The 143,000-nt window shown below is 41.6% G+C and overlaps 5 protein-coding genes across 24 annotated transcripts; 3 read left to right on the top strand and 2 right to left on the bottom strand.

The window, feature by feature from the left end:
• Positions 1-22,856: 22,856 nt before the first annotated feature.
• SLC25A19 (solute carrier family 25 member 19) lies at positions 22,857-38,468 on the top strand. Of its 9 annotated transcripts, none has more exons than XM_072645668.1 (9): positions 22,990-23,088; positions 24,931-25,016; positions 25,937-26,106; positions 26,274-26,429; positions 27,196-27,366; positions 29,443-29,626; positions 30,185-30,315; positions 36,461-36,580; positions 38,307-38,468. In XM_072645668.1, exons 3-9 carry the CDS (start codon positions 25,975-25,977, stop codon positions 38,316-38,318), a joined length of 906 nt encoding a protein of 301 aa, XP_072501769.1. In that variant the 5' UTR covers positions 22,990-23,088; positions 24,931-25,016; positions 25,937-25,974; the 3' UTR covers positions 38,319-38,468. The 9 variants fall into 9 exon arrangements, with proteins under 9 accessions (XP_072501767.1, XP_072501763.1, XP_072501765.1 ...); XM_072645667.1 differs by having other exon boundaries at positions 23,048-23,138; XM_072645666.1 differs by lacking the exon at positions 24,931-25,016 and having other exon boundaries at positions 22,857-23,088.
• Positions 38,469-39,859: 1,391 nt separating this feature from the next.
• Positions 39,860-45,870, top strand: MIF4GD (MIF4G domain containing). 3 transcript variants are annotated; one of them, XM_072645672.1, is made up of 6 exons: positions 39,860-39,986; positions 41,353-41,488; positions 43,199-43,308; positions 43,630-43,785; positions 44,105-44,197; positions 44,614-45,870. In XM_072645672.1, the coding sequence occupies exons 2-6, from the start codon at positions 41,407-41,409 to the stop codon at positions 44,839-44,841; spliced, it is 669 nt and encodes a 222-aa protein (XP_072501773.1). In that variant the 5' UTR covers positions 39,860-39,986; positions 41,353-41,406; the 3' UTR covers positions 44,842-45,870. The 3 variants fall into 3 exon arrangements, with proteins under 3 accessions (XP_072501773.1, XP_072501774.1, XP_072501775.1); XM_072645673.1 differs by lacking the exon at positions 39,860-39,986 and adding an exon at positions 40,283-40,368; XM_072645674.1 differs by lacking the exon at positions 39,860-39,986 and adding an exon at positions 40,371-40,501.
• Positions 45,733-53,503, bottom strand: MRPS7 (mitochondrial ribosomal protein S7). Of its 2 annotated transcripts, none has more exons than XM_072645671.1 (5): positions 53,209-53,503; positions 47,918-48,109; positions 47,732-47,795; positions 47,217-47,384; positions 45,733-46,532 (listed from the first exon to the last, which is right to left on the bottom strand). In XM_072645671.1, the coding sequence occupies exons 1-5, from the start codon at positions 53,274-53,276 to the stop codon at positions 46,311-46,313; spliced, it is 714 nt and encodes a 237-aa protein (XP_072501772.1). In that variant the 5' UTR covers positions 53,277-53,503; the 3' UTR covers positions 45,733-46,310. The 2 variants fall into 2 exon arrangements, with proteins under 2 accessions (XP_072501772.1, XP_072501771.1); XM_072645670.1 differs by lacking the exon at positions 53,209-53,503 and adding an exon at positions 49,723-49,910.
• A 240-nt stretch (positions 53,504-53,743) lies between these two features.
• GGA3 (golgi associated, gamma adaptin ear containing, ARF binding protein 3) lies at positions 53,744-76,518 on the top strand. 5 transcript variants are annotated; one of them, XM_072645651.1, is made up of 17 exons: positions 53,744-53,894; positions 64,921-65,005; positions 65,151-65,226; positions 66,852-66,950; positions 67,686-67,809; positions 68,610-68,713; positions 68,950-69,030; positions 70,856-70,993; positions 71,451-71,532; positions 71,634-71,750; positions 72,125-72,352; positions 72,759-72,829; positions 73,193-73,449; positions 73,749-73,966; positions 74,175-74,344; positions 74,588-74,698; positions 75,034-76,518. In XM_072645651.1, the coding sequence occupies exons 1-17, from the start codon at positions 53,855-53,857 to the stop codon at positions 75,142-75,144; spliced, it is 2,112 nt and encodes a 703-aa protein (XP_072501752.1). In that variant the 5' UTR covers positions 53,744-53,854; the 3' UTR covers positions 75,145-76,518. The 5 variants fall into 5 exon arrangements, with proteins under 5 accessions (XP_072501752.1, XP_072501753.1, XP_072501755.1 ...); XM_072645652.1 differs by having other exon boundaries at positions 53,768-53,894; positions 73,352-73,449; XM_072645654.1 differs by lacking the exon at positions 53,744-53,894 and adding an exon at positions 54,424-54,595.
• A 175-nt stretch (positions 76,519-76,693) lies between these two features.
• On the bottom strand, positions 76,694-100,307 carry NUP85 (nucleoporin 85). 5 transcript variants are annotated; one of them, XM_072645656.1, is made up of 19 exons: positions 99,816-100,307; positions 94,993-95,086; positions 92,869-93,031; positions 90,577-90,647; positions 88,504-88,547; positions 86,206-86,275; positions 85,009-85,130; positions 83,035-83,169; positions 82,275-82,397; positions 81,769-81,900; positions 80,262-80,368; positions 79,897-79,980; positions 79,674-79,739; positions 79,319-79,470; positions 78,141-78,258; positions 77,904-78,004; positions 77,413-77,603; positions 76,957-77,058; positions 76,694-76,878 (listed from the first exon to the last, which is right to left on the bottom strand). In XM_072645656.1, the coding sequence occupies exons 1-19, from the start codon at positions 99,846-99,848 to the stop codon at positions 76,777-76,779; spliced, it is 2,010 nt and encodes a 669-aa protein (XP_072501757.1). In that variant the 5' UTR covers positions 99,849-100,307; the 3' UTR covers positions 76,694-76,776. The 5 variants fall into 5 exon arrangements, with proteins under 5 accessions (XP_072501757.1, XP_072501758.1, XP_072501761.1 ...); XM_072645657.1 differs by having other exon boundaries at positions 77,452-77,603; XM_072645660.1 differs by having other exon boundaries at positions 77,452-77,603; positions 92,869-93,167; positions 94,969-95,086; positions 99,816-99,935.
• Between the last annotated feature and the right edge of the window lie 42,693 nt (positions 100,308-143,000).

Here is a 143,000-nt window from a genome sequence, read left to right as displayed (position 1 = left end):
GAGCACCAGTGCAGGAGTCAGGAGGACCTGAGTTCCAATATCACCTCAGACATTTGACACTCACTAGCTGTGTGACCTTGAACAAGTCACTTAACCAAATTGCCTCATCCTAGATCATCTCCAGTTATCCTTATGAATATTTGAGGCTGGTGACCTGCACAGCCCTCCCTCACTCAAAACAAAGTCAATTACAAGTCATGTCATTATTTCTCTGATGGCATGGTCTTCTTTGGCAATGAAGGATGAACAGACATTCTCAATCAGTATTGGGGGGAGGTTCTGGTGGGGAAGCAGACATCAAATCTTCAGCTTTTTCTATTGCCTGCCTTTTGTCATGTTCTTACTGCTTTGGGGAGGAATTGAGATGCAAGGGTCAAAGTTCTTGAAGTGGACGTATTAGGATTACCTTAAAGTTACTTATAAAAGCTGTCTCTATCTTGAAGCCATTGCTGATCTTCAGTGATCAGCCTGTCCAGGTAGCCTGTTGCTACCTGGTCATACTTATAATAAAATCTTTTTCAGTTCTCTTAAAAATAAAATAAAAGCTAGGCAAGAAGTGGAGATGACAGGGAGAGTTCTCTCTTCCCTCAGGTACTGGCAACTCAACATGCTTTGCTCTCTAGTGAGGTTTGTTATAAATGATAGGAGTGTAGATCTAGAATTAGGAGGGTACCCAGAGGTGATCTGCTCCAACCCTCTCAAATTACAGATATGAAAATTAAAGACAAAAGTAAAACAACTTACCCAATGTTGCATGAATAGTGCATGTCAGAAAGGAGATTTCAGCACAGGTTCAGTGTCTAGAGACATTGTACCATAATGCCTCCCAGTTTATGAGTGAATTCAGCCAAGATTATCAAGTTCCCAGCGAGTCCACTCACATTTAGAAGCTTTTCTAACTGCTTCTTCTTTAAAGAAAATTATTAATTAATTTATTTTTAGTTTTCAACATTCACTTTTATAAGATTTTGAGTTTTGAAACTTTTTCCCCTCCTCAAGACAACATGCAATCTGATATAAGCTATATATGTACAATCTTATTAAACACGTTTTCCACATTGGTCATGTTATGAAAGAAGAATCAGAACAAAAAGGAAAAACCACAAGAAAGAAAAAAGAGAGAAAATAAGTGTGCTTCAATCTGCATTCAGATTCTATAGTTCTTTCTCTGGATGTGGATAACATTGAAAGTGCTTCTTTTAACATCATTATGGAGGAAAAGGGGATAGAATTATTACTGGTTGTATTAGACTTAAAACTCTTAAAGAGATCTCCAGTTCTATTATGTGGTGACTGCTTGGGTAATATTTATGGAGGAAAAGGAGGCTGCTAGGAGAGATTGTGTCTTCATATCTCAATTTGATTAACTCCAAAAAGCATTTATTAAGTGACTATTATATGCCCACTACTATACTAGTTGCTAAAAATATAAAGACAAAAATGCAACAGTTCTTATCCCTGAAGAGTTTACATTCTATAGATTGTTCTCAACCTTCCATAAAGGATATGGAATTTTTTAAGTCCTTGCATTGCTGTGAAGGACTAAATCTACCAAAAAAATTCCTCACACACCGTCGTTGTCATGTACAAAGTTCTCCTAGTTCTGCTCCTTTCATTCAGCACAGGATAAAGATTTTTTTATTTTTTTAAATTTATTTATTTAACTTTTAACATTCACTTTCACAAAATTTTGGGTTACAAATTTTCTCCCCATTTCTCTCCTCCTCCCTCCCCAAAACGCTGAGCATTCTAATTTCCCCTATCACAGATCTGCCCTCTCTTCTAACATCCCTCCCTTCCCTTGTCCCCATCTTCTCTTTTGTCCTGTGGGGCCAGATAATTTTCTATATCCCATTACCTCTATTTCTTATTTCCTTACTAAAGAACAATACTCGACAGTTGTTCCTAAAACTTTGACTTCCAACTTCTCTTCATCCCTCCCTCCCCACCCATTCCTTTTGGGAAGCAAGCAATTCAATATAGGCCATATCTCTGTAGTTTTGCAAATGACTTCCATAACAGTCATGTTGTGTAAGACTAACTATATTTCCCTCCATCCTAGCCTGCCCCCCATTGCTTCTGTTCTCTCGTTGGATCCTATCGCTCCCCAAGAGTGTTGACCTCAAATTGCTCCCTCCTCCCACTGCCCTCCCCTCCATCATCCCCCCCACCCCTCCTATCCCCTTCTCCCCCACTTTCCTGCATTGTAAGATAGGTTTTCATACCAAAATGATTGTGCATTTTATTCCTTCCTTTAGTTGAATGTGATGAGAGTAAGCTTCATGTTTTTCTCTCACCTCCCCTCTTTTTCCCACCACTGAAAAGTCTTTTGCTTGTCTCTTTTATGAGAGATAATTTGCCCCATTCCATTTCTCCCTTTCTCCTCCCAATATATTTCTCTCTCACTGCTTAATTTCATTTTTTTAAGATATGATCCCATCCTATTCAGCTCACTCTGTGGTGTGTGTGTGTGTGTGTGTGTGTGTGTGTGTGTGTGTGTGTAATCCCACCCACTACCCAGATACTGAAAAGTTTCAAGAGTTACAAATATTGTCTTTCCATGTAGGAATGTAAACAATTCAACTTTAGTAAGTCCCTTATGACTTCTCTTTGCTGTTTACCTTTTCATGCTTCTCTTCATTCTTGTGTTTGAAGGTCAAATTTTCTTTTCAGCTCTGGTCTTTTCATCAAGAATGCTTGAAAGTCCTCTATTTCATTGAAAGACAATTTTTTCCCCTGAAGTACTATATTCAGTTTGCTGGGTAGGTGATTCTTGGTTTTAGTCCTAGTTCCTTTGACTTCTGGAATATCCTATTCCACACCCTTCGATCCCTTAATGTAGAAGCTGCTAGATCTTGTGTTATCCTGATTGTATTTCCACAGTACTTGAATTGTTTCTTTCTAGCTGCTTGCAATATTTTCTCCTTGACCTGGGAACTCTGGAATTTGGCCACAATGTTCCTAGGAATTTCTCTTTTTGGATCTCTTTCTGGTGGTGATAGGTGGATTCTTTCAATATTTATTTTGCCCTCTGGTTCTAGAATATCAGGGCAGTTTTCCTTGATAATTTCATGAAAGATGATGTCTAGGCTCTTTTTTTGATCATGGCTTTCAGGTAGTCCCATAATTTTTAAATTGTCTCTCCTGGATCTATTTTCCAGGTCAGTTGTTTTTCCAATGAGATATTTCACATCATCTTCCATTTTTTCATTCTTTTGGTTTTGTTTTGTGATTTCTTGGTTTCTCATAAAGTCATTAGCCTCCATCTGTTCCATTCTAATTTTGAAAGAACTATTTTCTTTAGTGAGTTTTTGGACCTCCTTTTCCATTTGGCTAATTCTGCTTTTTAAAGCATTCTTCTCCTCATTGGCTTTTTGAACCTCTTTTGCCAATTGAGTTAGCCTATTTTTCAAGGTGTTATTTTCTTCAGCATTTTTTTGGGTCTCCTTTAGCAGGGTGTTGACCTGCTTTTCATGCTTTTCTTGCATCTCTCTCATTTCTCTTCCCAGTTTTTCCTCCACCTCTCTAACTTGATTTTCAAAAACCTTTTTGAGCTCTTCCATGGCCTGAGCCCACTGAATATGTATTTTGGGTGTTTGGGATACAGAAGCCTTAACTTTGATGTCTTTCCCTGATGGTAAGCATTGTTTTCCTCATCTGAAAGGATGGGAGGCAATATCTCTTCACCAAGAAAGTAGCCTTCTATGGTCTTACTTTTTTTCCCTTTTTTGGGCATTTTCCCAACCCATTACTTGACTTTTGGGTCCTTTGTCAAGAGTAGGGTATACTCTGGGAATCTGTAAGATCTCAGTTCCTCCAAGGTGCACAATCAAGCGTGTACTGGTCTGGATGCAGAGAGGGATTTTTGTGCCCAGAATCTTTGTAGATACCTCTCCACAGCCACTTGGCCTCCAGTTCCCAAGTCAGCACTGGGGCCTGATTTTCAGATAAGCTGGATGGGCAGGGCCACCATTCAGGGTGAGACAATGACCAGCTCTCCCAGGGCCTCCACCCAGGGCTAAGGTAAGACTCAGCTTTTCAATGCCCCCAGGGGTTTTTATGCTCTAGCAATGGAGCTTCCCATACTGGCTGCTGTGCACCCTCTGTGGCCGCTGCCTGCTGCTGGAACTATGGGAAAGCCCTTCTCCCTTCCTGGCCAGCCGATTAAACCCCATCTCTGACCTTTGGTGTCTGTGGGCTGAGGGAATCTGAGGACCTGCTACTGCAACTGGATTCCACCCCAGAGGTGTCCTCCTCCCAGAGTCTCATTGCGCCATGCTGCTAGGCCAAGGCTGGGCTGGGCTCCACGATCCGCTCCACTCCATGTCCAGCGCAACTGACGTTTCCGTGGGCCTTTCAGGTCACTGTGGGCTAGAAATCTCCACTCTGTTGTTCTCCACTTCTGCTGCTCCAAAATTTGTTGAGAGTCCCTCTTTACAGGTATTTTATGGGCTGTGCGGAGGACCCTGCTTAAGTGTGTCTTTCTAGTCCACCATCTTGGCTCCGCCCCCAGGATAAAGATTCTTAAGAGAAACACTCGCAACATTCATCCCACTCTACACAGGAACATTGGAGTCTTTGTGTTTCCCAAGGACCCATCCATGAAAACTTGAAGAATGAACACCAAATCTCTCCCTCAGTAGGTAATGGAAATGGGTAGAATCCAGATTGCAACCACTTTCAATAGTATAATTTTTAGGAAAGCCACTTACCTTCCAGGCCCCCTATGTCAAAATATCCACTGGATTAGAAACAATAAGCAGCTTGCAATTATTAAATACAGACATTTTAACAATATTGTTTTTAATTTAACAATATTGGGAATGATGAATTTCAAGATACTCACATTATGCTGGACCATATTAAAACCACCGTCTCCCTCCTGTTGACATGCCCCAGCCATAACAACAGCTGGCTTTGTAGTCCTTGCCAGAAACAATCTTTGGCGTTTTGAGGAAAAGGCTGCCATGTTGGAGATCCGTAATCATCCCTTTAGTTTGTCTTTTATTACATCAACTAAGGCAAGTTCATCAGTCAAATCCTTCATAAAGACACTGCTGGCACATACCATGCCGACTTTATCAACCCCAACAACAGTGATCTTGTTATGGGGAACTTGGTCTTCCCTGATTCACAATCAACTGATCCTTGACAGTAGTTGCCATTTTGGACCAAGGTCACAGGTCAGGTTGCAAAAGTTCTGAGTTAAGAGGTGAGACTGCTGCTCTCATATTGAGCCATGAGCAAACTTTTAACAACACCGCTTTGTCACCACAGTAATGAAATCACTAATGAAGGCCATAGACAGTTCATGATAGTGAATTATTGTGAATTCCAGCTTTGAGATGACTTTAATTAGGACTGCAGGGAAAGAACACGAAAAAGCAGTTGATGCAAATGAGTATTCCTTACTTTCCTGATTTTCAGGGGGAGAATGTATATCCCATTACAATTCAGAGAGGAGAAAAATGAGTATAGTCTGAAGCTGTCTTTGTGAAGGAAATGGGATGAGAAAAGATGTATAAAGGGAATAGAAAGCATTCCAGATAAGAGGAGCAGTATCCATACAGACAGAGAAATGGGAGTGAGCATGATCGTGTGGTCTGTGAAGGAGAGTACAACATGGACAGAATGGATTCAGATCTGTCCTTTTCTGGTCACAATGAGACTGCAAATACACCCATTAACAGAACTGTTCTTTCTAGCACTTTCCATCTCCATCTCAGTCCAAATAACAGGACAATTGGTTTATCCCACTGATATGAGGGAGTTGAAAACCTGAAAAGGTTTAGGCTTTGTTGGACACATATACATAATAAAGGCAGGACTGTGAGTTAAGCAGGGAGGAAGAAAATAGCTTTGTCCCTGGGCTTAGTTTTATCTCTGGACCTTTCCCTGTGTCCGCACATCTCATGAGAAATTAGAAATTGGATAGGATCTGGGAATTGAGAAACTTGGGAACCCAGGACCCCAAAGACCTTGGATGTATATAAGGACAATCTCTAGATATAAGGCTAATTAGGGCACTCTAAGTCATCTGAGACAAATAGAACTAGTGAATTCCACACCCTAAGTTAGAGTGAGGTGTCCTTATAGAGAAATTCAAGCCTCCAGTGACCATGAGGTTAAATTCAAAAATAGACTTGTGACTGTGGGCACTAACCAATCAGCTAGGAGTTTCACTGCTTTACATTCTAAAGTGGTGGTAATTGGTTATAGATAGATGCAAGAGTCTCTAAGACTCTAAGAAACATCCTCCTTTAGTGGAGGGAGTGGGGGAGGGGGTACTTCATCTTTTCTTCTTCATCAAACATCTGACCTGAAACAGCTGTAAAAAGTTTTAAATTTAGGAAATATGGCAGAGCCCACCCTTCTTATGAGGAAAAGATTGTGTTCTCGACCTTCGTTGCCAAAGACCACGCCATCAGAGAAATGATGATATGACTTGTACTTGACTTTGTTTTGAGTGAGGGAAGGCTGTGCAGATCACCAGCCTCACTTCTCCTCCAGAGCCTTCTGAATCCAGTCACCAGATATTCATCAGGATCACTGGAAATGACCCAGGATGCACTTTCAGGTACTCACTTAAGGAAAAGATAATGCTAATGTCAAGAGCCAGAAGCAGATAAGTTCTCCAACCCTTTTCCCAGTGAAACTTTGCCTGGCAGCAGCCAGTAGGCACTGTATTGTTTCATGAAACAGTGGAGTTTCATCCAGCATCCTTTCTTGTATTAAGGAACTTGAGTGGGAGCGCCATTTTGGAAGCAGTATTCTAGGAAAATGAATCTGGCATTGGTATGTCCAGTATACTCAAGGGGTAGGGATATGGGCAGAAACTAGAATCAGGCTAGGCCAAGGGGATGATACATTTGTCTAGGCTTAAGGCAAAGAGGGCCTGGATTAGCTGAAGAAGGTAGTAGCTATAGGAACATAGAGGAAGAAAAACATTCCAGACTTTGTAAAGAAACTATTGTGTTTTTCTGAGACATTGAGTTATGAACCATAAAAGGCAACAGCAGATCATCAATGGTAAGACCAAAAATATAGTAGGAGACCAAGTCAATGAAATTTCTTATTTTTTCATATGAGTGGTGTGACTTTACTGAAGGGTATTTGAACCATAAACATGTTTGAATTTATCTTAAATGCTAAAACTGGGACCTAAAAATTATGCCACTTCAACCCATTTTCTCACTTAGCTCTCTGTAATATATCTTCCACATGTCCATTCTCACTACTACCACCTTAATCCAACACCTTACTGCCTCACAACTAGATTACATCATTCATTGAGCTCCCAGCTGATCTCAGCCTTTTGTTTCTCCCCTTCCATCCTCCTTCCCATAGTCAGAGGCATCTTATTATTAGTCAGTACTTCCTAATCACCCCATTACTAATGGAGGTGATATACTGGAAAGAATCAAAGACTTTGGTTCTAATTCAAAATCTGCCACCTACTAAAGGTGTAATCCTACCCAAGTCATATCAGTTTCCTTGTCTCAAAAACTATAAGAATGTGGTTTGAATGTTCCTTAAGGCTCAAAATCTATGATCTTTTTTCCGCGACTCAGAAAACTCCAGTGTCTTCAGAATTAAGTTCCCAAACTCCTAATTATAACATTTCAAGGCTTCTATAGTCTGGTCCTAAACTACTTCTTCAATCCAACCTTCCTTTAAGTTTACACAATTGCCTCACGGCCTGCTAGACTGATTTCACAGTGCTTCCAAAGAGTGCTCCAGTGGATGTCCATCTCTGCCTCTTCTTTTCTGCCTCTCTGAATCCCACCCATCTCGTCAGGACCCACAGCAAGTCCAAAGGATATAAAACCCTCCCTCATCATTATATCCCATGATAACAATTTTCTTCCATTCTCCTTCCTTTAGTCTGGAGTTCTTTACATGTGTTTTGTTTTTTGTTTTTTGCTTTTTTTTGTCATGGACTCCTTCAGTGGTCTGGTGAATCCTATGGATCCTTCTCAGAATAATGCATATTTCATATGTGTGTGTATATATATATGTATGTATATATATATATATATACATATATATGTACACACACACACACATATAATGGATATAATAATAAATGCATAAAATATATAGGACTATAAAGAACACCAATGATGTTGAAATGATGGCTATCAAACTATTATAAAACAACCAAAAACAACCAAGTTCATCAACCCCAGATTAAAAATCTGGACCCAACTATGGACCTAACTGGAAATAGAAGCCCAGGTGAAGAACCCTTTCTATAGATGTTCCCCGAGGATACAGAATTCATTTGACAGTTGACTAACAATATAACGTCATATGTCTGATCATTAAATATATGGATGTCCATTTCCCTTGATAGACTGAATATTTCTTGGAAGCAGCCCTGTCTCCTATATTGCATATTAAAGTTACTCCATAAGCTTTTTTCACATAATTGTTTGTATTTTTTAATTCTCCAAACTCCACAAATATTCATTAAGTACCTACTATGTAAAAATCACTCTGGCAGATACTAGGGAGCCAAAAACAAAAGAGTTTTTTGTTGTTGTTACAAATCCTAACTTTTTTGCACATTCAATTTCAAGGGCATCTGATTTTATGACAATGTCAGTTGTCTATGACCTACTCTTTTTTTTCTTTTAAGTATTTTAATTTTTCCAGTTACATGTAAGGACAATTTTAAACATTCATCTTCATATGAAATTTTGAGTTGCAGATTTTCTCCCTCCTCAGCCCCTGCCTCAGACAATAAGCAATTTGATATAGGTTATATGTGTGCAGTCATGCAAACCATTTCCATATTAGTCATGTTGTGAAAGAAGAAACAGAATAAAAGGAAAAAACCATGGAGAAAAAAAGTGAAAATTGTATGCTTCAATATGCTGTCAGACGCCATCAGTTCTTTCTCTGGATGTGCATAGCATTTTTCCATCATGACTCTTTTTAAGGAAAACAATTCCTGCCTAAAGGCAGGTACTTGCTTTGTATTTGGATAATGCGTTGGAATAGGGGCTGGACCCAATATCCACACAGAGAAGTAAAAGACAAAGTCATTTGAGGAAGAAAAGGACTAAACCCTAAGGGGGAAGGAGGAGGTTGAGCTAGGCTTTGTTATGGAGGGAGCATCTGAAATGAGCCTTGAAAGAAGCTAAGGAGTTGATGAGGCATGGGTAAAGGAGGAATGCTTTCTAGACTGACTTGGAAGCCTGTGCAAAGTTACAGAGCTAGAGTTGGTAATCTTGAGTTTGGGAAAGAGGTAGTAGGTCAGTTTGTGTGGAAAAGTAATCTTTGTACAGAATCATGAGAAAAACTTATGCAACAATAGCAATGTTGAAAAGACCAACAATTTTGAAAGACTTAAGAATACTGATCAATTCAGTGACATAGCATGAACACAGAGGATCCATGATGAAGACTGCTAGCCACCTCTGACAGAGACGTACATGATGGTCTCAAGATGATGAGTGACTGTGAACTCTTTCTTGTGTTAAAGAGCTAAGTTAAGCGCTAATTTTTTTCTAAAAGGGGTGCACAAACCCTTCGAGAAGATCTAAGAAGTCCAAAGATAGTGGTGGTTGTTTACAATGATTCTTGGCTCCTGATAATGAAATCAGTTTAATTTTCTGTTCAACCACCACCACAAAAATAATCCTTGTTTAATTTTGTTCAAAATGTTCTGTTCTGGATAAGGGCCTTTCACAGAAGGCTTGCCAGCTATCAAAGCACTATTTTAAACAGTTGCTAATAGCAACAAGATAGAGAAATACTCTTATACATGTAAAAAAACAGGTTACATCTAACTAAGAAGACAGAAGGCAGATGGAAAGAGAGTGATCTAAAAAAACAAACAAAAAAACCCTCTGAAGCTAGCTAAAGTGAAATCTTCTGGAACCAGGGAGGATGGGAATGATGTTGGATTGCTTTAGAGCTCTGGATGATAAAATCATACTACAATGAGTCAAGTGGAGAGCTTAAGGGTAGCTGACCACTGATCCCTTTGTCCCTGCTATATGTGAAAGGTCATGCTTTACTCTTGCTATATACATAACCATTTTAACCAGAAAGATCTCTCTTAACTTGAGTGACTCCTTGAATTTGTACTAAGTATGTACACACCAAGCCCCTAAGAGTGTAAATAACTTAAATATATAGATCATTCCTATATCTCTCTCCTTTCTTCAACCTCTCCCCGTCAGTTCCTTCCCTACTACCTTCCAACACATTCAAGCCTCTTCCACCCTATAAAGATTTTCATTAGTCTCTTTTCTCTCCTGAAGCTATTGTCCTCTATCTCTCTTATCTTTCTCAGCCAAACTACTTGAAAAAGTTCTCTATGTATATTACCTCAACTTCCCTTCTTCTCATTCCCTCCTCTCCTCTGCAATTTGATGTCTGATCTCAATCACTCAATTGAAATTGCTGTCTCCAAATTTACCAGTGATCTCTTAGTCACCAGATCAAATGCTCTTTGTTCAGTCTTCAGCCTTCTTGACCTGCTGTATTTGACAATGCTGATTACCCTCTCTTCCTAGCTACTCTCTCTTTTCCAAGTTTTTATGACACTACTCTCTCCTTGTTCAATTCCTATATATCTATCCACTCCTCAGTCATCTTTGCTGGTTCATCATTCATACCATATCCCATAACTATAGGTATCCCCCCAACGTTCTGTTCCCTTCTCTCTGAGCCTTCTTCTCTTCTCTCTCTATTTTCTTTTTTGATAACTGCATTAGCTCTCATAAGTTTCACTATCATCTCTATGCAGTTGACTTCCAGATCTATAAATCTAACTCCAGTCTCTCCCTTGAGCTTCAGGCACACATCACTAATTGTCTGTTGAAGACTTCAAGCTGTATATCCCAGATATCTTAAACTCAACATGTATAAAATTGAATTCATTCTCTTTTCCTTTCCCTTCTTCCAAACTTTCTATTTCTGTTGAAGGGACCATCATCCTTCTAATATCCCAGGTTCCTAATCTCAACATTATCCTACACTCTTCATTCTTTCTTCACCTCATATAACTAATCAGTTGCTACATCTTGCCATTTCTATCTTCATAATCATAACACCTCTCATATCTGACCCTTTCTCTCCATTTGAAAGTGCTCATTGTCTCTTATCTAAACTATGGAAGTGACTTTTTAATTGGTTTCCCTCAAGTCTCTCACCACTCAGGTATATGTAACACATGCATTGTTCATATAGGTTATGTGTATGCCCAAAGGGGTTTTTCTAAATGAAATTCACAATAGGTGTATCATGTATATCAGGAATCTTGCCCATCTCTTTCCAAGGGAGACTTTGATTCCTGCCTGGAGGGGAATAGGAGAAGGGGCCATGAGGCTGGCCACTCTACTCTTCTCAGAGAGGAGGTACCACACTAGAATTACTTCTGCCTGCTCTTCTAACTATTACTAGTTAAGGGAACAATTTGGCGGGTAGGTAACGGCACATGCCTACTGATAAAATGGACCAATCTTCCACCAATACTCTTCTTGTCCATGGTCATTTTCTCTGATGAACAAACTCCCATTGATGCCAATCGGTCTCATGAAATGGACTCAAGTCCTCTGGACCTCATAAGATTACCTCCAAGGCTGATCACATCTACGTTGGGATAAATGGTTATTCACCTTAGATCAGAAAAGAGAAAAAACAAAGGCAGAAAAGATAGCCAGGTACCCAGGCACAAATTTGCCTAGTTGAGCCCCCCCTCCACAAGCTGCAACATGAGCAAGATTATCCTGACACAGAGCAACCCACCTAGAAAGTCAAAAAGAAAGAAGGTCAGAAGCTGTCTCTTCTTGTAACTGACACAGCACCCTACCGTTATCACAGGGTAGCGGGAGGACCAAGATACCATTCAGCATTTTCCACATTGTACTAATGGGGCATCCCTTCTGGGACTGCTCCCTCAACTTGCATTTATACTAGAATTGAGTTGACAAAGGGGCAGCTTTTACCTCAGATTCTAGGAGTAACTCTGTGGGCTATATATATGTAGAACTTTAGCTCTTAAACCCCACACCAGTATTTCTCCCATTAACAGGGGCAGCTAAGTGGCTCAATGGACCCTGGAGTCAGGAGAACATGAATTCAAATTCGACCTCAGACACTTGACACTTACTAGCTGTGTGACCATGAGTAAGTCACTTAACCTTGTTTACCTCAAAAAAAACAAACAAACAAACATCCACCAATCAACCCAAATTAGTTTTTAACAAAAGCATTTACCAAGATAGTATAGTAAGACTAGTTGATATGAAATACTGCTAACTCCCCCTCTTCCCTCCCAAATCTGGAGGTATAATCTCCCACAGGTGCATGGGAAAGTGAACAGAAATTTAAAATTCAATGGTAGACATAGCATAGCTCAATAGTAGCAAAGGGTGCTTTATGGCCTAGAAGTCCTTTCTTGATTTCATAGTCAGCATTTTTTTCTGACACAAGGGCCATAATATTAGAAGCTGCTTCTTCTCTGTATCCCCAGTTGTCCTTACTTTATCTCTCTGCATTTGGGTGAATATGTTGCCTCCTTGTCCAGTTCTCGGATGCAGACATTTGCCTTGCTTCTGGTCCCTGCTGCTCTAATACCAGATGTGGTTCCCTGACAGGTCTCTAGAACTCATAAGGTCGGTCAGTCAGTCCGCAAACATTTATTAAGCGTCTACTGTGCCAGGCACTCTGTTGAGCATTGGGGATACACATTTTAAAAAGGACAGTCCCTGCCCTCAGAGAGCTAATAATCTCAGAGAATAACACAAAAAAAGGAAGCTGAAAACGTAGGTGAAAAGAGGAATTTCTTCAAAGAAGTCTCAAAGTAGTGCAATCAGAGGAGAAATGAAATGCCCACCCCCTCTCCCTCAAGTGAAGGGTTTGGAGTTCATGACTCCACCCTCTAACGAGAGGAACCGGAAGATGGTGATGAGGCGGAATACCAGGGCTCGTAGGATCTTGCAGGAGGATGAACTTTCTCCCCATAATGAGCTTCCTGGGGAACAGTAGATGTCGGGTCACTGAGACATTTCCATCTCAGGGTCCTTATTCATCTAAGATTAGAAAAAAATAAATACCCAACAACAGAACCCATGGCCATATGGAGGCTGAGTGGGAAACAGGGCAGCCACCCCATCCAACACCCAGCATCCAGGACCATCTTGAAATAGCAACAAGTCCCTAAATCTTACATGACCAGAAGTAAGCTCTCGCAAGCTTCCAGGGGGTTGCCAGAGATGGCAGCTTGGCATGCTCAAGGTTGGGTGTAGGGAGAAGATATAGGGAAAAGGACACCTACTACACTTTTTTCCCCAGTTTTAAAAAAATTGTTACATCATCTAGGGTTCACTTTGCATTGTTAGCCCATATTCTTAATACAGAAAAGTTCTCTGGGGTCTCAAGAGTTAGAAGGCTCAAGCGTTTTCCTCTCAATGGCCTTCCCTTGCACTAAGTCTTAACAGTACAGATGGTATAGATCTTACATAAAGTGCCATCACAGTCATACCCCAAATACAGAGTTATGCAAATTCAACAAACAGACATTTTATAAAGCTTATCAAAGGCTAACTTTTGAAGGGAGGGAGACAGTTCAGAACTTAAAATGTAACAAAAAATAAATAAAATTAATTTTTAAAGGCTAACTTTTGCTTAGTAATTAAAAAGGGCCTGTCACAATACCAGCAAATAGAGAAGAGAAAAAAAGATGAAAATTGGGATAAATAACTAACAAAAAGGAAAGAATGAAGAAGAGGGAAAAAACTGAGCTTTCCTTGTCAGAGAAACTAAACCTAATTGTGTTTCCCACATGTGTGAAGCTCACCTCATAGGGATTAAGAAACTGAGGTTGACAGGAAGTCCACCTTCCTGCCCTCAAACGAGAAACCAAACTATCCTGGGTAAAAATTCTTCTGTGATTCCCTCAGCACCTAGGGCCATGTCCAACTGGAAAGCTGGACTAAATCTCCAGATGTCCCTTTCACAAATGGAAGTCACCAACATTTCTCTAAGAGTCCCTGAACACAAAGGTGATCACTAGAGGTCCAGACAAAAATTTTCTCTGGATTTCTATACCAAAAATTCCCCAGAGTATCACCAAAGGATCTCTTCTGCTGCATAGGACCCTCCAAACAGCCCCCCACCTCCTGTACTACCCACACTTACCCTTAATATTTTGCTTTTTCACAGAACCCAGAATTAACATCTGGCATATGTATACTTTACTTTGGGGGCAGGAAGGAAGGAAGGAAGGAAGGAAGGAAGGAAGGAAGGAAGGAAGGAAGGAAGGAAGGAAGGAAGGAAGGAAGGAAGGAAAGGAGGGAGGAAAGAAAGAAGGAAAAAGAAAATGAAAAAAAGGTCAAAATAAGCCATGAACATATAGGGGCCCCCAAAGGGCTTAAACATCTGGGTTTAATTGGTATTAGCCCCTCAAAGAGGCAGATGAGATCCCCATATATACCACAAAGACACCACTCATCTTAGACTTGCATGGGCTGGTTACCTATATCACTCTCTGTCTTCTGCCCAGTTCTTGGAATTTGCTCCAGGATAGCCTGACCTACAAGTAGGAGGATAAGGCTTTCTATGTTCATACTCATTGGCTTACCAACCAACCCCTACTCCAGAAATAGGGAATGCATCATCTCCAACACAACTCAATGTAGAGTTGTACATGTCTCCAGGAATTTCCAAGGAAGTTCCAAGATGGTGCCCATAGGCCAATTCAATTTTAGGTACCTACATAGAACTAGATGTCGGTGTAGACTTATGACCACTAGAGGATATGAATTCCCCAATGAATCTCTTCTGTTGTTGTTCATCCTTCAACCATGACATCAGGGAGGTGAAGCCATGACATGCAAGTTAATTGAATTTAAGTGAGGCAGGGCTGAGCAAAGTCACCAGCCTCACTTTCTCCCCTGGAGCCATCTGGGTCCCCTGGCCTGATATAGATCCCTGGAGGACTTATCCCCTCCTGTTCTTAAGGGAAAGGAAGGAAAAGGGCAAGTAATTTATAACTATATATATATAAGAAAGTTTAAACAGAACTACATTAACCAAATAGAATTCAGTGACAACATAACTACTGGTACCTCAGAACAAAAAAGTTTGAGATTGTTATTAGGCATTTTACATGTCATCTCTACTGTTCCCCATTAATCCATTCCAAACAGAACCCTCACTGAGCATCAGGTGCTGCTGGTCACAGCTAACTGCTTCCAAGAAAGTTTGTCACTCTTGGTGTAGTGAATGCTGCTGCCAATGTACTCTCAGAACTTGGGGAACTTTTCAATTCACAAGATCCCCTCCTGGACTGAGGTTGCTTCTAGGTTATTTCAAGAAAGGACACACAAAAGAGGCAGAGGTAGCGAGGGGCCCAGAAATAAGCCTGCCTAATTGTAGCCGTTGGCATGTGGGTGAGGGTGGCATGATATATTGTGCCATCCTGAGGGTTGCAGCTGAGAGGGCCCAAGCCAGATGCCATCTCTTTTTAAAAGGTACATTGAGTCATCAACTCCTCCCTCTTAGCAGTGCATCTCAGGGCAAGCTCCTCAGGAATGAGTCATATATATATGGCTGGAACTGGTTTCCCAAAGTTCCTACAAGGTTGATTGGAACCAGGAGGGACAAATTTGAGCATGATCCATATTGGAGGCGGTATGACCCCTGCTATCTGCTAAAAACATGTAGGCAGGAAATTTGAAACCAGTGCAGACATCCTTATTCTTGTATTGTCTGTCCTGCCCCCCACCTCCTGTACTACCCACACTTACCCTTAATATTTTGCTTTTTCACAGAACCCAGAATTAACATCTGGCATATGTATACTTTACTTTGGGGGCAGCTAGATGATGCAGGGGACAGAGAGTTGGGCCTAGAGTCAGGAAGACTCATCTTCCCAAGTTCAAATCCAGCTTCAGATGCTTACTAGCTGTGTGACCCTGTGCAGGTCACTTAACCCTGTTTGCCTCAGTTTCCTCATCTGTAAAATGAGCTAAAGAAGGAAATGGCAAACCACTCCAGCATCGTTGCCAGGAAAACCCCAAATGGGGTCACAAAGAGTTGAACAAGACTGAAATAAGTAACCACCAACTTTATTTTTAGACTCACAGAATATTAGACCTTGCAGAGAACTATGTCTTTTAGTCATTTTTCAGAGGCCCAAGAAGTTCAGCAACTTGCCCAAGGTCACGTGACAGAACTGATACTAGAACTTAAATCTCTGGTTCTTTTTTCATTTAATTAGATTGTGTCTTGGATATTTCTTGGATGAAAATAGTGAGATAGTGAAAATAATGCATTGGAAATCAGAAGACCTGAGTTTCAAGTACCATCTCTGCCATTCACTCACTACATAACCTTGAGCAAGTCACTTCAACTACTTGGTCCTTAGCTTTCTGATCATCATAAAGAGGGAATTCGACTATAAGCTTGTTTACCATTCATAACATAACATTCAATAGTTTTTTGAGTTTATGATAAATCTCACCCAAGGAGCTTGTCAGGTCCCCAATTGCACTCTGTGTGGTAAAATAAACTTCTCTCTGGTCAAGGGTAAGACCATACTTAGATTTAGAAAGGAGGTGGGGAAAGTCCAGGGGAACTTTAAATAGCATTGTGTACAGTAAATGATGGGTTCACAGGTTTACATAAGGGTTCACTTCCTCATCAAGAGCTTCAATTTGTTGAAAACAAAATTATCTTCATGTTCCTTTCTTTCCACATGACATTACTTCCTGTAGTATATTTAATTTAAAACAAATGGACCAGATTTCAGATATGTCAATTCAGAACACAGAGGATAAGCCTCATTAACCCAGCAAGCTGCTGTTAGGGGCCAAGGTGTGTGTTTATGTGTCAAGGGTGGGAGGACTGCTCAGAAAGAAGACAGGAATGGCCCAGGTGATTGAGGACTTAAGTAGGAAAGACAGAAGAGATTAACCATCACCTTCTCTCAGAAAAAAAAAGAGATATATGATGTGACACATGTTTAGCAAGTAAATAGAACAGTTACTCACTGAACCAGAATCACATTTATGTTGCAATTTGTGCTTCCCTTACTAAATCTTCTCTGTAAGGAAAATATTGCATTGAACACATTATTCCCATTGTTTTAAATACAGAAGCCAATATCCATAAATCATTATTCTAGTTTTATATTTATAGTGCAGGCCATACCTGATACCCATGAAATATGCTCAAAGGTTGTGATTCTTGGTTTTGAGTGGCCATGGGGATGCTTTAAGGAGCCTGCTTCCTTCCCTGTGTGATCCACCACTAAGAGGATTTATATTGTGAGATGATGAGTAATCTCCTTATTGACCAAGGGAGCTGGAAGAGTTAATTAATCAATGGATATACAAAAAGGATACTGAACTTTCTCTTCCTTGAACTCTCCCACTTGAAAAGTGGTTCACTCTTTGTTTGAATGTTTTTTGTAGGGTAGTTGGGTCTGCTGCCATCCATGGAGACAACTGAGTCCCAACTACCTTTTTCTCTCTCAGTTTCCTTTCCTGAGTAGGTGATTTAACATGATTCTTGAGGAAGACATGCTCCAGCTTGAAGGACCTTGTAAGTTTGAGAGTTCCAGAGGTCCTAGGTTCTATAAAAGGAATGTTTGGTTGTGTTGGCAGCAGGAGGGCAATAAGAAAAACTTCTCTGTTGAAGTGGGCAGCCACCAACAAGAGGACTGGCCCAAACTCACCCATTTTTACTAGTAGACATGTATCACAAGTTGTTTGGAAGTGCTGAGCTGAGGTGAAATGTAAAATGCCTAATAATAATGTTTGAATATTAGCCTTTTTACACATTGTAACAATACTTTTGTTACTAAATCCTGTTCTACTAATGTCTGCTTGTGACATTATACGTATGCATATACATCTCTTCAGTGTATAAAGAATAACTTATCTTCTGCTGTTATTATCTTCATTTTACAGTGGAGGAAACTGAGGCAGACAGGTTAAAGTGGTTTGCCCAGGGTGACACAACTTGTGTTTGAGGTTGGATTTGAATTTAGGTTTTCCTGAGTCGGGAATCAAATGAGATATCTGTGAAGCATCTGACACATAGTGCTTAATAAATGCTTATTTCCTCCTTCTCCTTTCCAAAGACAATTCATTGTGCTCTTTTTTTTAAACTCCCCTTTTTGGGGAGACCCTAGAGACTGTGAGCCTTAAGTAAAATTACTTTTGTGATGTGAAGGTAGGGGATTTAACAAGCCAATTAGCGTAAGAAAAGGCATCCTGACCCCTCTCATTAGTCAGGCTCCCCAGTACTGAACCCAGTCCAAACCACATGTCAATGCAGGACAAGAAGGTTAAGTGTCTAAGTCCCTCAGTGATCCAGCACTGATTCCTCAAGGTTAGATATCTATTTGGGAGGTTAAGTGACTTACTTAGGGTCACAAAGATGATATATTGACTTAGGATTTGAAACTAGATCTTTTGACTACTATTTGGATGATTTTCTCCGATATATAATATATAAGATATTCTCCCTCTCTCTGTTCCAGGCATTCTCTCTGGCTGTCCCCCATGCCTGGAACACTCTACCTCCTCCACTTCTACTACTGACCTCCCTGGCTTCCTTTAGGTCCCAACTAAAATCCCACCTTCTACAGGGAGCCTTCCCCAGCCCTTCCTAAGTCCAGGTCCTTCTTTGTGGTCATTATCTCCTATTTGTTGTGTATATAGCCTGCTTTATTTATATTTGCCTGCATGTAGACTCCGTTAGATTTAAGCTCCTTGGAGGCAGGGTCTGTCTTTTGACTCTTTGTATCTCCAGCACTTAGCACCATGCCTGGCATACAGTGGTACTTACTAAATGTTTATTGCTTGCTTGTTTGATATACTACCTCCCCTAGGAGGGAAGAAAAGAAAAGGAGACAAAAGTGGCACATTCAGTCAGTCAACTAGAGTTTATTAAGTACCTACTATGTGCCAGGCTGTCTCTGCTCTCAAGTGGCTCACCGTTTAATAGAGTAGACAACATGCAAACAAACAACTAGGTAGAAATAGGATAGATACAGGATAAACTGGCAATAATCCAGAGGGAAGGCACTAAGACCTTAGGAGGCTTCATGAAGGTGGGATTTTATCACCGTCTTTTTATTCTCCCTTTTTCTTTCCCCTGACATGTTTTGCACACAGTAGCTGGTTAATAGATGTTTGATGAATGAATGAATTGAATCCGGGAGAAACAAAGTCGGGAAGGTCCAGAAGTGGCGGTCAAATAAATGTAAACTGTCCAGGTCATCTCAGTCTAAAATTGCCTTTTGCCTGTGCCTACTACATCCCAAGAGTACCTGAATTGTTGTGTTGGTTTTTTTTTTTATGTACCGGTTCCCTTCTCTACCTGAGTTATTTTTTTTTTTACCTACCTATTCCCTGAGTTATTGTACCCGAGTTATATTTAACCTACCTGTTCTCTTCTGTAACTTTTCTTTCCCTCCTACTCTATTATCTAGAATCAATCACAATGGTAACTTATCAATCAAGCAAGCAAGCAACTAGGTGATGAAGTAAATAGATCACCAGCCCTGGAGTCAGGAGGACCCATGTTCAAATATGGCCTCAGACACTTACTAGCTGTGTGACCCTGGGCAAGTCACTTAACCCCTCTTGCCTCCAAAGGAAAAAAAAAACAACACAATGAAATCAAACACCTATGAACGCTAGGAACTAAGAATACAAAGATCAAAATAAAACAATTCCTGCCTTCAAAGAGCTCAAATTTTACTGGGAGAGATGTAGACATAAATGTACAAACTAAATAAATGTGGGAGTTTCTGAGGAGGTGCTAGTAGCCAGGAACCAGGAAAGAGCTCATATGAGAGGAGGTGACCCTCAGATCAAGCTTGGTATTTTAAAAAATGTGTTGCTATCTTTTGTTTGTACCACATATTCATCATTTCTCCCTGCTTAAGAAGCAGTTCTGCAAAATTAACCAACACCTCAACCAAGTCTGATATTATATTCAGTAATCCACAACTAGAGGTCCTCCCCACCCCCAGAAGGGAGGGTGCTAGAGCTGAACTCTGAACTTGGGATTTTAGAAGCAGAGACGTGGAGTGAGGGAATACCAGGCTGAAAATAGAGAGGTAGGTGATGGACTGTTATGTGTGGGGAACAGGCCAGTTTGGTTGTAAGGGACCCTGAATGTAAAAGAGCAATGAAATAAACCCAGAAAGGAACTGATAAGGTTGAGGGGTGTTGGGGACCCCAAAATACCGACAGTCCAGGTCATGCTCGAATGAATTCGACTCAAACCTTCTTAAAGCCAAAGAAAACAAAGTTTATTAAAGATTTGCCAAATTGGGTTGCCTCTTAAGGAGCCTAAGTATTTGTGACGCTTGTATTCACAAGCAGGCCAGATAGAATCCCAGCTAGACAGAGTCTGAGCTGGATTGAATCTGAGCACCTTCATGGAGGCAAGATGGAACTTAAATACAGAAAAGAGTATAGGAAGGATCTGGGTGGTCTGGTAGTCCAGGGTGATGGGAGGAGGGGTTTAGGAAGGGTCTTGAGGAGAAGTCCAAGGAGGGAATCCAAGGAGGGTCAAAGGCTGGAAACAGCTGGAGGCTATCAGGAGATATCAGACTAGAGAGGGTTTGGGTGGGAAGCAGGTGGGGCAATCCAGAGATCTTGGAAATGAATACAGATCTTGATGGGAGTGGTCAGCAGCCTGGGGAATGGGGTTTTGATGGGATCAAGGGTGGGGGGGGGGGGGTGTGCAACAGAGACCTGAGTAGAATGATAATGAAAAGCCCATGAGCTTCCTGAGACTGCCAGAACAAATGAGATTAGATTTGAGTAAGAAAGGCCAGATTAAGTAGGAAGATTCAAGAGCAGCTCAAGGAGGCTCCCAGAGTCTGAACCCCATCAGAACGCTGAAGCCAGATTGCAAATGGCTTTGAATGTCAAACAGAAGGGTTTGGATTGGATCTCAGAGATTTCTGGGAGCCACTGGAGTTTACTGAACAGAAGAGTGATTATGGTCTTTTGCTGCTCTAGAATTTGTTTAGAGTAATTTTTTACGGGTATTGTATGGGCTATAGGGTCAGAGCTAGAGCAGGTCCATCCTACTCTGCCATCTGTGCTCTGCCCCCTGATTATGGTCTTTTGACCAGTGCTTTAGGATGATCACTTGGCAGGTATGTAGAAGATGAATTGGAGAGAGGAAAAATTGAGGCAAGAAGACCAACTAGGAGGCAACTGTGTGCCACAAATGGGTAGAGCTCCAAGCCTGGAGTCAGGAAGACTTGAGTTTAAATCCAACCTCATACAATTACAAGCTTTGACTTTGAGCAAGTTATTTAACCTCTGCTTGCCTAAGTTTCCTCGGTTGCTAAAGGGGGATAATAATAGCACCTACTTCCTAGAGTTGTTTTGAGGATCATCCCTTATTTATGCGCCAGTGCTTAGCACATTGTTGTTCAATTGGGTCCAACTCTTTGCGGCCCCATTTGGGATTTTCTTGGCAAAGAAACTGGGGTGGTTTGCATTTCCTTCTCCTTTTCCTCATTTTAAAGATGAGGAAACTAAGACAAACAGGGTTAAGTGACTTGCCTAGGGCCAGCTAATAAATATCGAAGGCCAGATTTGAACTCAGGAAGATGAGTCTTCCTGACTCCATGTCTGGCACTCTATCCACAGCACCATCTAGCTGCCCCCTGTCTGATACATAGTAGGCTCTTAATAAATACTGGTTCCATTGTACACAGTAACAGCCACAGTGTGCTATGACTGACTTGACAGAGATAGACTTTCTCAGCAATGCAAGGTCCTAAAACAATTCCAAAGGATTCATGATGGAAAATGCCATCCATATCCAGAGAAAAAACGTTGGAGTCTGGATGCAGAGCGAAACAGACTTTTCTTTTTTATTTTGTTTTTTCTTTCTCATGGTTCCTCCATTGGTTCTAATTCTTCTATACAGCATGACTAATGTGAAAATATGTTTAATAGCAATGTATAGGTAGAGCCTTATCAGATTGCATGCCATCTTGGAGAGGGGGGAGAGAACTGAGGTGGAGAAAATTTGAAACTTGTGAAAGTGAAAGTTGAAAACTAACAATAAATAAATTAAAAAAAATAAATACTGGTTGCCTTCTCCCTCTTCCTTATTGCCATGGTCCTGGTGAGAGGTGATAAGAACCTGAATTAGAGTGATGGTAGACCTACAGAGTAGAGAGATTTACTGGGGATACATTGTAAGAGATGAAAGTGACAAGACTCAGCAATTGACTAGATATGTGGAATGAATGAGAAAGGGTGACTCAGGCAGGAGGTGAATCTGGGTCGGTGGAAGAATGGAGGCGTCCTGGCCAGCAACAGGAAAGATGGGAGGAAGGGGGGCTTGGAAGGCATGAAATGAGTTATGTTTCGGACGCTTGAGTTTGATCCGTCTATGGGGTGAGGTCTCCAGTTTTAAACGTCCAACAGGCAATTGGTGATGAGAGAAACTGGGAGTGTGCAAGTCCAGTCAGTAAGGATTTATTAAGCGCCTACTATATGCCTGGCACAGTGCTAAACTCTGGAGATACAAAGAAAGGTAAACACATGGTCCTACTCTCCTGGAAAGCACAGTCTAACGGAGGAGATAAACGTGCAAGCAACTACGTACAAACTGCACACCTATTTCCAATTTGTAGCAAAAATCTTTTTTCTTCTAAATCTGGTTTCTTTCAGGCATTCTGCCATTTTGCAAGCCGCCTTTTGTCACTTAACCTCTCACCTAGAGCTCGACCCTCGCCCCTCTCCGCCCCCAGAAGCTGGAGGCACTGACCACTAGGTAGCAGCGAGGGTACCGCCCTCAGGAGTACGGAAACGCACGTCCTAGACGGGACTACATCTCCCAGGAAGCTTTGCGTCGTTGGGGGGGGGGGGTGTGGAAAGGAGAAAGACCGGATCCTTATCCAAATCCCGCGGAGCCTATTGGGGGAGGCGGGACTTGAGGCCCTTCCGTCGGAACTCGGCCGTTTGCCGAAAGGGCGGAGAGAACCGAGAGCGAGGCGGAGAGTAACCCGCTGTAATTGGACCGGAGGCCCGCCAGTCACGACGGAGCGCCCAGGTTTTTGCCGGGAGACGCCAGGTAAGGGAAAAAGACTGGAGTACCGAACCGGGCTGTACCTGCTGAGCCAAGTGAGTGACCCTCCGACCTCTGTCCACTCCCCGCTGCCCCCACTGCCTCTGGCACTTTTGGGAAAACGGGCCTGGGAGAAGATCCCAGCGAGCAGGTGACCTGTGGCCGTGTGTCCTCACCTGTCCGACCCTGCGCATGCATGTCCACCTGGCGGGGCGGGGCGCCTCGCGCAGTGCCTGTGCGATTTTCCGTGGTCCTTTGAGGCTTTGCAAAGCGCTTTTCCAACGTGCTCCCCCTGGGTCTCCAGGACACCGTTGTTGTCCTCCTTTCACTGATGAGGAAACCGAGACCAAAGGTGAAGTGACTTCGGGGCATCGGGGTGAACTGAGGTCTTCCCAACACCAGGCCCAGCCCTCTGCTCTGTGCCAGCGGGTGGTCTAAGCAGCGGGAGGGGAACTGGCAGGAGTCAGCACGCACACATCCACGTCCAGACACACATCGGTGTGTCCATCCACGCTCGGACACTCGCAAGGACGTTCCTAGTCAGACACACGCATGGACGTGCTCATGCTCAGACCAACACGGGCACACACGGAGATGGGTCCGCACTCCAGTGTGTATACACACAGAGCCTGAGAAGGGCACACACTCCCGTCCAGAGGTGTTGACACACAGACACACACACATCAGAATGCACTTGGACACACAGACGCAAGAGGAGCCTCCCCAAAGGGCTCTGGCCCCCAGGCAGGAGCCTGGTGTCTTTAGATGGGTCACTGTCCTTGCCCTTGAAGGAGAGGCTGGGCCCACATGGCCCCTGTGGCCAGGCAGTGGCTTTCTCTACCCATTGTGACCTTGAGAGGTCTCTCTTCTCACTTGTACCCTTCACATTCTGTCCTTTCACAGGGAACTTCAGGAATCTAAAATCACTTTATTTGGAGACATTAGGAAAGATACCTTGGCCTAGCATTGGAGGAAGGCATTATCATTTTGGATCCCTCTGAAACTATGACAAAGACCTTCACAAGTAGAAGCCTATAGTTCTCAAGATTGCAGTAAAATGCCAATTTCTTGCTAGGAGTGGTAGGTAAAATTGTTTTGAGGTTGTTGAAGGAAAGAAAAAAAATTGAAAAGAAAGCAGTAAAAAAAAAAAAAAGGAATGGATGGAAAGAGCTCTGGGTTTGGAGTCAGTAAAACAGATTAGAACCCCAGGCTATAGAGGGTGTCCCAAGAATCTTAGTGCAGTTTTAAGCTAGGACTTTGAAGGTGCGCTGTATAATTACAGGCAAATTCACTTAATCCCTCTAAGATTCAATTTCTTCCTCTATTGAAAGGAGAAAAAAAATGCCTGTAATATTTACCTCACTGGGTTGTTATGAACATAAAATTTAAAATACTTTGCAAACCTTTGAGGTGATGAGGTTCAGACTCTGGGAACTTCCTTGAGCTCCCCTGGAATCTCCTCATTTAACCTGGCTTTTCATACTCAAATCTAATCTTCCCTTCAAACCCTCCCTAGTCTGATATCTCCTGATAGCCTCCAGCTGTTTCCAGCCTTTGACCCTCCTTGGATTCCCTCCTTGGACTTCTCCTCAAGACCCTTCCTAAACCCCTCCTCCCATCACCCTGGACTACTAGACCACCCCCCAGATCCCTCCTATACTCTTTTCTGTATTTAGTTCCACCTTGCTTCCATGAAGGTGCTCAGATTCAATCCAGCTCAGACTCTGTCTATCTGGGATTCTATTTGGCCTGCTTGTGAATACAAGCATCATAAATGCTTAGGCTCCTTAAGAGGCAACCCCATTTGGCGAATCTTTAATAAACTTTGTTTTCTTTGACTTTACGAAGGCTTCAGTCGAATTCATTCGTGCACGACCCGGACCATCGGTATTTTGGGGTCCCCCATCACCCCTCAACTTCTTCAAAGGCACCATGTAAATATTGCCTCCTATTATGTAAAATTCTAAGATGAGAATAGAAAACTTAATAATAATTTGTCCAAGTTGGACTGTGTGTGAAGGGGAGGGGAGAATGGAGGAAAAATAATTTTATTTCAGTGGGAAATGGACAAGGACAAGTCAGTTAGATGGAGCACTGGGCCTAGAGTCAGGAAGACCTGAGTTTGTCTGACCTCATACACCCATGAGCTGTGTGACCTTGTGTAAGTCACTTCACCTGTGATTGGCTGAGTGTCCTGAACTGTATAAAATAGAATAATTATAGCATCTACCTGGAAGGGTTGTTATGAGGATCGAGGGCTTAGCACATTGTCTGGCATGTAGTAGGTGCTTAATAAATGCTTATTACTTTACCTTTCTGTTCCTAGATGCATAGAATAAAGCAGAGAAATGAATTATATGAGCTCACAAAGTAATCCCTAGTGCTTGGCACATAGTAAGCACTTAATAAATGCCTGTATATTGATTAGGCTTTTTTAGAGAGGAGGGAGATGAATCTTATCTGGAACTTCAAGTCTTTGAAAGTTGTCTGGGGCACTGAGAGATTTACTTACCTGTGGTCATACAGCCAATGTGACCTTCAAAACACTGTGCTAGACTACCTTTCAGGCCAGGGCTTGTTACTGGAAAACCCCAAGTCCGGGTGGTGTTAATGCCCCTTGTGACTCTCCACTGTTTTATAAGGTTCCCTGAGTGCTGGACACTGTTTACAAGAAAACGCAGTCCTTGTATAATAGACTCACATTCTAAATGGCATCCCAGGTTTTTGTTTTGTTCTTACCTTTGGACACCTGCCAGAAATTTGGCAGCACACCCAGATTCCCTCCAGAAAGCTACTTAGTGAACAATCACCGACCAAGCTGTTTCTGTTTTTTCCACCTCTTTCTTGCCTTTAGATTAATACGGATGGACATTGTACGTGAGAAAGGCAGGGATGGTCGGTTATGACCCCAAAACAAATGGGAAGAAAAATTCCAAGATAGGTGTTGCAGTAGCTGGGTCTGCCTCTGGACTTGTTACTCGGGCTTTGATCAGCCCCTTGGATGTCATCAAAATTCGTTTTCAGGTAACTTTCTTTTTGCTATATGTTGGGTGGGTATACAAGTTTAGTTCCCCTTATAAAAGTAGTTTGTGATACTTGGAACTGGAACTGTCTCTTCAAAACTGTCTCTTTCCTGAAAAGTCTTTTTCACCTGTCCCCTCTCCCCTTTGTCTCTGTCCTTGGGTTTATAGCTTCAGGTCGAGCACCTGTCATCCAGTGACCCACATGCAAAATATTATGGGATAATACAGGCAGCAAGGCAGATCCTGAAGGAGGAAGGCCTAACAGCATTTTGGAAAGGACATATTCCAGCCCAGATTCTCTCCATAGGCTATGGAGCTGTCCAAGTAAGTAGCAAGGAACAGGCCAGTAAGCTGCAGTAGCTTAATGAAGGAGGATAGAGATGAGTCAAGAAGGCAGTTCCCCTTAGGGGACTGCCTCAAAAAGGGTAGGAATGATTTTATCAGTGTTTTCTGTTTGTCTTATATGAAATTCTTTCAGGAAATAGAAAGCATATTCAGAATGAGCTTTGAAGAATAGCATCTCCCCTTCCACTGTGCAACCACCAACCACCATCAGATATATATACTTAAGTAGCTCCAGTGTGCTATAGATTACACAGCATAGAATGGATGTGGTGTCACATCTCCTGCGGATAGTACCTGAATATATTAGGAATAACTCCATTCGCATAGTACTTTTCAAGGTGTTTTCACAAACATTTTAATGGAGTTTCCCAGTGAAGCAGGTAAAGCAGCAGATATTAATCATCCTTCTTGGAAAGAGGAGAACACTGAAAAACAGGTTAAGTGATTTACTCAAATGAGTTAATGATATGTGCTAGATTAGAGCCCCAGGTGTCCTGCTTCCTCAACCACATCCCTTTCTCCTTTGCCACCCTGCATTCTCAGTTCAATATTCATTGAACGTGGTTGGCTCTGCAGTTCTTCCTCCGAGGTTCTGCTGCATAGCACCATTTGGAAAGTAACAGGTGAAGGGGCATTAATTTTCTCTAAGTACCCAGGGTGATGCCCGTGTTGGGCTCATGATAGCATTTGTGATAGTGAGGCTCGGTCACATCCCTCATACTTAGTGCGTCTCTTTCACTTACAGTTTGTGACCTTTGAGCTCCTGACTGAAGTGGCCCACAGAACTATGTGGTATGACACAGGTGACTTCTCAGTGCATTTTGTGTGTGGTGGCTTCTCTGCCTGTGCTGCCACTCTTGCAGTGCAGCCTGTTGATGTTCTCCGAACTCGGTTTGCAGCTCAGGGTGAGCCTAAGGTAAGTGGTCAGGGGTCAGAGAGAAACAGAATCTCTGATGAAATGTCAAACTATATGGAATGCTTTTGCTTAGAGAAAAGACTTAAAAGGACCCTGGCAACTGTCTTCAGTATATCAATAAGTATTTATAGATGACCCAGTCACACAGAGCACTATAAAAATCTTAGCATTTGGCAGACTTTACATAAATAGCCGTCTTTTCGAAAAGGGTTTTGTAATTGAATTTGTGTAAATAAAATTCTATTTTAAATGCAACAGAAATGAGCTATTTCTTAAAAATTAAATTACATTTATTTCAATTTACAGAAATCTATTTTCTATCCCTCCTGAACCTTCTACCACCCCCCACTGGGGAAAAAAACAAACCCTGTAACAAATGTGTATAATCAAGCGAAACTGATTACTCTATTGGCCATGTCCAAAAAATATTTCTCATTCTGTATCCTGAGTCCATCACTTCTCTGTCAGGAGATACTAGCATTTCTTACTTATTCTCTGGAATCATGGCTGATCATTGCATTGATCAGAAGGCTTTCTTACTGCATTAATTTTAAGTCTTTTGATGGTATTTGTCTTTGCACTGTTGTTATTGTGCAAATTGTTCTAGTTTGGTTCACTGGGAGTGTTCACTCTCTTGTGAATCTGGTAATTTAAGTGATTGATTCCTAAGTCCTCCATTTTATCAGTGAGTATTCGTTTATTTATCCAATACCTCCTGTATGAAAAGTACAATGTTGGGTGCTGTGATGAATACCAACACGGAACAATCCTAGACCTTGCCTTTATGGAGGTGCCCGACCATCTGGGGAGGCTAAGTTGTATGATACTGATTGTGATTACAGTCAGAGCTCACGGAAGTGAGAAGTCATTGTGAGGTGGCAGGACATGAGCATACGAAAGGTTGTGTGAGGAGATTCTCCATCTCCACAGAGGACAGAATCTGGGGCAGGCCTTAGTTTTACATCTGTAGCTACAATGAGTTGGATTAGATTTAATGAAGAACTTGTAGAGTGAAATGGGCATTCAAAATGTGAAAGAGGCATCATCGTATGTAAGGTTTTCTTCCTGCTTAAACTTAATAGTAACAAAAAAGCAATGTGAATGGTCCAGAGAAGTGATGAGGAAATGGACCTTCCTTACTTGTCTGTTTTCTTTGTTATGAAGAAAGCTCTGAAGGTGGGTGGTGGAGTAGTTTTGGAAATGATTGTTTTGTAAAAACATCACAATGTGCATCAAAAGAGGCCTCGATAAAATTTGTGGAACCTACATAACCACAAAACCCAAACTTCTTAGGTTTAAAACTATCTAGATACTTTAACAAACCAGTAACTTTCTGGAGTTCTTTAAAAATAACATCCATGTTTTGCATGACAACACATGTATAATTTGTATTAAATTGCTTGCCTCTTTAATGAGGGGGGTGGGAGGAAGGGAGGGAGAGAATTTGGAACTCAAAATTTTAAAAATGAATGCTAAAAACTTTATACATGTAATTGGAGGAAAAGAATAAAAAAAGAATAGCCTCCATGCCCATGAATTTTACCTTGCCTGGGTAACCTGCCTGCCTGAGGCATTGGGCAATCCACATGAGATTTTCAAATTGTCCTAGCATCAGGACAATTTGTGACTTAATTTTAATGAATCATGTTTAAGTAGAAAGTGAAGGAAGCAGGCAAACAGTGGAAAACCTTACGGATCTCCCTTATATCATCCACATTGTCAATCTCCATGCCTTGGATATCCCTGGAGTATTTTCTTTGGCAGTTTGGCTGACCTTGATAGCAGAAATGATGTACTTACTAGTTATGTCATTACCTGGGGATCAGGGGAATAAAGCCCACAGAGGCAGTGTCATATAATGGGCATTGGATTTGAGGTCAGGAAGACCTGACTTGGCTTCATATCTTGCCTCAGACACATACTAGCTGTGTGATCCTAGGCAAATCCCTTAATGTATCTATGCCTAAAAGTGAAATTGAAGGGTTGAGCTTGATAGCTTCTAAGATCCCATCCAGCTCTAAACCTAAGATTTATTGACCTTACGAGTTCACCAGAATCACCTGTGCATACATGCAGATCTACAGAAATCTCCGTCATGGTGTGATGATGATGTACAAGAATGAAGGCCCGTTGGCTTTCTACAGAGGCTTGCCACCCACTTTGATTGCCATCTTCCCCTATGCGGGGTTCCAGTTCTCCTTTTATAGCGCCCTGAAGCAGGTGTACGAATGGGCCGTTCCAGTTGATGGAAAGAAAAATGGTGAGTACAGGAGGCAGCCTTGTCAATGAGTGTGTGTCCCCTGACACTCCTGTGTTGGCCCATGGGGAGATGGGAGTGACCTTGTGAACCTGGTGCATGTGACAGGTATATGTCTTTACCAGCCCACTAGATTTGCTCACCCCTCACTCTGAACTCATCCCTGAGGTCTTGCTGGCCACCTCTGTTCTCCCTCCTGAGGCTATCAGTGAGCTGGTTCTACCGAAGCCTCCCTTGCCCACTTTCTGATTTCTTTCATCCCCATACTTGAATTTCTTTGTGTAATTAGAGTAACCTCATTTGACCTTTGGTGGAAATTTTTTGAGGGAAGGAATGTCTCCTATCCTAACATCAGCAGGAGCTAATCTGCAGTTAATTATTATTCTTGTAGAAATTGGCCGCTCTTCCCATTTCTCTACTTGAACAAAATCCTTTCTCGTGACTAAAGAAGACTTTTAGGATTTGTTCTTCTGAGGTGTTCTGAGGTCCCTCTCCAGGATGAAGACCTCAGAATGCACTTTTTTCTTTTTCTTCTCTTCCCACCCTCCATTTTTGTTGCAGCAAACCTCAAAAATCTGCTGTGTGGCAGTGGAGCGGGGGTCATCAGCAAGACTCTTACATATCCCCTGGACCTCTTTAAGAAGAGGCTACAAGTGGGTGGCTTTGAGAAAGCCCGGGAACCCTTTGGACAGGTGAGAAATGCTCTCAGTGGGGATCCAGGGGAGTGATGTGATCAAATATTCTAATTAATAAGGAATACTCACCTGGCAATGATGGGGATAGGATGGATTTACGGAATAAGCCTGGAGGCAAGGATATGATGACAGCAGTAATGGGCAGGAAATAATGAGGGCCTGAATGAGGGTGCTGACAGCAGGAATGGAAAGGAGGGGATGGATGTAAGGGATGGTCCTGAGGTTGAATCCACAGAACTTGGGGAATGATTAGATGTAGAACCTTCTGCTGTGACCCTAATGCCTTAGTGAGAAGTGAGGAGCTTACCTGACTCAAGCAGTGGCAACTCTCTTCTGCTCACATTTAAACGACCTGATGTTGTTACCAACCCAGCACTTTGTGGTCCCATGGACCAAGCAAAGCTCTCATGAGGATGATGGGAGGGCTCCCAGAAGTGCGGGTGGTAGATGTTTGTCAGTAAGGTACATGGACACAGAGGAAGGACAGACCCCACAGTCTGCCCCAGGGACCCTACCTGCTCTGGTCAGGGTTATTGAAGGCATGGGCATTTCCTCAAATTGCCATAGGCTTCACTCCGATAGTTTAATCCTGATTCATAGGCAGACTGGACATAACAGTTTCTCCCTGCTCAGACTTATTGCATATTGCCTGGAACTCTCTATTTTCCTTCTTTGACACTCTTATCATCATCTTTTTCTATCATCATTATTTGTGTTTGGCCTTTTCCCCCTATTAACCTGGAAGCTTTTTGAGGGCAGTACCTTTGACTTATCTGTCTCTACATCCATGAACATTACCTTGCACATACGTGATGCTTAATCCTTTTTTTTGTTTGATTGAGAAAAAAAGGATTGTTGCCCTTTTGTGGCCTGGAGTTGACCCTGATTTCCCAGAGGTTATGGAAGCTCTTGGTAGTCTAGGTCTCCAAGTGGGAAAGGTTTTGAGCATGGGCCCAATGAGAGGTACTCTGTAATCTGATGACCAGCCTCAATTAGCTAGGGAAACCTGTCACATTAACTACAGCCTCATTTCTCAGCTACAAGGACTCTCAGAGACCATCTCTAAATCAAGGCATTGTATTCAGTGTTGATAAAGGGAGTATTTCTGCCATGAAATATTCATTTCTCCCATGAAATAAATGATAGATTCTTGAAGTACTGATAAAAGAATTAAATAAACGCTTTCCTTAAAAGGGGAGTTTAAACATGCCTAGGTGAAATTAAAAGGAACTCTTTTATTAAAGCCTTGTAGTCTGTACTTCACTCCCTAATATATATTTTCTGTTCAATTTCTTCTTTGCACAGACATTTCTTGATCACCTACTATGTGCAAGCCCTTATTCTAGATACTGTAGGAGATACTAAGCATCTACCTCCAGAGGGCTGATGATCTAGTAGGTGATATAATCCATCATCAGACATTTATGAAGTATGTGGTGCTATATGCCAGGCATTGTGGTAGGCAGGAAGGTACAAAGACAAAAATGAAGTAGTCCCTACTTTTGTTCCATAGGGTAAGAAATGTGTATAAATATACAGACAGTTCTTCTTTTACATAAAAATTCACATTATCCAGATTTGACTTTATATAAAGAATTCTGAAAGAAATCTGCATTCCAAAAAAACACCTATGTTAACTTTATAGTAGAGTGCACTCTCTCTCTCACCATTCTATCACTCTGTTCCCTACTTCCCCAAAAGTTAAAAAGAAAACCCTCCAAGTGAAAGCAGAAGAGTGGATGTGCAGAGAGACCACCATTACCACTATATTAGGGGCTTGATTTGAGGCTTCCAGCACCAAGAGAGGAGACCTTTGACTCGCTTTGCCCATCTACCTGCATTCCTGGCTTCTGTGTGTCATCTGTCCTCTTCTACATGTCTGTCCCAAGCATGTTCTTGGTTCCAGCCAGGTCCTCATGTGGATGGCCCCACCCCTGCATGTTCTTGCTTTCCTGACCCTGGCCCCATGTGTCCGTGTACCTCCTCCCTCCATGAGCTAGAAGCCTCCTTCCTGCCTTCCTCCCTTTTTTCCATTACAGCTTTCCATTATGTAAACGTTTGTATTATGTAAAAATTGCTTTATGGAGAAATCGTAAAAAGGTCCACTGTAAGTCTTCACAGAATAAGTACAGTGTAGTTTGCAGGAGGAGATCTTGACCTTATGTAGGAGATTGTATTTGAGCTCAGCTTTGAAAGAAAGAAGAGGTTCTGAGATGTGTGGGTGAGGAAGGAGAACATGGGCAAGGGATGGCTTGTGGACAAGCATGGTAATGGGAGATGGAATGTGATGCATTAGGAACAACACAGCCAGTCTGGCTTGTCTGAATAGTGTGTGAAAAGCCTGGAAAGGCAAGCTGGAGCCAGGTTGGTTTTAAATGTGAAACATAATAGTTTGTCGTTTCCTCTTGAGGTAATAGGGAGCTGCAGGAGCCTGTTGAGCAAGGGAGTAACATCATCAGGCCTGTGTTATGGCAGCTGTATGGAGGATGAATTAGAGAGAGGGAAAGCTTGAGGCAAGAAGACCACTTTGGAGGTTATTATTCTCTAGTCATTTAAGAGATGACAAGGGCTCAAAGTAAGGCGCTGGTGCTTGTGTGCAGAGAGAAGAGCATTATTGTGAATGATAGTATGGAGGGAGAAACAAGATTTTGCAGCTGATCGGATACGTGTGGTTAGGGAGAGGGAGGAGTTGAAGGTGACTCTGAGGTTGTGAGAAGGCACGCAAGTGACTCAGTAGATAGAGCCCTGGGCCTGGAGTTAGGAAGATCTAAGTTCATATCCAGCCACAGATACTTACTAGCTGTGTGACTGGGCAAGTCACCTAACTTCTGTTTGCCTGATCTACTGGAGAAGGGCATAACAAACCACTCCAGTATCTTTGCCAGGAAAACCCCATGGACAGTCCTGATGTGCTGTAGTACATAGGGTCACACAGAGTCAAACAGGACCGACTGAATAACAGCAGCAAGCAGGTTGTGAACCTGGTGCCTGGAAAGATGATGGTGTCCTCAGCAAAAAGGGGAGGGCAGACTGAGCTGTGTTTTGTAGGTGCTTCTGGGACACCCAGCTTGAAATGTTGTAGGGCAGTGGTGATGCAGAGTTGGAACTCAAGAGAAAGACTAGGGCTGGATATGTGGATCTGAGAGTCATCTGTTTAGACATGATCACTGCACCCAGGAGTGCTAATGAGATCATCAGAACAGAGAACACGTGACAGTGACACCCTCCACGTATACCCATGTACATTAGGTATGGGTTTGTATATGGCAACAGATGTACCTGGGGATATGATATATACCCATAGAAAGTGGAGTATAGATGATGATCCAGCAAAGGTTCCTAAGGAGGAGGAGTCAGACAAGTGGGGGGAGAAAGTATAGGGTCCTGAAAACCTTATGAGGAGAGAGGATCCAGAAGAGGGTAGTGTCAGCTGATAAAGAAGTTGAAGGACTGAGAAAAGGCCATTGGATTTGATAATTAAGTGATTGTTAATAACTTGAGATAAAGCAGTTTTAGTCAAGTGATGAAATCTAAAGTCAGATTGCAAAGGCTTGAGGAGTTGGGGGACAGGAAGTAGAGGTAATGAGCATAGGCAAAATTTTTTCAGGCAGTTTTGTTTTTGAAAGGGAAGAGAGATGTAGGACAATAGCTTGAGGAAATGGTAGGGCCAAGTGAGGATTTTTCAAGGATAGAGAAAGCCTAAGAATGTAGGTAGTGGGGGTATAAGCCAATAGGCAGGGAGAGATGGAAGATTAGAGGGAAAGAAGGGATAATTTGAGGAACAGACCATCAGATAAAATGGAAGGAGACAATTAAAAGTACAAATATTGGGGCTAGCCCTTATCTTGGAGAAAGGCTATCTCTTCATCTGACTCGTATAAAGATGGAGGGAACAGGAGATGATGTTAAGGGGTTCTGAGATGTGGCAAAAGGAAAATGAGGCTTTTTCAGGGGCCTTGACTGGAGTTCTCTGGGTGGATCTGATCCTACAAGGCAAATGGCTTTTTTCTCCTGAGTAAAGTATGAAGGGAGGTCTTCTTCTGAGAGGATGAGGGAAGAGAATGGTGTAGGAGAGGCCTGAAAAGAGAAGGTTTGAGGCATGTGGAATGTGATAGACAATAAATAAATTAGGGAGAAGGTCAAGGATTGTCTTGCTGTGGTGAGGGCCCAATTGAGATAACAGATTTATAGTGGACCTAGTTGTGTGAATTCCTCTTCATCCAATTGAAAAGCAGCATGTAATTTAGTTCTTCATGAGAGGTGCATACAAAAAGGCTGAGGAAGGTCAGAAGAGGGAGATAGCACTTCCAACTAGAGAAATCTTTGTGAAAGAGGGGGAAGTCAGGTTAGGACCTGAAGGATGAATAGGGTTTCAGTAAACAAAGTATGGTGGGGGGATCGTGTGAGATGGAAGCGATGCCACTGGCAAAGACATGGAGGGGAGTGGGTGAGCACAGTATGTGTTGGAAAACCTTGACTAGAGCATTTTGACTGGAGCTGTGGGTGGGGAAGGGAGGCAGTAATTAAAGATCAGGATAGAAAGATAGATTGAGTCTAAATTGTGGTGGAATTGGAGGGTGGAGGTGGGACCAAAGAGGAGAAAAACATGATCAGAGATGTTCTTGGAGGAGAAAAAGCTGCCACTAGTATGTAGGATGGATTGTGGGGAGAGGCCCTGGATTCAGGGAGACCAAAATAGACCTCAGTGAGAGGTGTTGATTGAAATGAAAAGGACATGGGCTTGAGAAAAATTGGCAACTTGTTGGCTGATCCTTCCTTCTGTCTTAGCCCCCCAGTCATCAAAAGGAATTTGCAGATGGACTTGAGATGAGGCATATGTATCCCCAGCCAGCAGCACCTGAATTTGTTTCCTTGCTCTCCTTGTGTATTACTGTTCAGCAGAGGAAGTCCTGGGCCATTTCTGTTGTAACTTCTTAGTTTTATCACAAAATAAATGCCTATTTCCAGGCATTTTCTGCCACGGAAAGTATATGAATTTATTTATTTAAAAAAGAAAATGACGACAACAGGAAAGCGCGCCTTTGCCTTTCGTGCCTGTGTAGTAGGCCGAGCCTGCTGTTAGAGTAGTAGGCCCAACTGTTGCCAGCTTTGCTTTGAAGCTTTCAAGGAAGGGCACAGCAGCAGTGGGAGCAGCAGACACCAGTGTGGAGGGCGTGAAGAGGTCGGCTGAGTCAGGCAGGGGAGACAGACTTCCTGCTTCTGCATCCTGTTATAGCAGCAGGGATGTCATTACAAAATGCTCATCCTGGTGCTTAGGGGCCTTGACCAGAGTTCTCTGGATGGATCTGATCCCAAAAGGCCAAGAAAGACCGGGCGTGTAGGGTTAAATGTTGTGTATCTCTCCCTTGCCCACGTGCTGGTGGTTGGGACAAGAGCTGTCCTGAGGTGCTCCTCCTGACATCAGTGACCCCCTCTCCTTGGCAGGCTCTGTCCAGGCCTCCTGCCTCTTGCACTCTTCTCACCAGATCTTCTGAGATGTCCTGTTGGTTATAAATTATGTGTCTCTGTCATATAGACTGTCTGTCTCAGTCAATATCTCACTTTGGCCTGATTGGTTACCCCACTCCCCTTTTTTCTTTTTTTGTTCTTTATCACAAGGAACAGCTCTCTGTGGGGAAAGAAGGAAGGAGGATATTGGTGAATGAAAGTGATATAAAACCAAAAGAGCAATCTTTTTTTCTTTTTTCAAGAGGGGAAAAATAAGGTGTCCTGTCTGGGATACTTACAGGAATGGAGTAGCTCATTTCATCTCAGAATTTTGAGGCACTTTGGTGAGATCTGACTAAACCAGGGGCAGGGAACCTGCAGCCTTGAAGCCATCTATGGTCCTCAAAGCCCTCAAATGTGACCCTTTGACAGAATCCAAACCTCACAGAACAAAACCCTCAAAGGGATTTGGATTGAATTGGGACCGCACTTGAGGACCTAGAGGGCCACAGGTGACCTTGAGGCTGCAGGTTCCCCACCCTTGGACTCTATCATTTGAAAGAGGAAGAATGGGATGCTTCTGACTCCATGCTGCCCAAGGGGTGGAATCCTGGGGGTCCCAAACATGGTACCACAGCCTGACTTCTCCATTCCTCCCCAGCTGCTCACAGTTTCATGTGTTTTTCTTCTCTAGGTTCGAAAGTATGAGGGCTTCCTGGACTGTGTCCGGAAGATTTTCCAAGAAGAGGGCACCCAGGGCTTCTTCAAAGGCCTCAGTCCTAGCTTGCTGAAGTCTGCTATGTCCACGGGCCTTGTATTCTTCTGGTATGAGTTATTCTGTCACCTCCTCAGCTGTAGGAGCACCTTGGACAGCAGCAGACAGGGCGAGTGAGCCGAGATCATGGACTTCAGGGGACTCCAAAATAGAAGTAAACCTGTCTCCTTGGTGCACTGTGGGGTGCCCTTTCATCCATTTACTCCAAGCCATTAACTCTGAACACCTGAGAGGGTGACAGCTCCCATCTCCACTCAGTCTGTATTATGTTGCCAACAGGGGAACTGCCTTTGGGTTTCTAGGAAAAGCTTGGGGGTTGATATATGATTTGGCTTTTACTTTCTCCCATTAGCTCAATGGATACAAAGAGGGCCTGACCTTTTTTTTTTTTTTTAACACTAGACACCTGAAAAGACAAGGTGCTATATCTACACCCTCCCCAGACTGAACTTTGAGCAGTTTTAGTCATCAGAACTTAGAGTCAAAATTATATTCCTTGGTTCAGTCTTCTCTCCTTCCTGCCCACATACCTAATTGCTTTTATCTCCCAAGCCACCTCCACAATTTCTGTAGTTTATTTTTTCTCTCTCTATGGCTGGAAGGAAGAAATTATTGTGTCTTCAGCCATTCTAAAGTTAGGCTGAAGGTACAGAGGTTAAAGGCAGTCTCCACCTTCTCCAAACCCCGTATTCTGAACATTTATTATTATCCATTGTAGCTCTCATCCCCCCAAAGCAGCTTTACTTTTTGTATTTTAAGGAGAATCAGTGCCAAATTGAGTGACCTCCCATGTCCCAAGCTGCCCAGACCTTGATGTCTAGGCAGAGACACATTTTGAGTGTTCTCTCTGCATGGACCAGACTGTTCACTGAAATCCTCCTCTTATGGTTGCTGGGCTGTGGGAACAAGTTTTCTATGGGGAGCAAAAGATGACAGGTACTTGAACAAAGTGTTGGTGAGCAGATGGGTGTGGAAGGGGAGAGGAGGAGGGATGGAACCTCCCCAGGATTTCATTTTCCCTTTCTCACTGGATATACTAAACACTCCCTAAAATAACACTTTCAAGGAAATTTGGGTAAGCAGAGGCTGCTGCTCCTCTGTGGTGTTCAGATTTGACTCTGAAGATACCAAAGTGGTGACCGATCATGGACCCATGCCTACCGTGTGATCCGCATGGGCCCTGTTGTTAAGCTTAGCAGAGATGATTTCTCACAGTGATCTGGTAAGGGCAGGGTTCACAGCTCTGCCCTGGTGAGTACAGGGAAACCCACAGTTGATATTTATTTACAATCACAGGAAATGTCAGTTGAGTGTGTGGGAGGTGGGAAGAGCTGAGGCCAACCACAGCAGCCAGACCCCTTGCCTTCACCCATGTTCATGCTCCTCAAGATGTTCTAGGGCCTAAGCCCCAGAGCCTGGCTGAGCAGTGAGAGAACCCAACCCAAATGAGGATTGTTTTGCTTTTTTCTCAGTACTGGAGTTTTAAATTAGAGGGTGCCAGAAAGACTGCCTTGATCTGCAGAACCTGGGAAAGGGGCCTTATTTGTCCCTGGTGCTGCCTCTGAGGTACCAGCTGCAGAATATGCACTGACCTTAATAAATACCTTCAAATCTTGAGGGATGACAGCTAACAGGGTGGTCTTTAATAACTGATTTATAATTTGTTTTATGAAATCTGTCTCAGGCTTATGACTGCACACTCAGTAGTGTTGGAGGGTGGGAAACTTTACTTTCCAGAAAACCTTTTCCTATACTCTGGATGCAGTTATGTGAGTGAACAGAAGCTGATGTAGAAAGCTTTCACATCATGGCCTCCAAGTCTTTGCCTTTGGGGCTTCTGGGAAGGCAGCTTCCTGAATGTATTTTATACACTTCCAGAAAGTCAAGGCATCTGTGCTCAAACACAATAAAATTCTATTCTCGCCAACTTGGCTGTTTTGCTTTTTTCTACTGACTAAAAAAATCCCAGTCTCTTCTCTCCTTTCTGATGTCTAAAAAAGAGCTTAGCCTGTCTTCTTCCTCCCTCGTAGAAAGAAACTTCATCTGCCATCAGGCATTCCTTGTTGTCTGGGCTTCTGGCAAGAGGCATAGACATCTCCATCCTCCTCTAGCCTAGAGTTAAGCTAATAAAGGCCGTAGTTTGAGTAGTAAACAAAGCACTTTTCCACATAATTATAGCGTACGAGTGTGTAGTACTTCATAGACCGTGGGCTCTTTCCTTTCCAACAGACCTGTGAGATAGGTAGTGAGACTACATATGCATGAGGTTTGGATATATACACAGATGTGTGTGGATGTGTATATCTCTCTGTATGTATGTAGTTTGGGTGTGAAGGTCTCAAAAGTCTCTTTCACCTCTCAGTCTGTGTTTCTGTGAAACCATTTTACGGGGGACAAAACGTTCGTAGAGGTTGTGCCTTGTCGGGAGTCGGAACCCAGTGGTTCTGGAAGGAGAGGAAGCTTTAAGATCCAGCTTTAGGGGATCCTGAAGTTCCCTGTGCACCACATGGGGTATCCCAAAAGTCTTAGTGCCGTTTTTGATGACTTTTGAGACTGCTTGTATATCAATCAAGATGCTGGGGCCACCGGGTAAGGATTTAGCCTGAGGAATCCACTCAGTCCATTATCCTGTGGGGTTCGGCCCAGATCTGGCCGAGGTCGGCGTGGATCTTTGGGTAGACTTAGGGGGTGGGGGTTCATGAACTGGGCTGGGGAGGAAATCTGTTTTTCACCAACCTTCAATATAGCATTTCCTTCAGTGGTTTTGAAAGTCTCCCGAGCGGTCCAGGACACAAGGTTAAGAACCCCGTGGCCGAGGGTGTCCCGTGCCGTGATGGGGGTTGGGGGCAGGGATGCCGGACATTTGCCCCTTCCACGTCCAACCCGCCCTCCTGAGACCTCTCCGGGCTGCCCCCTCCTGGGCTACTACCAGCGAACGGGCTCTGGGCCAGGCTCTCGATGATCCCCGTTCCCTCCTCCTTCCTACCGGCTCCAGGTGCTTCGAGAAGCGTCCCGGGGCTCTGCCGGGCACTCCCTTGGCACAGCTCTCCCCCAGGTCGGATGTATCTCCGTTTCCCCCCTCCTGGGGCTCAGGTTGCCTGTGCTTCGGGCGAGGCGGGCAGCGCAGGGGAGGTGCTCGTGTGAGGCCGTCCCGGAGCCGGCCGTCCCGCGCCCCACCTGCCCAGGCAGCGTCCCCGAGCCCGGCCGCACCGACCCCGGGGCCGGCAGACGGCGCTGGCGAGGCGCCTTCGGGGCCCTGGCTCCGCCCCGCTCGGCCTGCGCCGGGTCCGCCGAGCTCTCCGGGCGCGTTCGGAAATGACCTAACCGGGAGGCTGGCTCAAGCTGGTTGCGGGCAGCAGCCCGGGCCGCCGAGGGAGCGTACCATGCCCTTGCGGATCCCGCGTCCGAGGGCGGCGGGAACCTAGGGCCGGCTTGGCCCCGGCAGGTGGGTGGGGGCCCCTGCGGCGCGCCGGGCAGCGCGTCCGGCCGCTTCCAGATGTGCCACCGGCCCAGGGGTGCTGGGGGATGGGAAGTGGCGGGGCGCGGCAAGCCCGTCCTGGAGGGGCTTGGGGAACGGAAACCCTGAGGGCTGGAGATTGGGGGAGCTACCAGGAGCAGCCTAGCCTCCGCCCCGCCCCCGCCCTCCCCAGGGGTGGTGCCCAGGACGGCAGCCCGGGAGCCAGACCTGTTTGGAGGCAGAGCCTGGTGTGGACCCTAGCGAGCTGAGGCCAGCATTTGGGGCGCGTCTCCTGCCCTTAGGCGGGTCCTTAGGGGACGCGCTGCGAGGCCCTCCGGCAAGGGAATGTGGGAGTCCTGATGGAGGGCAGGTGGGGCATTTGCGGGAGGCCTCTCGGGTCCCAGGTGCGGCAGAGCCGGCGGGGTCCAGGCCCTGGAAGCCTGAGGAGCTGCTGGTTCCAGGCGGAGGCCCCTTTCCCCTGCCAGGTTACCCCAGGAATACGGGTGAATCACAAGCCTGGAATTGTGCTGAGCTCTGTGGTTTGGGGCGCGCGGAATGGGACTCGGGCTTGGGCGGAGTTTCTGGCGTCCGCCTAGAGCACCACCTGCCCAGTTCAGCAGGGGTGCGAGCCCACCAAAACCAGCCTGGCACTGACCGGAACTGGAGGATTCTCTTAAGTCGTCCTCGATGTTTTGACTCTTTTAAGAACTGAGATTGGAGCTTCCAAAAATGATGAGCCTTGCCCAGGCTCTGCTAGATAAGCAGACACGGTGGAGGCTTTCCCTCTCCTGTGTTCCACCACAGCACAGGAGCCAGGCTAGGGGTTTTTGTTTTTGCCACGCCTCGGCTGGAGGGTCGGGCAACTTTGTTTCTACTCACTCCCGGTGGGGGACACGAGGGGCGGTCTGCAGCAGAAGCGCAGTGTACCGTGTGTGGCACTGGACTTACAGCCGGGAAGACCCGGGTTTCAATTCTGTCGCTGCCACTTACTACTATGAGACCCTGGGCAAATCTTTTAACTCCTTGTAACCAATGCCTCACTTTCCACATCTGTAACGTGAGGCTGGTCTGGATGAAAGCATCAAGGTCCCCTCTAACTTAATGATGCCCCCCAAATGTTAGTGCCTTCCTTTCCAGACTACCTTGTGTTTACGTGTGTTAATTTTACATTTATGCGGTATATATCTTTATATGTATTTCTTGTGTCCCCTCCTCCTTTACAGTGTAAGCTCACAGTGATCAAAGGTATTTCATTCTTTGTACCTGCGTCCCCTATACCAAGCACAGCGCCTAACATGCAACAGGCATTTAATGGATGCTTGGTGACCTCCCTCTTTCCTTACCACCCCTCCAGGTGTTGCCAACTAGCCCTGCCCCCTAGCTGTTGCTGGGGGTGGGCTGGGCAGTCATGGGTGAGCCCGGCCGTGAAGAGTATGAAATCCAGTCCTTTGATGCAGAGACCCAGAGGTTACTGAAGACTGCCCTCAAAGGTGAGAAGGAATAAGTAGGGGGGAACTGCTGAGCAGGAGCAGGGGTTGGGCAGTTGGTGCCACAGCATACCTATCATCTGTATTAATCACATTTGCAAAGAAGTGGAACCTGAGCAAGTGGTTTCATCAGTTTAATTAATCCTCTACTTATTAGTGAATAAAAAGATTCAAGATCTTGAATTGGAAAGCAGGGAATGATAATTTAAAATGGGTACATCTTGAGCTTCCACTAAAAGGTTCCCTCCAGTCCTTCCTTGTGAGACATGGAGGTAAGCATAGTTTCCTTACAGGCCATCCCAGCAGAGCCCAGACCACCAACTAAGTCTGACAGAACAGAAACTTCATTCAGGCAGGGGCTGTTTTGTGTCTTTCTAACCCCAATGCCTGGCACCTCACAGGCACTTGTGGGCTGTTGGACTTGGAGAGGGTTAGCCACCAAGGCCTTAACTTTTTTGACCATAGCAACTCATAAAACCTTACAAAATTCAACAGCTAATAAATGTCTGCTGCATACTAGGCACTAGATAAAAGTAAAGCTGGAGGCATCATTATCTGCTTTAGAGAGAGGAAGTACCTATTTGGATGAAATCACACAATCTTTTTTGAGGCAATCAGGGTTAAGTGACTTGCCCAGGGTCACACAGCTATCACCTGAGGCCAGTTTTAACTCAGGTCCTCCTGATTTCAGAGCCGATGCTCTATCCACTCCCTGGCTGCCCCCAAATCATGTAATCTTGAAGTGAGCAGGTCTTGTGCTGAGTATTTCCTGCCTCAGTTTCTCAGGCATGACCTCCAAAATTGAGGCATGCATTTCAAAGCACTCAGTTTTTCAAAGGTAAGGGATTAATCAAATAAGGTACTAGAGAAATTTAGGCCAGTATTTTAGAAGGGGGTTGGGAAATATGCTTTATAATCCAGTAAACCCCATTCTAATTGCTTGTTGTGAAGAGAACTCTAATCTCAAATTATACCAACAGAGCATGTGCTCTCCTAAGAAGGCCTTGACTATGAATGGAGTTGGAGATGGGCCATATGTCTGTCCAAGGGCCAGTCAAGAAGTAGATCTGTATGAGCTTGTTACATGGACTAATAGTTTTCAACAACACTACCTTGAAAACTGCCACCCAAGTCAAAGAAAAGTGGTGTTTTTCACCAATGGAAGTAGTACTCATGCCAAAGAAAACTGAGTTTTTTATTGGCTCATTAAGTGACCCAGAACCCTGGTAGATAAAAGAGGGAAGTCTTTGCTCTTGAAGCACTTACAGTCTTACTCTTGGCTTTTGTTATAATGTCACCAGCTCTCCTCAGGTCCCCTGTTCATACCTGTTTCCTAAAACAGACCTTCAATGAAGAATATTTCATATACTGAAGAGGCAGTGTATAGCTAACATGTCTACAAGAACCAGCATTTATAGCACTTTAAAGTTCGATAAATGCTTAACAGGTTATCTCATTTGATTCTCACAACTCTGTGAGGTAGGTGTTATTACAATCCCCACTGTATGGATGAGGAAACTGAGGCATAGAGAGGTCACTCAGCTAGTTTCTGAGGCAGGATTCAAACTCCAAATCCAGCACTCTATGCCTGGGAAGCCCTTAGCAGCTGTCCTGTGCCAGAACTCTTGGGCAGAGGTACTAAAGGAGGGTAACATAATAGAGATAGGAAGAGCACCTCAATCTGTGGACTACCTCTCTTACCCTCATCCCTAGAACCTGGTGCTGTGGATTTGGAGAAAGTGGCCAATGTGATTGTGGACCAATCCCTGAAAGACTGTATGTTCAGCAAGGAAGCCGGACGCATTTGCTACACCATCATTCAGGTCTTGGGGTGGGGGAGGGGACTGGGGACAGTTGGTGGCTGGGGGAGTGCCCCCCCCCCCCCCTTGCCCCAGGAGGTGCAAGGGAACAGGCAACTGCCTCCAGGCTAGCTGAGGGAAGACAGGAAAGAAGCTACCAAAGGCCCACTGGGGAAACTTTTCTATCCTGAAACCACATAGCTTTCAGCCTAAGTGTCAGGGTAGGGGCAGATGGATTCTTCTAGGAGCAGAGGGAAAACCAGGGAAGGGAGGCTTTCAGCTGCAGACATCCTGGAAGAAGCCCCTGTTTACATCTGGGCTTACCCCACCTTCCCTGGGCCACAGGCAGAGAGCAAGCAAGCCAGCCAGAGTGTCTTCCGTCGGGGCCTCCTCAATCGGCTGCAGCAGGAGTACCAGGCCCGGGAGCAGCTCCGAGCCCGATCCCTGCAGGGCTGGGTCTGCTATGTTACCTTCATCTGCAACATCTTTGACTACTTGAGGGTGAGGCCAGTGAGAACCACCCACTTCCTGTGTCTCCCAACCCCACCCCAAACTAAGCCAAGCACTAAGCTCAGTTTTCAGGGGAACACTGCTACTCACCCCAGTAAATGGTTGATTACGTGCAGAGGCCTCATTACTTACTGAGGTTATGCAGCCCTGTGTTTGAGGCACTAAGGGTTCTTTTCCTAAAACTTGATATCCCAGTGGTCTCATGAGCCTCTGCCTGTCCTCTGGCTTAGGACTGTTCCTAGTGGACGTGGGGAACAGAACCTTTTCTCCTCCCTACTAACTCCAGTGCTTTGGGTCCCTCCTCCATCAGGTGAACAACATGCCTATGATGGCATTGGTCAATCCTGTCTATGACTGCCTTTTTCGAATGGCACAGCCTGACAGCCTGCACAAGGAGGAGGAGGTGGGTACCTCCCCCCCAGACTAGGTGAGGAGGAAAGGAAGCAGTCAGTGCCAGAGCTGCTAAGGGAGCAGGGAGAACATTTAGCTCCTTTCAGGAAGCTGAGGCTTTGCTGCCAGAGGCTTTGCAGTCTGCTCCCTGGGGCAGGAGTCTAAAAGCTCTGCTAAAAGGGTATTACCAGGGTCACAACCCATGAAGGGCAGAAAGCCACCAAATAGAATCGGGGGAGGAAGGCTGGATACCTAGAAAGAAAAGCAGGGACAACCCAACTGAGAGTCTTACAAGAAGGGGGAAGAGCCATGGCCAGGGAGCACGGATGAGTTGAGGGATCCTAGAAATAAAATTAGTGCTGGGGGAAAGGGAGGGAGAAAAGGAATGGGGACATGAAAGAATGGGGAATCCCTCCCCAACCCCTTCAGGTGGACTGCCTGGTGTTACAACTGCATCGAATTGGAGAGCAGCTGGAGAAAATGAATGGGCAGAGGATGGATGAGCTGTTTGGTCTTCTTCGTGATGGCTTCCTGCTCCAGGATGGGCTCAGCTCCCTGTCCCAGCTCTTGCTGCTAGAGCTTATTGAGTTCCGGGCTGCTGGCTGGAAGACTACACCTGCGGCCCAGAAATATTATTACAGTGAGGTTTCAGACTAGGCTGGCCCAACCTCAGGGCCCACTCACCAGCACCTTCCAGAGGGCTTGTATCTACACACATCACTCTCACCAAGATGGTGCCCCAGGCTCAGGCTCACACATCTAAACTCATATCCCCAGGGTTTTCTCTCTTCTGACTTGTCTACTACTAGGAGTTCTCCCCAACTCCAAGCTTTGGGCTTAGAGTAGTCCTGCCCTCAGCAACTTTCTTCCTGTCAAGCACTTCTGATCTTTTAACTTATTCAGAGAGGTGAGGGGCAAGGCAGCACACCGCCTACTCTAATGTACTTCAATTTCAGAGAAACACAAATGGAAGAGCTAGAAGGAACCTCAGAAAACAATGAGCTCACTCTCCCCCATTTCACGGATAAGAAAACTGAGGCCCAGAGAAGTTAAATGACAGATAATTTAGGTGTCTGAAACAGCATTCAAACCCAAGTCTTCCTGATTCCATGTCTGATGCACTAACAATCTACTGCCTCAATTAAATGATAGGACATTCCTCCCCAACTGACTCTCAACCCATTTTCCCACCCCCATTGTGGAACTGGGTAGTGAAGGACAACTACCATTCTCCCACTGTGCAACCATAAGTGCATCTTTTCCCTTGATGCCTCAGTTTCCTGATTTATGACATGAGGAATCAGTGGTTAAGAGCATGCTTTGACCTCTTTAGAGGGCAAAGCATGGAAGGGAGAATTTAAGAGTCAGATGACAGAACTGGGGCTAGGTCTTTGAACTACCTGAACGAAAGGGAGGCTTCACATGCCAACAGGCTGTGCCAGGTAAAGAGGCCAAGGCACCACAGCACAAGTAGTGCTAGAAACTGGGTTTATTTTGGTTTTTTTTTTTTATAACTTTTGTACAAAAATAACTTGGGAAACAAGGGTATTTTATCCAGACAAGTTTTAATGAGCTGCTGACCAAAACACTGGTTCAGTGTGGGATTTAAAAATATATATACACATATATAAGTAATTTATTATGAACCAGTGTAGGACTTTTTTAGTAAACATTTTCTAAAGTGAATGTTGCTTCTTTTTTTCCGAAAGCCAAAGGTTCAGCTGGGATTGAGGCAAAAGAAAAAGCTTTGCTCATCTGTGGAGCCCAAGCCCATGTTCTTTGCTCTACACAAATGTGACAGATTGGGGAAGGGGAGCCCAAGAGAATGGCACAGCTTGGTAATTCGCTACTCACATGCTTCCCCCACACATTTTTACCTGCCTTTTACCAAATGGTACTAAATGGATGCTTTACTATAATTCTGATTAAGAACAGCTGAGGTGGCTAGGCTACAAGAGAGGAAGTTTGAAGATGCTGTCTTCTAAGCTATAAAACCGCTCAATTTGAGACCTGCTGCCTCACTCAATGACCTTCCTCTGTTCAGGCTGACTTTCCCTGCAGCAGAAGGGCAGGAAGCTGAGCAGTGGTACCAGATTCTCACCTCATGGCTCAAGCCCTCCCACCCTCTACCACCATCTGTAGTGGGCAAAGGCTCGGTTAGCCTCCGCCATCTTGTGCAAGTCATGTTTCCTCTTGACCACAGGGCCTTGGTTGTGAAAGGCCTCCAGTAACTCATGGGACAGCTTTTCTGGCATCAGCATTCGACGGGGCTTCTTCTCCCGGCATTCTTGAATCATCCATTTCATGGCCAAGAATTGCCGGCGTCTGTCTGTCAGAGGGGCTGGGACCTATTTTGAGGAAGTGGGAGCGGTGAGGTAAGAGAAGCTAAGTAAGATGCTGCAGCAGGAGCTGGGTCTGCCACAGGCGAAGCCCCTGAGGAACTCCTGATCCAAGAGAAACCAAAGCAACAAAAATGTAATGTCTATTATTCACTCAATAAGCATTAAGTGCCTTTTATATGTCAAGTACAGTGCTAGGTCTTGGGGATACAAAAAAAAAAAGTCCCTACCCTACAGGGGCTAGCATGCTATTGGGGGGCAACAATCTATGCACCTGTCATAGAAGGAAATGCCAACCACATACAAAGTAAGTTAGAAGAGGGGCTCCCTGGGAGATGGCTCTTGAGCTGAGCTTGGAGGGAGCTACAGATCCTAAAGAGCAGAGATGAAGGGGAAGAGCATCCAGGCGTGGGACCACCTGTGCAAAAGCACAGAGAGGAAAGACAGAGTGCTGTGTACAAGGCACCCCCATAAAGTCTGAACAAACCCTACAATGAAATATGGAGAAGAACAACACCAGCCTCAAAGCCACCCCCTCCCAACCACAGGAGTGATGTAAACAGGCTTGTTTTAGACTACAAGTTTTTTGAAAATAAGAACTAGACCTACACTGGATACCTCCCTCCCTCTAGTACTCAGTGTGTGGACATACAAAATGGCACAAAGGATTGATGTTGGCTCAGTCCTGCTCACCTGATAGAAGCGGCCACCTTTAAGGATGCTGACCAGGCCCAAGATAGGCTGACAGTTCTGGAGGGCCTGGTGGAAGATGGTGTAAGGGTTACATTCAATGGTCTCCCGCTCCTCAGCTTTGGCTTCATGGTATTTTTTAAATTGCTTTCTCTTGAGGGTTTCCAGAGTCTGCAATAGAAATACAATGAGAGAAACCTTCAGAAAAATTCCCTGAAGGATTAATTAGCCTAGCTTTAGCTGAAAACTTCCTGTCATTTTATTGGGCCTCCCCTTCCTCTTCCCTCTTGGAGGAGTGCCAACTTGAAGTCCTTTTCTAAAGATCCTCTAGCTTGAACACTAAGTTCATTCTATTCTGGTAAAAGCCCTGGTTGCTGTTGACCTGACCCCTGACTCCTCCTCTCCCTTTCCCCCATCCCAGTGCAAAGTGCACTAACTGGTCTCCTCTGGGTCTGAGCTAATGTAGTTAGGGGTAAAAAGGGGCAGAGGAGAAGAGGGACAGGGAACGTCACCCTTACCTCAATCATCAGGGACCTGGCCAGTATTTTGTTTCCTCCTTTCATCATCATGTTGGTGAATTTACTTCAAGAAAAAAAGCAAAATGTTCAGACCTCTGATGATTACACAGGGGGTTCCTTAAATTCAGATTCTTCCCTAAAGATGGTCATTGCCCACGGACAGAAGAAAGCACCATGTGGTCTAACCTGATCACCGGGTCCTCAAACAAAGAGCTTGTCTTCGATGCTGGGGGAGCTTTGAAAATCTGTGTGGTTCTGAGATCCCGCTCAAACTTCTCCTCTTCAGTCAGCTCCTCCAAGGGCTTAAGATAGTAGTCTTTATCAAGCTGGGGTTCTTTGTAATTAGCATCATAGCGGCTCCATCTCACTTGTGTCAATCTGGAGGGAGAAGGTTGGATAAGAAGTCATAAGATCAAAGGACTTAGAACTGAAAATAACTAAATTTCACTGAGTCTAAATCTCTCATTTCACAGGTGAGGAGAGTAAGGACCAAAGAAGGGGAATAACTTGTCCAAGATCAGACACATGGTAGGGTGTGGCAGATTGGGCTGTAAACCCAGGTTCCCTGACTCCAATTTAGCTTGGCTTTTTGATTCAACTCGCCTTCCTGAGGGTCAGGAGACCAGATGTGAGGCCAAGTTGCTCACCTGAATTTAAGCAAAAGGAATTCTGGCTTTTTAGCCTCAGGGTAAGACCACCTCGGAGAACCATCAATCCCTTCTAGGAGCACAGGCTACTTCCCTCACCCCCAGAGCACAAGCAAGATCAGTAACCAAATATGGGTTCAAATCCTGCATCTTCTGCCTCTCTGTGTAGCCTTGAGCAGGTCATTTAACCTCCCAGGGCCTCAGTTTCCTCATCTGTAAAGTGAAGAGGGTGGACCACATTGGTTAACCAGTAAATAAGCAGTTAAAAGCTTTTTAAGTACCAAGCATTGAGATGGCCTCCAAGATCCCTTAACTTCTCAATTTATGATTGTGACACCCCACCCCCCAGGGCCAGGTGCCTTGGATCCGTGTGGTCCTGAGATCCCATTCAAGCCTCTGTTCGCTCAGCTCCACCAAGGGCTTGTAGTAGTACAGCCTTTAATGAAGCCGGGGTTCCCTGCAGTTGAGGTCACAGTGTCAACCTCACTGTTTCGCAGCTAAGAAAGCCGAGGGGTGAGGGGTGATCCGTGACAGGAAGCTGAGGCTTCCAGGTAGTGTGCACAGAAGAAAGCTCTGGCCCTGGACCGAGGGAGACTGAAATTCAACTCCAGTCTCAGTCACTAACTTACTGACTGTGACTCCACTTGTTTGCCTAGGTTTTCTCAGCCGTAAAATGAGAATAACAAAGCACCTCCATCCCAGGACGTGAGGAGGGAGAGACAACAAATGCGTGTAAAGCTCTTGGCAAACGCTGGGATGGGATACCAACGCTAGCTGCTGCTGCTGCTGCTGCCAGGAAGGAAACAGGCGTTTAGACGGCGCCTACTGCGCACCGGGCACTGCTAAATGCCCGCTCTGTGCCAGGCACCAGGCCAGGCCCGGGTTCCAGCGATAAACAGGAGAGCTTCCGCTTTTGTAACGATAATAACAGACAGCACGGATATAATGCCTACTACGTACAGGGAGGTGCCCACGCTGTGGGGGGCGCTGCGCACGCTTTACAAAACTCGCCTCGCTGAACCCCCTCCCCGGCTCCGAGCTCCCGCACAAGCGGACGCGGCCCCCGCCGGGAGCTGCGGCTCCGAGGCAGCTGGGTGACCTTGGACCAGTCACCTCCTCCCCCCCAACCTGTAAGGGGGAGGTGGCCTGTGTGGTGCCCTAGGTCCCAGTCTGCTCTACCTGCTCCCGGGCCGGGCGGCACCAAGCGGGGCTAGGATGGCGACGTGCAGGGAGATCTTCGCCCCCCGCCCCCCAGCCCGGGGGCCCGCTGCCCAGCGCCGCCGACGAGCACAGGCTAACGGTCCGCTCACCCTCCGCCCCCCCTCCCGACGCAGGCCCTCTCACCCCGGCAGAGCCCGGAGAGTTCTCCGCACGCCGGGACCCAGGAGGCAGAGGCAGCGCGCCGAACCCACCACGGGGGCCGCCATCTTGGCCGGCTCCAGGACCCTTCCAAGCCGGGAAGGGCTGCCCGCCGGCTTGCCTGAGCGACTCTGCGAACTCTCGCGATCTTTCATTCCGCCCGCCCCCGCCCCCACCCCAGCATGCTATAGGGAAAGCCAATTCAGTCCGATTAATCGTGTTTGAGGGCGACGAAGGAATGTCTTAGGAGCTAGTCATCGCCAAGCTAAGTGGGGAGATCTGAGTTCCAGTGTAACGCATCCTCACGGAACTCTAGTCAAACGATGACATAGCCCCCTCCCACCTTAACCCCCTCCAGTTTCCCTCCCACCCGCCTTGCTCCAGTGACTTTCGTCTTTGCTGCTGCTGGGATAAAACTCCTCTCTCCTCCAAGCATTTACCTTGACTACCCCCCTATGCCTGGAATGCCGTCCCTTCTCATGTCTGCCTACCGGCTTCTTTCAGATCCCAGCTAAATCCTCATCTCCGTCTTCTACTGGATGCTAGAAGCTTTCTTCCACTCTTCTTAACTGCAGCTCCTGCCCTCAATTACTTCCTATTTATCCTGTACACACATCCAATTACTGTGAATCCTGTGGAGTGGTTGAATTATACTAATTCTCACTGCTAATTTCCATTTGGCTGGAACCTTTTCTCTCCTCTCACTTTCTAACTCCTTAAAACCCCTCTTCTGCTCTCATCACTGCACAAAAACTATTACCAATGATCTCTTAGTTGTGAAATCCAATGGTCTTTTTTCTATCCTGATTCTACTGGACCTTTGACACTTGATTTATCTCTCCTGGATACTCCCTTATTTCTTTAGGTTTCCTAGGCACCACTCTCTCTCCTGGTTCTCCTCTTACCTGTCTGACCTCTCCTCTGTCTCCTTTGCTGGATCCTCTTCCAGATCATGCCCTCTAAACATCCCTCAGGCTTCCCCAGGTCCCTCTCCTCCCTCTCTGCTACTTCACTTGGTAATCTCATTGACTCCAAGGTATTTTTTTTTTTCCATCTCTGCTGATGGTTCGCAAATGTATATATCCTGCTCTAACCACCCAGCTGACCTCTAATCTTGCATCTTCAACTGCCTTTCAGGTATCTCAAACTGGATGTCCAGTAGATATCTTAAACTCAATACATACCAAAACAGATCTCATTGTCTTTCCCCCTAAACCCTCTTTCATTCTTAATTTCCCCGTTTATGGTGAAGAGCAATACCATCCTCCCAAGTCCCTCAATCTCAAAACCCAGGAGTCATCCTGGATTCTTCACTCTCTCATCTCCCCATATCCAATCCAATATTGCCAATGCCTGTCAATTTCACCTTTGTAACACCTCTCAAATATACCACCTTCTCTCCTCCACTCTAGTTCAGACCCTCATCACCTCAAGCCTGGATTATTTCCATAGCCTGCTGGTAGGTCTGCCTGCCTCAGGTCTCTCCCCACTCCAATCCATTCTCCAGTCAGCCTTTAAAGTGATTTTCCTAAAGCATAGGTCTAATCCTACTCAGTGAGTTCCAGTGGTTTCCTCTTGCCTCCAGGAGCAAATATCAAATGCTCTGTTTGACATTCAAAGTCCTTTATAACCTAGCTCCTTCCACCTTTCCATTCTTCTTATACTTTACTCTTCAACATGTATCTGTACCTTTCCATCCAGTGACCTTGGTCACCTTGCTGTCCTATGAACAAGACACTCCATTTTTGGGCTCCAGCTTTTCCACTATCTCCCATGCCTGGATACTTTCTGTCCTTATCTTTGCCTCCTAGCTTCCTTCTAGTCCCAGCTAAAATCCTATCTTACAAAAAGCGTTCTCCAGCCCCTCTTAATTCTAGTGCCTTCCCTTTGTTAATTATTTCCTACTTATTTTATAGACAGCTTGCTCTATGTGTGTGTGTATATACATATGCAATGTATATGTATGTATGTGTGTATGTATGCTGTCTCTCCTATTAGAATGGGAGCTCCTTGAGAGCAGGGACTCATGCCTCTTTTTGTATCACGAGCACTTAGGACAGTGCCTGGCACATAGTAGGTTCTTATTAAATGTTTGTTGACTAACTGATCTAACCAAGTTTTGTTGGTTTTTAGAGAACAATGTTCTAAAATTATAAATTTTAGGAAAGGTGTCGATTGAAACTGGTCAAGGGAGTTGAGTTTGCTCACTTGAGAGTTCCCTATACCAATGAAATCAGAAGCCCTAGCCCTTGTCCCTGTCTTTATACAGCTATGTGCCAAACAAGCACTGAAATACACTCTGGAGCTATAAAGACAAATAGCCCTTGCCCATCCTTACCTACCCTCCATTGGAAGTGGGAGTGGGAGTGGGAGAGTATGCAAGGTAATTTGAGGAGAGAGAGAGCATTAATAAATAGAAGGATTAGAAAGGGCTTCCCATAATACCTATGAGGTTGACTAACATAACAAAACAGGAAAAGATAAACATTGGAGATGTGGGAAAATTGGAACACTAATGTATGGGTTGGTAGAGTTGTCAACTGATTCAGCCATTCTGGAGAGCAATTTGGAACTATGCCCAAACAGCTATAAAAATGTGGAAATATGATTGATTTTAATATGATTGTACACGTATAGCCTATATTAGATTGCATGCTGTATTAGGGAGGGGGAGAAGAGGAAAAATTTAGAACTCATAATCATAAAAGGGAATGTTGAAAACTAAAAATAAATTTTAAAAAGAGCTTCCTATAAAAGACATGAAAAGGGAATGTGTTTCACGCATAGAGCCTAACACATCCTGTGCAAAAAAACCATAGATGCAGGAGTTCAGAAAATAATTAGTTGGACTTTCTTTTTCTCTTTATTTCTCTTCCTTTTCTTTTTTTTCTCCTTTCTTTTCCCTCCACATACGGAATCACTCCCTTAACTGTAGGTGTTCTGCCCAAAGGGAATTTCAATCTCTGAAACTTTTTTTCTCTTAAAGACCTCCTTAACCCCAAATCACTCTGACTCTCATTGATTGGCCATTGATTGGTCCCGGTCCCTAGCCCTACTTGGTCACTATTTGGGCCCTGATTGGCTCAGAATGAACAACTGTTTCTGTTTGGTCCAGAAACCCTGAGGGTCTTCCCCTCCCAGATCTATTTTTTTTAAAGAGGCTGTTCTTTGTCTCATTTCTTAGTAAGCCTTAACCACTGAGTGGGTGCTGCCTCAATCAAACTGAGACCTGTTAAAGCCCTTAGCTTGAAAAAGCCAAGGTCTCCCACTCCGCATCCTGAGCCGTATCCAGTTGCCCTGATTCCCATCTGGCCACCAGACCCAGATGGCCCCAGAGGAGAGCTGAGGCTGGTGACTTTGCACGGCCTGCCTCACTTAAATCCAAGTCACTTGCACGTCCCCGCATCACCTCCCTGATGGACCTCATGGTCCTCTTCCAGAACGGAGGACGTGATCCTAGCTGTAACTCACAGTGCAGCGTGAGAGGAAGTGAGCCCAGATAGAGGGCCACCTGGCGAACCCAGGTGAGGAGTCTGCATTGGATCCCGGGGACGATGGACAGGCCAGGACAGTCTTCATCTCCAGAGTGACGGGCTCGGACTTGGGCTTTATGAAAATGATTCTGGGAGTGGACGGTTTGGAGTAAGGAGATCAAAGGCCGGGAAGAGAGCCCACCTGCGAGGTTACTGCCGCGGAGTACGGGGGGTAGGTGGACTGGGGTGGGGACACGCTGGGGGACCTGCCCCACCCCTTTCACACCCCACCCACGCCGGATTTCGTAGTCACCAAATCCGACGCAGGTTTCCCCGGCCCCGCCCATCTTCCGAGAAAAGGGGGAAACCACTTTTTGGCCCCACCCAACTCCCACTAGGACGAGGTAAGCCCTCCCCGCCCAGCTCCCGGAAGGACGGAGGAACCACTCCGATCCACGGCCCCGCCCATCTTCGGAGGGGAGGGGGAGCCACTTAGCGCTCTGGCCCCGCCCATCTCCCGGAAGGGCGGGGGATCCGATCGGTCAGATCCCGCGCGCTCCTCTGGTCCTTTCACCTCCCCTCTCCCCGCTGTTTTTCCGGTAACTCTCGCGAGTTTTGGGGCTCCCAGGCCGGGAGGCTGCAATATGGCGGAAGCCGAAGGGGAGAGCCTGGAGTCCTGGCTGAGTGAGTAACTGCGACCCCACCCCGGCCCCCCGGGCTCCGTGGCGGCCCGTCCCTGTCACGTTCTGGCGTCCGCCAGCCTCCCACCATCACCCTCCCGCCGTTCGTGGCCCCCACGCTCCCTCTGGGCCTGGCCGCCCTGACACCGCTCCGGGCCCCGCGTCCTCCCTGAGCCCCGGTGCCCCCGGGGGTTGCCGCCTCCTCGGCTCGCCGGCGGCCTCTGCGGCCCGCCCCATTCCGCCGGGGAGCGAGGGGAGACGGGGGCGCACACTCATACACGCCTCCATCCCCCGGGACGGACACGCACAGCCCTGTGTCTGTCCTCAGGCCTCCCTTCTATCTGTCCCGGGGACACACACGGGCACGTCCACATTCAGCATCCCCGGACACTAAAGAGAATTTAGGCAGGAAGGTCTGGAAAAGAATTGGGGGAGGGATTGCCCAAAGGGACTAGTGCAGGCCGGGTTCCTTCTCCCCGGGAGGAAGACTAGGTATTCGTGCACCTGGACGGTGACAGCATCTTTCCTGGAGGCTGCTCCCGTGCCCCGTCATTTCTGTGCGAGGAGCTGCCTGGCTGGGGCTGGGGTGCCTACAAGCAGTGCCAGGATCTGACTTTCCGACTGCTCTAGCTTCTACACACCCTTCCCAGATTGAGAGCTGGAAAGGACCTCAGGGGCCATCTGCCACAGTTCTCTCATTCATAGGTGAGGAAACTGGACTTGCCCAGGGTCACACAGGTAGGAGGAACCAGGAATGGGATTTGACAGGTGTATTGGTCCTGTGTGCTTGCAAGGAATGAGATTCTGAAACTTTTTTTTAATCTGGCAGCACACGAGGGTTCATTTCAGAAGATAGAATGCAGGCAAGGTCCCAGGACACAGAGATAGCTATGACACAGTTCCTGTTATTAAGCAAGGGAGAGATGCACCGAGAAATTTGAGGCAGTAGATGTCACTTTTCACCTAGGGGAATCAGAGAAGAATTTATGGAGGAAATAGCGTCTTCGTTGAGCCTTGAAGGAAGAGATGAGAAGAGCTGGAGGTGTAAATAACTGTTTTGTACATATGTTTTTTGGCGGGGAGGGAGCAAGGTTCTGTTCTAGTCTTAGGACGTGGTATGTAAGCTACGGGATAGGGCAGAATTAGAAGTGTGGGGCAGGGAACAGAACAGTGTACTTTAACTATTGTAAAATATGGGAAAGGGATGTAGCATAAAGTAAGACTGGACAGATAGCTTGAAGTTAGATTATGCAGTCTATTAAAGGGAGTGCAGTCAGGATTTTATATTTCGTTTAGTGGGGATCAGGGAACCTCTGAAGGATTTAGTAAGTATAGACTTTGCCATAGGCACAATCCACTGGTGGCTCTGGTTCTGTCTTTAGGAGCATTAAGTTCAGGCAGAGGTTGGGCAGTTTGTTCATAAGGACAAACTCTGCCACAGAAAAATGATACCTAGACATAGCCCTGCCAAAAGATCTCGATTTTGGAGGGGATTCAGCTGCTCTGCTCTAGGTTATCATTGGTAATTTAAAAAATATTTTTTTAAGAAAATAATTTATTCCTAGAAAAGTGGGTACCAAATTAGAAACAAGTATACAAATATTCATGAGGTAAATTAGTGAAGTGAATAGAGAATCCAAACATTGAGTTTCCAGTGTCTTATCACTATTTCATTCTCCAGGGTAAGTGTAACTATTTAAAGAAATGATAATAGCATCTTGGCATTTCTTAAAATATCCTTTATCCTTAAGAGCAGTCAGCTGAGAAACATTTGCTAACATCTGCTGACCACTTAGAGGATTCATTGAAATATAATAGAATTACATATTGTGGATATCTTAATGTCTTAGGTTGTTAACATGTCATTGATTTTATAAAAGTAATATTTTGCTATAGAAAGCAACCAGTTACTGTTTTCAAGGCACACAAGGGCTAGTATATAAATCTACACGTTGAAGTGGAAAATTTAGGCAGTTATTCAGATAATTCAAAGGAAAAAGCACATCTGATATATGTGCTTTATGTTCACAAATAATGAAGATTATTTGGACGGTATAGTACAGTGGAAAGATCATGATTCTGAAGTCTGGGGACAGGGGTCTAAATCCCATCTTCTGATGGAAGTGCATGACTTGTGTAAGCTAGTGGCTTCTTCTTGAATGAAAAGAAAGAAGCAGAAAGTGCATTTGCAAATCTGATGCCGGCCACAGGCTGATAATTATGCCTTCTTGATAGGTGGATTTGTTCTCTAAGAAGCTTGGTTTGCTCTATGGACATTTTAGCAGGTCTAATTCTCCCAGAATGCTGATGAAGCATTTTTAAAGCCCTCTGCTGCATTCATAGGTGAGCAGGAAGATATGTGTTCAGTGGAGCAGGAAGAAGGGAGCTACCATAGGTATTCAAGTGAAATATAGAGGACTGATTAAAGAAACTGAAATCCAAACAAGAAACTTGAGCACTAAAAGAAGAACATTCCAGTAGAATGTAAACTTTGAAACAAGGACTCCTCCCTCTCTCCCAGCTAAAAAAGATCTGCCAAGATTTTTATAACAAACTTGCACCATCAGGGACAGCAGAGCCACCATAATTACACAGTAACAGCATAGATTCAGACATGCTTATAAGGGAAGTAGATATGCCCCTAAAGAGAAAATTGGAAAAGCAAGCAGAAGTGGACCAAGTGTATGTAGAGGAGACTTCCGTTTTGGAGGAGGTGCATTTGTGAAGTCATTGAGGAATTGATTCACCACATGTCTAATGCAGAGGAAGATAATCAAATCTAAACAAAATCTCAGATCTTAATGTAAAAAAAAGTGACCTAGAGAACATCAACAACTTCTGACATGTATGCTTACTCTGTGCACAAATCAGAGGCATCCTTGAAAGAATATTAATGGGGAATGATCAGACCTTTACTAGCAGTGTTCTACAGTGGACAGCACATCTTTACCATCTTAGTTCACTGAAAAATGTAGATCCTGCTGTATTTAGTGTTTGTTGATTATGAAAAGCAATTGATTCATTAGAGCTAAATGTATCTCTAAAGGTTGACTTCTATCCATACTTACAAAATCATTAAAAATGTCTTGAATGATATAACAGAAATAACTGTTCAGGGATACATTGATCTTAACACATGATTGTGGAGGATGGATATCCAGAGGTTGGAGAGGGATTCCCTTAATTGGTGAGGTCCTTCAGATGCTCCTATGAACTCACACTTCCAGAATATTGCAGAGCCTCCTAGCAAAGCTCTATCACTATTCAGAAGAGTTTCCCCTGAGCATCCAATAAAGGAAAGGCTGAGGAATAAAGGATCCCTTGTTCATATTATGACATGCTGTTGGAACCAACATGTAGACCTTATCCATTTGGCAGTCTTTTATTTTTTGGAGGTAATCAGGTTTAAGTGACTTGCTCAGGGTCACATAGCTAGTAAATGGCTGAGGCTAAATTTGAACTCAGGTCCTCCTGATTCCTGGGCTAGTGCGCTATTTACTGTGCCACCTAGCTGCCCCCAATCTTATCCTTTTGTAACTGTTTCTGGGACAGATAATGCAAATGCAAAAAAAGAGCAGAAGGAGAATGGGCTGGATTGCCTTTATGAAATTATAGGACTCCTTTAATGACCCCAAAGTTCTTCTGGAAATAAAGGCTCATGTTTTTAATATTAATCTTCTATTAATGTTTTATAACTGTAAGACAATACAACAGGCTCCAAATAATTAAAAATTACTTATCACATAGGACCATAGAGAAGAATATGTGGATGTGAACAGGCTGCAACATATGAACAATGAAGAGCTTCAGAAAATAGGAATCAAGGGTGAGGGATGACAGGTGGCCAGGCTAAACATTCCACTGATGTCTAGTTGTCAGGAGAAAGCAGCGAAGGAATCCAGCATGTTGGGTGGGCCTCCTTTGGCAAACGGAGGGAGGATGCTATTAAGATGAATATGTGTGGATGGGTTGTGAACTGAACCACAATGTTAGAAAGAATTTCCAAAGCAGTGTGATCACAAGTCCGCTTGACTCTGCAATTCAACAAGTATTTATCAAGCCATATGTGCCAGGCACAGTACTAAGTGACGATAGACACTTAGGTGTTTGTTGTTGAATAGACAAAATGACTGGCCTATGGGGACAGTGCAGATTAGATGATCATGATGATGAGTACTCTGAGCCTGGAGCCTGGATTCACTTGTGCTTTCCTGGTGTGGGAGAGCTGTATTGATATAAATACATTATCTTCAGAGTAACCAAGCCTCTGATGTCATGTCACTATCTCCCTACCTAAAAATCTTCAGTTGTGCATATTTCTTCTCCCATAAAATGAAATTACTTAAATTGAGGTTGAAAGCCCTCTCCAGTCTGGTTCTCACCAGATTTTCTAAGCTCATTTCTTATTACTCCTCTTCCCTCATCTCCCTTCATGTGCTCTACATTTCAGCCAAACTAGCTGTTCCATTCCCCATCTCGACCTGTACACTAATTTTTTAAATCATGTTACTCCTCTTCTCAGAAACCTATTTTGTTCTATTTTCTTTTAACTGTCCCCAATTTCCATTCCCCTGGATGTCTGTCAAGACTCTTTTTAATGTGACTCTACCCTACCTAATATTTCTCACTGTTCCCATACTCTCTGCTCTAGTGAGTCTGGTCTTCTCACCTTCCCATTAGTGTGCCTTGTTCAGGCCTACCCTGGTTTTTGGAATGGATATAAGTAAAGAGCAAGAGTAAAGAGCAGGTTTAAATCTGGGGTGTCTGGAACTGTGGTGGTATTACTAACAAATTCGAGCTCAGGGAGGATTTTTATTTTATGAGAGGATAATATATTGAACTTCCTTAGCATATAATTTAGTTTTTCATTGTATGTTAATTATTTTATACGTACTGATATTATTTTTCACAAAAGAGTTTAACTTCATTGTTCTTAAGGAATTTGTTCTTCACAATACTTATTATATAGTATAGTCTGTATTTTTCCCTCTCTTTAGTTCTAAATCATTTATCGTGCAGTCCTGAGTAGTTTGAGCAGGAAATGAGCTTGTCACTTTTGGACTGTTCTTAGTTATTAGATAGTAAATAGACTGATGGTCCTAAGCTCTTATAAATTTGTCCTTTCTGCTATTTATTTTATGGCTAAGGCCCCAAAGACCAAAGTTAGTGATATAATTAAAGTTTCAGATCATAGAAAATGTCTAAATGCAGATACAGAAGAGAATGAGACTTTCAGAAGAGATCTGAAAATAGGTGGAGTCTATGAGTCAGAGAAGTAAAAGAAAAGGGGGGTAGTGTTCAATTGAAAGAGCTGCAAAACAGAGAACTGGTATGTGCTTGGTTAAGGGAACAGTGTATATATGAGGAGGGGGAAAGGAGGATAGAGGGTCTCAGATTTACTCTTAAATTGATTTCAATGATTCGATCTTGGAACCTCAGTAAACAAGGCAGAAGGCATTTAGAAATGGGGCCGTTTTGTGCATGTGTGTAGGCATATTGCAGATCTGAATTACAAGAGAGATTGATAATTTTTTAAATACCATCGACAAAAACAAACATACAAAACAGTGGGCAAAATCTTTCGTGAAGCTCTTAACTGTTAACAAGTCAGGACCAAAGGAATTGAGAAGCAGAGAAAATGCTTTTGTTTTCCCTATCCATCTAGACCTGCCTAAAGTTCTCCTTTTGGCCCTAGCTGTAATTCCTGTATGTACAGTTCTTGTATAGCTGTTTTTGCTTTGCTTCTTCTAATTTAGGCCATTACCTATTTCCTTGTCTTTTTTATGTTTACTGTTTTTATGTCATCATATTCTCTTTTTTTAAACATACCTTAATTCAGCAAGCATTTATTACATACCTACTAAATGCTAGGCACTATGCTATGTGTTAGAGATACAGACAAAAATTCAAAACAGTCCTTGTTCTCAGGTCAGGGATCATAAATTCTTTTGGGAGAAACAACGTGTACAGCTGAGTAAGTACAAAATATGTACAAAGTAAATTTCAAGTGATTTTAGTTGATGATGGCATAAACAACTATGAGGAGGTTCACTGCCTCCTATAGGCAGTAGGACCCAGACTGTACTCAGAAGACAATTTGGGATTCAGAGAAGGCTGAGCAGTCCCGCTTGTCCATAGGCTCCAAGAGAGAAGATAGAAGGTCATGCAGGGAACAGCCAAATAAGCCTGTTTGACTGGCACATGAAGTATCTGTTGAGAGAAGGGTAATATGTAGTAAGTCTGAAAATAGAGGTTGAAGCTCTACACAGGTAACATAGTTCAGCATGTGTTCATGTTGTTGACTGATGGGCCTGTTTCTTTAAATGCCCTCTGGAGAGCTGTTCTGTGAATGAATGAATGAATGAATGATTTATTAAAGGCTCATTATGTGCAAAGCACTTTGCTAAGTACTGGGAATGCACGTGTTAAAACAAGACTGCTCCTACTCTCAGGGAAGTCACATTCTAATGGAGACAACCCACATAGAAAGTTTCAACTGTAAGTCACATGGAAAGATATATTTAGAGTATATTGACAAAGCAGATGGTAATACTTCCTTATACTTCCATGATAAAATCATATCAGTTTTTGTATAAAACATTTGACAGCACCAAAGACTAGGTAACAAGAACTTTCTTTTGTGGGTCTTCAGTAGCTATGCCTATAGCACCTGCAGGAGCAGTTGCCAGGCCGCATCACCACAGGGGCTGCTCCCAGGATGACAGCTGAATGCAGTGGGCCAGAAGCATTGCCAAGGCTTTTTGGTTCAGGATCCTTGACTATCTCCATCAGGGTCTGAGAGGGAGGAGGTGGTTGTGGTGGTTTGACTTGCCTGGCACATGTTGTGTCCTTTCTCTTCAGGATACCCTCTTGCTTCTGCTAGGTTGATTTGTTTACCCTGTGAGTGGCGGTTGGTAGAGATGGCTCATCCCTTCTCCATACCCTAGATTAATAACTGTGAGGGTCAATCTGGAAGCACATCTGATGATCAGAGTGCTCCCACTCCCAGGGCTTCTTATCAGCCTGTTGGTGGTATTTGATCAGCAGTTGCTGCTGGTGATAATGTGGAAGATGGGTCTGTTTTCCACTATGATTTTTCTACTGGATGGCTGTGGTAGATGGGCTTAGAAGCAAGTCAAGTGGTTGGGGGAGATTGGTCACTGATCTTTCCAGTGCTCCGGGGCTCAAGGTCTTGGACTATCTCCATTTATTGGACATCTACTTTGTTTACAATTTGTTTTGTTTTTCTGTTACAATAGAACAGCTATGATAATTTTATACTGATAAGATGGCCTGTTTATCAAACAAGGTGAGTAAAGGTAGAGGGTCCTGAAGGATTTCAGCAAAGGTGGGAACACAAGTGAGATGTTGGAATCTTTGTTCCAAAGATGTGACAGAGAGTTTTCCAGGTTTGGGAAGAATACTGCCTAATCCAGTAGATACTTAGTAAATGTCCATTACTTATGATGGTGATCCAGAAGTTGTTCCAATTTACAATTTCCTGTGTACTTTGTATTTTATCCTGACATCAAAAGTCTATCAGTAGAGCACAGAGGCTGACCAGAAGTTATCCCTTGCTTTCACTCTTTGACCATCTTGTCTTCTTTTCTGATCATACCTTTCTTTGACATTCTTATCTCTGACTTTTCTTTGTAGTTCCTTATTCATTATGTGTTGTAACTTCCTCACACTCACCATGTGCTTTCCCATTGCCCACTGAGTGATACTTAGAGTTGATTCTTCAGACTGTAGTATTTCATAGTTTGCATATTGGATGAACCCCCATGGCAGGTAGACTTGTTAGAAGATGTGGACGAGTCATTGAGGATGGACGGGTATGAATGGTAGTGATCTGCATCCTCACAGATCCTTTGGAGTACTCTGAATATGCTGTCAGCAGGACTGCCAGTCTGTTTATAAAGTGGTAATAGCAGTTTGGGTGACTCCTCAAATCATTACACACTGATAACTTCAGGCATCTCAGCTGAAAGCGATTCTACCACCCCAGCCAGGTTAATGATATCAAACTGCACTTCTGAGAGAGACCTCAGGGTTACTGTGGAGGTTAGCAATCAGCAGATTGCTTTGGAAAATAAATTCCAGTCATTTGTGTATTGAGTAGATTGGAGTAGATAAGTGGATGAGGTCCCTTTCAGTTCTATGATTCTTTTTTTTTTTTAATTTTTAATTTTTTAACACAGTTTATAATAGATAAAACAATTCAAACTTTGGGTCAAGTGATACTTCTTTTTAAAGCATTTATAATATAGACCACAAAAGAACTTTTTTTTTAAACATTAACCAACTGAGACACAAATAATATTTAAGTTGCTAACTTCACAAGCTCTTGACCTAATTGTCTCCACAGTATTGCTGAGAATTAAAGGACTCTAACTTACTATTGTTAGTCTAAAGTCTTATGCCTAATAGCTTAATTTTAGACTTAACCTCGTATGTTCCCCTACCAATAATCTATCATTGAATAGATCTGGTATTAAGCTTGCAAACCTTTCGACTATAGGAAATTGCCACCAAGAGTAGGAACACTGCAGGGATAGAATATCTCCCCAACTTCATGTCAGTTCCAGGCAGGATTAGATTATCCACTTGCATTCAGTCAGGCTTAAAGTCTGCCAGGTATCAGTGGGGAAATTGAGTCAGGAGAATCCTACCTCAGCCCAGGCTGAACAGCCACTCTCCCACCCTTCCCAAGAGATCACCTTTTGCAGTTCATACCAGCATCTCACCAGCTTACTGACATCATGGGTTGGAGGCTCAGATTGCCTTTCTTGCTCCCCATACCTGGAGTTAGACTCAGGAAAACAGTCACTTAATAGTCCCATAGCACCTAAAAAATGGCAAGTTCCAATAACCAGGTTTCAAATATGATTATAATTTTCACTTTGTCTAAGGAACATCTTTTGAGGCAAGTCTTAAGTGGCTTACATGCCTTTCTGTACATGTTCTAGTTCCTGATGAAATAGCAATCATAAAATCAGATTTACCATTAAAACCTTAACTTTTCCATCAATGCCAAATTTTACCTGAGGCTATCTTCCTCTAGGAAATTTAGACTGAAATTCTTTTCCCCAAACTAAAGATGTCTGTGATTCTTTTTTTGTTATTAGGCAATTTAGGAAGTTAATTTCACTTTCCCATTGGTCTAACACTTTGAAGAAGGTTCTGTTGCTTTTTTTTTTCCAGTATAGAGGATAAGCAGTTATTTTCAGCTTATTTCAAAATATCAACCCAGACCATCAGGATTTTGTTCTAATGGCTTAAAAGAAGAATGTTACCAGACAGAATCTTAAAATTGGGGGGTATCCATAAGTACTATACAAAAATTTCTTGTCCAGTGACTAAAAAATTCCAGAACTACTGCTTTTCCTAAACCAAGAAGTAGGGATCACAGTTAGGGTTTGGTAATCAGAATAAAGAATACTTAAAGTGGGGAAGCAGGGGAAGGAAATAAAGAAATCTATGTTAGACGTTAAAAAATGTTCACTTGAGAAGATTTTTTCAATATCTCTCACAGTCTCATTCTTCTGTTCTCAGCACCTGTAGAAATCTGGCATGAGAAAGTGAGGATGCTTTCACAGGCTATTCCTCTGCAGCCTGACATATGCTTTCCAAACCTTAGATTCCACATTTAGCACACAGCTTTGGAGTGTGTTCAGGCAGAATCAAGATCTGATTCCAGGTGGGGTATGAAACAAAAAGGTTTGAAAATATTTAACAAAATGCCTCAGCAGAGTGCTGCTGTTGCTATTGACGTCATCACCTTCAGGGTAACAGGAAAAGGAAAAACCGAATCAGAGATTATGGGAATCTCTCATTTAGAAGCTTGATATCATTCAACATTATTGACCTCTATGACAGGGACTTGACTTTAGTGTCTGGTAATTGTGGAGACATGAGTCAATACTTTCCTATAAGGTGCTGACAATAACTTGTAGGTATTTCAAAGTGTCTTTCTTTCTCCCTGTGAGATAGGAACTATTATTATCCCCCTTTACAGATAATAAAACTGAGGCACAGAGTAGTTAAATAACCTGTGAGGCAGTGTGATTACAGGCTGGATAGAAGGCTGAGCCTGGAGTCAGGGAGACCTGAATTTGAATCCCTCCTCAGATACTTGTTAGCTGTGTGACTCTGGGCAAGTCACTTAAACTCTCTGGACCTTAGTTTGCTCATCTGTAAAATGAGGAGGTTGGATTCAGTGACTTCTGAGGTCTTTTTAGTTCTAAATCTAGTCCTGTGATTTACTCAGACACCAATAGGCAGGATCCCTGCTACCCCATCCTAGTAGGCTCAAGCACCTAGGACAGCGCCTATCTAAACCAGGACTTGTCTTTTTCCATCAACCCCAGTGTTCTTTCCATTCTACCATACCATGCTGCTCTGTAGGTGACATTCTAGGGGAAACCCAGTTCAGAGCTTTTTTGATTCCCTCCCTCTTTCTATTGTTTTCAGCTAACCTCTCCTGAGATGGTTGATTTTTAAAGACTGACCTTTTTAAAGTCTGAATCTTGCAAGTAGTGCCACCTGGCTTCAGTAAACACCTTACAGCCTCAACTCCTCCTGTCTCCCCTTTGACTTCATATTTTATATGTTTCTGCATGGCTGTATTTTCAAATGTACATTCATCTTTAGTTTTTACATTTATGTTTATGGTGTACATATGTTTGTGCTTTAATTACCTGTATTTTAGACAAGTGTTTGTTGTATTTTTCATATTAAACAATAAGTACCTTGAAGGCAAATGCAGTTTTATTTTTCCTTTGAAACTCTCCAGTGCACCTATCAGAAAAGTGTGCGTATAATATATGTTCAGAATGTTCAGAACATTCAGAAATGTTCAGAATGACATCATTAATTGACTGGTCTGATGAAATTATGTTGATATAGTTGTTAGGGAATTTGGAAGCTTGTCAACAACCAGAGAAGGAATCTCATCTACTTAACATATTATTTCTCTTCTACCCCTGTATTCATCATAAAACCTTTCTATTCTCCCTTTTTGTACAAAGATAAAGCCACCAATCCTTCCAACCGCCAGGAGGACTGGGAGTATATTATTGGCTTCTGTGATCAGATCAACAAGGAGCTTGAAGGGTGAGTCCCAAAGCTGTGGAGGGTACATAGGTAGGTGAGAACTGGATTTCTTATTTAAGAAAATCAAAGGCCTTGGTTCAGGAAAGCTAGCTAGGGATTTATGGTTTAATCATGATCAGCAGTGTGGGTTGCTTATGTTTTTCAGGCCTCAGATTGCTGTCCGGCTGTTGGCCCACAAAATCCAATCCCCACAAGAATGGGAAGCAGTCCAAGCCTTAACAGTAGGTAGCATTTCTTCTTTTCTGAAAATGCAAATTCATGAGAGTGAGGGCTTCTCATTTAGTGGGGTATAATGACGAGAGTGAGCATTTATTTCTCTCTATGCTTATACCATTCATGGGGGTTCCCAAAACTCAGGGCCTGAAAGCTTGCTTTTTTGTGGAAAAAATTTGTTGCTATGGATCATTATGATCCACTAAACTGAATTAGAAAAATATATCCTGAAGAATATAATCTCCTTAGTGGCAGGAAATGTTTTGTTTTTGTCTTTGCATTCTCAGGCTAGCACATAATAAACACTTATTGAACCAAAATGATCTAGATTTGGATTTTTCCTACTATCTCCCCACAGGAGGCTTTATGTAGCTCTTTCAGGTAACACAGAATTACAGAATCTGAGAACTGGGAGGGATAATAATAATAACAATAGAGCTAAGATTCATATAATCCCTATTGTGTGCCAGATACCCTGCTATGTGTTTTACAGTATTATCTCATTTGATCCTCACAACAGCCTTGAAAGGTAGGTGCTGTTATTATTTCCATTCAGGTCATTTAGTCCAGTCTTTACTTCAACAGTAATTCCTCCAACAACATCCCCAATGAGTGGCCATCCAACCTTCACTTGAAGACCTTCGAGGAAGAAGGGTCGCTATCTGCCATGACAGCCTATTCTACAAGCCTAAATACTCCTCTCTGTAGCTTCCATACAGTGGTTCTAGTTCTACTTTCTGGGGCTAAACAGTATTTAAGCAGCTACTTTGTGCAAGGCCCTGTGCTCAAAGATAGCTATTGTGTCTCTCTTACATCTTCTTTTTAGGCTCATATCTCCAGTCTAACTGATCCCTCCATATCACTTTGCCACTCACACATCTTCTGGACACCCTGTTACTAGTGTGATAAAATATAAACTACTCAGTCTGACATTTAAAGTTTTCCACAATCTGGTTTCCACCTAATTTTCCACAGATTTCCACATAGGCCTCGTCATTTCCTCCACATTCCAACCAAATTGGCTGTTCCCCAAGCTCAGCCTTCCACCTCCAGTCTCCATGTCTAGAATGTACTCCCTTCTCACTTCTCACTCTCATATTCCCACACTGTATTCATGGCTTAGTTCAAGTGCTACTTCTCCTGAAGGCCCATCTCCTAGGTGCGCTTCAGTTTTATCTTTTTCTTCCCATCACCTTCCACAGTGCTTTACACATAATAGGTACTTATTAAATTCTTGACAAGTTAAATCTATTTCTCATAAGACTTCATGGTTTCTAGTCCCTTCATTATCCTGGTCATCCTATATTCAACATGTTCCTGTTTGTGAATGTCAATCCTAATATATGCACAAAACTCAACAAGGATTTTGTGGTCTGCAGAATCTAGGGGGACTGTCACCTCCCTCATTCAGGAGCCTTCATCTCGATTATCCTGCAGAGGAAGTCACAGGGCTCTCTTTACTCCTTAAGTGTCACCTATCATCATGTGGGCTTTTTGGATATTTTGCCACACTGTTGAGTTGTAGAGAGTTGGCAGGCTACTAAAAGCCCCAAATGTTTTGTACACAAACTGTTTTCTAGCTGTGCCTCCCCTTTGGTCCCCATTCACCTCTCTCTCTCTGACCTGGCCACAGGTGCTGGAAGCATGTATGAAGAACTGTGGGAGGAGGTTTCATAATGAAGTGGGGAAGTTCCGTTTTTTGAATGAGTTAATCAAAGTCGTCTCTCCGAAGGTCAGTTAGCAGTTGGTTGTCTTACCTCTTAGTAACATCCTTTGTGTACTTTTCCTATCCCCTGCTTCATCAACTTTGCCTAAATAGCCAATTATCTCCTCAATGAAACAGGGTTCCTCTATTTTCTTCTGTTTGAGAATAAGCACTTTATGGAGCCTAGGGACAATCCTTTTCTGTTTAATTCCCAGTTGAAGCTAAAAAGTGTGTGAGAGTATAAGTGTTCCCATTTAATAGGCCTAGTATCTCTAGATTCCTGGGTTTTGGCAGGCATTAGTAGTTAACTCATGTGATTCATAAAATGCCTGATTGGGTATTCCCTTTCATGTGATGGCCTTCTGGGGTAGGTCCTGTTGAGTCAGTGTTGCTTAGCTTTGAACACTGCCATGAGGGGCCGTTGGGACCCGTTATCACTTACTAAAGAAATTCCCTTTAACTCCTTCAAGATAAAATGCAGTTGTGTTTCTGGCAGATTATGCATGGAAATGCAGTGACAAGAACTCCCGGCCCCTGCCTAACCACAGGCTGTATCCCAGATTGATACAGATATGCCACAGGTAGTTTCCTCTCTTACGCCTCCTCTTTCTCTCACACATACCTTTAAAACCTGCTATCTTTTAGTAGGCTTGAGGACTAGAGATAATTAGCAACCAGTTAATTACAGTAAAGAGAGCCTTACCATTTTTCCTGCCTTCAGAATGCAGTTACTAGATTTTCCTGTCTCACTTTTACTCTCAGTATTTGGGGGACAGGATCTCAGAGAAAGTGAAAGCCAAAGTCATTGAGCTGCTATACAGCTGGACAGTAGCCCTGCCAGAGGAGTCCAAAATCAAGGATGCTTACCAGATGCTTAAGAGACAGGGTGAGTGTCTCCTTGAATTCACTTTTGCTCCCTCCAGAGCAGGTAGTGGGAAGTTGAATCTCAGCAGAGTAAAAGGGCTTAAAACATCAACCAGATCAGGGCTGGGGAACCTGCAGTTTTGAGGCCAAATGTGATCCTCTAGGTCCTCAAGTGTGGCCCTTTGACTGAATCCAGACTTTACAGAACAAATCCTTTTATTAACATGTGACCTTGAGGCTGCAGGTTCCCCACTCCTGACCCAGATCCTTTGTCCTGAGACTCCCTCGTAGCTCCGTAAAGAGGTAGTAGTAGGCAGTGCAGGGGGATGGGAAAAGAACAGAGCTCTTGGAGTCAAGAAACTGGTTAGAGCCCCCATCTCTGGCACTTTCTGGCTCATCCTGGTCAATCACTTCTTAATTGTTCAGACTCTCAGTTACATCATATGTAAAATAGATGTAAATAAGACCTCACCTGGCTTTTGTGAGGAAACTTTTTTCCTAACTGTTAAAGTGCTATTTAAATGTGATTATTTTAATAATAAATAATTTTAATAATATTTAAATTATAAGATTTAATTAAATTAAATTATAATATTTAAATTTAATAATAAATAAAGTAATAATTTACTATTATTTGAAAGGAAAACTTAGGTTATTGAAGCAGTTGTATTTGTTCACACTAGCGTGATGTACCATTAAGTACCCTTCTTGTTGATCTGATTCTCAGGGATACCATTCATACTTTTAACAAGGGAAAGGAAAGAAGGAAAGTTGTTGCCCTTGGTATCAGTGAACACTCTTATTCTATCGCTCTTGTTTCAGGGATTGTGCAGTCCGATCCACTGATTCCTATGGACCGAACACTCATTCCTTCCCCACCACCTCGTCCCAAGAATCCTGTTTTTGATGATGAGGAGAAATCCAAGGTAAGGTACAGTCTGAACATGAGAATCCTGACAATCCAGAATGAGGAATGGCCGAACCAGGGGTGGGGAACCTGTAGCCCTCTTAAGTGCTCAAATGCAGTCCTTTGACTGAATCCAAACTTCACAGAACAAATCCTTTTATTAAGGAAAAAAGAAATCAAGTACTGGAATCACTCTGTAGCACCATCAAGCACCAGTTTCATGGTGAGCTCATCTTTGATGTCCTTTTCTTTCAGCTCTTAGCCAAGTTGTTGAAAAGCAAAAATCCAGATGACCTTCAGGAGGCCAACAAGTTGATCAAATCCATGGTGAAGGAGGTGAGCACACTTAAATGCTTTGACATAGCAGTGGAAATGGATATTAAGTGGTCATGAAGTAACACTCTCTTTCCTTCTCAATATTTTGCTTCACTTGTTGTTTATCCTTGTCACTGTATGTGAGTAACATCTTGGTCTTGAGGGAGGTCTTTGTTGACAAGAAGGATTAATATTCTTGTATCTGAAGAAGGTAGAATTAGGAAAGCAAGATCAGATTCGGTCAGGTACCCAAATTCATACATAATCAGGCCCTTTACAAGTAAAATTCTGTTTCTCTGAAGAGCCTTTCCTCCTATTGTGGGTGTCCTGGGGCTCACGACTGAACCCTGAATGAAGTTCTAGGAGGTAGGGAGATCCCTGCATTGGAGATTTTCGTTGTTCCCTTCATTTACGTTGTTGTAATCGTTGTCTATAATCTTCATGATTTTGTTTACTTCACTTTGCATCAGTTTGTGTTTCCAGTTCCTACAGTTCTCTGTATTTGTTTCTTATAGAATTGTAATTTTTTTACTTTCATGTACTGTAATTTGTTTAGCAGTGCTCCAGTTAGTAGCCATCTACTTTGTTTTTAGTTTTTTGCACTACAAAAAGTGCTGTTGGTACATGCGGGACCTTTTTTTTTTCACTGATTTTCTTGGGGCACATGCCTAGCAATAGGAACTCTGGATGAAAGAATAGGGACAGTTAGTTGGTTTCTTAGCATAATTCCAAATTGCTTTCCAGAATGTTTATCCTCCAGAAATAATGTATCAGTGTGCTTATCTTTTTCTTTTGATTATTTTCCTTTTTATTATTTATCATTTGCCTGCCTCTTCACAATGCCTTCAACATTATAATGTCTTCTTTTGTCGTCTTTGCCAATTTTTGGAGTGTGAGGTGAAACTTTAGTTGTTTTTATTAGCATTTTTCAACGTTGTAAGTGGATAAAACAACAAAAAATTTTTTTAATTATTTTTTTTATTTTCATTGTTCTACAATCACTACCATATAACTTAGATTTTTTTTTCCTTCCCTCTCCCTCCTTTCCCCCCACCTCCTCCTTCCCTCCCTGAGATGGCATACAATTTTATATAGGTTCTACACATACATTCCTATTAAATACATTTTCACCATTGTCATGTTACATAGAAGAATTAAAATGAATGGGAGAAATCATATAACAAACCAAAACATAATACAAAAGAAAATGTTCTGCTACATTCTGCGATTGAATTCCATAGTTCTTTCTCTGGAGGTAGAAGGCATTTTGCCTTAAAAGACCAGTGGGAATTTTTTAAGTCCTTGCATTGCAATGAAGTTGTAAGTCTACCATAAAAAATCCTTGCACACTGTGGTTGTTGCTGTGTACAAAGTTCTCCTGGTTCTGCACCTTTCACTTAGCATCAGATCATATCAGTCTTTCCAGGCCTCTCTGAGGTCTTCCTGTTCATCATTTCTTATAGCACTATAGTATTCCATTACATCCATATACCATAATTTATTCAGCCATTCCTCAATTGATGGGCATCCCCTTGATTTCCAAATTTTTAAACTGAATGCTGTGAAATTATGACCAATCTTGACTCAAAGAAGAAAAATGAAAATCTTAGCTTCCCTTCTCTGTAGAGGTGGGGGATTCTATGGGTGGAGAATATTACATATTAGTAATAGGACCTGGTTGATGTATTAGTTTCACTTATCTGATTTTTTTTTTATTATAACAGATGGCTTTCTGGGAGGGAATGGATATAGTGGGGGCAAAGTATAAAGATTTTTTTTAATAAATTTAAGTCACTGGTGACTTGAGTTGTTTTTTTTTTTAAATCTCCATCCTTTCTTGATTCAGGATGAAGCTAGGATCCAGAAGGTGACCAAACGTCTACATACACTAGAGGAAGTCAATAACAATGTAAAACTTCTCAATGAGATGCTGGTTCATTATAGTAAGGAGGACTCATCAGAGTCAGATAAAGAACTCATGAAGGTAAGCATGTTTGGTAGAAGGACTAAAAATCATAGGGTATTTCTAATAGAAGGCAAAAGACCATCAGCTAATCCAGAGGATATTTGATGGCTCTTATGCTCAGACTGCAACCTTTGTTCTTTTAAAATCTAAAACGAGTCTTGGTCATGGAGCCAGTGACAGACTCTTTCCCCCAACTCCTGAACAGTGTAGTCCATCCATATTCATGTACTACAAATATTTTTTGGTGCCAAAGCTTAGCAACATTAGGCAGGTAGTTCAGTAGAAGGCACGCTAGTCTGGGAATTAAAAGAAATGGGTTCTAGTTCTGGTTCGATATTAACTGGCAGCTATGTAACCTGGGAAAAATAACTTCTCTGTATCTTAATTTCCCCATCTCTAAAAGCAAGTGGGTTGGACTAGATTTTTAAGGTTCTTTCTAGCTTAGATTCTGTGATTATGTGTTGATCTTTGCCAGGAGCTGTATGATCAATGTGAAACCAAGAGGAGAACATTGTTTAAATTGGCCAGTGAGACAGAAGACAACGATAGCAGCTTAGGTGAGTGAGAAGTGAGAGATGTTGGTCAACAGAAAACCCCAAGAGTGTGGGTATTTACCAGGGAGGTTATTAACTCAGGAGTACTCTCTTCTCTGCCCTAGGAGACATCCTGCAAGCCAGTGACAACCTTTCAAGGGTTATCAACTCCTATAAAAAAATTATTGAAGGACAGGTCATTAATGGTGAGGTGGCTTCCCTAGCCATATCTGACCCAGAAGGTAAATGACTCTGGTTCTCAAAATCCTGGTGACTTTTTCCTCCAGCTCTGCCTTGATTTCATAATCCAAATCCATCTATGATTTACAAATTGCCATGTGGGATCAGGAGAACACTCAGATTCAGCTGGGATGCCCAAAGACAGTGAGAGAATTGAGTAAAAACTTCTTTGATTTAAATTAATTTAACTTAAATTACCTTTGAGAGATAGAGAACAAATGATCCTGTTGGAATCTGCCTTCTCCACTCCTACCACTTTTCCCCATAACCTCAGCAAGCCACACTGATGCTGGTCTGGAGTCTGCAAGTGTTGGCCTTAGAGTTCTCTTATAAACTGTTATCATCATCTTCACCATCCTTTCTCCTCTCCATTCAGGAAGCAACCCTTCCAGTAACCTCAACACTTTGATTGATCTTGCTGAATTGGATATATCTAGCAGTGCCCCCCTGGTGCTGGCCCCACAACCTGCCCCACCCTCCTCAGACATCCCTATCCTTCCACCTCCTCCACGAAGCTGCTCAACTAGTCAGGCTGAAGCTTCCTCTGGAACCGGCAGTGTGACCAACTCTCTCTCCCTGTTGGATGAAGAGCTGTTATGCTTAGGTAAAACCTTTGAGGAGAGGGCTCAATGTCAACCTAGTTATTGTAGAGGGCCCTGGAAAGAAATGGTAACAACTGATGGAGGACAGTTGTATTGTGTTCAGTAATGATATATGGAATAGAGATTGTCTCACCACATGGATTGCAGCATGTCAGATTTAGGACAGTGTGTTGCTCTCCTGTGTTCCTCTTCCCAGTGGCCTCTCAAAGTGCTGTCCGTGTGCTCTGGAGGATTTTTGATTCTCTGAGCAGTTCCCATCACCTTAAGATCTGACTGACGGTGAGATCCTTCATTTGGGTTCCAGCATGAGGCAAGGTCTTAACCTTACCATGAGTGGAACTCAATTTGAGGTTCCTGGGCAGTTTTATCCAGTGCTTTTTCTCAACTTCATACTATTCTGTGTTTCAGGCCTCGCTGACCCAGCCCCTAGTGCTGCTCCCAAAGAGTCAACAGGGAACAGCCAGTGGAACCTGTACCAGGTAGGAGAACATACCCTGGGTGGGCAGGTGATGGGGAAGTCATTGAGAGCCCTGCCTCAATAGCCAGTTTCGAGTAGTGTAGGAGAAAGCTGACATCTCCTATTGAATGTTCACTGTGGAACCTTATTCTAAGCATGTTCTGGGATGAGAATGGAAAGAGCCTGGGTCCTACCCTTGGGAATATCCCAGTTTAGGGGGAAATTTAGGAAATAAAGTATTGTCATTAAGGGAAAGGGCATGGAGGGTATAGAGTTGTGCCCCCTAAATGCCCAGGGGTCCCACTTTCCATCATTTTGTGGCACAATAAAGTCAAATGTAGGGTTTTTCAGCCCAAAGCTGTTGACTATTGTCTGCAACTCCCAGGGCAGCCCTTTCCTCCAGTCCTCTACACAGCCCTTGAACAGCTCCCCAGCCCCACTGCCTCCTCCCTTTACGGCTCCCGCTACCAAGGCCAGCGTCCCTGCCCCCAACACAGGCTCATTCTTGTTCTCCATGGGACTGGCCACGGCTACACCCCAAAAGGTGGGGCCACCAGCCCCCGGGTACCTCAACTCATCTGTGGGTGATAGTTCCCTGCACCAGTTGGATGTTCTCAACCAGCTTCTGGAAGAGACTAAAGGGTAATGAATTGGGCAGGGGGAGAGGAGGGGAGTGGTGGTGGTAAAAGGTTCCTGAGAGCAGAGGGAACACGATTGGTAGAGGAATTGGGGGCTGGTCTTTGGCATTCTGGGGAGGAGCTAGTGTGGGAATAGGGAGGGGTGGTCCAGTTTCCATTTGGATGGTCTGGCTCAGATCTTAGAACTAGAGAATGGCAGAGGGTAGGAGGGGCCCTATCAGGGGTTGGGAAAATCATGCTGTAGTCTCTAGTGAACCAGGCAGCTTTGGTATCTTCTGTAACTTTGCTTCTGTTTCTTGCCAGGACATCAGGCTTGGTGAAACCTGTCTCCGCCAGCTTCCTCCCTGGGGTCACCCCCCCGATCATCCCCAACAGTACTCCAGTGGGGCCACCCGTCTCCTTCCCTGCTGGGTCCGGTAGCCCTTTGTTCCAACCACTGCCATTCCAGCAGGGAAGCCCCCTGAAGGGAAACGAACTCTCCCTGACCAATGTCCACGTCCCATTGGAATCTATCAAACCAAGTAGGTATCTTGGCAGCTGGGGCCTGGGCATTTTGAGGTGGAAAAGGGCTAAGACTTTTACTGAGAACAGGATCTGGAACATTTCTCTCCTGTTGTGGGCTCTTCCTGTTGAACTTCCCCTTTTGAGGTCTTTCCCCATGTGGGAGGAAGATCAAGGCATCATGCCCGAGCTCTCCAAACTTGCCTGTGTTCTTTTTCTCCTGTCTAGGCAGTGCTCTTCCAGTGACAGCCTATGACAAAAATGGCTTCCGCATCCTCTTTCATTTTGCCAAGGAGTGCCCACCTGGACGGCCCGATGTGCTGGTGGTTGTGGTGTCCATGCTGAACACAGCTCCACTGCCTGTCAAGAGCATTGTGCTTCAGGCAGCAGTGCCCAAGGTACTATGGCATTTGCTGCTAACCCTGGGCTGTCTCTTCTCCTTTCCCTCCTGAAGAGGGAATTATTTCCTGGGTCATCATCTGGGAGACAGAATTTGCTTGATGCATTGCCTAACTTCCCTCCACATAAATACCATGTCGCTGGATTCCTGTTCCTCTTTGTGTGATTGTGTGATTGACATGTCATCCCCCTTCCAGCTAGCTAGCTCTCCCACTGTCAGTGGTTCTCTTCTACTTTTTCAGTCCATGAAGGTGAAGCTGCAGCCTCCCTCAGGGATAGAACTATCTCCATTCAACCCTATCCAGCCACCTGCAGCCATAACCCAGGTTATGTTGCTCGCCAACCCAATGAAGGTAAACTGAGCAAAACCAGGTCTGCCTAGAGCATGTTTTTCATCATTTTCTTAGGAAACCAATTCTATTTAAGTGTATTTACCAAAAAAGTTAACCTTACCCCAGATTTAAGAACCCCTTAATCTATAGAATGTGACAATCTTATGCTCCAGTTTTAAGAGCCATATCTGAAGTGCTGAGGCAATGAAAGCTAAAGATGAGAAGTGTGTTTGACTGCTTGAGGACCCTCCTAACTCCTTCCAGTAAGAAAAAGGACATCAAATATGATATTAAGATAGGGATTCCTGAAACTAAATTTTGCATGCTGTTACTCACTTAATCTCTCCCTCTTCTAGGAGAAGGTAAGGCTGCGTTACAAGCTGACCTTTGCCCTTGGGGATCAGCTCAGCACAGAGGTGGGTGAAGTGGACCAGTTTCCCCCAGTGGACCAGTGGGGGAACCTATGACCTATTGGGACAGCTGTGATCTCTGCCAAGAGGACTGGGGATGCTGCCAGCTACATCAGAAAGGAAGAGGACCACGTACCCACCCAGCGTAGTCCTGCTTTGTTTCTGTGGTCTGACAATGCTTAGTTTTACTTTGGAACGCAGAAACTGGACAGTGCTAAATTGGCCACTTCTTCTTGGTCTTAAAGGGAACCACCCCTCATCTACACACTTTTCCCCCTTCTACTTTAATAACTTGAAATAATGGTACAGCTGAGGGACAAGGCACAGCCAACTGTCAAGGTGGATGGTTCTCTCTTCTCCCAAGCAATATCTGGCCTGGATCAGTTTCTTCACTACAGTGATGAGGGGAGCTCTGCTTGTAGAAAGATTTTCCCAGATCTCCTGTCCCCAATGAACATCGGGTTTGTTATCAACACCAAACACCCTTGGCACAGGGTGTTTGGGCCAAAACCCCACAGCTGCTTCCTCTCAGTATTATAGGCTGGAAGCTGATAGGAAACATAACAAGGATAATGAACTATCTTTCCTCATAGATTTCAGGTTTTTGCTGGCTACATGCTATAAGTACAACAGGAGAACTAACTAGATAGTACATGGAAAGATAAGGTAACCAGTGTTCCTGCAAGGTAGGGGAACATGTGCTAGTTCAAAGCTTGGGCCAATGAACTCTGGTGTAGAAATGATACCTCTTCTCCCTGCTTACTGCAGAATAAAGAACTGCCTCCCTATGCTGCCACTCAAGCTTCTGAAGAATGCTTCTACGAACACTTTGTAGCACACTTGGATGTATAGAATTAGTAATAACATAAGCAAATTGCACTAGGCTTTGTCCATGTCCAAAGCTACAATAGCTGGCTGGCCTCTCCTCCCTCCTTGGAGTGTCTGTTGACACTATCAGGAAGATAGTGGTCTTGAGGAAGAAGCTGATGAAAGGAGAGGCTCACAAGAGCCAACTTCACCTACCAGCCAACTGGCCCTGCCTGTAGGAGGGCTTTATAACTACCTTTCTGCAGAGGACAGATGGTACATCTACCCCAGAGGGTAGCTAGTCACATCCCTTCTGTTCTTTCCCAGTCAGCATTAAAGCTCAATGTAGTTCCTATATGTCCATTAGAAAGCAGATTTCCCTGCTTCAGATATATAAGTGAATCAATTCAACTACAGCTAAGGAACACAAACTTTCCTGATGGCCATTTAGCCCTAGCCAGGAAAGACAGTTGAACTGTGTGGCGACATAGAAGCTTCAGGCACTGAACCTAATGAATGTAACTTGTTTGTATGTTGAGGTTGCAGCTGAACTATACATACTGTCTCTAAATGCACTGGTTTTGCTGCATGTCAAATAAACATTTTATGTAGGGTTTGACTCCACTTGGAAGCTTTAAGGTATAAACTCAGTATGTATGTATAGGGGGGTAAAAAATGTTCCTGAAAAGATAACAGCTATGATATTGTTGTAAAAAGTGGAGCTCAAGGCCAAAGTTATGTTAGGACATCTTTCTTTGCGAGCTCACATCATCTTTCCTGATAGAATACAGAAATGTTCTTTTATTTGTAAAAGAAAGCATTTATTTTTAGAAAAATGTACACTGCCATACAGAGAGAATCCTGGCAGCTTCCCTGGCTGTTTCACGAGCCTTCCAAGGTTCCCTCTTTCACAATTGCCCGAGCAAGGTTTCGTGCAAGAGCAAGTCTCAGCATCTCCACTTTGGTCGTCTCAATGTCATCCTCCTAGAAGCACAGTTTGTTAGGCACAGTCCCTGCCTCTCCCACTGGGCAAACCTACCCCTTTAACTGGGACCTAAGTACCTGGGGTCTCTGGCCCTCCAGCTCTCTGTGCTCTGGTCTTCCTATTGTCAGGTCCTCTAGGCACTGCATCAGCTCATAGGTTTGCTCAGCAGAAAAGATGACCTAAGGAAGGATTGGGTAGAGAAGTTGGATTACATTTGTTGATCAAGGACTAGGCACAAAGTTCTAGCATAGATCAAGCCTATAATTCTCAAAAGTAAATGGGTATGATTAGAACACTGGAGGTAGGTAGAAGGTGATAGCTTCTAAATTCCCACTTCCTCCCACCCTTGTAGCTCTGTTAATTCAAAGGCACGGTGTCAGTTACAGAGATGCCCTCACCAGTCAAATCAGTTTAAAAAATGAAAAAACACCTAGTCTGTAGCTAGTGTTATGGTTAAGAAGAAGGTGATTTTTAAAAAAGTATCATCTGACAAATTACAATTATTGGATTGTGTGGTATCAATTCTTAAGTACCAAAATCCACAGAGAGGAAAGACTATTGTGGGCTGACACCTGTTTCTGTTCTAGTAGAGGAAGGGCATCAGTCAGTAGTGTCATCCAGAAGGATCGAGGAGCAATTTGGGAAGTCATCAGTGACAGCAGTAGTGAAGCAGCATCAGCAAAGCGCTTTTCCCCGTATAGCCGGTGAAACTCACGGTATTTTCCTATTGATCCAAGAGAGAAACTCAGATTGATGACAAACAATAGGTCCTTGGATTCAGGAAAACTACAGGTGCTACTAATACAAAGAACATCCTCATGTAGCAGGAAAAAAGATTAAAGTCCTTCCCCTATCTCCCATCCCTAAATGGCCACTACATGGAGAAGAGAAGTAGCTCCAAGTTCCTAGCATGTTTTTTACTGCAGTGGAGGATGGCCCTGGTCTTCCAGTGGTTCAGGCAGACACTGATGGAGACATGACCTGCATCCTCTTCTAGACATAATGAGCAATCCCTGAGACATACCTAGGAAAGTGAGACGGTCACTAAGCATCATAGCTGGGCCCAGGTTGTCGATGAGATCCAAGTCTGAGAAACTGCCCCGTTCACAGTAATCTTTTAAGAACCTAGAGAGAAATACCCTGGGTGAAGTCAAAGGCAGCAGGTACTGTCCCACCCCATTATGCCCCAAGAAAAGTTGGCAAAACTTCCCTCCAGCCAACTGTTTGTAAGAATGAGGAAGAAAATCCTGCCCAAACCCACCTATCAGAGACAAGGGTGGCAAAAGCTGCATCTTTGGCTCGGATACTCCAGGACAAGGCAGAGCCCAGGCGGTTGTTGCAGACAGCTTTCATGGCAAGGATCTTACAGATGCTTCGAACTTTCCAAAAGGAAGAAGATAAATTGCAGATTCTAGACAGCCCTCTCCATACCTACCAGGGCACTTCCTTTCCCACTGCTGCGTGACCAACACCCCAACACACACATACACGTTCACTCCAACTAAGTATAGAACTTCAAAGACAGGATTGGAAATGTTCAGTGTCATGGTCATCTCACTGCTCTGCCCACAAGTATCCAATATCCAGTATCCCCCACAAAATTGTCCTTAGCAGGTGGCTGCCAAATGTTGCATTTTAAGGAGCAACAGAAGGACCCCAGAGGCCTCAAAATATCTCTCTCGTCAAATCCCACCTAACAGATTGCATTACTTTGGGTCTTGAGCTCTATTTAGTCTTGACTCTCCTTTTAATAAAGGGAAAGATAGTATCTTAAGCTTTTATCTTTCAACATCTAAATTCAGATTAAATCTAGAGAGAAAAAAGGGGCTTGAAAGACACAGGAAGGAGCAAATCTTTACAGTTTTGTTTGGAGATAAGAACTGGAAAGAACTGTAGAATCAAATAGTCCTACCTCATTTTACAGATGAGGAAACGTTAGGTGACTTCCCCAAGGTTACAGGGCTAATAAATGGCAAAGGCAGAATTTTAACCCAAAATATAGCACACTGCTTCCTCAAGGAAAGTGAGGCCTACAGCAGTTAAAGAGCTGCTGGGTCACATAGCCAATGTCAGAAGTGGAACTAGTCTTTGTGACTCCAATGCCAGCACTCTATCTGTTAGGTCATGTACAGAGGCTACATCTGGGGCTGCCAGATACAAATTTCCATGAAAATAAGGACTATTTAAATAGAGGTAGAATTTTCTAGTAAGATTGCTCCATGCTTCATTCTAGTTCAGGAGCATGTCAATATTTGTAGTAGATTACTAACTCTTCTGCACTCCCCATGTTTTTTCATTATCTAGCTGGTACAGACTGATAATGGAGAGACCTCCTCCAACTATCTAATCCTCACCCTGATGTTTGGTATACAATGGGAGTGATAAGTACCATGGCTTAATGACTTCATCACAGAATAGTCAAGAATAGGTCTGCCTTACCTTGTTCAGTCATCTGCCTCCTCTCACAGATCCGAAGTACTTTGAGGGCCTTCTGCTCTGTGTTTAGGGGAATCCGCTCAATATGTAGCTCCAGGTAAACCCTGCCCAGCTCTGGACAATGGTCAAAGTAATCCACACCTAGCTGCCACAGGCTGAAACACAATCCCCAAAGGAGGAGGGGCATGGGACAACCCAAGGTGGGTCCAGTTGCTATTGTGGGCAAACTAGGCGCTAGCAACTGACATAAATGTCCTATGCCCCTGCTGCTAGCAGGTAGCTGGCTGCATAACAGTCCAAACCACCCCCCTCCCAATTTCACCACAAAACTCCCAAGCCTTTCTAAGTTTATTCATACCTATGATGAGCAAACAGTCCCGATGCATATTCAAGCAGAAGGAATTCTCGCATATTGGAACCGAAACTGAAATAAAACTTATCATGAGATTGAAAGCTTTTCTCCCGTCTAGATTCTAACTCTCAGTCAGACTGCTCTTCCCTCCCTGCATATTCAATTCACCCTTTCAGAAGCATCATACAACATTTGCCCACTCCCTGCCACCACCTTCTGCCATACTTACTAGAGGTTGTGAGAATGGAGAAGCTTGCAGTGATCAAGTAAGTCTGTCAAGTGAGCAACAAACCACCAATTGCTCAGGGCAATGCTGTAGAGGCAGATGTCAATGCAAGAAGGAAGACAGGTAGTTTACAAGAGATCTGAAAACAATCTCAACATGGGTAGCTTTTTCTTATGAGGTAGTTCCTACTCTCTTGGATATAATGTGAATAGCTAGGGTAGCCCTACTTATTCCTGCCCTTCAGGAAAACTGCCCCCTTTTCAAAGAAAAGTCATCATCTCCTGTAGCTAGACAGAAGGGCACAACTTAGGAAGGAGAGACCCCAGCAAAAGGTGAGTGGCAGAAGAGAAGACAAGAGAAATCCTTACCTACACTCCTTGATGACTTGATGAATGTCAAATTCAAAGGCTGCCATCAAAATGTTGTCCAGGGGTTCTGGACTGCTATCACCTCCCAGAAAGAGATCTAGGCTGGACTGTGGCAAGATCACAAAAAGAATTCAATTACAAGAGTGGAAAAAGGTTCTTGGGGAAAGGCAAAATGAAGGTGTAAAGTTGGGAACCCCAGGGAAAGGTGATGGGATCTACCCAGAGAGGACCCAATTAGACCACCTTAGAATCTATTCCATTTTGAAAAGAACTTCTGGGAAAACTGGAAGAAACTTTATCAGAAATTAGGATTAGACAAACATTTATGGTATGACCTGAGCTAAAAGGTCACTCATAAAAAAAAATTAGAAGAGAACAAGATCAGATACCTTTTTCAACTACACGTAGGGATTGAGTCTTAATAAAACAAAGAATAAAGAAAATTTTATAATGACAAAATGGAAAATTTTCATTATATAAAATTTAAAAGCTTTTGTTCTAATAAAACCAACAAAGAGGGAACATCATCAATAAAAGTCTCATAACCCAAAATATGCAGGGAACTGACATAACACCAAGAACCATTCCTCAATATACAAGTGATCAAAGGATATCAACATACTTCAAAAGAAGTTTTGCGATGTAAAGACCACCAAAAAAAATGCTCTAAATCACATAAAATAACTCTGGGATTTCACCTCACTCCCCCACAGGTTGGTAGAAATGAAAACAGGTAAGAATAGTTAATGTTGAAGGGGCTGTAGGAAGATAGACATGATAATGAAGTGTTTTGTTATTGGTTTTTTTGAGACAAATTGGGATTAAGTGATTTGCCCAGGACCACACAGCTAACTCCAAGGCCAGTGCCCTATCCACTGTGCCACCCAACTAACCCAATAATGTACTGTTGATAGAGCTGTGAAATGATCTAATCTTGTGGATTTCAAGCAGGAATTATACAGGCAAACTAACGAAACAGTCCATAACTAGTTATCCTTTCCCTGGGTATATAGCTCAGTGATAACAACAAAAAGAAAGGTCCAATGGATGCCAAAATATCCCTAAGAGAACTCTCCATGATAGGAAAGAACTGGAAACAAAGTGAGTGCCCACTGACTAGAGGATAGCTGGGGAAAAACCCCAACCAAACCAGCTAATGGGTTAGAAATGATAAATGTGAAATATTCAGAGAAATAAAAAGATTTGTATGAACTGATATGAGAATGAAATCAGCAGATAACATTAAATGAAAAGATCACTTAAATGAAGTTGAATTCTTGAGTAATAGAAAAATCCACAAATGTCCTGGGGAAGATGTAATGGAATATACCCCCCCTTTTCACAGCAGAGACTGCATGTCTATTAGAATACAGAGAATGTTAAGACAGGGTTTCTGTGTCAGATGGGTTTTTTTGTTCTTTGAGAATAAAACATTCTTTAAAAGAGAAAATTCTGACTTTTCTAGAGCACGAGGGCCTCACCACCACTGAGGTGACTTCAGACTTACCTGGGCATAGAAGTGCAGTTCAATGGGTTTCACTGTGGGGTGAGAGTAGAGGAGCCGAGTCACCAGAAAATGATACCAGTTACTGAGAAGTTCCTTCTGCTCTAGTAAAGCACTGTCATCTCCCAGCATGATCTATGGGAAGAGGCTTCTGTCAGCTCAGGGAGTGGGGAGCTCAGCACAGTCCATTCCCCTCGGGACAAGGGGATATGCATATCTTCCTTGGGATGGCTCCTCCTCCTCTGATAGGACAGGGGCTTGACCTTTATTGTTGGGCGGCCTAATCAGGAAGAGCAGGGGTTCTTAACCAGAGGACTGTGATGTTGTTATAAAAGTTATTTAGAAGTTTTCCAGTATACCTGTTTTCCTCTGTTCTATATATTTATTTTATGTTTTTAGAAACATTATTTTCAGAATGTATCCACAGACTTCCCCAGACCCCTAAAGGGGAAGAACCCTCTTGGGCCACAAGTCCACTGACAGTCTCTCCAGCCCCTCTACTCACAGACCTTGCAGAGGGACTCCAAGTGGGTGTTAGAAGCAAAGGTGCCATCTTGAAGATGTCGCTCGCATTCCTCATGCCAGTGTTGCCATTTCAGCTCCAGTTCTGTCAATGTCTGTGTGTTGCCAGGCTACAGAGGGAGAGGGCTCACTATGAAAAGTCCCTTCCTCCTTTGGACCAGCAATAACACTATTAGGCATATATCCGAAATAGGTTAAAAAGGTAAAGATCTTTTATATACAAAAATATTGATAGCAGCACTTTTGTAACAGTTAAACACTGTAAACAAAATAGATGACCATAGACTGGCAAATGATGAAACAAACTGTGGTGCATGTGCATAATGGAATATCATTGTTGAAAGAAACAACAAATACGAAGAATTCAGAAAAGTTGGGGTTTCTATGAACTGTAAGCAAAACTAGGTGAACCATTTATACAATGACCACAATGTAAAGGAAAACAACCCTGAAAAGCTTCAGGATCATGATCACAGCAGAGACCAGTCAGGACTTCATAGGTCTCCTTCCACTTCTAGGCAGATTATAGGAGAAGTAGTTACATACATAGTCAATGTGGTGATTTGTTTCACTAGGGAGGAAGGAGGGTTCTATTGTATGTGAGAAGGAAGGAACATCATTGGGAAATGAAAACAATGTGAAAAAAAGCATTAATAAAACTTTTTAAAAGGTAATTGTCCCACCACCCCATTTGGTCATTTCCTTGATATGGACATGCTGCACAGTAATGAGTCTATCCCTACATACGCTGAGAATGGGCATTGTCCTCATCAGGTCCCCCAGGACTTTGCACATGCTGGCTGAAGCAGGGTTAGCATCAGCTTCTTTGGACAGCATCTGCCGCGCTTCATCCAAGCGGCCCTGCAGCACGAAGAGAGTCGCCTGCAAGAGATCCCAAACCCATCTTTCCACAGAAAGTAAGGGGGCCAGAGTCCCCACTGCTAGTTCCAAATTGAGGATGCTGTCTGCTAAATAAATTTTTTAGCTCCAGGAATCCAAAGGATCTACTTCTCTAGTCCAACAGGGACCTTTACCTCAGAGGAACAAAGGATCAGGAACCAACTCCTAGGTCCCATTTAGCAACCCCTTTGCTAAATCTATCTTTTAAAATAGAATCAATTCTTAATTATCTTTTAGTACCAAAGAAAGCAGACCAAAGCTCACCTATTGCCCTAAATGGGTTTCTTCCCTGACAAGACTTCTCCGAGTAACCATAGGCTCATAAGATTCCTTAGAGGTCATGTCTTGTCCAATTCTCTCCACTTACAGGTGAGAAAACCACAAGGCCCAAAGAGCTTAAGTGGTTTGATGGTCATAAAGCTATCAAGAACTGAGATTTCAACCCGGATCCTCTAAATTCAGATCCAGTACCACACCTTAGCAAAGGTCTTCAAAAGTCCCACAGTGGCCACCAGAAAAGGCCTGCATTATCCACTGTGGTCAGAGAACTCTTCCTTGCCACCACCTAATTAGGCCTCAGGCAGCAGGACTTAATAAGATTTGGAAGTGGTCTTAGAGGTAGGGATCTTTCTTTGTAACAACATTCTAGATTTAACTATAAATTCCTTTCAGGTGATCTTCACTGACTACATACCAAAAATGCACTCTCTCCTAAGACAGCATGGGATAGTGAACAGAATACTGGATTTAAGTTCCCATTATGCCTCTAATATTTCCTAGTTACATGATTATGGGAAAACCTCTCAAAGTCTCAGTTTCCTCATCTGTAAAACGAATGAAAAAGTACTGATAAAATTCGAATTCGAAGATATTAAGCATTTACTATGTGCCAAGTCCCTGCTCTTAAGGAGCTCACACTCTTAACTGGAGAACACAAGACATAAAAAAAGTTCCCAAGGCTGAGGCAGCTGACAAATGACAAGTCCAGGGGGTCCTCAGATTGCATTAGGAGGTCAGATGACAGTATCAGGGAATCTGAAGGGCACAGAGACAAGGCACATGGTAAGGCCCGCAGGACCTCAGAAAAGAAATGGTAAAACAGATGGAAGGCTTGGTAGTTCTCCCATCTCAACTATAAGAACAGTTGGTGACTCTCATCTCATCTAACAACTTGGAGGGACTCAGTAGCTGGGAGCCACGGATAGAGAGAAAGGAAGGCAAGGGGGAAGGATCTTGCCTACTGCAGTCAGCCACGTAAGCTCTGACTGGCCTGAAGTCAAGGGAGGGGACAAAGGGAAGAGAAGGGGGAAAGGTTATCTCCAGTGGTGGTGGTCTTCCTACTGCCCAGTGACTCTGATAGGTCCTGTGAAGGGAAGAAAAGGGCAGATGCACACCCTATGGTGGCTGGTTTTCCCACTGACTGGATGAATTTTGGGCAGCTCTAGCTCAGGACAGGGATTTGAAAGGAGGGCCAGGGAGAAGGGTGTCACCTATGGTAGGTTTTTCTGTACTATTCTGTCTTTACCAACCTAGGGATTCTAGGCAGGCAATGGGAGGGAAGAAAGGAAAATGAAAACATTCAAACTACCTCTCAGAGTTGCTGTAAGGAAATCTTTTTATAACCTTAAAGTGCTATCCAAATGTGAGTTATTGTTATTTTCTCTGGGATAGAAGAGAAAGGATGAAAAATATTTCTACAGTCAATCATTTTAACTGGTCATACTAAATATCCACAGGAAATGGCATTTGGCTTGCAGACCCACCGAAGAGCACCTGGTACCAACGTTTTGAAGAGGGGCCCAACTTGTATTCACTTCTCACCAAATTCCAGAAGTTCTCATGTTTGTTTGGATTTTCACTACCAAGAACATCTGCCGACAAACCATCCATCTCACACACGTGCAGTCGAACCCAGTCAAGGAGGTGAAGGAGTAGAGGGCCAGCTGGAAGCAAAGACTAGAGTCACATATTAATCTTCAAGTTTCCTCTGCAGTAACTTTCATTGTCCTTAGCATAAGCTAAGGCACAGAGGTTGATTATGGGGAATTATCAATTACTATTAATGGCATATCTCTGGTTATCATGAGTAGCTCTCTAAAAAAGTACTGTGCCCGAGGCAGAACTGAAACTGGCACCTATACATACATAGTCTCTATCTCCTGACACTAAGTTATCAAGTTAATCCCCATGGCCATTATTATATAAATGTGGGCCACTATAACTAATGCCCCACCCTCAAAATGAAATAGCAATTAGCCCTTTCCCGCTTCACAGTTAGCCTCACCCTAAGCCCCACAATTTAGTACCCTTAACAATTTATCATAACAAGCAATAATAATTCCAAGCATAAATTCCCAGAGTTAATCTCCCTTTTTTCCACTTATTTATACAGAAATCTCCAAAATTCTCTGGATTCAACCTGAATTCAATTCAATATACATTTATTAAGTGCTTACTGTGTGCAGAGCATGATACTAGGAATAAAGGATACAATATGAAAATTTATAATAGTCCCCTACCTATCAGCCTACACTCAAACAAGAGGGATAAGACATGGACACAAATACATATAAGGTAGAATGTCATGAAGGCAATGGAAAATATTTTGTAAAAAATATGAGGACATACTTGCAACTGGGTAAAGAGAAAATCTACCTAAGAATTTAATCTCCTGGAATGTCTTAACTGTGCCATTACCATTCTTTATATTCAGTGCTATGCAGAATATCACACACCTTTGGGTATGTAGGTGCTTCTGATGGTGAAGCTGATGAAATTCACCAACAAAATCAACAATGTATATTATGTGAAAGACACTGTACAAGGCACTAGGGACAAAAAATGACAGAAGTGAAAGGCCCTGCCTTTAAGTATCCTTTGAAAAGGATGAAAGATGAGAAGAGTAACTTATGCAAGAAATCCTACAAAACAGATAGAAACAATGAGAAGGCAAAGGCAGGGGGAAAGCAATGACCTTTAAATACCTTTAAGATTATGTAAACATCAAATTATTCTCACCTGGGGCTACTTCAATAAAGAGGATTTCACAAAGGTTCCAAATCAACTCCATTGCAGAAAGAATAGAAACCTAAGGGAAAAATCAAGAACAGACTTGAATTGAGAAAAACCATTCTGTGATAATATTTGAGCAGAGCAGGAATAGAACCACCAAATGATGTCATAGTTCATGCATGAGAAAATAAATGCTTTGCTGAGTTTGGCATACCATGTAGGATGGAAAATAATAAGATCACTACTCAGATACAATAAACTGCAAATTAATCTTGTTCCAGGCAGGATGAACTAAAATTTTTCTAATAATTAGAGAAAGGGGAAAGCAGAACACTTCTATTTCAGTCCCTAGCTTCAGACTAAGATATTTTATTAAAATAATAGATCTAAAAATGGGTGAAAATGCTAACACCATACTAACTGTATGGTGGCAATCTAAGAACCTAACTCTCTATCCAAGGTAATAGCTATATTTATCTGGCAAATTTAGGATGAATATTTCCATTCTTTGATTAAGAATCAATCAACAATATTTCTTGAGTACTTATTACATATAAAGTCTTTTTCTGAGACGGGGAAGCAAACATAAGACAATCTCTGCTCTCAAGGATCTTACAACTGAGTCAGGAAGAATGGCCAGCCAACAACTATGACTATTTAAAACTCAAGAGTATAAAATAAATATGATAAGAATCAGTGATATGGAAGCATTTTTTCAAATAACTCCACATAGTCATTTGGTGTCTGTCTGCAAATTGCCTGTTCATATCCTCTTACCATTTATTAACTGGGCAATGACTTGAAATCTTATAAATCTGACTCAATTCTTCATGTATTTGAGAAATGAGGCCTTTATCAGAGAGACTTGTTACAAAAAAATTTCCCCCAGTTTTCTGCTTTACTTCTAGTTTTGGTTGTACTGGTTTTGTTTGTGCAAAACCTTTTTTATATAATCAGAATTATCCATTTTATATTTTGTAATGCTTACCATATCTTGTTGGTCTTAAATTCTTCCCTTATCCACAGATTTGACAGGTAAACTATTCTATGCTCTCCTAATCTGTTCATGCTATCTATCACCCTTTACGTGTAAATCATGTACCTATTCTGATCTTATCTTGATATATAGTGTGAGATGTTGATCTATACCTAGTTTCTGTTACACTGTTTTCTAGTTTTCCCAGCAGTTTTTGGTCAAATAATGAGTTTTTGTCCCAAAAGCTTGGAACTTTGGATTTATCAAACACTATATTACTATGGTCATTTACACAATACATTAGTGTATTGTATAACTAATCTATTCCACTGATTCACCACTCTATTTCTTAGCCAGTACCAGACTGTTTTGATAATTCCACTATATAACACAGTTTGAGAATCTGATACAGTTAGAACACCTTTATTTGTAGTTTTTTCATTGATAACCTTGATATCCTTGACCTTTTGTTTTTCTAGATGAGTATCACCTCACACCTATCAGACTGGCTAATATATCAAAAAAGAAAAATGATAAATGTTGGAGAGGATATGAAAAAACTGGGCACTAATGCAGTGTTGGTGGAGTTGTGAACTGACTCAATCATTCTGGAGAGCAATTTGGACTATGCCCAAAGGACTAAAAAACTGCATACCCAGCAATGCTACGGTTAGGTCTGCATTTCAAAGAGAGTTTTACAAAAAGGGAAGTAGGACTATTTGTACAAAAATATTTATAGCAGCTCTTTTTGTGGTGGCTAAGAATTAGAAATCAAGGGGATGCCTATCAATTGGAGAATGGCTTAATAAGCTGTGGCATATGATTATGAGAGAATATTACTCTACTATAAGAAATGACAAGGAGAATGGTTTTAGAAAAACCTAGACACATGAACTGATACAAAGTGAAATGAGCAGACCCAGGAGAACACTGTACACAGTAACAGCAACACTATAAGCTGAAGAGCTGTGAATAACAGCAATATGGTGGTTCAAAACAATCCCAAAGGTCTCGTGATGAAATATGCTCTCCCCTTCCAGAGAAAGAATTGATATTGTCTGAACACAGACTGAAGCATACTATTTTTCTGTCTTCCTTTTTTGTCTTCTTGTACAAAATGACTAATATGGAAATGTTTCACATGATTACAGATGTATAACCTATATCAGATTGCTTGCCATCTCAAGGAAGAGGAAGGGAAGGGAGCAATAGAATTTGGAGCTCAAAACTTTAAAAATGTAAAAAACTGATTTAACATGTAATTGTGGAAAAAACAAAATATTATTCTTAAAAAGTTAGTGGTATAGATATAATAGATGCAACTGTACCTGACTACTATACTGGCGACCACAGACTGGATCTTGAGCAGCAACTGACAAAAACAAACAAAAGTATTTTCATTGAGCGGCAATGTTACTGTTTTCCCCAGATACCTGTTACAGGACTTGCTATTACCAGAATCTGTAATTTCTTCTTTTGATTATTTTTGTTTTCATACCATTATTTCAGAAGAATAACAATTTCAGGTGACTCAGAGGGCAAAGGAAAGACAAAGCTAGCCTAACAATGCTACTACTAGGTCTGTTTCCCAAAGAGATCAAAAAAAGAGGAAAAGGACTCATATGTACAAAAATAAAATATTACAGCCTTTTCTGTTGTGGTAAAGAATTGGAAACTGAGGGTATGCCCATTAAATTGGGGGAATGGCTGGATAAAGTATGATATATCAATATGATAGAATACTGTTGTAAAAAATGATGAAGGGCATGGTTTCAGAGAAACCTGAATTATTTTGTATGAACGGTTGGAGACTTAGGTGAACCAGAAGACTGAGACAATAATAACAAAATTGTAAAGAAAAACAACTTTGAAAGACTTAAGATCAACACAATGACTAACCATCAAATCTAAGGAACTCATGATAAAACATGCTATTCAAAATTCCTGATACAGAGTTGATGGATTCAGAATGCAGATTGGGAATTTTAAAAAAATCTGACATGATCAAATTTGTAACAATCTGTTTTGCTTGAATAAACATGTTTGTTATAGGGTTTGGTTTTGGTCTTTTTTGCTTTCTCAGTGAGAGGAAGAGGGAAGATGGGAGGAAGAAGAGGCAAGTTTTTCATAAAAATAAAATAAAATTTGATTAAAAAAACATAATGGGAGGCAAGGAGGTTAAGTAAGTTGTATCACAGTACCAATAATGACAATCATGCAAGAACTAAGCATAAAATAGGGGCATTTAGGTTGCACAGCAGATATAGTACCAGTCTTAGAGTCAGTAGATCCTGAGTTCAAATCCAGCCTCCGACATGTACTAGCTATATAACCCAGGGCAAGTCACCCAACCCCAATTGCCTCAATGAGAGAGAAAGAGAGACAGAGAGAGAGAGAGAATGTTCCTGTGAGTAGAAAAGGGGTCAAGTGCAAAGATATTATGGAGGGAGAAATGACAAGATCTGGAAACTGACTACCGATATGTGGAATAAGAGAAAATGAGGAACTGAGGATGACAAAGAAGTTGCAAACTTGGAGACTCTCAGAATAATGGTGCTTCTAACAGAAACAGGAAGTCTGGGTTTGAAGAAAAAGATAATGTATTGTTTTAGATGTTAAGTTTGAGATGTCTTTGGGACATTCAGTTTCAAAGGGCCAATAGGCAAGTGGTAATATGGGACTGAAAACACTGGGACTGAATTTCCAGATCTAAGAGATGATAGCTAAACTCTTGGAAACTGAAGAGGTCACTGAGAGAGTGTGTAGTGGCAGAAAAAGGTCTAGGATAGAGACTAGGGGAATACCCGCTTTTAGCAGGTATGATATCTATGATGAGCCAGCCAAGGGGATTAGGAGAGCTCAAACAGGTAGGAGAAGAACCAAAAGGAAGTAGTGAGCAAAGAGGAAAGCACATCCAATAGAAGAGGTTGTGTCTATGGTATCAAATGAGCAGAGAGGTCAAGGAACGTGAAGACCAAGGAATGAATCGCCAGGTTTGGCAATTAAAAGCCAGATACAAAGGGTTGTAGTGAGGAGAAGTGGAGGCAATGAGTGCAAATAGCTGTTTCTATAAGTTTGGCTGAGAAATGAAAACTAGATAGCTAGAGGGCATGCAAGAGTCTAGAGTGAAGCTTTTTTAAGAATAGGGGCCACTTAGGTACATCTGGAGGAAGGAGAGAAGGAACCAGTGCATAAGGAGAGTTTGAAATTAGAGAGAAAGAAAGGATGATTAAGGGGGCAAGTTGCTAGAAAAAAGATGGTAATGGAATCAAGGGCACATATAATAGAAGGGTTGGCCTCATTATCAGCGGCTCAGGGAAAAAAATAGAGATGCTATAACAAAAGTAATTTCATATTGGCCCTAAAAATATCATTTCAAATTCCATCACAAAATAACTTACTTGCTACTTGATGCATTTCTTCCATACAGGCCCTTATAACTGACCGATAGTTTTTACTCACTCGAACCAATCTGTAACAAATAAAAAGGCCTTTTTTAAAAAAAAGCATTCAGTTGGAAATTTGAAGGGATGCCCATCAATTGAGGCATGTATGGTTGAAAAAGTTGTAGTGTATGATTGTAATGGAATACTACTGTGCTATAAGAAATGATAAGCAGGCAGACTTCAGAAAAACCTGTAAAGACTTATATGAACTGATGCTGAATGAAATGAGTAGAACAGCCGAGAATACTGTACACAGGAACAGCCTCAGTATGAACTGTTTATAATAGATTTAGCCCTTCACAGCAATGCAAGGACTTAAAACATTTCCAAAGGACTCAACGCAAAATGCCATCCACATCCAGAGAAAGAACTGTAAATTCAGAACTTATAATGAAGCAGACTATTTTCTATTTTGTTATGTTTTGTCTTTTCTCATGGTTTGTCCCATTTGTTTTAATTCTTCTTTGCAATGTGACTAATGTGAAAATGTGTTTAATAAGAATGTATGTGTAGAATCCATATAAGATTGCATGCTATCGTGGGAAGGGAGGAAGGAAGAGGGGGAGAAGAATCTAAAACTTTATGGAAGTGATTGCTGAAAATTGAAAACAAATTAATTATTACAAAAAAAATAAATTCTACTTTAATTTAGTCTTAATAAATTAAAAAAAAAATGATATGCAGGATGCTTTCAGAAAAACCTGGGAAGACCTTACATGAACTGATGCAGAGTGAAGTGAGCAGAACTAGAACACTGTACACAGTTAACAGCAATACCATACAACGATCAAGTGTGAATGCCTTAGCTATTCTCAGCAATGAACCAAGACAATTCCAAACAATTCAAGATTTAAAAAATGCTATCTATCTTCAGAGAAAAACCTAATGGAGTCTGAATGCAAATCAAAGCATATTATTTTTCACTTAACTTTTTTCATAGTTTTTTTTTGGTCTGTTTTCTTTCACAAAATGACTAATATGGAAATATTTGTCATGATTGCACATGTATAACCTATGTGAAATTGTTTACCCTGTCACAGAGGGATGAGGAAAGGGAGAGGGAAAGAATTTGGAACCCAAAATTAAAAAAAAAAAAATAATTGGGAAAACAACAATTGGGAAAAAAAGCATACATGAAGAAAGCAGAACCCAAAGAATAAATGTAGTTATAACAACATAAATGATAAAAAAATTAAAAGGTTAAAATCAGGTCAAATAAAATGAACAATGTTGTTACTAAATTTCTGTTACTAAAATATACAAAATATAAAGTGATATAGTATCAGTTTCAATTACTCTATTAGGCAATTTGCTTAACTGGTTTTTCTTAAAAAATATATTCTGCGAGGGACTTGTTTGGGTGTTGGTTAGGAAGTATCTGTCAGATCAAAACAAAAATGACATGGAAGGTTAAAAAAAAACCCACAAAATCTGATTCCTTGTTATTTCCCTCTCCCTGAACCCCACTCTTCCTCCCAACCCCCAAAAAAGAAGCAAGGAAATTTGATTCAAAGTCCATAGGATGAGTTGTATAAGTGATACAACAGCAACACACATAATAGGATATGAATTTTTAGTAATTTTCCAGTTGTAGTGATGGCTGAGACCAATGCTGACTATTTATAAGAAGCCTAGTCAGGGTATTTTTCTATGTAAAGGTACCTAAAAGGTTTAATAGGGAAGGACCCTTATTACTGACACCATGTAGTAACCTCAACACAATACAAGGTCAATGGCTGCATCCTACTCTTTTGTTCTCCTGTTGAGAGAGTTATAGCCAAAAAACATGCTTTAAAGAATTAATCTCTTTTGTGACTAAATTTCCATTCTCCCAACACAGCCCCAACTCACTAACTCTGAAAAAAGATGGCCTGAGGTAATGCACAAGTGATTCAGAGGTACCCTACTAAGATATTCTCTTTTTTTAGATAATTTACGTTTCTCAAAGTCCAAGAAAACTCGAGCTTGTGTACAAGTACAATTTGCAAAATCCGGTGGGAGTTATTTCATTTAGTTCATCAGAGTCAACCAGGTATAATAGAAAGAGAACTTGATTTAGTGTGAGATGGCAAAGCTTTCAGTCCCAACTTTGACAACTGTGAAACCTCAGGGAACTCAGGTTTAGACTCAAGTCTAGGTTTTTTCACCTACAAAATTGGTATTATATAGGCACTGGCTACTTCAAGGGATATTGTGAAGAAGAATTAGATAAATGTGAGCTGCTACTTCCTTCAACAAGCTACTTACTGAGCTTTCCTGGATTTTCCTGTTGATTCTTCCTCAATCCTTTGGAGCCCCACAAAGATGCCATGGGACTCATTGAAAAGTTTTCGTAGGATCCGAGAGTAAACATCTACATCCTTCCGGACTATATAGATGAAAGGGCAGCCGAACACCTTCTCTTCTTTTTCTGAAACAGAACAAAATAAAGATACTCTCTTCTGAAACCTAAATAATCAAATTTAAGATCTAACTATAGGTACAGATATTGAACCCATTATTTCATTTGTATCAGGAACATCTGTAAAAAGAAATTCCCTCAGTCTCTACAAGAAGGACCTTGAAAAAAAGAGCCACCTCATTATCAGAGATTGGGGGAAAGAAGAAGAAATGTTTTAACAAAAGTCAGTGCATGTCTACACCTCTATAACTTATAGTCTAACAGAGGTATCTGCGACACTGAAGTTCAACAGTTTGCCCAGGGTCACACAGTCAATATGTGTCACAGGAAGAACTTGAACCCATCCTGGCCTTCCTGGATTCAGTCAGTTTTCTATCCACTATGCCACCCTGCCTCAATCAAACTATTACAATTTCATTAATTTGCTGCTGTTGCCACTGAAGAAACTCAAAACAATAGATTAAAGAGTATAGTCATTTACCATCTATATGCAAACTATTCATGATAAACTATTGCACAACACACCCAAGTATGTTACTTCTTCCAACTTTCCATGTGTTCTACCTCTCTCAATCCTCAATAAGCTAGTATGTGATTAAAGGCTTTAAATTTAATACTAGTTTGTATAAGACAGTTAACAAAAGTAAATCTGTGGCCAAAATAATATAATGTACTCTAAATAGATCATTTTTGTAATACTTATAACAGTACATACACACACCCTCCACAGAGATGACAGAAAAGTTGACTTAGTGTCTCATCAGGAAATGCAACCAATGTTTCATGATGATCCCTAAAACAGAAATCATAAGTCTACATAACTTTCTTATACAAGAACAATTTCCAGAACAGGTTTGTATTGGTGTTCACTGGTTTGCGTGAACCTGAATTTCAATGAATGTAACAGAAAACAAAAAGAACCATGGAGCACAGACTCATGTTTCCACCTAGTATATAACACACTAGAAGTGCTGACAAGTTTTCCTTTTGAATACATGAAAGTGCCATTCGGACATATCTTCAATAAGGTTCTCCCTAAGCAGATTCCTAATGTGATGGTCTGAAGACCGGCTTTGCAAGAGATTTCCAATATCCAAATATCCTGCTAGGGATATAACAAAGGGAGTAAATATTTTAAACTAGGAAATTAAGAAAAAATGGCTTCCAAGAATTAAATTGAAAAACATAATTTATGCCAAATCCCACAAATTAGTCTTTCATCAGACCTAATATACTTCCTGCAAATAAAGAAAGAAACTCTATGTATTTTAATAAAGTTCCTTCAAAAAGTTTTAAGAAAATCTCTCTAACAAGTAGCAATATTTCTCAGTTGCAGGGGCAGCAAGCAGTGCAGTAACATTCACAAGAGCTTTTTTTAAGTTTATTATGCTACTGCTGCTATACTGAATACACTGGACCCATCTTCAATAGATGATTGGTATTCATCAGAACAAAACTAAAAGGATGCATTCTTCCCAATAAACACATCTCTGGCTATGCTGCCAATATTTAGCACTCAATATCTCATAAAGAGAAAACATCATTCCATCTGTTTAACCAGGTAAGTAAAAAATAAGAACTAGCCAAAGCATCTCTAAAGTGTCATTCTGTAAGAGCAGCTGTTAAGAGTGAAACACAGTTACAGTCGTGGCGGTTAGAGAAAAAGAAAAAATAAAAGCTCCTGTTGAATGAGAATTAAAACAAAAAGTAGGCAAGAAACATCATGCTCATCCTCAGACCAGGAAGATCTATCACACTGACAATTATTCTAAACTGGATGTTTTTCAGGCTTCATGAGATTCTCAATCATAACTAAGTCTATCCAACTGTGTAAGCTTCCAAAATTTAAAACAGAGAGAAATGAGTTCAAATTCCTCATGCTCCAGCTGGTCAAGATCCCTAACAATAGAGATAAAACAATAAAGGATGCCCAGGAGTATCTGCACAAAAAGAGAGCAAGAATTAATTACCTTTTTTTTTGAACAAAGTTTCACACACCAGCATCTCTCCAGGTCCCCAGTCAAAACACAATTGCCTCTTCTTGGAATTTACCCCTGGAATCAACTAGAAAGAAGGAAGACATGATAACTGTCAAACTCTCCTTGATGAAAGAAATCTGAAGTCTCCAAGTTTCAAATGATTTGTTTATACAATCCTAAAATTTTATTATATATTGCTTATTATTATAAGCAATCAAAAATACTTCTTAAGCATCTGTATAAATAAATGTGGTACTCTACCAAGGTGGTTAGTCATATAAACCAAGTCACTGAACCAATCCCCTTGTAATACAAATAAATACAACTTTAGTTGTTTTAATCCAGTCACACACTGTGACCCTAAATAGAGAGCCCTATTCAACAAATGCAAATAGTTAAGAGGAGTGTTACAACTAAAGCACATATTGCCCCCAAGTAAACAACTCAGAATACAAACTGACAGTCAGTAATCACCTTCATATATAACCAACATTGTTGGATTTTACACTAAATGAGGCAAATACGATCAACCTTTGACAATTTGAGAATCACACATTTCATTAAAGGTTATTGCCGTGTTATCGTGCAGGGGTCAGTAAACTCTGGACTGTCACCTGTTTTTGTACAGCTCATGAACTAAGAATGGTTTTTAGATTATAAAATATACTTTAATGCATTTTGCCTTTGCTGACTAGCTGGTCATTCAACTTCTCTGAGCCTCAGTTTTCTAATATGTAAAGTAGGGATAAGTCTACCTGTGCAATATGTACCTCACAGGGTCATTATGAGGATCAATTGAGAATGTATTCAAAGGAGCCTATAAATCTTAAAACACCATATTATCAGCTATTCTCATAAGACTATAGTTTGTTACCTTATACATAAAATAATACTTGGATCTGTAACCTCCACTGACATTGTTGCAGTAGTACACTACACCTTTCCATCCTGTGTGATTTATATCCATGTCCTCCCACAAATTCTCTGCAGGCCTTCCAATACACTCTAGATACCTGATACTTCCATAAAAGCATGTGGGCATTAGTGATCCTTGCTCTCAATACATGCTTTCTCCCCCTCCTCTTCTGGTTATATATCTCTCTAATGACTTTCTTTATTCCACTTTTCTTTGTTTGTAATACGTCATAGCCTAGCATGCATCATTCCACTGACCTGAGTAACTAACAAATTTAATTCTTTGGAAACTATGCTCCTCCCATTATATATGATACTTCAACAAAAAAGTTGGCAAAGGATATGAAGTCTTTAAAAGATTTGTGAACCACAAATGACCACATGAAAACATATTCTGAAACACCAAGATCAAAAAATACCAATTAAAACAATGCTGAGGTTTTACTTCACCCAGAAAATTGGCAAAGATGACAAGAGATGTGAACAATCGACTCTGAAGGTCTATGGGGAGACAGACATACTAATACACTATTGGTGGCACTGTAAGTTAACCACTTAGGATTTCAGTGTGGACTTAAGTTGGAAAAGTGACCGTGGGAGCAAAGAACTGCCAACAAAATAAGTGCCCATTGACTGGGGAATGGCTAAAAAACTGTGATATATTATGTAATTAATTACTGTGCAGTAAGAAATGAGGTCAGAGAAAAGAGGGAAGATTTGTATGAATTCAGTGAAGTCAAAATCCACAGAGATTCTAATGCATGGGTGAATGGCCCCTATTTCTATTTGAGTTTGACAACGCTGGCATACAACACCATACCCAAGTATCTGAATTGGATGTTTGCCTAAGTAGTTTTGTCAATTAATCAATAAGTATTTATTAAGTACCTATCATGAGGTGCCAAGCAGTGGGAATGAAAAGAGAAAGATGAAACAGTCTCTACCCCCAAGGAGTTAACACACAATCAGGAGAGATAACATGTACAGATATATACATACACACCTATTTATATTCTACAAACATATGCACATTATATGTATATTATACAAACACATAAAATAAATACAAAGCAATTGGGGGGAAGGGTTAAAAAAACTTCATGTAAAAATGTTACTTAGGAGTTTTTTAAAAGAAAAGAAGACTCTACAAGGCAGTGGCCAATGCAAAGGCACAGAAAGCAGATAGAGTGTCATATAAGGGGACAACAAGGTGGCCTGCCTGAACTGGACAAAAAAGTGTAAAAAAGGGAGTAATGCATTATAATCAGATAGGAAAGGCACTTGTTGTGAGGTCTTTAAAAGCTAGAAAGAGGAGCTTATATTTGATCCTAGAAGCGACAGGAGTTCACTGAGCTAGAATATGACATGGTATAGCCTGCACTTTTAGGAAAATCTCTTGGCAGTTGTGTAAGAAGACCAATTAAGAGGCCATGGCAGTGAAAGGTGATGTAGGTTCGAATTGCATTGGTGTTTATGTGAATACAAAGATCAGGTCAGAAGCAAAGGATGTCATGGACACAGAAATGGCAAGATGTGTCAACTGAGTGACTATATGTGTGATGAGAGAGAATGAGTACTTCAGAACAACACCGAGATGGAAAATCTGAGTGACTAGAAGGAAGGGGATGCGCAATAGAAATAGAGATGATCAGGAGAACTGAACTTGGGTGAGACTGAGGGAAAAGAAAACGAGTTGTTTTGGAGAAGTTGAGTTTAAGATGTCTATAGGCAACCTAGTTTGAAATATCCAACAGAGATATCTGAGCAATGCTCAGGAGATACTCAGGCAGGATATGTAGAATTTAGGAATCATTTGTAAATGGTAATTAAACTCATGAAAACTGCTGAGGTCACCAAGCAAGAGACAAGAAGTGGGCCCAGGACAGGATCCTGGAGTATCCACAATTAAGAGGTGCAATCTAGAGAAGGTTGGAAATGACTGGTGCAAAGGCAAAAGGCATCAATAAGATACAGTTTAAAAAATAAGTATTACTCTTAAGTAGCATTATTTCAGTCATTTCAAGATTGTCATGAACTCTGCAGATTATCAGCTGGTATCTATGTGGGGTGTGACTTTTTTTTTTTAATTGCTTTATTCTATTACTATTTATAGAAATAACAACATGCACTCCTTCCTACGTGTATCCTTTTTTCTGCCTAATTAGCTTCAGCAGTGATTCACAGAATCTATTGAGTGGACGTGAGTTTCAAGGACATCTAGTTCGACCCATACATTCTCTTTCTTAGAGAAGCTGAATGGCCATGACCAGAGATATGTCAAGTATGACCTTTCAGCAGAAGGGTCATGCCAACAGCTCAGAAATATAATGAGGAAAACAGGGTGAGGTTCCAGAGTGGGGGAAGCTTGCAGGATGACCGTATACTACTGTCTCACCTCAAACTCGCTGATGGCATAGTCACCAGATACTCAGTGCAGCACTAAACAAAAACCTGGTCCTGGTCCCTGCTTCAAAATGGAGTTAAACCAAAGTACAAAGAAAAAGTCAGAGGAGACAAGGGTTTCTCCAGTACTTTCCACAGCCACTGTGAAAACATCTCTGATTTTCTCTGAGACTAAATATACGTGTGTTCGTCCTTCGTTGCCCAAGAAGATCATGCCATCAGAGAAATGATGACATGACTTGCACTTGAATTTGTTTTGAGTGAGGGAAGGCTGTGCAGGTCACCAGCCTCACTTCTCCTCCAGAGCCACCTGAATCCAGTGACCTGATATTCATCAGGATGGCTGGAGATGACCCAGGATGAGGCAGCTGGGGTTAAGTGACTTGCCCAAGGTCACACCGCTAGTGGCGTGTCCAGTGTCTGAGGTGAGATTTGCACTCAGGCCCTCCTGACGCCTGCACTGGTGCTCTGTCCACTGCACCACTAGAGGCCCCTGAATGACCAGGTTCAGGAGAATGGGGTCCGGTTCAGCAGGCGGGAGAAGCCCCAGCGCTGGTGGCGGCCACGCAGGTCACACAAGTGCGGAGGGGCCCGTGAGAGATGGTGCGACTGTGTGGTAAAGGGCAAGCACTGCGGTTCTAACTGTCTAATTCTAGCACCCTCCCTTCCCACTCCCCCCCTGCCCTGGGATGGCGAGCAATCACTCAACCACGTGAAGCATTCCCATGTCAGTCATTCACTCTACTATAACAGATAGCGGGGACGGCTGTCGATAATAACGATGCTGAGGAGCCATCGCTTAAACAGCAGTAGCAACGACAGCTAACGCGCACGCCGCACTTACCCGGGGAGGACGAGCGGCCCCCCGCTCGGACCCAGCACTTCACGGCTCTCCTCCGCTCCTGCCCACACCCCGGGGGGCGGGCCCCAGGATGTCCCCCTGCTGCGGAGTGACCGGCCCGGGGTTTGCAAAGCGCTTTACAAGGCGACCCCGACCCCGCGAAGCGCCGGCTGATGTCATTACCCCCATTTACAGACTAGCTAAGGGACTCCACCAGGATCACAGAAACGGGAAAGGGACGAGGCCGTGCTCGAACCCAGGCCCCCCGGACTCCACCGCCGGCACCCCGCCCACCACGCGACGCAGCCAGCGCGACAACCAAGAAAACCCCCGAGGACTCCCCGGGAAAACCCGAGCGGCGTTTCTCAGGTGAGAAGGGGAGGGGGAGGGGAGGGAGAGAGAGGGCAGGAGGCCCGCCTAGGGCGCGGGAGGGAGGAACACCCACGTGCGTGGGCGTGGCCAAGGCGCGAGCGGGAAACAAAGGAAATGCAACCCGGCGCCTCTCACGACCCGGCCCTGCCAGGCTGCAGCGCGCGCCCGAGCCGGGCCGTGACCTCTGGAGGGGCGGGGCAGCGACCTCCGACGGAAGGCGGGAACGCGCCTGGACCACCCGCGGCTGTCCCTGGCCCTGCTGGTCCCTCGGCACGGAACCTACCGTGAGCGTGGGTTCACCATCCAGCTCCTCCATGTTGGCGGTCCGGTCAACGCAAGCACCAGGGACTCGAGGGCCGCCACAAGCACCCGGGCCCCGTATCTCGCGCCTACGAAGGACCCCGCTCCGGCGCCCGGCTGGCCGCGGAAGTGCCTGTCAGGGCGCTCGGGATTTGAGCGCATACGTGCGCATGCTCACATCAGCCACCCTTAAAGATAATTCCCCACTTGGGGCTTGGAAGCCGCCCCTCCGAAATCGCCGATGCTGAAGCATCACGTCCGTGCTTCCATCCGTCTCACTGACACCGGGCATAACTGTGGGCAGCCCGGCTCTCCCCAGGTGGCGGGAGAGTTCTTCGTCGGGTCTTCGTTGGGGTTGGGAAGCCTGGGATCTGCGGGCAGGTTGCGCCCCCCTGCGGCTGCGGGTGGAGAGGCAGTCTGGACCTGTGGCGAGCTGGAGCCATCCCCGCGGGTTAGCCCGTGCTGGGCCCTCTCCGCACGCACCCCGCCGGCAGGCGGTGTGCCCCCCGTGCAGGAGGCATCCGCGGAGGTGGAAACTGCCGCTGTGACTGCACCCATGAAGGCAGACGCTGCCACGCAGTAGAAACTAGCTCCAGTGAGGATGAGGATGGCAGGAAGGACTGGCTCACAGCTACCCCGAGGTAGGGGCTGCTGTTACCCCATTTTACAGAAGAAGAAACTGAGGCCAGCAGGCTCAGTGACTTGTGACGGGCACGCAGCTTTTACATGTCTGAGGCTGAATTTGAACCCAGGTCTTCCTGACTCCAGGTTCCAACTCTACTGCTTATCCCTAGCACTGGTTTTAAATTGATTTAAAGTCGCTCCAGCTGTCCCAGGGAACTTGAAAATCCCCCACCACCATGCCCTCGGTGCATTCACTTTATTTTACTTGGAGGGATCTTTGTGGTTGTTGAGGCACAGTGGATAGAGTCCTGGAGTCGGGAAGACTCATATTTCTTCTCAGACCCTTATTAGCTGTGTGACCCTGGACAAGTCACTTAACCCAGTTTGCCCACTTTGCTCTTTTGTAAGATGAGCTGGAGAAGGCACCTGTCTGCCGCCGACTGAGCTGGAGCAGCCCAGAGTCATGGAGAAGTCTGGGTGCTGATATTCCAGTGGGAGGTTCTGCTTGGTAGTCATGCCCCTTTTGGAGAAGAAAACCATGTCTAGGAGGTTGGAGCCAGGTGGGCTGGCTGACCAGAAGACAGGGGCTATGAGTGAGTTGTTCAGACAGTGTAGGTTGGGCTGAAAATGAAATGTTTATCTGTTCCACAACTGTCCTGTAAGTTTTTCCTATCTCCCAGAAGAGTGTAATAGAACTGATGGATTATTGTTTCATGTTTTAAATATTTTTCAGTGAGTGCTTATGAGTCTTTTGTGTTTTAAGCATTTCTTTTGTTGTGGAGGAAATAAATAGCGGTCCTGTACATAATCTATTTCGTACATTGAGCATTTCTGTAGGAGTCTAATCCCTTCTGGGCAGAACCTGGACAAGAGCCAAAACTAGGCTTTGTTTAAGAGATTTTCCCCAGAGTTGGTACAACTCTAGATTGATAGCATAATGAACCCAGAGTTGGGAGCCCTTGATGGGAAAGAGGTTACCAACCCCAAACCAGGATATAAGTGACACCTCGAATAAATCTGATCACTAAACACAATGTGAGTGACTTTATTCAGTTAGAAAACAGCATCTGCAATGATATATTTTTTTTAATTGTGAAGGTACATGAAGATTAGAAGGGAATTTGCAGGATGTTATGGCCAAAGCTAAACATCTTGTTACGTGATGGGGATTGCATCCCTTAACACTTCTAGGAAAATGTACTCCTCTCTGGAGTTTGTCTTTTTGGAATGACAAAGCAGACTCATGGTCTCTCACTCCCAGTGGTTGAAAGACATCAAACCTGTATCAGCTAGGACTGGCGAATAAGCCAGGAGGTATTTTGCTCTCTGTCTCTCTTTTCCACCTTATGGGTGATAAGTGCTTTTCCTCTTTAGACTACCCTGAAGGGAAAAAGAAAGGGTAGCCCCTTTCATCAGCTCTGACAACCTGACATCTGCTAATATATGGCAATGAGGCCAGCTGAACTTAACCTTGAAGTTCCTGACTAGCTTTTCCATTTGCCCAAGATGTACATGGCCTGCCTCCAAGGCAATCTTGTGTGGATTCCAGAGTCTGAGATCATACTGAGGTCTCTCTGAGCTGACCTGCAGCAGGAGTTTCTACATCAGAGAATGACTGGCCTGACTTGCCAGTAGAAGTGGACCTGGAGAGATTTGTTTGAAAAGGGCAGAGCCTAAGAGAAAGATAAAATGTCTATTCAGCAGACCCATAAAATGTTTTATATTTTGTTCAAGTCTCACAGGAGAACATAACAGTAATACTGAGGGAGCTAGGTGGACACAGTGGACAGAACCCTGGAACTCAGTCTTGAGTTCAAAACTGGCCTCAGAAACTTATAAACTTCCTGACCCTGGGCAAGTCACTTAACCCTTACCAGCCACAGGTCCCGCATCTGTAAAATGGCAATGATAAATAGCACCAACCTCTTCAGGTTGTGAGGAGGGCAAAATAAGCTAAAGTTTGTAAAGACCTTTGCAAACATTAAATTGCTCCAGCCACTATCATTACTCCTTCCTCGTTAAGGACACTTGTGAGTCTTTTGTTTTTAGCCTTTCTTTTGTGTAGAGGAAATAAATAGCTGTCCTAGATCTCATTAATATTTTATCTCCAGGACCTTTTAACCTTCCCCTTTTTGGGGAGAAACCGAGCCCAACCAGGTGGGTTTGCTCATCCTAGAATTTCTTTTAAAAAGGGAGAGGGATCCTGTGTTTCAGAGAGACCCTAGACATGAGCCAAACCTAAACTTTAAGTAATTTTTCCAGGTGCTCTTCTAGGGTGCTGAGAGTTAAGGGGCCTCTGAGTGAAGAGCAGAGTGAAGGTGGGGAGATCAATACATAATTTGAATAAATTATTGAATAAACATTTGAATAAATCCACTCCACTCCCACCTAAAGTAATAAGATGCTATACCCCTATTACATTTAACAGGTGGGAACGCATCTCATTTATGTAAAGAAGGCCTGGATATCTCTCCAAATATAGCAAGAAATGTATTCTGATTGATTGAGGAAACTTAGTTATGTCCTATGGGCCATCTATAAAATACTGAGCCAGTTTTTGCTTGAGAGATTCAAGTCCCCAGCAATGGAGAAGAGAGAGCATTCCAGCTATACTCCACAGAAAGAATCTTTTGGAATCCAGGGAAGAGCAGAGAGAGCCCTGGCCTTGATTTTCTCCTGCCCCTAGTCCCACTTTGATTGGACTAGTGGAGGATTTTGTACTTCTCATCTTCCCAATGGCATCCTTGAAGTGACAATGTCTTGCTTCAGGAAGCAAGGTCAGCCTGAGCATGGTGGGGAAAGGCAGGCTAAAGGCTTTACAAAAAAGAAACGTTCAACCATACTTAAGGACTGTGGCAGAAGAATTCCTGAGAGCTTCGATTTTGTCACATATGCCATCTAAACTGAAGCCCACTTTCCCCTGGAATCTGTACTTGTGAGAAGAATAATCCCAAAGAGACACCCATCAATGAGAAACAGCTCAATAGCTAGTTTATGAATATGGAGTATCTTGAGTTGTGGGGACAAAATCAGAGAAGCATAGGAAGATTTACATGAAAAAATGTCAAGTCAAGTAAGCAGAAACTGGAAAATAAATGCAATGATTCCAAAAAATGCAAATGGAAAGAAAGAACAATAATAAAAGAATGGAATATAGTCTCTGGGAACCTCTTTGAACTCTAAAATCTGGCTTTTCCCACCCAAATTGGTTACCTTTAACCTAGCCTGGCCCTCCTTTGTTGGTTGCCTCCAGATTGCCTCGGGTTACTTCCCATCTTTTATTCTATAAACCCTCCATTGTCTGTTAACTCCTCCCTGATCACATCAGAATCCTACTGTCTTGATTCTGACCAGTTGTCACTCCAACCCCATTAAGATCCTCATTGGACTCCTCCTCAAGACCCTCCCTAAACCCTCTTCCCATCACCCTAGACCACTAGACCACCCCCAGATCCCTCGCACAGTCTTTCTGTATATAAGCTCTTTCTTGTCTCTATGAAGGTGCTCTGATTCAATCCAGTTCTGATTCTGTCTACCTGAGATTCTATCTGGCCCACTTGTTAATACAAACCTCAAAAACGGCCAGCCTTCATAAGTTAACCCAACATGACGGATCTTTAATAAACTTTGTTTTTCATTGGCTGTAAAAAGGCTTGGGTCAAATTCATTTGGGTAGGACCCAGGGTTGTCAGTATTTTGGGGTCCCAGGCACCCCAAGCCTCAACACATGGTTCTCTCACCTCAACAAAGCAATGACCTAGAAACTTGAATGTGTTGTAGTTATAATGACCAAGCTTAGCCCAATAGCTCAAGAAAAGTGATGAGAAAATTCACCTTCCTCTCTTTGCTGAGGTGGAAGATTATGGGTGTGGAACATTACCTGTAAAGTTTGTCTCTGCTGATATGTTAGCTAATTGTGTACTGTGAATTCACAGCAAACTTGCAACCCAAAATGGGGCACAGAAATTGTTTGCCAAACCTAGCTCTGAATGATTCATGATCAGTAGTATCAAACTCAAATAGATGGGATCCCTGAGCTGCATATTGACTTAGAGAAAAACACAAATTAACATATTTTTTTTGTGGAACACTAAGACACTGCTGTACTCAAGCCAGCAAAAGGCACTGAGGCCCCTCCCTTCTCTAATGAAGGTCTCCTCTTGGCTCTAGACCTATCTATGTACATGTTCTGGACTGCTTTTAGTCATGGGAAGAACCTGAGTGACTCTAAAAGGGAGATTAGACTTTTTCTTCTCATCTACTTTAGCTCATTATGTCTTATAGCATAGTCACCTCTGGGGAAAACTACTTAAAGATCAGGTTTTGACTTGTGCCTAAGATCTCCCCAAAAAGGAAAATTAAAAAGCTATTCTATATACATTATGGAACAGGTATTTATTTCCTAACACCCAAAAGAAACGCTCAGTACAGCACGTTGACAGGAACTAAATAAGGAGCAACACTAACCACTGCCATACTGTGCCAGGAGGTTAACACTTAAAACCATTTAAACTGGAAGCAGTTTGCAAGGCATTTTACATTTCACCTTGGCTCTGCACTGTCTTCCTCAAAGTCCATGTCTTCTGGGAAGCCAAGCCAAGGATTTGGGTTCATCCTATTGCTGGTGGTCCTCTTCAAGAAGCCCTGGGTAGTTGTCAGGGACTTTCCCTGACCAATAATGAGCATTGTTTAAGGTGTTCATCTGGTTCTGCTCACATCATGCTACATCAATTCATAACAACCCTTTCTAGGATTCTTTGGGTCTGTCATTCAGAGTCTTACAGTGGAATTAAATATTCTATTACATTCACATAGTTTCATTTGTTCATTCATTCTTCAATTGATGTGCACACCCTTGATTCTGGTTCTTTGCTACAATAAAAAGAACTATAAATATTTGTATATATAAGGTATTTTTCCTTTATCTTTGATCTCATAAAGGCATATACGCAGTCAAGTGGTATTGTTCAGTCTAAAGGTATACACAGTTTAATTACTTTTTGGGTACAGTTCCAAATATTTTTTCCAAAATATTTAAGACAATTCACAATTCCAGTGACAGCCTTCTGTCTTACCAATAGTCTTCTATCAGTTTCCATTTTCCCCTTTGCCAGTAAAATGGATGTGGGGTAGAACCTTAGGGTTGTTTTATTTTTCTCTTATTAGTGATTCAGAGATATTTTCACTTGATGGTTGACAACTTGCTTTCCTTCTTTGAAGAACTACCTGTTCATATCTTTTGATCATTTATCTGTTGGGGAATGACTCTCATTTTTATATACTTATGGTGATTCCCTCTATATCTTGACTTCCAGATCATTATCAAATAAACTTGATGCCGAGATTTTTTGGTCGGATTGTTTTAAAGTACAGTCTCTCAAAATGTAGTGCTACTACCTGTAATTCTTTTCAACCACTCTTTGAGACTGAGATTGTTTTTATAATAGCTTTAGCAGAAAACCTCATTTTATACAACAATTTGTATTATTTGTGTGAAAATGCAGAGAATCCTTTATTCATTTATAACTGAAACTTACGATTTTTTTCAGATTCAAATGCTTATTCCAGTGTAATAGCATAAGACAAGTCTAATTAACCATTCTCATTTGAATAGAGTAAAATGAAAGATATTATATTTGTAGCAAATTAGCACATTTTCCATTCAGGTTTTAAAATATTTAGAGCTTTACAACAAAATAATAATTTTTCTACAGTCCAGTCAAATGATCAATAAGTAGATCTTTACTTTCTTTTATTTCATTTTCAGGGCAATTATTTTTAAAACAGAAAACATTTGTAAGAAAAGGAAGATTTCATTTTCTCCGCTTCATTAGGTAATACACTTATAAGATATAATCACAGAAAATGAAGTATTAGCACCTTGTTATCCCTTTATGAAATATGAACACCTCTCTGACTGTAAAGGGAAAAATGCCATTGAATGAATAATCATTGGTCATGTTGTAAATGAACTTTAAAAGACAAAGAACTTGTTATTGGAGAAACAGTCACATTCACAGAGAAACCCAGTCCCTGAGATATACTGAAGATAACCAGGAGTTAGAGAAGAGGCTGGGAGACGCCCTAGGGAATTGGGAGAGCATGGAAATTGGAAGAGGCAACAACCACAAAGAACAGGGCCAGAATTCTAGGATTAGGCATGAAGAGGGTCAAGACAGATAATACATTGTTGAAGTATTCCCAAATAAAGTATCCAAGGCAATAATACTATATTCTATATTCATTTTTTTTCCTCCTGAGCTCCCTAATAGGAGCCTGAAAACTTTTCCTGTGGGTATGGAAACTCCATTTACCTTCTCTGTTTTAAGTGTTTCTAAACTGTTCGTCATAGGCATTTGCTAGTCTAGATGTGCTTATTATTAAGATTTCATTTGGAGAAAGGAAGAAGTTGATAGAGACCCCAAGAGAAGAGGAGAGAGATTCCTTACTACATTATTTTGCCAAAGTTTCTCCCTCACTCAAATAAAAGTCAACTGTAAGCCATGTCATCATTTCCCTGATTTCATGGTCCTCTTCCAAAACAAAGGCAAACATAGCCTATGAGTAGGCCAAGCTGCCTGAATGGGAACCCAACAAGGTGGGTAACTCAGCTTGTCCTCTCCCTTTCCCTCTCCTCACCGAAGGAAGGTAAGTTTTGATGGCTGGAAGCTGCCCAGTTAATTTGGGGTTTACTTTCTAGATTCCTTCCTTCCTTCCTTCCTTCTTTCTTTCTCTCTTTCTTTCCCTTCCTTCCTTCCTTCCCTTCTTTCCTTCTCTTCCTTTCCCATCCTTCCTCTATTCCTCCCTTCCTTCTTCCTTCGTTCCTTCCTACCTTCCTCTTTTCTCAAAGACCAAACCTTAAACCCATTTCACTTTGGAGCTCATATATTGGACCACAATAGGTCCCTGCCCAAACACCACTTAGTGGCTGTATTTTGGGCCCTTCTGGCTCAGTTACAATAGTAACTGTTTCTCTTTTGACCAGCAACCCTGAGGGTCTTCCCCTTCCAGTTTAACTTTTTTTTATTATTAAAGGGACCATTCCTTGACTCACTTCTTAAAGAGGCATTACCTCACTCAAAGTGAGAACCTGAAAAGGTCTTAGCCTAAAAGGGTTAGGGTCTCCAGGGTCTCCCATTTTATCCTGGGCCATCTCCAATCATCCTGATGAATATCTGACCACTGGACCCAGATGACTGTAGAGGAGAAAGTTAAGGTTAGTGACCTTGCACGGCCCTCCCTCACTAAAATCAAAGTCAACTTCCCTGATGTTATGGTCTTTGAAAAAAAGGACAAATGCAGCAACAACTTTGCGAAAATGTATTTCTGACTGGGGGCTCAAAGCTTTAAAAAAAATAGGAACAATTGGGAGAATTATAAATTCTTTCACTATAATTTCTCAGAGTAGAGAAAGTATAGCCATCAGCCTATCAAGATAACAAGCCAGTAGTATGGTAGGGAGCAAATAGTAACCAAGGTCACCATCCTATCCCCTACATATTTTTAAAAATATTATTTACTATTCATAGCTTGACCTTTTAAAAATAAAAAGTTGCCCTATATTTCAGACTCAAAGTATGAATTTGAAGGTCTTGTATTGATTTGCTTTGATTTAACTAGAAGGGAGGAGAGTACAAGACAAGCAAGGAGCCCTTTCTCTCCAAACAATGACAATCAGCTATGGCTTCACTAAAGGTGTGCCATATATATGATAAAAGCAGGATGCATCCAAGAAATAAAACATGTACAAAATCGCTCCCCAACAATTCTCCTCCAGAATAGCCTACAATACTATTGCATGCTGCCCAGTGGGAAGGAATTGACCACCATGTCCTCAGAACAAAGCTTGTTTTTTTCTTTTTGTTTTTGTTTCTGTTTTTACTATGTTGTATAATGCAGCTTTCTGCTTTGCAGGGTTTAGTTTTGTTTTATTTTTTTCTGACTTTGGCTCATACAAAAGGAAATAGAATAACTCTAGGGTTTGCTATTTGTACAAAAATATTTATAGCATCTCTTATTGTGGTGGCAAAGAATTGGAAATCGAAGTGATGCCCATCAATTGGGAAATAGCTAAACAAGTTATAGTATAAGATTGTGACAGAATGCTATTATGATATAAGAAATGACAAGCAAGATGGTTTCAGAAAAACCTGAAAAATCATATATTAATTGATGCAAAGTGAAGTGAGCAGAACCAGGAGAATATTGTACATTGTAATAGCAAAATTGTAAGGATGATCAGCTGTGAAAGACTTAGCTCATATGTACTTGATCAAGACAATGATCCTAGACAATTCCAAGAACCCACAATGAAAAATGCTGTCTACCTCCGGAGAGAGAACTGATGAACACTGAATGCCAATTGAAACAAACTTTTTGTTCTTGTGGGTGGTGGTGGGTTTTTTTGCTCTACATTTTCTTTTGCAACAGGGCTAATATGCAAATATGTTTTGCATGATTTCACATGTATAATAGATATCAAATTGCTAGCTTTTTCAAGAAGGTGGGAGGGGTAGGAGGGAGAGATTTTGGAACTTGACTTTTTAAAAAATGAGTATTAAAAACTTTTTTACACATAAATGGAAAACATTTAACAAAATAAAATATATTAAAAAGAAAAATAATGTATCTGGGGTTCAAATAATCTCTAGTATATTACACAGGCATTCTGCCTTTATCTCGATCCCTTTACCCCCAGGTTCCATTTAGGGGATAAATTATCTCTCATCCCTTTAAAGAATTTGGCTTCTCCCCCTCACTTCCTCACTCTCCATCTATGCATTTAATAATCAAGCACTATCACAGCTTAGGGCCATTTAATTTTATAATAATATAATTATAATAATTTAATTATTAAAATAATTAAAATAGTATAGATATGAAAGTAAATAGTTAGGGAAGTGGAAATTTCCCAACATTGGCTACTTGGACTAATGGCCAGGAAGGGACAAGGGGAAAAGCAGCAAATGAATATAAAATGGCTTCTCCCTACAGGAACAAAGGAACAAAGATAGAGGAAAGAAAGATGTTGTTAATTAGGCTGATGTTCCTTATGGACTGCAGGGTTGGCTGTGACCTTTTCACTTCTCACAGTTCATGCCTGGTCAGCAGCTTAGGTCTGGCCTCATTTTTGGCTCTCATAATTGCCTCAACCATTGCCAGCTCCATGCTAGAATAATGTGGAGTTCCTGAGATGCCTCATTCCTATCTTCCATCAGTCTTACATAGCGCCTCCTCTCCTGCAGCAGCTTGGCTTTTTCCCAGAAGCTCACTCAAGGACAAGCACGGACCACCAGAACCTCAGGAACTCTGGGGAGTATACCTGCCTTGCCAGAAAGATACCTAGTTTCCATGGTAATGACTCTGTGGGTGGGACAAATGCAGATTACACAGAGTACTAAGTATTAAAAAAAAATTCACCAAATACACAAGTTTCAGAAACAAATTTGTTTTAAAATGAATTTACTCCATTTTTAAATTATCACTAAGAAAATAAGCAACTTCTTTTTGTTCAAAAAACTACAAATATAGAAGAAATATTATGTGTTTTCTTCACATTGTCACAATTATGCAAAAAAACCTTTTAATGAACTGTTAAAATTTTTAAAATATTTTATTTTTATTTTGAATCTAATAAAAACCAAACAAAATCAATGTACATGGAACAGAAAAAGAGAATTGTACACGAAACTATAGAATTCTATTATGTATAGCTTGCTTTTCTTTTTAAGGATGCAGTAAATTTAGTCTATATCTTTCAAAAGCTGTCCTGCTTATCTCCAGTTCTCCTTTTCCTTCTATTCTCTGCATTAAAAAAAGATGCCTCTGTGACTCTTTTTTTGTTATTTAAATTCTATCTGTATTCCCCTTTTGCTTCCCTCCCTAATGAGAAAAAAAAAGATAACAAATAGGTACAAACAACCCCCCCCCAAAAGAAACTCCACATTAATTGTATCTGAAAATGTCTCTTATTCTTCATCTTGAGTCCATCTAGCTAGCATGTTTCATCATGAGTCCTTTCAAATCATAGTTGATATTTCAAAGTTGCTTCTTTTTACAAATGTTGTGGTATATATCATTCACCTGGTTCTCTTCACTTCACTCTGTATCAGTTCATAAGGGTCTTCACAGGCTTCTCTCAAATCAATCCCTTTCATCATTTCTTACAGCCCAACGACATTCCATTTCATTAATATACCATAATTTGTTTAGCCATCTCCAAATTGATGGGCACTTCCTTAGTTTCCAGTTTTTTTGCTACTACTACAAAAGAACTGCTAAAAATATTTTGTACAGGGGGGTGGAGCCAAGATGGTGGAGTGAAAGCAACGACTCACCTAAGCTCCTGGACAAACTCCTCTGGATACCTCTGAAAGGAGAATCTGACCAAACTTTGGAGGTGCGGAATCCAGTGGGTGACAGACTTTGATGGATTCGGAGCCCAGGTTAGACTGGAAGGTCCACGGGAAGGATCTGTTCCGCAGGGGTGAGCCCCCAGCGCACAGCGCAGCGCGGTCAGCGCAGCGGGGCGGAAGGGACCTGAGAAGCCTGAGAGCGGCGGGTGGAACCAGCGGAGCAGGAGACCAGCCAAACTGAGCCGGTGAGAGCCGCTGAGCGCCAGATATCAGCGCAGCAGCCCTTGAAACCTTCAGCCTGAAGACTAAACTTCGGTAAGTCACCTACTTGAACTTCAGCCCTTGAAACCTTCAGCCTGAAGACTAAACTTCGGTAAGTCACCTACTTGAACTTCCGGGAGCCAGGATGGTGGAGTGATCAGTAAATGCTCTCTCCTCCCCGCTGATGACCGTGAAAGAACCATAAAATATTTCCCCAGAAAAATCCTGGATCAGCAGGAACAGCAGAAGGGGGCAAATAGTCTCATAACACCAGAGGCTAGGAAAATAGCAAAGAGGGATTCTTCCTACTGTGGCGGAGGCGATCCGGAAGGACAGAGGACCCAGGGCAGAGAAAATTCGCACTGAGACCCAGGCAAGCCTCAGCGCCGGGAGAGGAGTCCCAGGAGGGGTGGGAACATGCATTAGCATCTAAGCGTGCCTCAGCCCTCCAGGGGAAAAGGAAAGACAATAGGGAAGCTGGGATCACCATCCCCTGAGCTTGCCTTTGCCTCAGTTCAGCTGAAGAGATCTCCTGTGACCAGACCACTCCTCCCACACACTTAACAAGCTAACCCCAGGGTTGATCTGGGAAACAAAAAACAAAAACCTGCTTTTAGCTTTTTCACAAATCAGCTCAACACAAAGTTCTGTACCTTCTGACTGAAAGAACCAGAAGCTACCACACTCAGCCAACATCATGAATAGGAAAAAGCAGACGAAAAGTGAAAAAACCCTAGAATCTTTCTATGGGGATAAGGACCAAAACACAAACACCAAAGAGGTCAGAGCTGAGACTGTACTTCCATCTGAAACTTCAGAAGGGACTATGAACTTCTCGCAAGCACAACTAGCTTTCCTGGAACAGCTGAAGAAGGAAATAGAAGAAAACCTGGCCAATGATTTTAAAATTATAAAAAAAAGAATTCATTGAGGAGAACATCACTTTGAAAAGGAAAATTGAACAAATGGAAAAGGAAGTTCAAAAATTAACTGGAGAAAATAATTCCCTAAAAGGAAGAGTTAATCAAACGGAAAAGGAAACCCAAAACCTAATTGGGAAAATTAGTCAAATGGAAAAGGAAACACAAAACCTAACTGGGAAAATTGGTCAATGGAAAAGGAAGTACAAAAATTAAATGGAGAAAATAGCTCCTTAAAGGGAAAAATTGGTCAGATGGAAAAGGAGATGCAAAAGTTAACTGAAGAAAACAATACGATGAAGATTAGAACTGGGCAAGTAGAAACTAATGACTCAATGAGGCAGCAAGAATCAGTCAAACAAAATCTAAAGAATGAAAAGATAGAAGAAAACGTAAAATATTTAATTGGAAAAACAACTGACCTGGAAAATAGATCCAGGAGAGAAAATTTAAGAATTATTGGCCTGCCAGAAATCCATGATGAAGAAAAGAGTCTGGACAATATCTTCCAGGAAATCATCAAGGAAAACTGCCCAGAAGTACTAGACTCAGAGGGCAAAATAGTCATTGAAAGAATCCACCGTTCCCCTCCCGAAAGGGATCCCAAACTCAAAACCCCAAGAAATATCGTTGCCAAATTCCAGAGCTATCAAGTGAAGGAGAAAATACTACAAGCAGCCAGAAAGAAACAATTCAAATATCAAGGATATACAGTCAGGATCACACAGGACCTTGCAGCTTCTACATTAAAAGATCGAAAGAATTGGAACCCAGTATTCCATAAGGCAAAGGAGTTGGGTCTTCAACCAAGGATCAACTACCCAGCAAAGTTCAGCATAACATTTCAGGCAAGGAGAAAGTCATTCAACGAAATAAGGGATTTCCAGAGTTTCCTGACCAAAACGCCAGAACTCAATAGACAATTTGATCTTCAAATGCAGGTCTCAAGAGAATCATAAAAAGGTAAACAGGGGGGAAAAAACAAAAACAAAAACTTGTTACTCAATTAGGGCAAACTGTTTACCTCCCTATAAGGGAAGATGATACCTGTTAATCTTGAGAACTGTGCAGCTATTATGATAAAAGGGATATACACAGAGGGAACGGGTATAAAGTAAATGATGTCATGTCAAAAATATGATTTAAGTATGAGAAGGGATTGTAATAGGAGGTGTGAAAAGGAGGAAGCAGAAAATGGCAAATTACATCACAGGAAGAAGTACAAAACTATAGTAGAGGGAAGGAGGGGAGGGAGATGAGCATTGTTTGAGAAATACTCTCATCTGATTTGTTTAAAGGAGGGAACAATAATCTTAAGTAGATAATCCTAACTAGCTCTATAGGTAGTAGGAGGGGAAGGGGGAAGAAAGGGGAGGGAGGCTAAAAGGGAGGGAAGAAGCAATAAGAGTAAAGGGGAGTAAAAGGGAGGGGGGCTAAAAGAAGGAGGGGAAGGCTGCAGGAGGAGGGGGTGAAAAGTGAATACTATTGAGGAGGAGAAGGGAGACGGGAGAGCTAAAAGTACAAATGGTGGGAAAGAGGATGGAGGGAAATACACAGATTGTAATCATAACTGTGAATGTGAATGGAATGAATTCTCCCATAAAACGGAGACGGATAGCAGAATGGATTAAAAGCCATACTCCAACAATATGCTGCTTACAAGAAACACATTTGAAACGGGGGGATACACATAGGATAAAGGTCAAAGGATGGAGCAGAATATATTGTGCTTCAGCTCATGTAAGAAAGGCAGGAGTAGCAATCTCAGACAAAGCAAAAGCAGAAATAGATCTAATCAAAAGGGATAAGGATGGAAACTATATCCTGCTAAAAGGCACCATAGACAATGAAGCAATATCATTACTAAACATGTATGCTCCAAGTGGTATAACATCCAGATTCTTAGAGGAGAGGTTGGGGGAGTTGAAGGAAGAAATTGACAGCAAAACTATACTAGTGGGAGACCTCAACCTCCCCCTCTCTGAACTTGATAAATCTAACCTCAAAATAAACAAGAAAGAGGTTAAGGAGGTAAATAAAACTCTGGATAAGGTAGATATGATAGATCTTTGGAGAAAACTGAATGGGAATAGAAAGGAATATACCTTTTTCTCAGCGGTACATGGAACATTTACAAAAATTGACCATGTACTAGGACATAAAAATCTCACAATCCAGTGCAGAAAGGTAGAGATAATCAATGCATCCTTCTCAGATCATAATGCATTAAAAATTACTTGTAATAAAAGGCCATGGAAAGATAAACCAAAAATCAATTGGAAACTAAATAATCTAATCCTAAAGAAGGGTTGGGTTAAAGAAGAAATCATAGAAACAATCAACAATTTCATTCAAGAGAATGACAATAGTGAGACAACATACCAAATCTTATGGGATACTGCAAAAGCAGTTATTAGGGGAAGTTTTATATCTTTGAATGCTTACATAAATAAAATAGAGAAAGAGGAGGTCAATGACTTGGGCTTGCAGTTGAAAAAGCTAGAAAAAGAACAAATTGAAAATCCCCAAGTAAATACCAAATTAGAAATACTGAAAACCAAAGGAGAGATTAATAAAATTGAAATTAAGAAAACTATTGAATTAATAAATAAAACCAATAGTTGGTTTTATGAAAAAACTAATAAAATTGATAAACCTTTGGTCAATCTGATTAAAAAAAGAAAGAAGAAAATCAAATTACTAATATTAAAAATGAAAGGGGTGAACTCACCTCCAATGAGGAGGAAATTAAAACAATAATTAGAAACTACTTTGCCCAACTTTATGCCCACAAATTCGATAATCTAAACGAGATGGATGAATATTTTAAAAAATACAAATTGCCCAGATTATCAGAAGAGGAAGCTGAATACTTAAACAACCCCATCTCAGAAAAAGAAATTGAACAAGCCATCAGTGAACTCCCTAGAAAAAAATCTCCAGGGCCAGATGGATTCACAAGTGAATTCTATCAAACATTTAAGGAACAGTTAATTCCAATACTATATAGACTATTTTTGAAAATTGGGGAAGAAGAAGTCCTCCCAAATTCTTTCTATGATACAAATATGGTTTTGATACCCAAACCAGGAAGAGACAAAAGAGAGAAAGAAAATTATAGACCAATTTCCCTAATGAATATAGATGCAAAAATTTTAAATAAGATTTTAGCAAAACGAATACAGCATCTTATCACAAGATTAATACATTATGATCAGGTAGGATTCATACCAGGATTACAGGGCTGGTTCAATATTAGGAAAACTATTAGCATTATCGATCACATCAACAACAAAGCTAACAAAAACCACATGATTATCTCAATAGATGCAGAAAAAGCTTTTGACAAAATACAACACCCATTCCTACTAAAAACACTGGAGAACGTAGGAATAAAGGGAACTTTCCATAAAATAATAAGCAGTATCTATCTAAAACCTTCAGCAAGCATTATATGCAATGGGGATAAGCTAGATGCATTCCCAATAAGATCAGGGGTGAAACAAGGATGTCCATTATCACCACTATTATTCAATATGGTACTAGAAATGTTAGCTGTAGCAATTAGACAAGATAAAGATATTGAAGAATAAGAATAGCCAAAGAAGAAACTAAGTTATCACTCTTTGCAGATGATATGATGATTTACTTAGAGAATCCCAGAGAGTCAAGTAAAAAATTACCTGAAATAATAAACAACTTTGGCAAAGTTGCAGGTTACAAAATAAACCCACACAAATCTTCTACATTCCTATATATTAGCAACAAAGTCCAACAGCAAGAGATAGAAAGAGAAATCCCATTTAAAGCTAGGGTAGACAGTATAAAATACTTAGGAGTCTACCTGCCAAAACAAACCCAGGGATATATGAACACAATTACAAGACACTTTTTGCACAAATAAAGTCAGATTTAAGTAAGTGGAAAAACATTAGTTGTTCATGGGTAGGCCGTGCTAATATAATAAAAATGACAATTCTACCTAAATTAATTTACTTATTTAGTGCCATACCAATTAAACTATCAGACAATTATTTTCTAGAGCTGGATAAAATAATATCAAAATTCATTTGGAAAAACAAAAGGTCCAGAATATCAAAGGGACTACTGAAATGAAATGCTTGGGAAGGTGGCCTAGCACTACCAGACCTCAAATTGTACTATAAAGCAGCAATTATCAAAACCACTTGGTATTGGCTAAGAAACAGAGAGGTAGACAAGTGGAATAGACTTGGCACTCAAGACGCAATAGGCAAGGAATATAGCAACCTTCTGTTTGATAAACCCAAGGACCCCAGCTTCTGGGATAAGAACTGTTTGACAAAAATTGCTGGGAAAACTGGATAACAGTGTGGCGGAAATTAGGCATAGACCCATACCTGACACCGTACACAAGAATAAAGTCCAAATGGGTACATGATTTAGGTATAAAGATTGATACCATGAATAAACTGGAGAAGCAAGGAAGTGTATTTATTAGATTTATGGAGAAGGGAAGAATTTTTTACTAAAGAAGAGATAGAAAGCATTATGAAATGCAAAATGGATAATTTTGATTACATTAAACTGAGAAGTTTTTGCACAACCAAACCCAATGCAACCAAAATCCGGAGGGATGTAGTAAATTGGGAAAGAATTTTTACAGCTAAGCTCGGGGATAAAGGCCTCATTTCTAGAATATATAGAGAACTGACTCAAATGTTTAATCATACAAGTCATTCCCCAATTGATAAATGGTCAAAGGATATGAACAGGCAATTTTCAGAAGAAGAAATTAAAGATATCTATAATCATATGAAAAAATGCTCTAAATCACTATTGATTAGAGAGATGCAAATCAAAACAACTCTGAGGTACCACATCACATCTATAAGATTGGCAAACATGACAGAACAAGAAAATGATAAATGCTGGAGAAGATGTGGGAGAGTTGGAACACTAATTCATTGTTGGTGGAGCTGTAAGCACATCCAACCATGCTGGAGAGCAATTTGGAACTATGCCCAAAGGGCTACAAAAATGTGCATACCCTTTGACCCAGCAATATCGCTACTAGGACTGTATCCCCAAGAGATCATAAAAATGGGAAAGGGTCCCACATGTACAAAAATATTTATAGCAGCACTCTTTGTAGTTGCCAAAAACTGGAAGTCAAGGGGATGTCCATCAATTGGGGAATGGCTGAATAAATTATGGTATATGAATGTAATGGAGTACTATTGTGCCATAAGAAATGATGAAGAAGAAGACTTCAGAGAGGCCTGGAAGGACTTATATGACCTGATGCTGAGTGAAAGGAGCAGAACCAGGAGAACTTTGTGCACAGCAACGACCACAGTGTGCGAGAGTTTTTTCTGGTAGACTTGGAATTTCGTAATAACGCAAGAACTTCTTAAAAATTAAAAAAAAAAATCCCAATGGTGGTTCTCTAAGGCAAAATGCCTTCCACACTCAGAGAAAGAAATATGGAAGTCATTCGCAGAATGTAGCAGATCATGTTTGTGTATGTGTATGTTTTTGTGAATCATGTTTTGATTTGTTATATGATTTCTTCCATTTATTTTAGTCCGACTACACAGCATGACTATAGTGAAAATGTACTCAATAGGAAAGTATATGTAGAACCTATACAGAATTGTATGCAGTCGTGGGGAGGGAGGGAGGTAGTGGGGGGTAGGTGTGGGGGAGATAAAATCTCAATTGTATGGCAGTGATTGTAAAACATTAAAAACAAAAAAACAAAAAAAACCAGAGAAAACAAGCCAATACCTGCATGACAAAACTGCTTTAAAGAACTGTAAAGTACTATATTAATGGGAGTTATTACTAGAATGCATGACAGTTTAACCCTGAGCTATTTTAGCTCAGGAACAACAAATTAATGGAATTTCTTTGGAACTTGGAATCATAAAAAAAAAATATTTTGTACATATAGCTCCTTTTCCTCTTTCTTTGATTTCTTTTTTTTTTAATTAAATTTATTTATTTAACTTTTAACATTCATTTTCACACAATTTTGGGTTACAAATTTTCTCCCCTTTTATCCCCTCCCCCCCCAAACACCAAGCATTCTAATTGCCCCTATGACCAATTTGCTCTCTCTTCTATCATCCCTCTCTGCCCTTGTCTCCATCTTCTCTTTTGTCCTATAGGGCCAGATAGCTTTCTATACCCCTTTACCTGTATTTCTTATTTCCTAGTGGCAAGAACATTACAGTTGATCCTAACACTTTGAGTTCCAACTTCTTTTCATTCCTCCCTCCCCACCCCTTCCCTTTGGAAGGCAAGCAATTCAATATAGGCCATATCTGTGTAGTTTTGCAAATGACTTCCATAATAGTTGTGTTGTATAGGACTAACTATATTTCCCTCCATCCTATCCTGTCCCCCATTACTTCTATTCTCTTTTGATCCTATCCCTCCCCATGAGTGTCAACCTCGAATTGCACTCTCCTCCCCATGCCCTCCCTTCTATCATCCCCCCCACCCTGCTTGTCCCCTTATCCCCCACTTTCCTGTATTGTGAGATAGGTTTTCCTACCAAAATGAGTGTGCATTTTATTCTTTCCTTTAGTGGAATGTGATGAGAGTAGACTTCATGTTTTTCTCTCACCTCCCCTCTTTATCCCTCCACTAATGAGTCTTTTGCTTGCCTCTTTTATGAGAGATAATTTGCCCCATTCAATTTCTCCCTTTCTCCTCCCAATATATTTGTCTCTCACTGTTTGATTTCATTTTTTTTTAAGATATGATCCCATCCTCTTCAATTCACTCTGTGCACTCTATCTCTATGTATGTGTGCGTGTGTGCATGTGTGTGTGTGTAATCCCACCCAGTACCCAGATACTGAAATGTTGCAAGAGTTACAAATATTGTCTTTCCATGTAGGAATGTAAACAGTTCAACTTTAGTAAGTCCCTTATGACTTCTCTTTGCTGTTCACCTTTTCATGGTTCTCTTCATTCTTGTGTTTGAAAGTCAAATTTTCTTTTCAGCTCTGGTCTTTTCATCAAGAATACTTGAAAATCCTCTATTTCATTGAAAGACCAATTTTTCCCCTGAAGTATTATACTCAGTTTTGCTGGGTAGGTGATTCTTGGTTTTAGTCCTAGTTCCTTTGACTTCTGGAATATCCTATTCCATGCCCTTCAATCCCTTAATGTAGAGGCTGCTAGATCTTGTGTTATCCTGATTGTATTTCCACAACACTTGGATTGTTTCTTTCTAGCTGCTTGCAATATTTTCTCCTTGACCTGGGAACTCTGGAATTTGGCCACAATGTTCCTAGGAGTTTCTCTTTTTGGATCTCTTTCATGTGGTATTCTGTGGATTCCTTGAACATTTATTTTGCCCTCTGGTTCTAGAATATCAGGGCAGTTTTCCTTGATAATTTCATGGAAGATGATGTCTAGGCTCTTCTTTTGATCATGGTTTTCAGGTAGTCCCATAATTTTTAAATTGTCTCTCCTGGATCTATTTTCCAGGTCAATTGTTTTTCCAATGAGATATTTCACATCATCTTCCATTTTTCCATTCTTCTCTCTTCGTTCTGTGATTTCTTGGTTTTGCATAAAGTCATTAGCCTCCATCTGTCCCATTCTAATTTTGAAAGAACTATTTTCTTCAGTGAGCTTTTGAATCTCCTTTTCCATTTGGCTAATTCTGCTTTTGAAAGCATTCTTCTCCTCATTGGCTTTTTGAACCTCTTTTGCCAATTGAGTTAGGCTAATTTTCAAGGTGTTAATTTCTTCAACATTTTTTTGGGTCTCCTTTAGCAGGGAGCTGATCTGCTGTTCATGCTTTGACTTTATGTCTCTCATTTCTCTTCCCAGCTTTTCCTCTACCTCTCTAACTTGATTTTCAAAATTCTTTTTGAGCTCTTCCATGGCCTGAGCCCATTGGGTGGGCTGGGACACAGAAGCCTTGATTTCTGTGTCTTTGCCTGATGGTAAGCATTGTTTTTCCTCATCAGAAAGGAAGGGAGGAAATGCCTGTTCACCAAGAAAGTAACCTTCTATAGTCTTATGTCTTTTCCCTTTTCTGGGCATTTTCCCAGCCAGTGACTTGACCTCTGAATATTCTCCTCACACCCACCTCACCTCCTGATCCTCCCAGCCAGCATTTGGGGTCTGAGATTCAAATGCTGCTTCCAGCCTTAGGGCTTTTGGCAGGGGCAGGGCTGCTATTCAGTGTGAGATTAAGTTCAGGTGGTCAGGTCAGGGCAGGGCCGCCTCTCAGGCTCAGTTCCCTCAGGGGGTTTATGCACAGACCTTCCACACTGGATCCAGGCTCCTGCCCCCTTGGGGAGCTCCGGTCTGTAGTCGCCTCTCAGCTTCTACCTCTGGGGGGGGGCCTGAGTTATGGGGGGCACCCCACTCCCCTCTCAACCCGCCAAAGAGACTCTCTCACCGACCCCCGTCACCTGTAGGTGGAGGGACTTGTGCGGCCGCTGGAGATCCCGTCCCTGAAGCCCGCTCGGATCTTTTCCTCTCGGTGCCGCGGCGGCAGGGCTGCACTCAGCTCCCAGTCCCGGCGCCCAGTCCACAGCACGAAGGACCCCCTGTGAGAGGTTTGCAGGTCTCTCCAGAACAGAAATCTCCCTGGCTCCAATGTTCCGTGGCCTCTGGGTGCAGAATTCGCCGTGAGTTACTTCCCTGTAGCCGTTCTATGGGTTGTGGGTTCGGAGCTATGTGTATGTGCGTCTTTCTACTCTGCCATCTTGGCTCCGCCCCCCCCCCCTTGATTTCTTAGAGATATAGAGAGACCTAAGTGGCAGTATCTATGTGTCAAAGGGTATGCACAGTTTAATTAGCTTTGGAGCATAGTTTTAAAAAAAAATTTAAATAGTCTTTTTCCCCAATTACATGTCAAAATAATTTTTAGCATTCATTTTGACAGGATTTTGAGTTCCAATTTTTTCTCCCTCCCTCCCTTCTCCTTTTCCTAAAATGGTAGGCAATTTGATATAGTTTATACATGTGCTATCATGTAAAACTTATTTCTATATTAGTCACAGTTTTGAAAGAAGAAACATATCAAAAGAAAAAAACACAAAAAAGAATAAAGTAAGTGGGAAAAGTATTTGGCATAGTTCGAAATTGCTTTCCAGAATGGCTGGACCACTTCACAGCTCTACCAACAGTGCACTAATGTATCTGTTGTCCTAGAGCCTCTGCAGCATTTGTCATATTCCCTTTTTTGTCAACTTTGCCAATCTGATAGGTGTGGGGTACTACCTCATAGTTGTTTTAATTTTCATTTGTCTCATTATTAGTGATTTAGAGCATTATTTTCATGTGGCTAGTGATAGCTTGGGTTTCTTCCTCTGAAAACTACCTGTTTATATCCCTTCACCATTTATCAATTGGAGAATGGTTCTTATTCTTCCACATTTGACTCAATTTCTTATACATCTCAGAATGAGAACTTTTCCACAGAAACTTACTACAAAGATTTTTCTCCATTTTCTAGCTTCTCTTCTAATTTTAGCTGTTAATTAGTTTTATTTATGCAAAAGAAAAACTTCTTAATGTTACTGACTCAAAATTGTCCATTTTACTTTCTGTGATCTTTCCTTTCTCTTTTTTGATCTTGAACTCTTCTCCTATCCAAAGATCTAACAGGCAATTTCTTCCTAATTCATGTAATTTATCACCCTGTATGTCTAAGGCATGTCTCCTTTTGAAGCTTATCTTGGTATATTGTATGAGAGGTTAGTCTACACTTAGTTTATGCCACCTCCTATAGGAACCCTTCCCAACCCTCCTTAATTCTGCTGCATTCCCTTGGTCATTATTTTCTTTTTGTCCTGTATGTATTGTTTACATATATCTGTTTATTGTTTCCCCCATTATATTGTGAAACTATCTTTTGCCTCTTTTTCTATCCCCAGAGCTTAGCACAGTTCCTGGAACACAAGAGGTACTTAGTAAATGCTTTTTGACTTAATGGCTGCCAGACTGCATTCCAGTTTTCCCAGCTGTTTTTATTAAATAATGAGTTCTTGCCTTGATAGTTGGAATCTTTGAAATTTATTCCTTTTTCAAAATTCCTATCAAGGACATCACCATTCTTCTACTCACTCAGGTTTATAGCCTCAGTTTGAGCAGCTGCTCATTCTCTCTCATCCCAAATATCCAATTAGCTGCCAAAATCTTGATGTTTCTACTTTTACAACATCTCTCACATCTCTCCCCTTCTCACCACTCACACTGCCACTATGCTCATTCAGCCTCTCTTCAACTGTCACCTAGACTGTTGCAATATATAGTCTCCTAATTAGTACTCCTGTCTCAAGTTTTTTCACATTCCAATCCATTCCATACAAGTCTATGAAATTAATTGTCTTGGGTACATTCAACCATGTCACTCCTCTACCCAATAAACTTTAATGTAATGACTCCTTATGTTTACTCAACGATCAAATATTTTATCTTTGTTAGTTTTATAATGTATATAAATTATTAGCATAGTAGCATATGTATATAATATGTAAATAAGTAAAACTCTCAAATTCAGAATTATTCAAAAGGTAATCTCTATGGCTTGGAATGCTCATTCTCAGGAACCCTAGATTTTGAACCAGTGCTCAGAAAAAGAAATAGAAATGTAGCTAGACCTGGAGATTCGGGACCTTCCTTTTCAGGTTCACCATATTTTTCTCTAAGTTGCCAATTTCACCTTGGCATAGGCAAGTACAACATTGTATATTTCAATTCAATTAGTTTCTATTCATTTTGTATACAGAGGAGCAGAATAAAATCAATAAAACCTTTCAGAAATTATAATGCTGGACAAATGAGAGGGCTCCGGGAAGGAAGTAGGATTTCATTAGAATAAGTACCATTCTTTAACTGATGAATGGTCAAAAGAAATGAATACGCAGTTTTCAGAGGAAGAAATTGAAACTATCAACAACCATATTTTTTAAAATGTCACATATGACTAATAATTAGAGAATTAGAAATTAAAGCAAATCTGAGTTATTAACCTCATACCCAGCAGATAGGCAAATTTAGCAAAAAAGGAAAATGACAAGTATTAGAAGAGTTGTGGGACAACAAGCACTGTTGGTAGAATTGTAAAGTAGTCACTGGAAAGCAATTCAGAACTAGACCCAAATGTTAAACTATGCATACCCTTTGTCTCAACCATATCACTACTAAGTCTATAACCCCAAAAGATATCAAAGGAAGAGCAAAAGGACCCATATATTGTATCAGCAAGGATCCTGGTGTAAACAGGAGGGCCTGCTGTATAGGTTCTTAGATCTGCTTTTCTAAAAGGAAAGTAACTTTTGAGGAGTCAACAATCAACTTTTATCATTCACTTAGTTCAGGGGAAAAAGTCAGCACCCTGAACTTAACAGAAAATATAAACAGAAATTACATGCAGAAATTATAAACAGAAAGACCAACAGACAGGGCTTCCAACTGTCTGACCATAGACAACACATACATAGTTACCGGAGAGAGAATTTTCAAAGCTGGAGGACTCTTCAGCAGCTACCCAGAGTCTCACCTGGCACACAAACCTTTCAAAAAAATAAGCCCCAAAGAAAAACCTCACTTTGGAGTATATAGAGCTGTTTTCAGAGTTTTTAGAGCTGGAGGGCACAACCCTCTTGACCCATTACCTCATTAGAAATTAACAAAAGATATCTGAGACCTATTAATGAGTGGGGAAGATCTTTAACTCTTCTACCCCCTCCCCATTAACTTTAAATTAACTTACATATATGCACAAAAACATTTATAACATCACTTTCTATAGTGGCAAAGAACTAAAAATTGAGTGGGGGAAAATCACTTGGGGAAGACAACAAATTATGGTATATGAATGTAATAGAATATTATAAATGATGACAGTCATGGTTTTAGAGAAATCTGGGAAGATTTGTATGAGCTGATGCAGAGTGAAGTGAGCAAAATCAGGCAAGTAATCTATATGATAACAACCATAATATAGACAAACAACTTTGAAAGATTTAAGAACTCTGATCAGCATAATGACCAATCATGATGTCGTACAAATATTGATGAAACATGCTATCCACTTCCCAATAAAGAGGTAACGGTCTCAGAGATTTGACAAAGACATATTTTTTGGACTATGCATATTTGCTACAATGGGTTTCTTTTTCTTTTTCCTTTTTTCAGTAGGGGCAGGGTGGTGGGAAGAAGAAAAAAAAATGCTTTGAATTGAACTATTTTTCTTTTTTAAAAGGAAAGTAATAGAACCAGAAATAGGAACTCCTTCCCTTTTCCACCCTCAGAGAAGCTGACATTCAGAGGACTACTGTAAACTATGTGGAGGATGAATTTTGGCTTTTCCCATACCTTTGTCTAGTAGTTACCCTCTGCTTCGTATATCTTTTAAAGTCTATTAAACTGGAATTGGAAAAAATCCCAGAACTACATCTCACCATGAACATGTATTATTAATTTTTTCATTCAGATGTTCAGAGTGTTCTAAATATATGAGCACTGGCAACAGCAGTACCCTCAGACAACCAGTGGAAATCCAGCTTGACCCTCCACCCCTATTCCACAGTGATGATCTAGAACAACCTCTAAGGAGAGGTTAGCTCTGGACCCCACCCCTATCCCACCACTCATATGTAACTGTTGTTTTCTGGCCCCAACAGACTGAAGGTCAGGTGACTTTCATTTATCCCTCCCTTAGGGTTCTCCAGTACCCTTAGGGTTTAAGGGGCAGCTAAGTGGAGAGACCCACAGTCTGGATCTACAGTAATGTGTGTATGTGTCCCTATGCCAAATATGTTATGTCCACATGAATTGATTAAAATGTGACTTGTGTCATTCTCAATTGATAGATGGTCAAAGGATACGAACAGGCAGTTTCAGATGAAGAAATTAAAACTATAGTCATATGATATGAAAACATGTTCTAAAACACTATTGATTAAAGAAATATAAATTTAAAAAACTCTGAGGTAACACCTCACACTTATCACATTGGCTAATATAACAGAAAAGGTAAATGATAAATGTTGCAGAAAATGTGGCAAAAGTGGAACACTAATGCATTGTTGGTAGAGTTGTGAACTGATCCAACCATGTGGAGATCAAGTTGGAATTATACCCAAAGGGCTATAAAACTGTGATCCTTTGATCCTTTAATACCATGATTCGGTCTGTATCCCGAAAAAATCATAAAAATGGGGAAAGGACCCACATGTACAAAAATATTTATAGTAGCTCTTTTTGTGATGGCAAAGAATTAGAAATTAAGGGGATGACCATCAATTGGGAAATGGCTGAAGAAGTTACAGTATATGAATGCAATGGAATACTACTGTTCTATAAGAAATGATGAGCAGACAGATTTCCGAAAAACCTGGAGTTACATGAACTGATGCTGAGTGAAATGGGCAGAACCAGAACATTGTACACAGTAATAGAAATATTGTGCGATGATCAACTATGATAGACTTAGCTCTTCTCAGCAATGTAATGATCAAAGACAATTCCAAAAGATTTGTGGTGGAAAATGCTATTCACATCTAAAAAAAGACCTATGGAGCCTGAATGCAGATTAAAGCATACTATTTTCTCTCTTTTTTTTTTTTTTGCTGTTTTTTCTTTCTCATGTTTTTTTCCTTTTATTGATTCTTCTTTCACAGCATGACTAATGTGGAAATATGTTCAATGTGATCATACATATATAGCTTATGTCAAATTGCTTGTTGCGTTTGGGAAGGGGGAGGGAAGTGAGATGGGGGAAAAATTTGGAGCTTAAAATCTTACCAAGACGAATGCTGAAAACTATCTTTACATGAAATTGGAAAAACTAAAAAATACTGTTAAGTAAAAAAAAATAAAATGTGACTTGTGGGTGGCACTGATTTCTCTGTCATTTAGCCAAATCTTCAAGGGAGACTGCAGTTTTTTTTTTTCTTGAGGGGATCCAGAGAAGGACCATGGCAAGGTGCTTGCTTTCCTCCCACACACACACCTGTCCCCAAGGGATTCCATTAGAATCATGCCTATCTACCCCTTCAAATATTGCTTTTCTAGGGGTTCAAAACAAACACCACTTCCATTGTGGTGGAAGAAGAAAGGTAGCCCTCTTAAGAAGAAAGGTAGCCCTCATTACACACAAGACTATCATAAATAGAGAGTAACGGATAAACCCATTTATCCTAGCAAAAAACAAGCAGAAATCAGAGTTTGCCAGATTAGAGTATACCAGGAATATACCAGAATATACCAGAAAATATGCAAGTATGAATAAACTCATCAGAGGGTAGCAAAATAAAATCTCAGCCCAAACAGGAAAGAAGTGACAATCTCACCGAAGGGGAAATTTTCTCTCCAAAGTCTCTAGAACAACAAGATATGTTGCCTTTTTCTACATGCCTTTAGCTTCCAAAATCTTTCCATGTGTCTCTCTCCTGAGAGTGTCTGGAACCATGTACATCTCTCTCTCTGAAATAGCTTTGGCACCAATTCCACTTGGGCACTGACATTCTCTCCAGTAATCAAGAACTACAACTACTTCCATGGGGCTCTCCCTCCTCTACTCAGCTGGGGAGACAGAACATCACTAAGGTATCTCTACAATGTTATAATCATTGCATAAATTATCCTCCCAGTTTTTACTTCATTCAGCTTTAGCTCATAGTCTTCTTAGGTTTCTTTTCCTGCTGTTGTGGTTCAGTCATTCCAGTCATGGCTAACTCTTCATGATCCTATTTGAGGTCTCCTCGGTAAAGATACTGGACTGGTCTGCCATTTCCTTCCCCAGCTCATTTGATAGATGAGGAAGCTGAGGTAAAGAGGGTTAAATGACTTGCCCAGGGTCACACAGCCAGTACGTGTCTGAGGGCAGATTAGAATTCACGTCTTCCTAACTCTAGTTCTGATTTTCTATCCACTGTGCCACCTAACTGCAGGTTTCTTTTAAATTAATTCTTTTCATGAGGACAGAGCTTTGGGATTAGAATCAGGAAGATCTGAGTTCAAATTCAGCTTTAGACATTTATTTGCTGAGTAACTCTGGGCAAGTCATTTAGCTTATTTCTGCCTCAGTTTCCTCACCTGTAAAGTGAGGATAATAATGGTAATTACTTCCCTGGATTGGCATGAGGATCAAATGAGATAATATTTGCAAAACATTTAGCTCAGTGCCTTTGTGTCTCCCACAAACACTTCGTCCTGATCTATGTCTCACCACTGGACCTAGATGGCTCTGGAAGATAAAGTGAGGCTGATAACTTTGCATGGCCCTGCCTCACTTAAATCCAATTCACTTGTATGTCATGGCATCTCCTCCCTGATGTCTTAGTCCTCTTCAAGAAGGAAGGGCAAACAAAGACCTCTGTGAGTATCAGTAGGAGCTGCCCCACTGAGGACCCAACTGGAACTGACCAGTTAGGCAATACAGCTTCTTTTCTTTTCTTTCTTTTTCTTTTCTCTCTGTCTACATGGGGTATCATACCCTTAAGTACAGGTACTCTGCCCAAAGGAATGTAAATTTTGATGCTGAAACCTTATCTTTTCTTAAGGACCATGTCTTAAACTCAAATCACTCTGACCCTCACTGATTGGCTAATAATAGGTCTCAAGCTAAGCCTGTCTTAGGGTTTGGGCCCTGATTGGCTGAGAGTGAATGTAAATAGTAATTGTTTCTGCTTTGGCCAGAAACATTGAGGGTCCTCTCCTCCCACACTGGTTTTATTTTTTTTGAATCAGTAAAGAAAACATTCTCTGCTTCATTCCTTATCTAGCCTTAATCACTGAATGGGCCCCAGTCAAACTGGCACCTGTTAAAGACCTTAGTTTAAAAAGACCAAGGCCTCCCACTGCATCCAGGATCATCTCCAGTCATTCTGATCTATATCTCACCACTGGACCCAGGCTGGCGACTCTTCACAGTCCTGCTTCACTTAAATCCAATTCACTTACATGTCATGGCATCGCCTCCCTGATGTTGTGGTCCTCTTCAAGAAGCAAGGACAAACAACACCAACAGCTCAGTGCCTGGCACGTAGTAGCTTCTATATAAATGTTTATTCCCTTCCTTACCCCTCTCCATCATTTCTTACAGCACAACAATATTCCATTACAATCCTACTGTAAACCATAATCAATTTAGCTATTCCCCAATTGACAGGTACCCTCCTTAGTTTTTGATTCATTCCAAAACAAAAAAATCCTTGTTAATGTATTTTTTAAAATATATATAGGTCCTTTTCCTTTCTTTGATCTCTTTGGGCTATATGCCTCGTAGTGGTATTGTGGGGACATGCACAATTTAGTGACATTTTAGCTATGTTTCCAAATTGCTTTCCAAAGTAATTTGTCCACTTCACAGCTCTACTAGCACTTTATTAAAGTACCTGTCCTCCCATAGCCCTTCCAACAATTGGCATTTTTCTTTTTGGTCATCTTTGTCAATCTGATGGTTGTGAGACAGAACCTTAAGACTTCTTTAACTTAAAGTTATCATTGTGGTCGTCCTTCATTGCCAAAGAAGACCATGCCATCAGAGAAATGATGACATGACTTGCACTTGACTTTGTTTTGAGTGAAGGAGGGTTGTGCAGGTCACTAGCCTCATTTCTCCTCCAGAGCCATCTGAATCCAGTGACCTGATATTCCTCAGGATGACTGGAGATGGCCCAGGATGCACTGGGAGACCTTGGGCCCTTTAGGCCAAGGACTTTGCAGGTACTCCCTTATGGTGAGGCAATGCCCATTCATTGAATAGGCCTGTTTGAGAAGTAGCCAGGGCATGGCTCCTTTAATAAGGTCAAGAAAAACAAAGACATCAGGCTGGGAGGGAAACAGCAACAGTTACTATTGATAATCACTCTAAAGCTAGCAGGGTCTAGGAGCCTTTGGCAGGGGCCCACTGGAGCCCCAGTTTCAGAGTGCAGTAGCTTTAAGGTTTTGGGACAGGACAGGGGAAAGGGAAAGGAAGGGAAGAGAAGGGAAAGGAAGGGAAGAGAAAGGAAGGGAAGGGAAGGGAAGCAGGCAGTAAAATCCAAGTCAACTGGGCAATGTATGGCTGTCCAAATTTACCATCCTTTGGAGAGGAGAAAAAAGGGGAGGTAGAGGCAAACAGGAGAGGAGGAGGTGAGGTACCCAGCTAGCATTCAGCCAGCTGCATCTACTCACAGGATCGTGTTTGTCCTCATAAGTAAACTGGAGAGGTGGAGCCAAGATGGTAAATCAGAGGTCACCCAGATGAACTCTCTCAACATTCTTCTTTAAATAACTTTAAAATAAGACCTCAGATCAAATTTTGGAATGACAGAGCCAACAAAAGGTCAGGATAAGATATTTTTCTGTCCTAAGAAAGCTTAGGAGGTCAGCAGGAGACATTTTTCACATTGTGGTAGAGACCTGTCTGGAGTCCACACATGCAGCAGCAGTAGCAGCAACCGTAGCTGTAGCAGTTTCAGGAGCTCTCAGTCAGAGAAAGTAAGGGCAACTGGTTGGAAAAAGATTACAACTAGTGCTGATTGGTAATTTCCCATCCATAGTTCTGAGTAGCAATTCTTGGGCAGAGAGGAATGCTTCTGGTTGATCACAAAAGAGCAGAAGCCAAGGGGAGGGCTAGCACTTGCTACTGTAGGGAAGTAGCTCCCTTCCTGAATAAAGACTAGAGTACAGACCAGGAAATCAGTGACCACACCTCTCCCAGGATCATACTGTCTTGGAAACACTGAAAACTTGCAGTCCACCCAGAACTGTCTGTGAAAACAGCAGCACAAAAAAATCCTGAAGTGTGGGACAGTATTTTCCCACTCCCAGGTAAATAAAGCCCAACTTTAACATAAAAGTTCAAAATCAAGAAGCAGGCTGGAAAAATGAATAAACAACAAGAAAAGAATTTGACCCTAAGAAGCTACAATAATGGCAGGGAACACTAAGACAAACTCAGAAGATGGCAACAATGGGGAAACAGCTACAAACAAAGCCTCAAAGAAAAAATGCTAGTTGAGCCCAAATCCAACAAGAATTCCTGAAAGAACTAAGAGTGGTAGAGGGAAAATTGGGGAAAGAAATGAGAGTGATGCAAGAAAACTATGAAAAGAGAATTAATAGCTTGGTAAAAGAGGCCCAAAAATACTGAAGACAGTAAGTAAATTGGAGTATTTAATATGGCTTTTGATAGCTTGCTTTTATTATTTTGAGAATTGTCTATTCATGTCTTTTATCACTTATTTATTATAAAATGGCTGTTGTTCTTATGTTTCAATCATTTCCCTATATATCTTAGATAGCAGACCTTTATCAGAGAAATTTGCAATAAAAATGTTTTCCCTGTTACCTATTTCCCTTCCAGCAAACTGCATTGATTTTATTTGTACAAAAGCTTTTCAATTATATGTAATCAAAATTGCCTATTTTATCTTCTCTGATCTCTATTCCATGGTGAGGAAGCATTCTCCTCATTCTAAAAAATATTTTCAGCAGGACTTGCCTCATATTAATCCTCTAGTATTTTAGATTCTTTATTGGAACAAAATAAGACACTCAAAGATCATCTAATAATTAACAAAAAGATTTACTTTGCCATAGCAACAAGGATAAACATTGAGGACACCTTGGGCTGATTCAGCTGAGTAAAATTTCCTTGCCTGAGTTATCCATCCATCATGATCTACCAACCAGCCAAGCATCCTAGCAGCTCTAGAGTTTCCTGTGGCTGGTTTGTGCTCAGAGGACAAGGAAGTAATGTGAACAGTCTGAGCCTTTAATCTCTTGAATTAATGAAGTCTCAAGCACAGCCTCAAAAGCTTTTAAAGAAAAACTAGCCTAATTTACAATAGGACAGCCGTTCGAATATTGCTCATGCCACAAAATGTATCTTCTTCTATTCTCTTCTAATTTGTTTATGATATGATTTTTTATATCTAAGTCATGTATCCATTTGAAACTTCTTGTGGTGTATGGTATGATCTAAATTGAATTTCTGCCACATGGCTCTCCAGTTTTTCCAGCAGTTCAAAAAAATTCATTTTTATTTTGAATTTAACAAATACCAAATAGAACAGACATCTCCCTCTCTCCTCTACCCCCCCATAAAAACTTTTTTTAAATTTAAATTTTCTTTGTTTTATATTTAGGATAAGTAGCAAGGCCTGGTTAATCAAACCATTAGACTAATCAAAGAAAGACACTTTTGCAAAACAACAGGATTCAAAAAGCAGTTGGTATTTTAGTACTTCTCCTGTAGTTACAAAATAGTATTGCATTCAAGATTTTTTTTTATGATGGAGTAAGAGGCACTCTTCACAGTTTGCAATACTTTGAAAACCATGCAATTAGGAAATAGCTAAATTAGAGATGGTTGACAGATTCTTGTAAAGTACTTGAGAGTGTCAGCAATTTCCCCAAAATATCCATTTTAAAATAAAAAAGAACATAAATTCAGATAAAACAGAAAAAATTCAACAAATATCTTTCAAGGAAAACAATCAGATATTGGTTCAATTTGCCACTTTTTCCCTCAAACATGACTATGAAATAAAGTTACAAATAGTAATGCCTGCATTTTAAAACAATTAACTGACTGAATGAACCCTTTAAAATATATAATATAAAAAAAGAAAAATTATAGAGGAAATATTAATAATGCAGATCAAACTTTAAAATTTTTTAAAAAAATATACAGTATTATTAAACTCCATGAATGTGCGTTATTCCAAATCATGTCACCACTGAAAGACTCTTTTGAATTGAAATTTTTCCAAAAAGTACAAGAGTGCAAATAAAGTATCTGGTTTATAGAACTTGCCTATATCGGTGTGAACCTTCATTAGTATTAGTCTTTCAGAAATCCATTAATGCAAAAGAATTTTCAGGGTTGAAAGACGGAACTATGATCAGTGATGTCGGATTGAATCCATATGCGTATTGAGCTTCATTTCATTGGCAAGAATTTGAACAAGCTGCTACGTGGATGGAAGGTGTTCAGATTCCAGCTTTGACCAGAATTTAACATTATCTCAAAAGTACCTATTGACATACAACTGGTTCTCAGTTGCGTTTACTTAGGAAGAAATGCATTACTCATAGATGTATCTTATTTCCTTCACCCTACTGCCAGATGCTTAGAGTTTGCATGTCAAAGAAAACAAAAAAATCCTTGCCAACAGTATAAAGTCTATTAATACTAGTTTCGAAGGTCAACAAAAGAGATGCTTTATATGTTGTATTTATTCATTGGTTGAGAGAGAGATAGTTCTCTCGTACAATCAAAATATCTAGTACCACTGGTTAATACATGTAGTACTCCTCAAACACCCATCTGTAACCTCAGGAGACACAGATACGGAGCTGAAGCAATGACCTCATCATGTGCTGCACTTTGGTGAGTATCTTGCATGACTACTGCCATGAATGGGAGCCACAGGGAGCCTCATTGGGCTCATGGTTCAGGGGTAAGTCTTGCAGCCTCTGTGAGTCAAGCCTGGCACAGTGGGCATTTCCATATACATAGAATAGAAACTGCAGATTGTAATGGAACTTCAGGTCTGTATTACCTACATCTGACTTTTCTTTTTGAATATATAAGTTCAGCCTATAGCTTTCAAAGTTATCCTACTTTTCTGTTTCTTTCTGACCTTTCTTCTGTTCTCTGCATTAAAAAAAAATTCCTCCATGACCCTCTTTTTTTTTTAAAAGCTACTCTCTACCTAACAACCTTCCCCTCCTCACCCCCTATTGGGTGAGATTGGGAAAATCTTTTGAATAAACATGGGTAGTCAAATAAAACAAATGTCTATATTGACTGTGTCCAAAAATATATGACTTGGTCTTCATCTTGAGGTCATCACCTCCCTATCAAGAGGTGGGTAGTTTGTTTCATCATCAGTTCTATGGAATCAGAGTTTGTCATTACATTGATCAGAGTTCTCAGGTTGCTCAAAGTTGTGGGTTTGTTTTTTTTTTAATAACATTGTCATTGTATAAATTATTCTGGTTCTGCTCCTTCACTCTGTATCAGGTCATAGTGGGTTTTTTCCCAGGTTTCTCTGAAGCCATCCCTTTGGTCATTTTTACAGCCTCCAAATTTTTAATTATAAGATTTCATAATTTAGTCATTGGAAAAGAGCTTGGTGTTGGGAAAGATTGAAGATGAAAGGAACAGAAAATAGCAGAGGATGAGATGGAGAGTATCATGGAAACAATGAACACAAACCTGGACATACTCTGGGAGACAGTGGAAGACAAAAGGGGCTGCTGTGCTGTGGTCCATGGGGTCACAAAGAGTTGGACATGACTGAATGATTGAACAACAAAAAAAACCCCATATTTTGTTTAGCTATTCCGCAACAAATGATGACCTCCTCAGCTTCTAGCTGTTTGCTACTACAGAAAGACCTGATGTAAATGATGCTGTACCTATGAGTTTTCTTTCTTTCTTTTTTTTTTTAATCTCCTAAGGGTATAGACATAGTAGTCGTGGCTTTGGGGCATAGTTCCAAATTGCTTTTCAGAATGACTGGACCAATTCATAGCTTCACCATCAGTATATTATTGTACCTGTTTTCCCACAATTCCTCCAATATTCGTCATTTTCATTTTTTACTAACTTTGAGAGTTACTTTAAAGTCAGTCAATCAGCACACATCTAAATTGTTACTATCTGCCAGGCACTGTGCTAAGCACCAAGGATACAAAAACAGTTACTGCCATACAGATGTTCACATTTCAACTGGGGAGACAACATGACAATATGACAAGAATACCATAGGGGACCGCCTTTGAAAAATCATGGAGCTGGGAGATGAGGACAAGACAGAAGGCTAGTATGTCTCAGTCGTACTTATGTGGAGGAGAGTAAAAGGTAGGAAAGCTGTCTTCCAGGTTGTGAAGGGCTTTAAAAGCCAGAGAATTTTCTAGGTTTCACTGCTATGTAGCAACACTGGCAAAATGTCTGCTTTGAAAAGGTTGACTTTTACTATTATGGAAAGCACTGTCCTTTCAAGTGCCTATCTTAGTGTGTTGCATAAGAGTCTCAAAGTACCTATGATACAGTATCTGATGGCCTCTCAAATATCACATAAGAAGTCTCAAGCAGCTCCTGTAGCACAATTTGAGCAGTAAAAATGCTTTGCAATTTCCCAAAATCAATCTAGCTCACTCTCCTCCTTTTCAATTTTGTGACTAGCTCCTTGTCCATCTGTAACATATCTCCATTATACATACTTTTTGGAAAACTATAAGGTGTTCATTCAGATGCATATGAAATTTGAGCAACAGACATTCTTCCTTCATCTGGTCTCTCTTATGTTGGTGGGTGGGCTAAGTTCCTCTGAGCGATCTCTTTTTAGGGGCTGCAATGCTGTCATCACAATGTCATTCACAAAAAAAGAACATCTTGAGGACTTTGCCATTCACAAGGAATCTCTTCTTGACCTGACCTTTGCTTTGCGTCTCCCCCAAAACAGCATTGAATACTTGAGATGAGCATACATCTCCCTGTTTTATAGTTTACATTTACTATCAGGTGTGCATTGAATAGTGTTATTTTTCTTGTTATATTTCTAAGAAATCCTGGATGATTATGATATATGAATATATGATATATAATCATATGAATATGTTGTAAAAGAACATCTAAATAGCTATTTTCTTCTACCAAGTCAAATGCTTTTTTTTTCAGATTAATTTATTTATTTGTTTTCAGTTTTCAACAATCACTTCCATAAGTTTTACATTTTCTCCCCCTCCATTCCCCCTCCCTCCCCAAGATGACATACAATCTTATATGGGCTGTACACATACATTCTTATTAAACACTTTCACATTAGTCATGTTGCATAGAAGAATTAAAACAAAAGGAGAAAGCATAAGTAAAACTAAACCAAATCAAACGTAACAAAAGAGAAAATAGTCTGCTTCACTCTGTGTTGTGATTCCATAGTTGGTTTTCTGGATATGGATGGCATTTTGCATTAAGAGTCCTTTGGAAATGTTTTAGGTGTTTGCCCTGCTGTGGAGGACTAAGTCTATCACAAATAGTCCTCACACACTGTGGCTGTTACTGTGTATAATATTCTCCTGGTTCTACTCAGTTCCCTCAGCATCAGTTCATATAAGTCTATCCAGGTATTTCTGAAGTCTTCCTGTTCGTCATTTCTTACAGCACAATAGTATTCCATTACTCTCATACCACAACTTGCTCAGCTATTCCCCAATTGATGGACATTCCCTCTATTTCCAGTTGTTGGCCACCACAAAAAGAGCTGCTATAAATATTTTTGTGCGTGTGTCAAATGTTTTTTCTTAAGTAACAAAGTAAAAGCACTTAATAAGTAAATTCATTTAGGTAGTGTTATCCTTTTTATTATGTTGGCATGGTACAACCATAAACAATAAACATTTCTCAAATTACTGAAAACTGTCTTTATTTCTATAAAGTCTTTTATAAAATTTACACACACACACACGTGCACACTTCTTATGTCTTTTGGTAGGTGAAGTCCCAAATATTTTATATATTCTGCAATTATTTTGAATAGAATCACTTTTTCTATCTCTTCCTGCTGGGTTTTGTTGTTAACATGCAGAAAGACTGATAACATCAGTAGATGTATGCTACATCCAGCTACACTGCTGAAATTATTAAAATTAATTTTAGTGGACCCTTTAGGCCCTCTGTGTGGGTCATCATATCACATACACACATGTGTATATATGTATGTATACATGTATATGTGTGTGCATATATGTCTGTTTATATCTTAGTTTGTGCTGTATGTGTGTGTGCTAATTTCCTCATGTTTCTTTTCTAGTCTTCTTGCTACAGCTAGTATTTCTAGTACTATATTGAACAGCATGAATGATAACAAACAGATTTGCTTTTTTTTTATAACAAGAGGTAGGATGGTATAGTAGATAGATTGCTGGCTTTGACATGAGATTCAAACTACCTCTGTTACTTACTAGTCACATCACCCTGGACAAGTCATTTAACCACCCTGACAGCCTCAGCGTCTCGTCTGTAAAATGAGGATAATATAACACCTATCTCACAAGCTCATGAGCATTAAATAAGATAATACCTATATAGCACTTTGCAAACCCTAAAGCACTATATGAATGTTAGATTTTATTGTAATTATAATTATTACCTCTGATCTTACTAGAAAGGGGTTTTCCATTCCATATAATGTTGGCCCTTGGTTTTAGATAAATATCATTTATGATATTATGAAAAGTCCATTTAGTCCAATGCTTTTTTTGGAAGTGGATGTTTTATTTCGTGAAAAGCTTTTTCTCCATTTATTGATGTAATCATATGAGTTGGGGGAACGGGGTTTCTACTATGGAACCAACCCTGCATTCCTAGTATAAATCCAATTCGCTTAAACCCTTCTTTAAAATATATTTCTGCATTTTTTATTCTATTTTATTCAATATTTTTACACTGACATTCATTAGGAATTCTGGTTTATACTTTTCTTCCTCAGTTCTTAAGAAAGAACTCAGTGCTTGAGTTCTTAAGTATCTCTTCATAGTTTAAGTATCTGGATTACATCTGCATCATAGAAGGGGAATGGTAGGATCCCTTCTTCAATTTTTTTCTTTCTTTTTTTTAGAGACAATCAGAGGTAAGTGACTTGCCTAGGGTCACACAGCTAGTAAATGTCTGAGGCCATATTTGAACTCAGGTCCTCCTGACTCCAGGGCACGTGCTCTATCTACCATCTAGATGCCCTCTTTCCTATTTCTTCAAACTGTTTACATAATATTAGAATTATTTTTTTCTTTGAATGTGTTGCACTCCATCCGTCCTCACTCCCAACTTGTACATGCGCTCATAGTTGGGTTCTATGGGTAATCCTGTGAGTGATGATTTCTGATCATGTAGCTCACAAACCCTCACTGGTGTGCTTCCCATACCACGGAAGGTGGCCTAGCCCTACCAGATCTCATATTGTATTATAAAGCTGCAATCATCAAAACCACTTGGTACTGTCTAAGAAACAGAAGGGTAGACCAGTGAAATAGGTTAGGTTCTCAAGACACAGTAGTCAACGAATATAGCAATCTATTGTTTGATAAACACAAGGACCCCAGCTTCTGGGATAAGAACTCACTGTTTGACAAAAATTGCTGGGAAAACTGGTTAAGTGTGGCAGAAACTGGGCATAGACCAATGGGCATAGACCAATGCCTGACACTGTACACAAGAATAAAGTCCAAATGGATACATGATCTAGGTGTAAAGATTGATACTATAAACAAATTAGGAGAGCAAGGAATAGTGTGTTTGTCAGATTTATAGAGAATGGAGAAATTCTTGACCAAACAAGAGATAAAGAACATTATGAAGAGTAAAATGGATCATTTTGATTACATTAAATTGAAAAGTTTTTGCACAAGCAAACCCAATGCAACCAAGATTAGGAGGAAAGGAGAAAACTGGGAAAGAATTTTTGCAACTAGTATCTATGATAAAGGCCTTATTTCTAAAATATGTAGAGAACTGAGTCAAATGTACAAGAATACAAGTCATTCCTCAATTGATAAATGGTCAAAGGATATAAACAGGCAATTTTCAGAGGAAGAAATTAAAGCTATATATAGTCATATGAAAAAATGCTCTAAATCACTATTGATTAGAGAGATACAAATCAAAACAACTCTGAGATACCACATCACACCTATTAGATTGGCTAACACGACAAAACAGGAAGATGATAAATGTTGAAGATGTGGGAGAGCTGGAACACTAATTTATTGTTAGTGGAGCTCCGAGCCGATCCAGCCATTCTATAGAGCAATTTGGAACTATGCCCAAAGGGCTACAAAAATGTGCATGCCCTTTGACCCAGCAATATTGCTTCTAAGACTGTATCCCCAAAAGATCATAAAAATGGAAAAGGGTGCCATATGTACAAAAATATTTATAGCAGCACTCTTTGTGGTGGCCAAAAACTGGAAATGAAGGGGATGCCCATCAACTGGGGAGTTACTGAATAAATTGTGGTATATGAATGTAATGGAATACTATTGTGCTATAAGAAATGATGAACAAGAAGACTTCAGAGAGGCCTGGAAAGATTTATATGAATTAATGCTGAGTGAAATGAGCAGAACCAGGAGAACTTTGTACACAGCAACAACCACAGTGTGTGAGGAACTTTTCTGGTAGACTTAGTACTTCATTGCAATGTAAGAACTTAAAAAATTCCCAAAGGACTAGAGGCAAAATGCCTTCCACATTCTTTAATTATGAAATTCTATCGCAAAATGAAGAACTCCATTTTCTTTTGTATTATGACCTATATAAAATTGTATGCTGTCTCAGGGAGGGAGTGAGGAGGGAGGGGGGAAGAAAAGGGAGGGAGGGCAAAAAAAATCTAAGATATATGGAAGTGACTGTAGAACACTGAAAACAAAATAATTTAATTTTAAAAAAAGGAACTAGAACTGAATTGCAGAATGAAGCAAACCATCTTCTTTTGTATTATATTTTGTTTTGTTTTATGGTTTCTCCCATTCATTTTAATTCTTCTATGCAACATAACTAAGGTGAAAGTGTATTTAATAGGAATGTATGTGTAAAACCTATATAAGATTATATGTGGTCTCAGGGAGGGAGTGGGGAGGAAGGGGGGAAGGAGAAGGAGGGAGGGGCAAAAATCAAAGATATATGGAAGTGATTGTAGAACATTGAAAACGAATAAAATAATTTAATAAAAATAAAAAAATAAAAGTTACTATATCAATGTCATAGGTATGATAGCAATATCATATCATTAACAGTAGTTAAATGCAACCTACCCCCAAAGAAAAAAATTGGTGTGATATCTCCCGCAAACACACAGATGCAGGGTGGGAAAATAGGCACAAATGTAAAGTACAGTGGTAGTGAGATACTCATGTAGGGAACACATATGGACACCATAACTCACAAATCTGAAAATATAGATACTTGGTGACCCTTTTTATTTCTTGAAAGTTCTCTTGAACTTCAGTACAGGGCACGGTGCCAAGTTCTGTGATGAATGGAATGGAATGAAATGAATTCCTTTGCTCATTTGGGCTTACTCCTTGTAGGGCATGGTATTTCAGCTGGATAAATGTCTCAGTTGGGCTTACATACAGGGTTTGATATATCTGCTGAATAGGTTGATCTGCTGCCAGGCTAGACTGTACTGGGCAAGTCATTCAGATACTGGGTTAGCTTTTCACTGGACCCTGCATCTCTGGGGGATGGGTTGATCTGGATTTCCTGGGCCCATGCTTTAGTGGGAGGCTTCAATGGGCTAAATTCAGAGTTAGACTGATGATACTGAGCTATTTCAGAAGGTATGGAGATCCTAGAATTGGCAGAAGCCTCTCCAGTTCTGGTACCTCAGGGCTTTGGTTATAAGGTTTGTCACTTTCTAGGCAGGAGGGAAGTGGGGCAGGAGATGTAAAGCTTTCTGTCAACTCTTCCTGGTTCAGAGCTAGGTTCCTTTGATGAAGGAGTTTGCTCTAACTTATGGTGACCAACCATTATATTTTCCCAATTTTTATTGATCTATGGAAAGTCATAGCTGGTAGGAAGGTGGTGAGGAAGTCTCTGTTGTAAGTTCATGGTCTCTTCTGACTTCTTCATATTCAACTTAACTACTCAAAGCCTCAGACCCCTTCAAGGTATTTTGTTGTTCTTCAGTCGTTTCAGTCTTGTCAAAACCACTTGGGGCTTTCTTGGCAGATACTGGAGTGGTTTGCCATTTCCTTCTTCATTTGCATTTGAAAGTACCTCATCCTTATATCTGCTTATCTCTATCTCTTCCCCTGTATGACTACCTACTATGTCAGGTCTAAAAAGGATACCTCCTTACAAATAGTGATGCAATTAGTTTTCTAGTATAAACTTTATTGATTTTTAAATATTATTTATTTCTTCCATTATATTTCTCATCCTGATTCTTCCTAGAGGGCCATCCCTTATGTTAAAGAGAAAAAGAAGAGGAAGAAAAAAAAGTTCTTTAAAACTAACCAATACATCTTAAAAGTCCGACATATGTAGTATTCCATGCTCATGGACCCTCACCTTGCAAAAAAGTAGGGAGAGATATCTTCTAATATATCTTCATTGGAGCCAAACTTAGTCATTCTTTTGCAGAATTAGGTTTTGATTATATTGTTGTTATATCATTCTATATTATTGTAGTTATTGTGAATTTTTTTTTTGGTTTTGCTTCCTTACATCAGTTCATGGGCCTTATGTTTCTCTGCATACCTCATGTATATCATTTCTTATAGCATACTAATATTTCATTACATTCACGTAACCACAATTTTTGTAGCCATTCCCTAATCGATGAACTTTGTTTCATGTTCTTTACTACCCCAAAAAGAGCTACCATAAATATTTTGGTGTATATGGGGCTTTTATTTTTGTTATCGGTCTCCTCGAGATCTTAAAATGTCTTATAGTGGAATCTCTAGTTTAAAGTGTATGGACAGCATAAACAACTATTTTAAGTCTTAAAAAGTCTGATCAATTCAATGACAATATATGTCTCCAGAGGACCCTTAATGAAGTATGTTACTCACATCCTGAAAGAGAGTTGATGGACACAAGATGAAGAAATAGATGTATATTTTAGACTATGTAAATTGGTTTTATTTGACTCTGCTTATTTGTTACAAAACTTGGTAGCAGTGTATCACTGGGTCAATGTATTTTCAAAGTTTAATAACTTTTGGGGAATAGTTTCAAACTGTTTTCCAGGATGGCTGGACTACTTCACAGTTTTACCAATAGTACATTAGTGTGCTTATTTTCCCACATCCCTCCAGCATTTGTTATTTTCTTTTTTTGTTATCTTAGCCAGTCTTATGGATATGAGATAGTAATTAAGATGTTTTCATTTTCATTTCTTTAATTATTAGTGACAGAGCATATTTTCATATAGCTATTGAGAGCTTTGATTTCTTCTTCTGAAAATCAACAATTTTTATTCTTTGACCATTGGTTAAGTAGGGAATTACTTTTATTCTTGTACATTTGACTTAGTTCCCTATATATTTTACAAATGAGACCTTTGTCAGAAAAACTTGCTACACTTTTTCCCCACTTTTCAGCTTTCTTTCCATCTTCAGCTGTATTGTTTTCATTTGTGCAAAACCTTTTTAATTTTATGTAATCAAAATTATCCATTTTATCTCCTGTGATCCTCTATATCCCTTGTCTGGTCACAAACTCTTCCCCTATCTATATTAGGCAATTTCTTTCATGCTTCACCACTTCACTTATGATATCATCTTTTATGTGTAAATCATGAACCTATTTTGAGTTTATCTTGGTATATGGTATAAGATGTTTGTCTAAGCCTAATTTCTGCCAGACTACTTTACAGTTTTTTCAACGGTTTTTGGTAAATATTGAGTTCTTGCTTCAATAGCTAAGATCTTTGAGTTTTTCAGATACTAGGTTACTATGCTTTTTTGCTTTTGTATATTGTGTATCTAGTCTGTTCCACTGATCAACTTCTCTAATTCTTACCCAATACTAATTTTTTTTTTTTTGATGATTACAGCTTTGTAATATAGTTTTGAGATCTGGTACTTCTAAGTCCCTTTTCTTCCCATTAAAAAAAAATAATTCCCTTAATATTCTCAAACTTTTATTCCTCCAGATTAATTTTCCTCCCAGTTTAATAAAGTAATTCATTAGTACTTTTTATTGGTATGACATTGAATGAGCAAATTAATTTAGGTAGTTTTGTCATTTTTATTATATTGGTTTGGCCTACCTATAAACAATGACTATTTTTCCAATTATTTAGATTTGTTATTATTTGTGTAAAAAGTGTTTTGAATTGTGTTCATAGAGTTCTGGCATGTGTGTTAGTAATGTACTTTATCCTGTCTGTGATTATTTTGAATGGAACTTCCCTTTCTATCTCTTCCTGCTGGGTTGTTTTTTTTTTTATGATAATACAGAAATGCTAATGATTTATGTGGGTTTGTTTTCTAGTGTGCAACTTTGCTGAAGTTACTGTTTTGATTAGTTTTTTAGTTGCCTCTCTAAGATTCTTTAAATAAACCATCATATCATCTGCAAAAAAATGCTAGTTTTGTTATTTCATTGCCTATGCTAATTTATTTTTCTTATTTGCTATAGCTAGCACTTCTAGTACTATTGAATATTGAATAGTAAGGATGATAACAGACCTCTTTGCTTCACCCCTGATCTTATTGGAAAGGCTTCTAGATTATCCCTATTTAAGATAATGCTTTATCTTGGTTTTAGGTAGTTCTTATCATTTAAAGAAAAGCTCCATTTATTCCTGTATTTTCTAGTATTTTTAATAGGTATGTGTCTTGTATTTTGTCAAAAGTCTGTTCTGCACCAATTCAAATAATCATAATTTTTTGTTGTTTTCATTATTAATATGGCCAATTACGCTTGTAGTTTTCCTAATATTGAACTAGCCCTGTATTCCTGGTATAAGTCCAGCCTGGTCTTGGTATATGATTTTTGTGATATATTTCTATAATCTCCTTGCTAATATTTCATTTTAAATATTTGCATCTCTAAATGCAAACTGGGGGGCAGAGCCAAGATAGCAGAGTAACAGCACTGACTTTCTAGAGTATTCAGCCAAGCCTAGCCAAATACCTGTAAAAATTGGCTCTAAACAAATTCTGGAGCTGCAAAACCCCCAAAATCACAGAGTGAAGTAGATCTCCAGCCCAAGACAGCCTGAAAGGTCTCCTGGAAGTGTTTATCACACCACGCTGGGAGAACAGCCCAGTCCAGTGTAGGCCATGAGTACACAGAGAGGATCTGAGCAGGCCTTGGGGAGATTAAATCTCTCACACCTGTGGTGGTTTTCAGACTTCATGAACCCAGAAAGCTGAGGATAAATTGGAAGGTCAGTAGGAAAAGCCTGTGGGACCAGTGCAGGAGAGTGTAGTGGTCAGGCCCCAGCCCCAGGGCAGCTGAGGAGGGAGGGGGTAGAAGAACCCATGGCAACCACTGTTTCTGGAGCTCTAGGCCCACAGATTGTGG

The sequence above is a fragment of the Notamacropus eugenii genome, chromosome 2 (genome assembly GCF_028372415.1).
Source record: "Notamacropus eugenii isolate mMacEug1 chromosome 2, mMacEug1.pri_v2, whole genome shotgun sequence".
NCBI lineage: Eukaryota > Metazoa > Chordata > Mammalia > Diprotodontia > Macropodidae > Notamacropus > Notamacropus eugenii.
The sequence above is the reverse complement of the archived record's forward strand: the minus strand, read 5'-3'. Positions and strand labels throughout refer to the sequence as shown.

Coding starts and splice junctions, on each gene's coding strand:
- SLC25A19 (XM_072645662.1), top strand. CDS start 25,975: ATGGTCGGTTATGACCCCAAAACAAATGGGAAGAAAAATTCCAAGATA. Junction 26,430..27,195: donor TAGGCTATGGAGCTGTCCAA/GTAAGTAGCAAG, acceptor TTTCACTTACAG/TTTGTGACCTTTGAGCTCCT. Junction 29,627..30,184: donor AGTTGATGGAAAGAAAAATG/GTGAGTACAGGA, acceptor TTTTTGTTGCAG/CAAACCTCAAAAATCTGCTG.
- MIF4GD (XM_072645672.1), top strand. CDS start 41,407: ATGGGTGAGCCCGGCCGTGAAGAGTATGAAATCCAGTCCTTTGATGCA. Junction 43,309..43,629: donor TTTGCTACACCATCATTCAG/GTCTTGGGGTGG, acceptor CCTGGGCCACAG/GCAGAGAGCAAGCAAGCCAG. Junction 43,786..44,104: donor ACATCTTTGACTACTTGAGG/GTGAGGCCAGTG, acceptor CTCCTCCATCAG/GTGAACAACATGCCTATGAT.
- MRPS7 (XM_072645670.1), bottom strand. CDS start 49,892: ATGAAAGATCGCGAGAGTTCGCAGAGTCGCTCAGGCAAGCCGGCGGGC. Junction 48,110..49,722: donor ACTCTCCGGGCTCTGCCGGG/GTGAGAGGGCCT, acceptor TTCTCCCTCCAG/ATTGACACAAGTGAGATGGA. Junction 47,385..47,731: donor CCAGGTCCCTGATGATTGAG/GTAAGGGTGACG, acceptor TTTCTATTGCAG/ACTCTGGAAACCCTCAAGAG.
- GGA3 (XM_072645651.1), top strand. CDS start 53,855: ATGGCGGAAGCCGAAGGGGAGAGCCTGGAGTCCTGGCTGA. Junction 53,895..64,920: donor GAGCCTGGAGTCCTGGCTGA/GTGAGTAACTGC, acceptor TTTTGTACAAAG/ATAAAGCCACCAATCCTTCC. Junction 71,533..71,633: donor AGACAACGATAGCAGCTTAG/GTGAGTGAGAAG, acceptor TCTCTGCCCTAG/GAGACATCCTGCAAGCCAGT.
- NUP85 (XM_072645656.1), bottom strand. CDS start 99,848: ATGGAGGAGCTGGATGGTGAACCCACGCTCACG. Junction 93,032..94,992: donor AACTTTGTTCAAAAAAAAAG/GTAATTAATTCT, acceptor GTTCTGTTTCAG/AAAAAGAAGAGAAGGTGTTC. Junction 78,005..78,140: donor GCCACCCTTGTCTCTGATAG/GTGGGTTTGGGC, acceptor ATTTCTCTCTAG/GTTCTTAAAAGATTACTGTG.